The sequence below is a fragment of the Neoarius graeffei genome, chromosome 12 (genome assembly GCF_027579695.1).
Source record: "Neoarius graeffei isolate fNeoGra1 chromosome 12, fNeoGra1.pri, whole genome shotgun sequence".
Lineage (NCBI taxonomy): Eukaryota > Metazoa > Chordata > Actinopteri > Siluriformes > Ariidae > Neoarius > Neoarius graeffei.
Window position 1 is genome coordinate 54,288,644 of NC_083580.1, and position 144,179 is coordinate 54,432,822.

The window sequence follows — 144,179 nt, forward strand, 5'->3', positions numbered from 1 at the left end:
TTTGCAAATTATGGTGGAAAATAAGTATTTGGTCAATAACAAAAGTTCATCTCAATACTTTGTTATATACCCTTGTGGCAGTGGGGGCGTGGTCAAGCGTCAGTCTGTGACCGGAGGGCGGAGTCAGGGAAGGTAAGGGGCAGAATCACTACACCTGAGGTGAATTAACCTGTTTGTGTATCTTCCCAGCAACCACGCCCTATATAAGGAAAGAGAGAGCAGAGGAAGAGAGCTCTCCCGAACCAGATGACTGATGTGTGTGTATATGCGTGTGGCTGGGAGAGTGTATGTTTGTGACTGTAAAGTGCAAAAAAAAAAGAGTTTTTGGAACTCAGTTCTGGCCTGCCATACTTCTGTGCTCCACCCACCTGCTCTGACCTCTACAGTGGTGCTGAAACCCGGGAGCCAAGCACAGAGCAGGACAGCCCCATGGAGTCCTCCCCCTTCGCAGCCCTGATCCACGCCCTCACCACGGCCCAACAGAGCCAGCACCAGGCGCTGCTCGCCCTCCGAAAGGAGAAAGAACAATGGTTCGAGGCCCTGGTGCTGGTGCAACAGGAAGATCGACAGGCGTTCCGGCACCTCCTCGCGTCAGCGGGGTCCACCATCTCCACCGCTGCGGGCCCACTCCACCTCACCCTAATGAAGATGGGCCCGCACGACGACCCCGAGGCCTTCCTTACGCTATTTGAACAAGCAGCAGAAGCCTCGGGGTGGCCGGTGGAAAAGCGCGCGGCGCGCCTCCTCCCCCTGCTAACGGGCGAGGCGCAGCTGGCCGCACTACAGCTCCCCGCCAACAGCCGGCTGGTCTACATGGACCTGTGCCGGGCCGTCCTCCAGCGTGTGGGGCACACCCTTGAACAACATCGTCAGTGCTTCCACGCTCTGTGCCTAGAGGAGGTCGGCCGCCCGTTCGCGTTTGGCCAGCAACTCCGGGACGCCTGCAGGCGGTGGCTGAGGGCTGACAACCGCGACGCCGAGGGAGTCGTCGACCTGGTGGCACTGGAGCAGTTCATTGAGCAACTTCCCAAAGAAACGGCAGAGTGGGTCCAGTGCCATCGCCCGGCGTCGCTGGATCAAGCCATCGAGTTGGCGGAGGATCATTTGGCAGCTGTTCCCGCGGCAGGATCACAGATCCCCTCTTCTCTTCTCTCCTCTCTCGCTCTCTCTCCCCCTCCCCTTCTGTGTCTTGTCCTTGCCCCGTTCCCCCACCACGGAGGCGGGGACCGGCTCCCTCACAGCCGGTCCGCCGCACCCGCGGTGTCCTCCCGCTTCCGTGTCTGTCTCTCCCCCCCCTCAGGTGAGTGAGCCCCAGAGTACCGATGCAGAGAGAAAGCCCGGGCTGGTTTGCTGGCGCTGCAGGGAGCCAGGGCACCTCCAGCATCAATGCTCGGTAAAGGAGGTGGGCGCAGTGGTCCGGATCCCCGACGCGCCAGGAGCCGCCCTCGATCAGGCCGGAGTGTATCGCATACCGGTGAGTATCCAAGGGGATACATATCAGGCGTTGGTGGACTCCGGCTGTAATCAGACCTCAATTCACCAAAGCCTGGTGCAAGACGAGGCATTGGGGGGAGCACAGGGGGTGAAGGTGTTGTGTGTGCACGGGGATGTTCACAGCTACCCTTTAGTGTCGGTCCACATTTTTTTCAGAGGGGAAAAATTTAGAGTAAAGGCAGCGGTTAATCCTCGCCTCACCCACTCGATAATTTTAGGGACTGATTGGCCGGGATTCGGGGAGTTAATGAGTCATTTAGTAAAGAGTGGGTCCTACCGTAGTTCAGCAGGGGGAGGTCCTGGTGTCGCTTTGGTGGGAGCAGCTGTCACAGAGCCGTCTACGTCATCTCCGCGTCAGAGTGAGGAGCCGCCGGCTCCTCCTCCCTCTCTCGGGGAATCCCTCGCGGATTTTCCGTTAGAGCAGTCGCAAGATGAGACTCTGCGGCATGCGTTTGACCAAGTGAGAGTAATTGATGGTCAAATGCTCCAGCCAAACGCCACCCCGTCCTTCCCCTATTTTTCTATTATGAAGGATAGATTATACCGAGTGATGCAGGACACTCAGACTAAAGAACAAATCATGCAGCTCTTGATTCCAAAAAGCCACCGGGAATTGGTATTCCAGGCAGCTCACTTTAATCCCATGGCTGGACACTTGGGGCAGGATAAAACACTAGCCCGAATAATGGCCCGGTTCTATTGGCCAGGGATTCATGGCGATGTCCGTAGGTGGTGTACGGTGTACCGCAAATGCCAGTTAGTAAATCCAGCGGCCATCCCAAAAGCGCCTTTGCGCCCTCTCCCATTAATCGAGACCCTGTTCGAAAGGATTGGGATGGATCTCGTTGGGCCATTAGATCGGTCAGCATGAGGGTACCGCTTTATATTAGTTCTAGTGGACTATGCAACGCGATACCCGGAAGCAGTGCCTCATCGCAATATCTCAGCATGCAGTATTGTGGAAGCGCTCTTCCGCGTCATCTCCCGAGTTGGAATCCCCAAAGAGATTCTGACTGATCAAGGCACCTCATTTATGTCACGAACACTGAACAAACTTTATGGGTTATTAGGTATTAAGCCGAACCGCACCAGCGTTTATCACCCACAAACGGACGGTTTAGTCGAGCGATTCAATCGCACCCTCAAAAATATAATTAGGAAATTCATAAGTGAGTATGCACGTAATTGGGATAAATGGCTTGAACCCTTGTTGTTTTCAGTGCGAGAGGTCCCACAAGCCTCCACGGGGTTCTCCCTGTTCGAATTGTTATATGGGCGTAAGCTGCGTGGCATTTTAGACGTGCTGCGAGAAAATTTGGAGGAGGGACCTTCACCAAGTAAAAATGAAATTCAATACGTTATGGACCTTCGCGCAAAACTCCACACACTCACACACCTAACCCAGGAGAATTTGCGGCAGGCCCAAGAATGGCAAACCCGCCTGTACGACAAGGGTACGCGCCTTAGGGAGCTTGCACCAGGAGATAAAGTACTCGTACTGTTGCCCACATCGAGCTCCAAATTGGTCGCCAAGTGGCAAGGACCCTTTGAGGTCAAACGGCGAGTCGGGGACATCGACTACGAGGTGAGGCGAACGGACAGGGGTGGGGCACTACAGATTTACCACCTCAATCTGCTCAAACTCTGGAACGAGGAGGTCCCTGTGGCATTGGCATCGGTGGTTCCAGAGACGGCAGAGCTGGGGCCGGAGGTTCAAAAGGGAGCATTGGCATCGCGTACCTCTCCGGTCCCCTGTGGAGATCACCTCTCCCCGACCCAACTTGCGGAGGTCGCCCAGTTGCAGACCAAATTTTCAGATGTGTTCTTGTCCCTGCCTGGCCACATCGACCTCATAGAGCACCACATTGAGACGCCCCCGGGGGTGGTAGTGCGTAGCCGCTATTAGATGCCACCCGAACACAAGAAAAAAGTGGTTTGGGAAGAACTCAAAGCCATGCTCGAAATGGGCATCGTCGAGGAGTCCCACAGCGACTGGAGCAGCGGTCTTGGTACCCAAGGCCGACAGGTCGGTCCGGTTCTGTGTAGACTATAGAAAAGTCAACGCGGTGTCTAAATTTGACGCGTACCCAATGCCTCGTATTGATGAGTTGCTTGATCGGCTAGGCACAGCTTGCTTTTACTCAACACTGGATTTGACGAAGGGTTATTGGCAGATCCCCTTGACTCCATTATCCCGAGAAAAAATGGCCTTTTCCACACCGTTCGGCTTACACCAGTTTGTCACACTTCCTTTTGGGCTGTTTGGGGCACCCGCTACATTTCAGTCGCTGATGGATAGGGTCCTCCGCCCCCACGCCACCTATGCGGCCACGTACCTTGACGACATCATTATTTATAGTAATGACTGACCGCGGCACCTACAACACCTGAGGGCCGTCCTTAGGTCACTGAGGCGGGTGGGTCTCACAGCCAACCCAAAGAAGTGTGCAATTGGGTGGGTGGAAGTACAGTATCTGGGCTTCCACTTGGGCAATGGGCAGGTGCGTCCCTAAATTAACAAGACAGCAGTGACTGAGGCCTGCCTGAGGCCCAAGACCAAAAAAGGGGGTGAGACAGTTCCTGGGGCTGGCTGGCTATTATCGTAGGTTTATACCTAATTATTCGGACGTCACCAGCCCGCTGACTGATCTCACTAAAAAGGGTGCACCAGATCCGGTCCAGTGGACGGAGCAATGCCAGCAGGCTTTTTCTGAGGTAAAGGCTGCACTGTGTGGGGGGCCACTGTTACACTCCCTTGACTTTTCTCTCCCTTTTATATTGCAGACGGACGCGTCGGACAGAGGGCTGGGGGCTGTTTTGTCCCAGGAGGTGGAGGGGGAGGATCGCCCAGTGCTGTACATAAGTCATAAGCTGTCAGTGGGTGAGGGGCGCTACAACACCATAGAGAAGGAGTGCCTGGCCATCAAGTGGGCGGTCCTTGCCCTCCGTTACTACCTGCTGGGACGCCCTTTCACCCTCTGTTCGGACCATGCGCCCCTCCAGTGGCTCCACCACATGAAGGATGCCAATGCACGGCTCACCCATTGGTATCTGGCACTCCAACCCTTTAACTTCAAGGTGGTCCACAGGCCGGGGGCGCAGATGGTCGTGGCGGACTTCCTCTCCCGTCAAGGTGGGGGGAGTCGACTGCAGGCCTGATGGCTGCCTGGCCTGAGTTGGGCGGTGGGGGTATGTGGCAGTGGGGGCGTGGTCAAGCATCGGTCTGTGACCGGAGGGCGGAGTCAGGAAAGGTAAGGGGCAGAATCACTACACCTGAGGTGAATTAACCTGTTTGTGTGTCTTCCCAGCAACCACACCCTATATAAGGAGAGAGAGAGAGAGAGCAGAGGAAGAGAGCTCTCCCGAACCAGATGACTGATGTGTGTGTATATGCGTGTGGCTGGGAGAGTGTATGTTTGTGACTGTAAAGTGCAAAAAAAAAGAGTTTTTGGAACTCAGTTCTGGCCTGCCATACTTCTATGCTCCACCCACCCGCTCTGACCTCTACAACCCTTTGTTGGCAATGACAGAGGTCAAACATTTTCTGTAAGTCTTCACAAGGTTTTCACACACTGTTGCTGGTATTTTGGCCCATTCCTCCATGCAGATCTCCTCTAGAGCAGTGATTGTTTTGGGGCTGTCGCTGGGCAACACGGATTTTCAACTCCCTCCAAAGATTTTCTATGAGGTTGAGATCTGGAGACTGGCTAGGCCACTCCAGGACCTTGAAATGCTTCTTATGAAGCCACTCCTTCATTGCCCGGGCAGTGTGTTTGGGATCATTGTCATGCTGAAAGACCCAGCCACATTTCATCTTCAATGCCCTTGCTGATGGAAGGAGGTTTTCACACAAAATCTCATGATACATGGCCCCATTCATTCTTTCCTTTACACGGATCAGTCGTCCTGGTCCCTTTGCAGAAAAACAGCCCCAAAGCATGATGTTTCCACCCCCATGCTTCACAGTAGGTATGATGTTCTTTGGATGCAACTCAGCATTCTTTCTCCTCCAAACATGACAAGTTGAGTTTTTACCAAAAAGTTCTATTTTGGTTTCATCTGACCATATGACATTCTCCCAATCCTCTTCTGGATCATCCAAATGCTCTCTAGCAAACTTCAGACGGGCCTGGACATGTACTGGCTTAAGCAGGGGGACATGTCTGGCACTGCAGGATTTGAGTCCCTGGCAGCGTAGTGTGTTACTGATGGTAGCCTTTGTTACTTTGGTCCCAGCTCTCTGCAGGTCATTCACTAGGTCCCCCCGTGTGGTTCTGGGATTTTTGCTCACTGTTCTTGTGATCATTTTGACCCCACGGGGTGAGAACTTGCATGGAGCCCCAGATCGAGGGAGATTATCAGTGGTCTTGCATGTCTTCCATTTTCTAATAATTGCTCCCACAGTTGATTTCTTCACACCAAGCTGCTTACCTATTGCAGATTCAGTCTTCCCAGCCTGGTGCAGGTCTACAATTTTGTTTCTGGTGTCCTTTGACAGCTCTTTGGTCTTGGCCATAGTGAAGTTTGGAGTGTGACTGAGGTTGTGGACAAGTGTCTTTTATACTGATAACGAGTTCAAACAGGTGCCATTAATACAGGTAACGAGTGGAGGACAGAGGAGCCTCTTAAAGAAGTTGTTACAGGTCTGTGAGAGCCAGAAATCTTGCTTGTTTGTAGGTGACCAAATACTTATTTTACTGAGGAATTTACCAATTAATTCATTAAAATTCCTCTGTCTCTCATAGTTGAAGTGTACCTATGATGAAAATTACAGGCCTCTCATCTTTTTAAGTGGGAGAACTTGCACAATTGGTGGCTGACTAAATACTTTTTTGCCCCACTGTATATCTGTATTCTCATCTCATCTTATTATCTGTAGCCGCTTTATCCTGTTCTACAGGGTCGCAGGCAAGCTGGAGCCTATCCCAGCTGACTATGGGCGAAAGGCGGGGTACACCCTGGACAAGTTGCCAGGTCATCACAGGGCTGACACATAGACACAGACAACCATTCACATTCACACCTACGGTCAGAGTCACCAGTTAACCTAACGGGCATGTCTTTGGACTGTGGGGGAAACCGGAGCACCCGGAGGAAACCCACGCGGACACGGGGAGAAAATGCAAACTCTGCACAGAAAGGCCCTCGCTGGCCACAGGGCTCGAACCCAGACATTCTTGCTGTGAGGCGACAGTGCTAACTGTGCTGCCATTTCATATATATATATATATATATATATATATATATATATATATATATATACAGAGCCGGCCCGTGGCATAGACAATATAGGCAAATGCTAAGGGCGCTGCATCCATCCAGGGGCGCAGAAACAGGGGGAGAAAAATTATGACTTCCACTATTCTGAAAACGAGTCAGCATTATGTCTTAGCCTAATTTAATTGTACAGCAAAGCATGTAGTCAGGGTGCGATTTTATGGAATGCCATTTGAGACTCATTTATGCGCACGCATAAATGAGTCTCAAATGGCATTCCATATTACACTACCTGTGACAGTAGCTTCTGCTGAAAGAAGCTTTTCAAAATTAAAACTGCTGAAGACATACTTAAGGTCAACAATGAGTCAAGAACGTCTGAATGGGCTTGCTCTGATGAGCATCAACCAAGAGATCTGAAGAGAAATATCATTTGATGATATTATCAAGGAATTTGCCATTAGGAAGACCAGACGAGTCCCATTGTAATGCTACTTCAATAACAAAGTACCCATAATAGCACTTTTGTTTGAAAATACAGCCCATTGATGTCCTAACAGGGTGCTTAAGTTTGCACAATTTAGAATTGTAGAATTTTTTATTAATTTAATTTGTTAATTCTTCAGAGATGACTTAACTTTTAATGGCAAAAAAGAAACTAAAAATAATTTCTTGTTTATTGTCCATGCACTATACTTTGAACAGGGTGCAGAAGAGTTTTTGCCCATTATATGGAGGTATTGAATTTGTGTGGTCATTTTACTTTGTGACACTTTATGTGAATAATGATAACAATAATGAAAAAGATAAAAATGACTTATTGTTTATTGTCCATGCACCGTACATTGTTTAATAGTAATAGAATAGAGTGATTAGATTGAAGTGTTATTTAGATGTTATTAGAGAGTTTTTTTTCTTGGGGGGGCGCCAAAACTCAATCTCGCCTAGGGCAGCCAAAGACCTAGAGCCGGCCCTGTATATATATATATATATATATATATATATATTACCCGGCCAAAATCACTAACTCGCGCCCTCTCGAGGCTCGTTGATTTAAAGGCGTCACGCAGTGGCAATAAAAGTCGCATTATTCTGCACCAGAATGCTTTCGAGATTCGAAATAAATTGACCGTCGATTTTTCAAAAGCTTCCCGCGGTTGTAATCGGTCCTTATTTGATCATGCCCATCACTTGAAATTTTCCGCGTTCGCAGCGCCCCCTCTCGGTCAATGGAACAGCTGCGTGACGTCATACCAGTAACCACTCGGTGCAGTTGCAATAACGGACACACCAGAAAATAGGAGTGATGCTGAGGAAATTAGCTTTGATTTTACCGATACAGAAGAAGAAAATGGCCCACAAGTAGAGATTTTGACAGCTGAATGTCCTGGTGGTATCCAGCATTACAGATTTGAACCTGAGCGCTCATCTTCAGAAGAAAATGAGGACAGTTCTGACGACGACAGAAACGAAGGCGGGCGACTTGAAGACTTGTTTTGGTTGGTTTCTCTGACTAAATCACTACTTATGTGTATTTTTAAAGACCATTTTCACTTGAATTAGAATGCTGTGTGATTAATCTATGATTGTGTGTAATACTGATAGCTGTAGGGGGTGAAAGTATAGCTAGAAAGATTGAATTCTAGCAACTTGACAGCTTGCGATCTCGCGAAATGCAGTGGGCCTTCTGATACAGTAGATCCCTTGATATTCCAGTTTTCATAATTTTCCTTTTATTGCGGATGATTTTAACTTGATATTCAGTATGTTATAGGCTGGGAGTATTGAGCTTTGTATTGTATTGTTTAGTAAACGTACAATCGTCAGTAATAAGTGATAATTATTAGTTAAAGGCAGCTCTGTGGCATAAATCTTTCAATTAATCTTCTGTCATCCATTTGCTAAAATTATGTGCCACATGTGTTATCAAGACAACACTTCATGTGACAAAGAAAGATATGACAAATACATAAATGTATGAAAATCATTTTGTACAATTAATGATTGATACATAGAAACACTTAACACGTGTGTGGCAGCGGGGGCGTGGTCAAGCGCCGGTCTGTGACAGGAGGGCGGAGCCAGGGAAGGTGAGTGGCAGAATCATTACACCTGACGGTAATTAACCTGTGTTTTCCCAGTAACCGCGCCCTATTTAAGGAGGCAGAGCAGAGAAGAGCTCATCCCGGGACTAGAACACTGTGTTTCGCTATCAGATTAAAACTGGCGGTTATACTGAAAAGTCTGGCAATAAAAAGCCTATTTGCATCTGAAGCGTTGTCCTGCCATCCTCTGTGCTCCACCCACACTTCAGAGAGCTCTACAGTGGTGCCAAAACCCGGGACAAGGTGGAGCACCAACCTCGCAGCCCCATGGAATCCTCCCCGTTCGCGGACCTGGTCCTCGCCACGGCTCAGCAAAGCCAGCACCAGGCGCTTGTCACGCTCCGAAAGGAGCAAGAGCGGCGCTTCGAAGCCCTGGTGTTGGCCCAGCAGGAAGATCGCGAGGCGTTCCGGCATCTCGCGTCGGCGGGGTCCACCAGCGCCCCGGCCTCGGGCCCGTCTCCCCTCACCGTGACCAAGATGGGCCCGAAGGACGACCCCGAGGCGTTTCTCACATTGTTCGAGCAGGTCGCCGAAGCCTCGGGGTGGCCGATGGAGCAGCGCGCGGCGCGCCTCCTCCCCATCCTGACGGGAGAGGCGCAGCTGGCCGCGCTATAACTCCCCGCCGGCTGGCCTACGCGGACCTTCGCCAGGCCGTCCTCCAGCGTGTGGGGCGCACGCCAGAACAGCGCCAGCGCTTCCGCGCGCTGGAGGACGGCCCGGCGAAGGTCCGCGTAGGCCAGCCGGCGGGGAGTTATAGCGCGGCCAGCTGCGCCTCTCCCGTCAGGATGGGGAGGAGGCGCGCCGCGCGCTGCTCCATCGGCCACCCCGAGGCTTCGGCGACCTGCTCGAACAATGTGAGAAACGCCTCGGGGTCGTCCTTCGGGCCCATCTTGGTCACGGTGAGGGGAGACGGGCCCGCGGCCGGGGCGCTGGTGGACCCCGCCGATGCGAGATGCCGGAACGCCTCGCGATCTTCCTGCTGGGCCAGCACCAGGGCTTCGAAGCGCCGCTCTTGCTCCTTTCGGAGCGTGACGAGCGCCTGGTGCTGGCTTTGCTGAGCCGTGGCGAGGGCGTGGACCAGGTCCGCGAACGGGGAGGATTCCATGGGGCTGCGAGGTTGGTGCTCCACCTTGTCCCGGGTTTTGGCACCACTGTAGAGCTCTCTGAAGTGTGGGTGGAGCACAGAGGATGGCAGGACAACGCTTCAGATGCAAATAGACTTTTTATTGCCAGACTTTTCAGTATAACCGCCAGTTTTAATCTGATAGCGAAACACACACTGTGTTCTTGTCCTGGGATGAGCTCTTCTCTGCTCTGCCTCCTTAAGTAGGGCGCGGTTACTGGGAAAACACACAAAACACAGGTTAATTACCGTCAGGTGTAATGATCCTGTCACAGACCGGCGCTTGACCACGCCCCCGCTGCCACAATGTGTTTTTAAAAAAATTATTTTTTTTCTATCAATACCTAGCCATGACCTTGAAATCAGATCCATTGATAACAGTCACAAATAGTGTTCAGTGTTTGTTGTTACAGCCAAACACAATACACCGATTAGGCATTTTGTATCACAGAATATTAATACATCACTTCATAGTGTTTTGAGTGTTCAAAACTATCCACGAACTGAATAAATCCACAAAATCCGCAATGTAAACAACTCTGGTAAACGCACGCTATAGAGAAAACATGGGGACAGGCCAGCATCACCCAAGGGAGGTTACTGGTATGACGTCACACATAAGCTGACCTAGTTAACGGCTGGCTGCCTAAATTTGGCTGTGCGCGTCAACTTTAAATGCTTGTAGCGGGCGCATCGTGACACTGAGATCGCAGGAAACCGAGGAGCTTGAATAACCCACCAAACCTGACATTTTGACACATGATATAGCCTGATTGCTGAAATTACCGCACGACGCCTTTAATATATCTCATACCTTTATTATTTTCGACAATAAAACTAAATAAAACAATAACATTGTTATACTTGAGATCACGATGAGGAAAATCACGCTAGACTGACTTTCTGTAAACACAGTAACACAATATATTTAAAACATTGCTAATGCTTTGGTAAATATAACCAGACAGCAACTACGTTTGGTGTGATGACATCATCACTGTGCGCCCTGAACAAAGCACCATTTATTGTAGTGCAGGACGTTGCGCTGGTGAATTGTATTGAAGTGGTAAAAGACACGAGTTTGTTCAATAAGGATTTAATAAATACGAAAACGAAGTGTGTGTTAGCAGGATGGAGGCTGAGAGCTCGACGCTGGAGGACAGAGGAGTGAGCGCGGCTCAGAGACGAGCAGAAATCCGCCGCAGGAAGCTCTTAATGAATTCCGAGCAGAGGATGAACAGAATAGTGGGCTTTAATAAAAATGACGGAGAAAACAGCGGTGAGAAATAAACATTATACTTTTCGTATTTACTTTAGTTAGCAGTTTAATATGCGCTCGGACCTCGGTTCCGGTGCTGTTATTGTGAACAGAGGATCAGGCCGTGTTTATGCGTTATACACTAGACAGGGGAATAAATAATTAAAGTCAGAATTAGAATTGGAATCAAGTTTATTGCCAAGACTGTTCTCACATACAGTGTCTTACAAAAATATTCATTCTCCTTGGTGTTTGTCCTGTTTTGTCGCAAAAGAAAGAAAGCACAACTTTATTCATCACACACTTGTGAAATTCCTCTCTGTATTTAACCCATCTGAAGCAGTGAACACACACACATACCCAGAGCAATGGGCAGCCATGCTAACAGCACCCAGGGAGCAGTTGGGAGTTAGGTGCCTCGTTCAAGGGCACCTCAGCCCAAGGCCATCCCATATTAACCAAACCTGCATGTCTTTGGACTGTGGGTGAAACCAGAGCACCCAGAAGAAACCCATGCAGAGAACATGCAAACTCCACACAGAATGGCTCCCGCCGGCTGCTGGGCTCGAACCCAGAACCTTCTTGCTGTCAGGTGACCGTGCTAACCACTTACACCACCCTGCTACCCATTACAAGCTGGAATTAAAATGGATTTTTGGGAGGTTAGCACCATTTGATTTATCCAACAGATAGATAGAGAGATTCCTGCACAGTTTACCTGGGGTCGACTGTGCAGGAAAATGGGGGCTGCGATAGTGAGGTGAGAAAGAGAGTGCAGGCAGGGTGGAGCAGTTGGAGAAGGATTTCGGGAGTCATTTGTGATAGGAAAGTCCCAGAAAACGTGAAAGGTAAGTAGTCAGACCAGCTGTGATGTATGGATTGGAGACAGTACCCTTAACGAAGAGACAGGAGGCAAAGATGGAGGTGGCGGAGTTGAGGATGTTAAGGTTTGCGATGGGAGGTTGGACAGGATAAGGAACGAGCACATCAGAGGGAGAGCGCATGTGGAGAGCTTGGGAATTAAGCTAAGAGAGATGAGACTGAGATGGTATGGGCACGTCCTGAGAAGAGATGCAGAGCATGTTGGAAGGAGAATGTTGAGGATGGAGCTGCCAGGCAAATGAAAATGAGGAAGGCCAAAGAGGAGATACATGGATGTGGTGAGAGAGGGCATGAAAGTGGCAGGTGTGGTAGAGAAGGATGCTGAAGACAGGGAGCAACGGAGACGAAAGATCCACTGTGGCGACCCCTAATTGGGAGCAGCCAGAAGAAGAAGAAGAGATGGATAGAAAGATTCTTTATTGTCATTGCACATTACTATACAACGAAAAATGTTTGAGGGCTCAGATCACAGCAGCATATCAATAAAATAATATACATAAGCTTTTAAAAAGCAGCATATTGGCATATAAGCAGCAGTATAAATTGCAGTCTGTAATTATTCAATATAGCCAAACACAGTAAGGTGCAGAGTGAGAGTCCAAGTCAGGATCAGGCCTCCAGCAGAGCTTTTACAGCCCTGGGGAAGAAGTTATTTTGGTGTCTTGCTGTTCGTGACTTTATGATCCTAAGTCTGCCAGAGGGAAGGGTGTCAAAAAGACATTGTCCAGGGTGAGTGCAGTCAGTCCTAATCTTTGTGGCTCTGTTTCTCAGCCTGGCAGAGTAGATCTGTTCCAGGGATTGGAGAGTGGTACCGTTGATTTTTAGATGCAGTCCTGATGAGCCGCTGCAGATTTTTCCTCTCGTCTGAGGTGCAGCTGGAGAACCACACTATGCATCCATAGCTCAGAACACTTTGTATGGTACGCTGGTAGAAGTTGGTGAGGAGCTTCTGTGAGAGCTCAATTTTCCTCAGGGATCGCAGGAGGAAGAGTCTCTGCTGGGCCTTCTTCACCACCTCTCTGGTGTTCACGCCCCATGTCAGGTCCTCTGAGAGGTGAACACCGAGGTAGTTGAAGCTCCCCACATGTTCCACCTCCTCTCCAGAGATCACCAGGCTGGCATTTGTTTTAACCGGTCGTTTTCTGAAGTTAATGACAAGCTCCTACAACATGCCTACAACTTTAAAGGTGAAATGGTTGTTTTATTGTAACACAATAAGATGAAGAAAAAAACCAAACAAAACAGAAATCTGGATCCCCACCCCCAAGTCAGTCAATACTTTGTAGAGCCACCTTTTGCTGCAATTACAGCTGCAAATCTCTTGTGGTATGTCTCGATTAGCTCAGCACATCTAGCCACTGAGATTTTTGCCCATTCCTCAAGGCAAAAGTGCTCCAACTCCTTCAAGTTAAATGGGTTGCGTTGGTGTACAGCAATCTTCAAGTGATGCCACAGATTCTCCATTGGATTGAGGTCTGGGCTTTGATTAGGTTACTCCAAGGCATTTGAATGTTTCTCTTTAAACCACTCCAGTGTAGCTTTAGCAGTATGTTTAGGGTCATTGTCCTGCTGCTAGCCTCAGTGCCAGGCATTGCCCGATTTGCCCAACCAAGAAGTTCGGGCAGATTGGCTCGCTTCAGGCGCATGTGCGTGTTCTTAAAGTGGTGCATATAGTGTTTACCGTCCCCATATCAAGTAACATCTGTGACCTGGGATTCTCAGCACGTGCGCACACAGAAAGAGTGAGCGAGAGAGATACGTTTGTGGGTAATTATATGGATCTGTGATGCCTGCTGGAAGAGAAGAGCAGGGAGGATTGGGAATCGAACGGCTGTCGTTTGTTTACACCCGATACCAAAACTTGTAGCGTCCTAGCAACCATCGCAAAGATGCGGAAAAAAAGCCCAGAAACACTCTATTTACCCAGGCAAAAACGATACAGGATTTATCTTGTAGTGTCCTGATCCCCAGATCTTTAACCCAGCCATGTATAAAAAGTTGTACACCTCCATGCTTTTCCAGGTTTTCATCTGTGTGTCCGTGTAGAGTGGTGCTTGAAAGTTTGTGAACCCTTAAGAATTTTCTATATTTCTGCGTAAATATGACCTAAAACATCAGTTTTTCACACAAGTCCTAAAAGTAGATAAAGAGAACCCAGTTAAACAAACGAGACAAAAATATTATACTTGGTCATTTATTTATTGAGGAAAATGATCCAATATTACATATGTGAGTAGTAAAAGTATGTGAACTTCTAGGATTAGCAGTTAATTTGAAGGTGAAATTAGTCAGGTGTTTTCAATCAATGGGATGACGATCAGGTGTGAGTGGGCACCCTGTTTTATTTAAAGAACAGGGATCTATCAAAGTCCGATCTTCACAACACGTTTGTGGAAGTGTATCATGGCACGAACAAAGGAGATTTCTGAGGACCTCAGAAAAAGCATTGTTGATGCTTATCAGGCTGGAAAAGGTTACAAACCCATCTCTAAAGAGTTTGGACTCCACCAATCCACAGTCAGATTGTGTACAAATGGAGGAAATTCAAGGCCATTGTTACCCTCCCCAGGAGTGGTCGACCAACAAAGATCACTCCAAGAGCAAGGCATGTAATAGTTGGCGAGGTCACAAAGGACCCCAGTGGAACTTCTAAGCAACTGAAGGCCTCTCTCACATTGGCTAATGTTCATGAGTCCACCATCAGGAGAACATTGAACAACAGTGGTATGCATGGCAGGGTTGCAAGGAGAAAGCCACTGCTCTCCAAAAAGAACATTGCTGCTCATCTGCAGTTTGCTAAAGATCATGTGGACAAGCCAGAAGGCTATTGGAAAAATGTTTTGTGGACGGATGAGACCAAAATAGAACTTTTTGGTTTAAATGAGAAGCATTATGGGCGGCACGGTGGCGTAGTGGTTAGTGCTGTCGCCTCACAGCAAGAAGGTCCGGGTTCGAGCCGCGTGGCCGGTGAGGGCCTTTCTATGTGGAGTTTGCATGTTCTCCCCGTGTCCACGTGGGTTTCCTCCGGGTGCTCCGGTTTCCCCCACAGTCCAAAGACATGCAGGTTAGGTTAACTGGTGTCTCTAAATTGACCGTAGGTGTGAATGTGAGTGCGAATGGTTGTCTGTGTCCATGTGTCAGCCCTGTGATGACCTGGCGACTTGTCCAGGGTGTACCCTGCCTTTCGCCTGTAGTCAGCTGGGATAGGCTTCAGCTTGCCTGCGACCCTGTAGAACAGGATAAAGTGGCTAGAGATAATGAGATGAGATGAGATGAGAAGCATTATGTTTGGAGAAAGGAAAACACTGCATTCCAGCATAAGAACCTTATCCAAACATGGTGGTGGTAGTATCATGGTTTGGGCCTGTTTTGCTGCATCTGGGCCAGGACGGCTTGCCATCACTGATGGAACAATGAATTCTGAATTATACCAGCGAACTGTAAAGGAAAATGTCAGGACATCTGTCCATGAACTGAATCTCAAGAGAAGGTGGGTCATGCAGCAAGACAACGACCCTAAGCACACAAGTTGTTCTACCAAAGAATGGTTAAAGAAGAATAAAGTTAATGTTTTGGAATGGTCAAGTCAAAGTCCTGACCTTAATCCAATCGAAATGTTGTGGAAGGACCTGAAGTGAGCAGTTCATGTGAGGAAACCTACCAACATCCCAGAGTTGAAGCTGTTCTGTACAGATGAATGGGCTAAAATTCCTCCAAGCCGGTGTGCAGGACTGATCAACAGTTACCGGAAACGTTTAGCTGCAGTTATTGCTGCACAAGGGAGTCACACCAGATACTGAAAGCAAAGGTTTTGCCACTCACAGTTATGTAATATTGCATCATTTTCCTCAATAAATAAATGACCAAGTATAATATTTTTATCTCATTTGTTTAACTGGGTTCTCTTTATCTACTTTTAGGACTTTGTGTGAAAATCTGATGATGATGATTTAGGTCTTATTTATGCAGAACTATAGAAAGTTCTAAAGGGTTCACAAACTTTCAAGCACTACTGTAGAATGATGTCTGCAGCACCAGGTAGTTTGAGATGTCAGGGGACTCAACGGATGGATAATTTTCCAACTCATAATGAATGAATAATTTTATTTAAACACGATAAGTTGGTCAGCAGAGCTGGTGGGGTCGTACATGTACAGATACGAATAATTACAAATACAAAAGACTAAAATATACATAATATTTTGAACCCCCCCTTAAAATCTGTTGTTAATTATCTTCACATTATTGTCTTTGTATTTAGTTACAGCTACAATATGATCAAATTTTATTCTACTCGTCAAATTTAGGTGGTAAATTTTTCTTTCATAGGAAAAATTCTTCTTAGCGTGTAAGGATCTAATCCCATTGATTGGTTTCTGTATCCACTTCTTTTGAGTGTACTTTTTGGTTTTAATAATCTGCTTGTTTGCTGTACACAAACATGGCAATAAGTTCTTGTGTTAATTGATCAGACTCCACTTTCGGATCATTAATCCCTTTTGACTGAGAATGCCCTGCTTGCATGGTTTGGCTTCTGGCACATCCATACAGTTTTAAGTACAATACCTACAATCTAAAAAAAATTTTTAATTGCATTTATTTAAATTCCTATCTGTAACAGGGAGTGATGTTGCATCCCATTAATACACTTTACAGTAGATTATTAGATTCTAATAGAATAGATGAGCCAAAATAATTGGAGATCTTTTTTTAACAGGCCCCGACTCAGTACATGTATGAATAGATGGGCCTTAAAGCAGAAAAGGTTGAGAACCTGCTCTACAGGGCCGGATCTTGATGCATATAATGCTGAGAGGGCAGTCCACCTATGGTGAACGGCAGTCACAATTTGCAGAGGCTGCACAGGAAGCTGATGTAGATGAGGAGGACAGGCTGTTTAATTTCCTCCTAAATGCAATGGAAAACTGAATAAGACAGTAACTGCAGTACAGACTCTTGTTTCATAATGCTTTTAGTTTTATAATTCATCTTTGCAATATTGTTAGTGCCATGTGATGACCTGGCGACTTGTCCAGGGTGTACCCTGCCTTTCACCCGTAGTCAGCTGGGATAGGCTCCAGCTTGCCTGCGACCCTGTAGAACAGGATAAAGTGGCTAGAGATAATGAGATGAGATGAGAATATTGTTAGTCATTGTTATAGGCAAAACAAAGTGTGTTTTGTGTCCTAAACTCTATATAAAAAGATGCATTATATACTCATACCATATGTAAGTCTTACATATATTAATTTATGTTTCATGTTTTCAGGGCTTGTCTTCTTGTTCTGTTGCAGAAATAAATTTTTTTTAAAATAATAAAAAAACCTACTTTTGTCTAAATAACTCAATTATACCCCTAGAAAACATATCAGTATTGCCTTGAACCGTGTACTTGAAAACTTGCCAAAATACAGAAAAATTTTAGGGCAAAAGGAAATTCAAGGGGGGGGGGGGTTGAGGCCATTTGCCCTGCAGGTGTCAAAAGTTAATGTTGAGGCCTGTGCTGGAATGTGAACCTCTGGCTGACTCAAACAGGTTTTCCTCTAGAATTGCCCTGTATTTAGTGCCAACCAGCTTTCCTGTCCCTGCAGATGAAAAACATTCCCACAGCATGATGCTACTACCACCATGCTTCACTGTAGGAATGGTGTTCTCTGGGTGTTGGGTTTGTGCCACACATGGCATTTCCCATGATGGCCAAAAAGATAAATTTTAGTTTCATTTGACCAGAGAATCTTCTTCCATGTGTTTGGGGAGTCAGCCACATGCTGTTGGGCAAACTCCAAATATGTTTTCTTAAGCAATTACTTTTTTCTGGCCACTCTTCCATAAAGCCCCACTCTGTGGAGTGTATGGCTTAAAGTGGTCCTATGGACAGATACTACCATCTCCGCTGTGGATCTTTGCAGCTCCTTCAGTGTTATCTTTGATGTCTTTGTTTCATCTCTGATTAATGCACTCCTTGCCCAGTCTGTGAGTTTTAGTGGGCGGCCTTCTCTTGTCAGGTTTGTAGTGGTGCCATATTCTTTCCATTTTACTATAATGGATTTAATGGTGCTCCCTGGGATATTCAAAGTTTGGAATTTTTTTTTCTGACCCAACCCTGATCTATACAGTTTTTTCATCTTAATTATCGTTTGTGTCACAATAAAAAAACAAAAACAATTTGCACGTTTAAAGTGGTAGGCATGTTGTGTAAATCAAATGGTACTAACCCCCCAAAAATCCTTTTTAATTCCAGCTTGTAATGCAACAAAACAGGACAAACACAATACTTTTGCAAGACACTATACAAGGAATTTGCTTTGGTGATTGGTGCTTGAACAGTGAAAATAAAATTTAGCAAAGACAAAAGTATAGCTATATACATAGAATAAAAAATTAGTCTAAAATATAGAAATGTGAAAAGTGGTCATATTTAAGGGGTATGTGCATTAGTTGTTTTGAAGTCCAAGCTGTACAGTATGTTCTGGAAGGTGCAAAAATGGGTCACATGATGAAACTGGAGAAGAGTCGTGATGTGTGTGTGAGAGGAAGAGAATACGTGCAATGGGTTAAATAAGTAGCCAAGCTGTGCAGTGTGTGCCAGAATGTGCAATAAAAGTTCACAGAATGAAGATGCATGACGTGACCTTGAAATGTGCAAAATCGCAGTTCAGAGACAAAGTGCATTAATGTCGCAGATTGAAGGTGTAAGGTTAGTCAGTGGGGGGGGGTCTCTGACCTTATTGATGAGGCCAGCTGCAGTGGGGGAAAAAGCTGGCCTTATGACCTGAGGTTTTGGTTTTAATGGACCGCAACCTCCTACCAGAGTGGAGTGATTCCAAAAGTTTGTGTCCGGGGCGAGAGGGGTTGGCCACAATCCTTTCTGCTCTCCTCAGGGTCCTGGACTCATACAAGTCCTGAAGAGACAGAAGGTTGCAGCCAATCATCCTCTCAGCAGAATGAATGATGCACTGCAATCTGCCCTTGTCCCTGGCAGTGATGGAGGAGGTGAGGATGGACTAGATGATGATAGTGGTGTAAAAGTGCACCATCATTGCCTTTGGCAGATCAAACTTCTTTAGCTGCAACAGGAAGTACATCCTCTGCTGTGCTTTCTTGGTGAGAGAGAGCAGGTGTTCATCCTTGACCTGGGAGGATTTTGCTATCTTGAGCGCTCTCTTGGTGGCATCATCAGGATTCAAACTATCATCTCCAGATGATAGGGCAGACACTTTTCTGTTGTGCTACCCAGGAGCCCCTTGCAGACTAGCCCAAAAACCACCACCTGCAGACTTGATTTTCCCATTTACAGCTTTGTTCCAGAACTACCTCAATTTGGGTGAAGAACCTGTGACCCATTTGGGTTTCACTGCTTGCTCGTTATAAGTGTAAATGCACAATTTTAAATAAATAATGAGAAACCCCTATGTATTGCATTCTGTATAAAATAAGACATTTTGAATTTTAGCTGCCTACTTCCTTACTTCACTGGAGAGCAAATCTTCAATCAGTTCTCTCCCCCCCCCCCCCCCCTTCTTTCCAGAAGCCCGGCGTGTGACAGAGCCACGATTCCACTTGGACTTGGATAGGAATGAGTGTTTCTCCTCCTCTGTGTCCACTAAAAGGGTGTCCCCATTTGTCTCAGAGACTCGGAGTGAGGGATTGGTGATGGATGAGAGAAGGGAGGAGGAGGAGGAGGAGGGGGAGGAAATGGAGCGAGGGGTTCGGCTCAGGCCACGGGGGGAGACGTCGAGTGAAGAGCACTCTCGTTCCCCTCGCAGGGGCCTGAACACCTACTTGTCTCGCTTTGATGATGCAATCAAGCTGCGGGGTCAACTGACCAATGAAAAGGCATCTCAGGAGAGCGGCGCAGACGTGGACGTATTTGACTCATTTCAGCTTTTCCGGCTACTTGGCAGCGTGGTGTTGGCTGTGTGTGTACGCATATTTGTCTGTCATTACCTGGTGAGAGTGACACTGAAACACATTTGCACCCTTTATTAGATAATTGACTAATTATCTGATCAGTTGTTTAATTGATTTTCATCAACTGCCTAATTTGTGCTTTCTCTCTCTCCCTCTCTTTTTTTTTTTAATAGTCCATATTTGCACCCTTTCTCACCCTGGAGCTCGCCTACATGGGTTTATACAAATACTTCCCAAAGGTGAGTCAGACAGACAGACATCAATGGCCAGACAGCCAGCCCTGATGGACACACTGAAAATGATGGACAGAAACACAGAGACAACAATAACAGACTGTCAGAGACAGGCATACAGACAGACAGTGATGTTAATTTTATGGATCAGGGCTGTTCATGGTGAAGGTCATGAGCTTGTGTTCAGGAGGTTGTGAGTTTAAGTCCCAGTACTGCCAGAAACACTGTTAAACAATTAATACTGTATAAAGGCATCTGTTAAATACACGTAGAGCAGAATAAACACTAGTACAGGCACTGCAGTAATTGCGTTAATGTGCTGGGTTAGTTGTCACTGTGTGAGGGAACTTTGTCCCACTGTATAAATGTTCTGCTCTGACGGTGCCCTCTTTGTGTCCATATCCAGGTGGACAGGAAGATGAAGACGACAGTGCTGTCTGCAGCGCTGCTCCTCTCAGGGATTCCAGCTGAAGTGATTAGTCGCTCGGCAGAAACCTACAGGACGATGGGAGATGTTTTTTCTGATCTCTGCGTTTACTTTTTCACCTTCATCACTTGCCACGAGATCATCACTGCTTTCTCTTCTCAGTCCTCCTAAATAATACACATGCGCATGCTTTATACAACCCCACACATGCCTCATACAAGACACACGCTTCATACACAGCATGTTTATTCAAATTAACTGCAGTATTCCATTCCTGCTTTCACTGCTTCCCCTTGGTTTAGTCCCTCTGGTGAGTTTAAGCGCTGTTCTGTTACTTTATCGGTCATTTGCCTTTTGAAGCTGTTTACGAAGGAACTTTTAACAGACGTGAGTCATGTGATTGAATTTTAATCCTCCATCTTTATTGCTGGAGGTCCACTACTGTTTGATGCTAATGAATTAGCAGGCTAGTTAATTAACAATTTAGCTAGTCAGCAAACTGTACAGAAACTGTGTGAGGCTTCAGTACAAATGTTCTCACTACAGTGTGTGTTTGTGAGCATGTGCTCAACATCCACACACACACATTGCACACTTCTTAGTAATGCTGTTGATGTGCGCTTAAGAGTTATGGGAGGAAAAAATGTGATGGTGTTTGCTGAAATGTGATTTCAACTGTTAAGTGTCAGTGTTTTGCTCCTCTGTCTGTTGCTGGCTTATTGGTGATTTTTGTTTTTAACTTGGTCATTTGTTATTTATCGTGCTTTCTTTTATGTAATTATTTCTTTGTAACAAACACTGCTACCTGTTACTGCAGAATTAATGTTCATTATAAGACAATGTGTGAACAATGAACTTCAATAAACAGTCATACGGAAATTTTAGTCTGCTTTGTTTGAAATGCATACATGCTGGAATAGATCCTACTATCAAAAAAGCCACCCTAGAAAATACAATTTGTTTATTACAATTAAAATTAAACTACATATATGGATTACATTCTCTGTAATTAAACAACTAATTTATGAATATCAAGGGGGTAAAGTGCTACCTGACTGGCTGGTGAATGGCTTTGGTTTCACTGCATTGTTTGATGGGGGGGAGAATCAGCATCAGAAGTTGATAGCTATTAACAAGCCGAAGCCCAACCCTAACCTAATATACAGTACCAGACAACAGTTTGTTCACACCTCCCTAATTCAATGTTTTTTCTTTATTTTTTATTAATTAAAAGACACTTCATGTCTTAAAGTAATGATGGACTGTCATTTCTCTACTTAGTTGGAGTGGCTCTTGATATAATTATGGATTACTGCAGTTGTGGAATCAGGCTATTTACTTTATTATTTACTGTTTGATCTCAGACCCATTAAGAAGGCAAGAAATTGCACTAATTAACTTTTGACAAGGCATACCTGTTAATTGAAAAGCATTCCAGGTGACCACCTCATGAAGCTGGTTAAGATGATGCCAATAGTGTACAAAGCATCATCGAGGTAAACACTGGCTACTCTGAAGAATCTAAAATATGAAACATATTGTTAAACACTTTTTTTTGTTTACCAGCATAATTCCACAAATGCTCAATGTGTTATTGCATAGTTTTTATGTCTTCAGTATTGCTCTACAATGTAGAAAATAGTCAAAATACAGAAAAAACTACCAGTAGGTGTGTCCAAAATTTTGACTGGTCCTGTATGTGCTCTCTGAGATGGGGTTCCCAAATATAAGCAACATGGTGGAACCTTAAAGGAACAGTCCACCGTACTTCCATAATGAAATATGCTCTTATCTGAATTGAGACGAGCTGCTCCGTACCTCTCCGAGCTTTGTGCGACCTCCCAGTCAGTCAGACGCGCTGTCACTCCTGTTAGCAATGTAGCTAGGCTCAGCATGGCCAATGGTATTTTTTGGGGCTGTAGTTAGATGCGACCAAACTCTTCCGCGTTTTTCCTGTTTACATAGGTTTATATGACCAGTGACATGAAACAAGTTCAGTTACACAAATTGAAACGTAGCGATTTTCTATGCTATGGAAAGTCCGCACTATAATGACAGGCGTACTAACACCTTCTGCGCGCTTCAACAGCGCATTGATACTGAGCTCTGTATCAATGCGCTGTCGAAGCGCGCAGAAGGTGTTAGTACGCCTGTCATTATAGTGCGGACTTTCCATAGCATAGAAAATCGCTACGTTTCAATTTGTGTAACTGAACTTGTTTCATGTCACTGGTCATATAAACCTATGTAAACAGGAAAAACGCGGAAGAGTTTGGTCGCATCTAACTACAGCCCCCAAAAATACCATTGGCCATGCTGAGCCTAGCTACATTGCTAACAGGAGTGACAGCGCGTCTGACTGACTGGGATGTCGCGCAAAGCTCGGAGAGGTACGGAGCAGCTCGTCTCAATTCAGATAAGAGCATATTTCATTATGGAAGTACGGTGGACTGTTCCTTTAAGACCCTGCCACCCTGTGAAAAAGAAATTCACTTGCAAACCTGGATCCTACCAATCAAACTTAAAATGTCTAAAACTATCATATTCCAGGAAAGAGCCAGGTTTCAGGGATACACAAAACAGAAATGTGTCAAGAATATTTGATTTTTAAAAGTGCATTCAACACCCTGTAAAGAAATAACATTTTATGGGTTTATCATCAGTAATGGGCGGCATGGTGGTGTAGTGGTTAGTGCTGTCGCCTCACAGCAAGAAGGTCCGGGTTCGAGCCCCGTGACCTGCGAGGGCCTTTCTGTGCGGAGTTTGCATGTTCTCCTCGTGCCCGTGTGGGTTTCCTCCGGGTGCTCCGGTTTCCCCCACAGTCCAAAGACATGCAGGTTAGGTTAACTGGTGACTCTAAATTGACCGTAGGTGTGAATGTGAGTGTGAATGGTTGTCTGTGTCTATGTGTCAGCCCTGTGATGACCTGGCGACTTGTCCAGGGTGTACCCTGCCTTTGCCTGTAGTCAGCTGGGATAGGCTCCAGCTTGCCTGTGACCCTGTAGAACAGGATAAAGTGGCTAGAGATAATGAGATGAGATCAGTAATAGATTATACTTTTTACGCACTGCAGTCACTCTACACTGACTCAAATGAAGTCTGGAGGTCAGTTTAAATTTTTACCAAAAATGTACTCCACCTTCAAAGTGGACTTAAGTAATGATGATGTGTTAAATAAGAGATTACACTAGCTATTAAACATCCTGCTTTAAAACAACACTAGGACAAAATTTGAATCTAAAAACCGATACACATACTGAAAGGGCTTAAATTAAGAGCAGAGCTCCTCCTGCACATGAAACATGCACAGAGAAGAATATGGTAATCCATCAACCTGATTTTTGATGACTTGGCTGTACGACATCCGTATGTATGAATGTGTACCACCACAGAGAACCCAACCGTAAGTGCAAGGCAACATATCTCAAACATTTGACCACCAGACAACGAAATATATCTTTATTTCCAAAAAGTAGATGAGTTTTTATCCAGTGCTTATTTTTAAATTGCTTTTTTAAAAATAATGTTGGATTATTTACAGTCACATTTTATGGAAAATATTCACAATAGTTTCATATAAAATTAGTTAAAACAATTTGATTAGTCCACTAGCTTGTTAGACAATTGACAGTTTCTGTCATATAAGGGGGTGGCGTGGTGGTTAGCACTGTCGCCTCACAGCAAGAAGGTTCTGGGTTTGAGCCCAGCCTTTCTGTGTGGAGTTTGCATGTTCTCCCCATATCTGTGTGGGTTTCCTCCGGGTGCTCCGGTTTCCCCCCACAGTCCAAAGACATGCAGGTTAGGTTAACTGGTGGCTCTAAATTGACCGTAGGTGTGAATATGAATGTGAATTGTTGTTTGTTTATCTCCATGCATCAGCCCTGCGATGATCTGGTGACTTCTCCAGGGTGTACCCCGCCTCTTGCCCATCGTCAGCTGGGATAGGTTCCAGCTTGCCCGCGACCCTGTACAGGATAAGCGGTTAAGGATAATGGATGGATGTCACGTAAGGGCGGTAGATGGATGTTAGTGCAGGAAGAGTATCATTGAAAGCATGCTAGCAAACAGATCCAAAATGTAGACAGAGTCAAAAATCAGGCAGTGGTCCAGTGAGGTACAGACTGGATATCAGAGAGAATACAATACTCATAATCCAAAAACACAAACATGGTCAAAACCAGAAAATGATACAAAATACAAGGCTTTCGCAAAGTCTGTGTGTTACTGAGAGTCCTTATATGTACAGTGGTGCTTGAAAGTTTGTGAACCCTTTAGAATTTTCTATATTTCTGCATAAATATGACCTAAAAAATCATCAGATTTAAACATAAGTCCTAAAAGTAGATAAAGAGAACCCAGTTAAACAAATAAGACAAAAACAGTATATTGGTCATTTATTTATTGAGGAAAATGAACCAATATTACATATCTGTGAGTGGCAAAAGTATGTGAGCCTCTAGGATTAGCAGTTAACTTGAAGGTGAAATTAGAGTCAGGTGTTTTCAATCAATGGGATGACAATCAGGTGTGAGTGGGCACCCTGTTTGATTTAAAGAACAGGGCTCTATCAAAGTCTGATCTTCACAACACATGTTTGTGGAAGTGTATCATGGCACGAACAAAGGAGATCTCTGAGGACCTCAAAAAAAGTGTTGTTGATGCTCATCAGACTGGAAAAGATTACAAACCCATCTCTAAAGAGTTTGGACTTCACCAATCCACAGTCAGACAGATTGTGTACAAATGGAGGAAATTCAAGACCATTCTTACCCTCCCCAGAAGTGGTCGACCAACAAAGATCACTCCAAGAGCAAGGCGTGTAATAGTTGGCGAGGTCACAAAGGACCCCAGGGTAACTTCTAAGCAACTGAAGGCCTCTCTCACATTGGCTAATGTTAATGTTCATGAGTCCACCATCAGGAGAACACTGAACAACAGTGGTGTGCATGGCAGGGTTGCAAGGAGAAAGCCACTGCTCTCCAAAAAGAACATTGCTGCTCGTCTGCAGTTTGCTAAAGATCACGTGGACAAGCCAGAAGGCTATTGGAAAAATGTTTTGTGGATGGATGAGACCAAAATAGAACTTTTTGGTTTAAATGAGAAGCGTTATGTTTGGAGAAAGGAAAACATTGCATTCCAGCATAAAAACCTTATCCCATCTGTGAAACAGGGTGGTGGTAGTATCATGGTTTGGGCCTGTTTTGCTGCATCTGGGCCAGGACGGCTTGCCATCATTGATGGAACAACAAATTCTGAATTATACCAGCAAATTCTAAAGGAAAATGTCAGGACATCTGTCCATGAACTGAATGTCAAGAGAAGGTGGGTCATGCAGCAAGCCAACGACCCTAAGCACACAAGTCATTCTACCAAAGAATGGTTAAAGAAGAAGAAGAAAGTTAATGTTTTGGAATGGCCAAGTCAAAGTCCTGACCTTAATCCAATCGAAATGTTGTGGAAGGACCTGAAGTGAGCAGTTCATGTGAGGAAACCCACCAACATCCCAGAGTTGAAGCTGTTCTGTACGGAGGAATGGGCTAAAATTCCACCAAGCCGGTGTGAAGAATTGATCAACAGTTACCGGAAACGTTTAGCTGCAGTTATTGCTGCACAAGGGGGTCACACCAGATACTGAAAGCAAAGGTTTATATACTTTTGCCACTTACTGATATGTAATATTGGATCATTTTCCTCAATAAATAAATGACCAAATATAATATTTTTGTCTCATTTGTTTAACTGGGTTCTCTTTATCTACTTTTAGGACTTGTGTGAAAATCTGATGATGTTTTAGGTCATATTTATGCAGAAATATAAATTCTAAAGGGTTCACAAACTTTCACGCACCACTGTATATGCTGCTCAGAATTCACTCAGGTTGTAACTTCAAGTCTGTTCACTTGGTATTTTCCATTCAAGCTTGATTGATTTTGCCAATTCATTTTAGTTTTGATTTATAAGGTAAACATTTATAGACAAGTATTCATCATCTTGTCCAGACTTTTATATTATTTCAGCCCTGCAAGTCTTGGAATGTGTAACGTGATTATCACTTTGTTATGTCTACAGGCTACACATTTTATACCTAGTAATAACTGTCTTATCCAACAGCCCTGCAATGATTCCTATCTTCATGAAGATCAGAATGTAAAACAAACAAACAAACAAACAAACAAACAAACAAACACCTTAATTATATTAATGAGAGTAGGGGTCTAAGCATAGCACAGTACAATTTAACAGCACCAAACACTACAGCCTCCAGAATGACCACATAGTTAACTCAACCTCTCTAAAACAAACACTGAACATTATAACCTTCATGAGGGTAGGATTTATTGCAGGACTGTATTAGTTTTACAACTAGCTAGCTGTACCCAAACTGGCAACAGAATATATTTTAACAGTATAATCTCCTTTTACTATGCTGAAAATACATATGGGTACACTAGAGATCGTTTTCTAGTGAACACTGATACTGCATGAAAGAAAGCTCTCCCTTAAGTGTGAATTTCATAACACTAGGGGAGCCCATTTTTACTCTAAAACCTTAGCTTAATTTTGAAGACATCCATAAGTGAACATCATATGAAACACTTGTTGAATAAAGTAAGAGGAGATGATTAAATGATTAATATGTCACTTGTTTTATGATTTGCATTTATTCTACACCCTACAATAATTATGGTACTATTCAAAACTTGCAGCAAGAAGCTGAATGAGATATGAGCAAAAGAAGACACAAAGTTTGATTAATTATTCCTCACTGACACAATCAGGCTCTGATGACACCAGGACAGTTCATACTTTTCCAGACTCAATAAAAATTAAAAGTATTTTCTTCCTGGGTAACTCTGACAAAAAAAAGATTAATAATAATCCAGGATAAACAATGAATGTGCTGACTTACATCCCGGAGTTTCAGAAACCTGGAGTTATCCTCATGCAGATATGCAGGGAGCGCAGGGAGGACAGCAGCACGTCTGACAACTTGTCCCTTGAGTGTGAGAACATATTCTTGCTTCACTTCAACAGTATAGCCAAACAATCCTATACATCGCAAGAAAAAGCCCTCTCATGACTGCAGAGATGAGAGTTCTAACATAATCCACTGTAGTATCTTCATCAAGCACCAAGAAGCATAACCAAATCACCTGGAGATCATAAACGCTGAAGAGCTGATCCAAAGCTTCAGCTACTTTCCCTGTGCGAGCAGCTTTCTTCCTGAACAAGCTCTGAAGACAGGGGGCATGTCGATCCAACACGGCATAGAAGTGGTTCTTCTGGTTTGTGTTTATAATCCTGTGAAACTCTGTGCAAATCTGCAAAAATATAAAATTACTTTTTAAGTCAGAGTATAGTGTATATATGTGCCCTGTAGAAAATTAAAAGTAGGATAAACAGCAATGAATTGCGCTACACGACTGAACCGTAATGGCAAAACACAGACATGGTACTATAAATGCTTGTCAAATTTGGGAAAAACATGCAGATCCTTACACTACAACAGCATATACCAAGTTTTATGTAAATCTGAGTTATCACTGACACAGCCAAACAAAGGTGTACTATGGAAAATATTTTTACCTGTGACTCTATTTTAAGGGCAGGCCAGCATTCCAGGATCTCTCCAACAGGCAGGTAATCATTTATGATTTCTTTGTGCCTCAAGGCAAAGGTAGTCTCCATTAACTTTGCAGTCATGGGAAGGTTTTGTCAGTCTTCTTAGCTACAATCAATATTGCATGTGCAGTGTTTCCCCCAGAGTTTACAGTGGTGCTTGAAAGTTTGTAATATAGACACCAAGCCATTTTATGTGTTATATGGTGTATTCTGAGCATTTCCTGCAAGTAAAAAATTGATCTCAATAAGTAAATATTTGACTAATCTTGGTCTTCATTTTGCCATATAAAATACCTATCAACAGTTTTCTATTTTAAAATGAAAGATCCATGTAAAATACCTTGAAATATCTAATAAGTGCCTATTTTATCTCTTAATCAAAATAAAAGTAAAAAAATGTGTAAATAACAATTTAAAGAAATGTTAATAAAAGAAAACTTTGATGTGCCTTTCAAAATGACTTTATAATAAGTCTATCAGAAATTTAGTAATTTCTGTATTTAGTATTTCTTGTATTATGTCCTGGCTTTTTTCAAGAATCTGTCACAATGTCTCTTGTCTACAGAGCAAAAGTTTAAAAAAACTAATGTTTCTTATCTAATATATTATTTACATCTTTTCTTTTACTTCTGGCTCCGTCTATTCCTCTTTGCATCACTCCCAGCTATTTCTTTCAATTCATCTTTCAGTAAGGCTATTAGTTATTAGTTCTATAGTATTTGCATTCCTCTATTAAAGCTATTTACAAAATGTTCATAGTCTGTCAAACAGCATCTAATGAAAGTCTTTTAATTTTCTTTTCTTTAACATCTCTTTCAGTTTTGCAAACTTGTTCTTTTTCATCTTTTCCTTCAGTCTGTCTGTGTGTTCTTTTCTAGCCCTCTTTGCATCTCTCTCAAACACCTCCTTAGCTTTCCTTTTTGATGGCATCTTAACTATGTCTGATCTTACACCCTGTAAGTACAAAATTCATGTATGCGGTGCCAGGTCACGCAATAGCTATTTTTAGCTCTGTCATGCACTCCTGAGCAGTGTTGCCAGATACTGCTGACGTTTTCCAGCCCAAAATATGTTCAAAACCCACCAAAATGCACTTGAAACCGCCCAACAGGGTGGGAAACCGCCCAATCTGGCAACACTGCTGAGTCGCAGTCAAGATGTGTTCCACGCTCAGCTGGCATAAAACTCCGTGAGTCAGGTGTTCTGTAAAGTTATCCTATCTCTTGGATTTGTCCTACCAAGCCTACTGCGCATGCGCAGAACACATGACGTCATATCTTGGAATTTGGACCGAGTTTCGTCCTACCGATCAGCTGGGCTATTTCACGCATTTGCCGATTTTTATGTTTTGTGCGTATTGGTCGAGTCTTTGGCCGAGTCAAATAATTTGTAATGACTTGTTTTGAATAATAAAACAGTCTGTATGAGAACTTGCTAATTCTGTCACGTAGTGGGCACTGTGCAGTCAAAGTTATGACGGGGCATCGTTTCGTTTGTTTATAAATACTGTATTTTATACGTTTCTGAATTGCAAATATGCCTACATTGTAATTATTGAATATAGCTTATTTGGTTGAGTAAATCAAACAATTTGAATGTAATATTAAAAAAAACAGCGTCAAAACAGCTGGAAGCTTGAGGTAGGATTTTCCTGACAAGCAGCACGGCTCGGCAGACGAGTCAGTTGAATTTTCCTACCCTCCTGGATTTTGCGCATGCGCAGTAGGCTTGGTAGGACAAATCCAAGAGGTAGAATAACTTTACAGAACACCGGCTGTATTGAGCCGCCGGTCTCGTGCAAGGCGATTAAAACCGACTAGACCTCCCCCAATGATTTTTAGTGCAAAAATAGACGTTTTGTGAAGATATTTTTTGCAACAGAATCCGCGGAATTCTGCGAATCCGCGGAAATTTCACAGCCCTGTATTGCACATTTCTCCCCCAAATCAACACATTTTGAAATGAAATAAAATAATCGCAACTTCATGAGAGCCCAGTTCTGGGCCCTCCCCATTCCTGGGCCTGGGACAACATACCCATTTGTAGAGCTGTGGTCAAAAAATCGATCCACGATTCGATATCGATTCACGCGAAAAAAAACACGATATCGATCCAACAACATGTGAATCGATTTCTTCCAGGTGCCTATAACACTATTTTCTCGAACGCGCAAGGGACTATTTTCTCCAACGCGCAAGGAGCACTATAAAAGCGGGTGCCGGCAAAACGAAACTTATAAAGAAAACAAGAAGATGGACGAAGCTGCCCGGTTAAAAACACCGCCGGGGATGAAGTCGGATGTGTGGAAACACTTCGGCTTCAAACGGTATGAGGACAGAGACGAACTGGACAAAACGAATGCAGTTTGCAAGTTGTGCCAAATAGAAGTAAAATATCTGGGCAATACCACCAATCTAAAGAAACCATTTATCCAGGCACCACCCCGAGACAGCTAGTGCTAAACCTGACGCGAAGCAGACGGCACTTGAAAATGCATTTGGTGTGAAATTTCCCCCACAGTCTAAGCGTGCTATGAGCCTTACAGAGGGAGTCGGGATCTTTATTTGTAAAGACCTCCGCCCCTACAGCGTAGTCGAAAATGCTGGGTTTAGGCTACTAGTAAAGAGGTTAGAGCCACGCTACGTCTTGCCCAGCCGAAAACATTTAAGCGAGACAGTAATTTCTTGACTGATGAGCTATTTTTTTTTGTGTGTTCAGAAACCCAGACCTGGGTATGTTATTTAACTAAAAGAGGGCCACCAAATGTCATAATTTTGATTTAGACTTCAAATAAAACCTGGATATGTTTCATTCCAAAATAAATAAGCTTTCTTTCAAACTTGAACTCTTGTCTCTCTGTGTGTCCCTCTTACACATACACAGATACAAGCACAAACAGACATGGAGCTGTTTGTCAATAGGGTCAGTTTTTATTTAAAAGTTTTAAAGTGACAATACAGCAATATGTACATGAATCGATATCGAATCGAATCGGATCGAATCGTGGATCGAATCGGATCGTGACCTAATGAATCAAAATCGAATCGATCCAGGAAATCCGGATCGATTCCCAGCCCTACCCATTTGTACCCCCCTGTTGGCAGGCCAGATATCATATTAAAATTGTATTTAATTTATATAAGATTTAACCAAAATAGTAACAACTCAATAAATACTGCACTGCCTTAGTACGACTGAAATGCATGCCTCTCACTAAACACTTTCCAACAGAATTTTTAAAAAGCACTAGAAATACTATCAAAATCCTATCGGAATGCATCAAAGGAATTTGCTCATTTGCAAACTTTGACTGAAAGTTTTCAAACAAAATTTAAAAATGGCACTATAAATACTACCATACTATCAAAATATACTCCACAAAGAAATTCACTCGAATGCAAAATTTTAGTACTACCAAAATACACTCACTAGTAATCTTTCACTTAAAACCTCAAAACTCTATCAAAATCAATCACTTTACAGATAATTCACTTGTAAACTTTCACTTAAAACTTTCAAACATAAATTCAAAATAGCACTAAGACACGACCACGCTATTCAAATACACTCATCAAACAAATTCTCTGTCATGCAAAATTTCACTAAACACTTTAGAAGTTGTACAGTTTGTTTCTGAAATGGTATGGAAGACTAGTTTAATTTCACACTCAAATGTTCATTATATTCTGATTTAAGGTATCTTTACCTTAAAATGTGTAACTGGCTGGTCGAACATTTGCTTATCCATGGAAATTAATTCTCCCATGCAACCTGGTATTTGCATTCATATTTTTGCTGTTTGGTATTTGGTTTAGTGGCCATGATGAATGACTGCTTGTAAAAAATGTCGGACAGCCTGGGTGAATCCTACATTACGGAAGTGACTGTCATTCTGTTCGTTGATTGGTTAAAAATCAGTTGACGTCGCAGTGTTTCTCATATGATTCTGATTGGACATAATCGGGAGTATTTTTAATTTGGCGGTAGGGATTTCCCAAGACCAGGAGATTATCCAGTTTTTAACAAATACGATCGGGAGGCAGGAGACGGAGGCTAAAATCATGAGCCTCCTGCCAAAATCGGGAGGGTTGGCAAGTATGCCTGTTTCTGACCCCATAATACAAAACCCAAGTCACCCGAAAGTTTATTTTTATGCTAAAGTTAATAGGTGAGGAGCAACACAAATGTGACAATCAGGTTAAACAGCTAATGTATGTCTTGCAGAAGCTTCAGCTGCATTAACGTTACAAGCTTTGCTGAATTCTGAACAGGCAAATTAATACACAACCTCTGAGGCAGAATAAGTTGTCAACAGGAAAAAACAAACACAATAAAATAGAGACCAATAAAAATAGTTATCAAACGAAAAAACTTTGTAACTGTCCTTATCACTCAACGAAAAATATAAACAGAAGGCTACTAGCACACTCTCAACTTAAATGTTTTCGGTGATGTTAACCCTTCACCTCTGTGTGGAACTCAGGTTAATTAACGTCACAATGTGCAGACCTGAGACACTGGACACGGTTCTTTCCCATACTGAGTTAGGAGCCTGAATTTTTAGTGAAGTCAAGTTTATTTGTATAGCGCTTTTAACAATAGACATTGTCGCAAAGCAGCTTTACAGAATTTGAATGACTTTAAACATGAGCTAATTTTATCCCTAATCTATCCCCAATGAGCAAGCCTGTGGCAACGGTGGCAAGGAAAAACTCCCTCAGACAACATGAGATAGAAACTTTGAGAGGAACCAGACTCAAAAGGGAACCCATCCTCATTTGGGTGATAACAGGCAACGTGATAACATTTTTAACATGAAGTCAGTTTCGTTGATGTTATAACTCTTCATTGATGGAAACTTGAGTGCAAAACTGTTCATAACAACTGCAGTCCTAAAGTTAGCAAGTCAACTGTAGTCCTCAGCCATAAAAGCATTACTGTAAGTGTCCAGAGCGTCTTCCAAGCGCGACTTTCAACTGTCCATATGGGGCCATCCTCCACAGGAGCGATGTGATGAGACTCCAGCCAGACGTAGGGCATCAGGATAGATCAGGCAGGTCTGAGGAGCAGAAGAAGTCAGCATCTTGATCTCAAGATTGACATGTAACTCATGTAACTTAAAGCTAGTATCTCACTGGGCTGCAACAGCCTGCGACTAGTTGGAGACACAACAATTGCGATAAAATATGCGAATTAGCGACAATTTTCACTTGGAATCACACTGAATTGATATTCGCATATTTTAGCGCAATTGTTATGTCTCTAACTAGTCGCAGGCTGTCGCAGCCCAGTGAGATACACTCTCATTTCCTGTCTCACGGAAACTGACTTGAGAAGGGTTTGTGACGGCTTTGCGACACCAACGACGCATTTGCGGCTATTTTGAGAGAAATTTTGTCACACGAGTTTTTTGAACATGTTCAAAATTTCAGCGACGAAGGAGCGACACTTTGCGACTCATGCGAGGAAATTGAGAAGCCCTGCGAATGTTTAAAGACACTTTTGAAACTCTCTCGTGAATGACGTTCGCAATTTGTCGCAAGCTGTCGCAGCTCAGTGAGATACTGGCTTAAGTCTTAACATACTTAGACATGCACACTGATGAATTGCGGTGGTGTGCTATTTTGTGGATAACTTTTACAACAAACTTTACATTTTAAGTGTAAAATAATACAAATAACATTATACTGGCTTCCACTTTTCAATTACTTTAAGAGGCAGGTACAGGCTACATATAAACATTTCAACTAATATTTGCTTAAATCACATTTACTTTCCAAATGCATAAATTACCTGCATAAAAACTCAATGCATTCTATGCACAGAATAAAAGACAACATTAAAATGTGGTGCCAAAACAATACGTAACTCACCAGAGTAGTGCGCTCAAACAAATGGTTAATGTCATGGCAGTCATTGCAGCAAATGGATAAGTGACCGTGGAAGAAGTTAGCTCAACAAGTTGAGAAAATGGCTGCATGCTACAACACTTTTCACCTCAATATTCACTAACATTAACAGTCCAACGACGAAAAAATATCTCCTTTACTGCTTCAACATATACATATATACATTTTCCCTTATTTTACATATCTTACATATATTCACACTTTTTTCTCTCTTTCTCCTCTGTATCACTAGAGAGGCACCAACTGCTGGAACCAGATTCCTTGTGTGCATCAACATACTTGGCCAATAAACCTGATTCTAACTATGACATTCATTCTTATTCTGGGCAGCACAGTGGTGTAGTGACTAGCACTGTCGCCTCACAGCAAGAAGGTTCTGGGTTTGAGCCCAGTAGCCAACAAGGGCCTTTCTGTGTGGAATTTGCATGTTCTCCCTGTTCCTCCAGGTTCCCCGGTTCCCCACAGTCCAAAGACATGCAGGTTAAATTGACTGTTGGTGTGAATGGTTGTCTGTGTCTATGTGTCAGCCCTGTGATGACTGGCGACTTGTCCAGGGTGTACCCCGCCTTTCGCCCGTAGTCAGCTGGGATAGGCTCCAGCTTGCCTGCGACCCTGTAGAACAGGATAAAGCGGCTAGAGATAATGGATAGACGGATGAAAGACACCGGACTAATAAATAGGATTTAGTAATGTAATTATGGACTAATCCAAAAGGGGGCAGCAACATAGATCTATGGGCAGCAATGCAACTATAAGGAAGACGGCTGCCGTAAAACCTCGAAGAAGAAAAAGCAGCGGAAGCCGGAACCGGAAGTTGGAAAAGAAGAAACAAAAACGTTTGTGAAATAGTCAAGCAGTATGGGACGGGAATCTCGGTGAGGAAATTAATGTATTACTTTATTCATTTATAGAACTGGTTATCTGATAATAAAAATAAGTAGCTATATTATTCGCGTAGAGAGAAATATTCGTTCTAACGGAAGTGAAGTTAGCTAGCGGACAAATCAGAATTATATAACGCGCGCGCATACGTATACATATATGTACATGTTTATAAATATCTCGTATGTGTTTGTATGCGCGTGGATTTATATATATGACACACACGCCCCGTTTGTGTTTATAAATATCTCGTGTGTGTATGTGTGTGGGTTAAAAAAAAAAAAAAAAAAAAAAAAAATATATATATATATATATATATATATATATATATACTACGCACACACGAGATATATAATTGTAATTTTACACACGTACACATCTATACACGTATATAATTACTATATATATATTATATATAGTGTGTGTGTGTGTGTATATATATATATATATATATATATATATATATATATATATATTTTTTTTTTTTTTTATATATATATAGTAATTATATACGTGTGTATAGATGTGTGTGTGTAAAATTACAATTATATATCTCGTGTATGTATGCATGTGTGTTTTTTAATGTATATCACACACACTGTGTGTTTTATAAATATCTTGTGTGTGTGTATGTGTTTTTTTATATATATATACATATATATAAAAATAAAACTTTACTGTTGTTTGATGCATCCATGCATCATACTTTTTTTTTCAGCAATAAATCTGTTTGTATTGTGTATTAACCATATTAAGGTGTAAATTACAGACATTACCGGAAGCGCTCTTCGTCGCGAGGACGCTCAGGTAGTCGCTCTAAAAGTCGCTCTCCTGACTCTAAGCGTGTGAAGAAAGAGGAGCGAGCACGGGAGCGGGGCCGCAGGGAACGATCACGGAGCAGAGAACGGCGGAGATCACGCTCCAGAGACCGCAAGAGACAGAGGTCAGAATTTTTCCTCTCTCTCTCTCCCTCCCCCCATTCTTTTGCTGACTGTAAAACTGTGCATATGTGTGCGCACTCAACAGGCGGTCTCGGAGTCGTGAGCGTAAACGCTCCAGAAGTCGTGAGCGCAGGAGGTCAAGGAGCCGCAGCAAAGGGCGAAGGTCAAACATCTCACAGCGTTTAATGAGAGAGCATGATCACTGAGTTTGTGTGTGTAGTGATATGTGGTGACTGCAATGTTTTGTGTGGTACAGCAAGGAGAAGTCGGATGGCGAGCAGTCAGCAGATAAGAAGAAGAAAGAGGAGAAGGAGGAGGAGCGAGTGGAGGATGTAAGTGTTTTTGTGTATGTGTCCCCGTGTATGCAGTTTAGCAGCAGCAGTTAACCAGCAGCAGTTAACCATATGAATGAACTGGCCCACAGCAGGACTTTGACCAGACGACACTGGAGGAGGAGATGAGGAAGAGGAAGGAGCGGGTGGAGAAGTGGAGGGAGGAGCAGAGGAAGAAGGCCATGGAGAACATTGGCGAGATAAAAAAGGAGCTGGAAGAGATGAAACAGGGCAAGAAGTGGAGCCTGGAGGATGATGATGGTATGTGTGTGTGTGAGATGGAGAAAACACATGACACACTTGTACACACCTGCAGTATTGATTGTAGACAAGTGTGTGTGTGTAGATGATGACGAAGAGGGACCAGCCCCAGTGGATCAAGAGGGGGAGGATGATGAAGAGAAGGAGGGGAAAGTGGAGGAAGCAGAGGTGATGGAGGAGGAGGGAGGAGAGGAGCTTGACCCCTTGGATGCCTACATGGAGGAAGTGAAGGAGGAAGTGAAGAAGTTCAACATGGGCACTATGAAGGGAGGAAATGACAAAGTGAGCACACAGTGACACTTTGCTCTAGAATGTAGTTTTGTTTGTGTGTGTGTGTGAGAGAGACAGACAGAGACCGTTTGGCTCTGTGTGAATGTCACTTACACACCAGTACAAGTGTTAGTTTGTTGTTGTTTGCATGTGTTCATCACAGTAAAATGTTTAAATTGTATGTGTGCAGAAAGGAGGCATGACTGTGACAAAGGTGGTGACGGTAGTGAAGACAAAGAAGACCCCTCACACCACCAAAAAGAAAGGAGAGTTAATGGAGAACGATCAAGATGCCATGGAGGTAAAAGCCTTTACATACACAGCTGTGTGTGGTGTGTAAAGGTGCATAACTGTGACAATAAACTGGGTCTATATGTGATGTAAATGATATGAGACTTGTCCTTATTTAATACAACTGATTAAACTCAGGCCCTGTGTGTGTGTGTGTGTGTGTGTGTGTGTGTGTGTAGTATTCATCAGAGGAGGAGGAAGTGGACCTGCAGACGGCTCTTACTGGCTTTCAGACCAAACAGCGAAAAGTTCTGGAGCCCGTGGATCATCAGAAAATCCAGTATGAACCCTACCGCAAGAATTTCTACGTAGAAGTACCTGAACTGGCCAAAATGACACTAGAGGGTACGGTACTGTCAAAAGCTTATGGTTAGGAGTACAATACATAAACCACTATTGAACTAGTGTGTGTGTGTGTTTCAGAGGTGAACGAGTATCGTCTGGAGCTTGAGGGAATCACGGTGAAGGGGAAAGGCTGTCCCAAACCCATCAAGACCTGGGTGCAGTGTGGAACCTCCATGAAGGTCTTAAATGCCCTTAAAAAGTGAGTGCTGCTTCCCTGTCCCAATCCTGTTCCTATGCTCCCACTTTTTGTTTACTTCCCCTTGAACAGTTTCATGACTATATAAATGAAGTGTTAAAATTAAGGTGGCTAAATGCAGGTTTTTAAAAATGTCAGTAAGAGCTTCAGTCATTCTGTTAACCAGTCCAAGATGTTTAACTAAGCAAATACCGCCCCATATTCAATTTCAAAAAGCCAACTTGGAAACAAAGTTAACTTGGCTTTAAAGTTCCTTATAGACCCTTTTCAGTCACGTGACCTTCGTAAACACGACCGCCATTTTGGACATGTAGTGGACTTCGGCTCGAATCAGTTTGAATGCGAGGAAGGCGACAAACGAAAAACATAAAAGAAAAAGGAGCGAGATGCAGAAAACACCTTCACTATCCAGCGATGTAGGGCATTTACAGGGCGAGCAGAGGGAGAGGTATTTGCAAAAATTGAGGTTAGCAGGCTTGGAGAACGACGTTTACCTGCTTCCACCAGGATTGTTCACTGATGTACGGAAGTACACGAAGCCCTCGTCTTTACCTGACTTCGGCCCACATGATCTGTATACCTATGTCGTTAAAAGCCCATCGCCATACACATACACGCCAACGTCCGAGGTTCCGGAGCGCACTCCGGCTTGCTCCCGGAGTGCTCCGGCCGAGGTTACGGAGCGCGCTCCGGCTTGCTCCAGCCAAGGTTATGGAGCGCGCTCCGGCTTGCTCCAGGAGTGCTCCGGCCGAGGTTACGGAGCGCGCTCCGGCTTGCTCCAGCCGAGGTTACAGAGTGCGCTCCGGCTTGCTCCAGGAGTGCTCCGGCCGAGGTTACGGAGCGTGCTGCTTAATTTGAGGGGAACCTCGGCCGGAGTGTGCTCCGGAACCTCGGCCGGAGCACTCCGGGAGCAAGCCGGCGCGCGCTGCTTAATTTGAGGGGAACCTCGGCCGGAGCACTCCGGGAGCAAGCCGGCGCGCGCTGCTTAATTTGAGGGGAACCTCGGCCGGATCATAATTACAGTAAACTAGTAAATACAGTAAAGGAAAAACTTGAGACTGAAAGGTTTTAACAGTCATCCAAATGACTGAACGTAAACATTGCTACAGTAACATACCAGCTACTTGTTGACATTAGCTAGTCAACAATAGCTACTACAGAAGAACAAAGAGGTTACAACGGGTTATTTTAGCCTATTTGGTTACACACTCGCCGCCACAGAATGTTAACAGCAATGTAATGCCTTTTCTGGCTAATTTTATACGTCTTACCTCCAACAAAGTGGTCACTACACAAGCGTTGGTATGCCGAGGGCTGCCAATCTTTCCTGTTTATGGCCGCTATCCATCTTCTCCGTCGGGATCCGATAAAATGATAAACCTTGCCTTGTTTGTTGATGGTTACTACATCCAGGTGCACAACAATATAGTGGCATGATGGAAGTCTTGCTGAAAGTAAAAACTTTCTTTGCTGCCGTTCCTCAATGCTGGCTGTGGTAAACTACTGGTAGTACATGTCCAAAATGGCGGCCGTGTTTGTCGTGACGTCACGTGAAAAGGATCCATAGTTCCTGCAGTGATGGTGTCTGTAGATGATTCACTTCAGACCTTGTTCACACTTGGTATTATCATCCATTTCCTTGATCACAAGTTCATGCTAAATACATGTCAGGTTTTGGTATCAGGAAAGTTTTTTGGTATATGTGTTAGGTATACTGGGTTGAGTTAGCTTTTCTTTTTTTTTTTTTTAAGAGAGAAATAAAATGCCTACCCACACAGAAACTTTTATTTTTTGATGACTGAAGCATTGTTTTGGTCCCAGACATTTTAACCCCCTTTATGTTGAAATATTTGTGGGTGTGTAATTATTATTATTATTATTATTATTATTATTATTATTATTATTATTTATTAATTTTTTTTTTTTCAGGCATAACTATGAGAAGCCTACGCCCATCCAGGCTCAGGCCATTCCTGCCATCATGTCAGGACGTGACCTTATTGGCATTGCCAAAACAGGAAGTGGGAAAACCATTGCATTCCTGCTGCCTATGTTTCGCCATATTTTAGATCAGCGACCCCTAGAAGAGGGGGAGGGGCCTATTGGTATACACACTCGCTCTGTAAACACACGGGTTTAATACTGTTATGTATTTAGTGATCGTGCTAATGTGTTTCTGTGTTTTAGCCGTGATCATGACACCGACACGTGAGCTTGCTCTGCAGATCACAAAAGAGTGTAAAAAGTTCTCCAAGCCGCTGGGACTCAGAGTGGTGTGTGTGTACGGAGGAACAGGCATCAGCGAACAGGTCTGTGTGTATTCATATGGCAATAAGTTCAATCTCTCTATAGTGGCTTTCACAATCCCAAGGTTGCTTTACAGAAGAGATGGGGAGGGGGAAACAAACAACAAAAAAAAAGACTTCTTTCAGAGTTTGGGGGCAATGACACTGAAAGACCTGCTCCCCATGGTGGAAAGTCTGGTGCATGGGACAGTAAATAAATGTGAGGTAAGGGGGGGTGTAGGGGGTCAAAAATTCTCTAAAGTATGTTGGTACAAGATTATGCAAAGCTTTGAAAGTAAGAAACAAGGTTTTAAATTTAATCTAAGATAAAGCTGGTAGCCAGTGTAGCTGAGAGAGGATGAGGGTGATGTGAGCAGAGGGTTTCGTATGGGTTAGAAGTCTAGCTGCAGAGTTCTGAATATACTGATATATTGTAGCTTTTGTAAAGATCTTGCAGGAAGGCCCATGAAGCGTGAATTACAGTCTAAATGGGACATAAAGATGCACTGGTTCATGCTTTCCTTACTAGTCAGAAGAGGATGGAGACTAGCAGTGTTATGGAGATGAAAGAAAGCAAGTTTTGTGAGTGACTTCTGAAAATCAGAATTGAGTAACGAATCAAACAGTACTTCAAGATTTCTGACAACAGGAGCAGCCTTAAAAAGCACACCATCAATAGTAATAGAAAAGTTGGATGATTCAATTAGTAGGCAATTGGGACCAACCAGTAGAACTTCAGTTTTATCAGTGTTTAACTTGAGAAAGTTTCCCTGCAACCAAAGCTTTAAATCTGAGATGCAGTCAATTTAGTGTATAGATAGTTTTCACTGACGTCACGGCATTCCGGGGAACGCCCCCCAGCCGCCATCTTGCGGGGCAAACAAAACGGACCATCGCCACTACCGGCTACGTTATCTCGGACGAATTTATGAAGTTATATAGTCAGTTTTCTAAAATAAAGATCAATGTCGGCAAAATCAAGCAAACAGAAGTATATAGATACATTAGACGACATCTCACGACAACGGTATGCAGCCATACTGGCCTTGATTGGGGGAATTGACCCCTACGAAGTGGGCAAAGATGCATTTTCAAGTGACTATGCAGGGCTGCCAAAGCCTGAAACTGCCAAAGCCTGCTGCCAAGCCTGAAACTGACTTCATCAAACTTTAAAGGCTGTCTGATATATAGAACTTTATATATTCACAGTGCGCCTTTTGGCGGATGCCGCCTGAATCGCGCAGATCCGATTTTTTTTTTTTTTAGGGGGGCGTTGGAGTGTCTGATTATAATTTCAAAGTAAATTCTGTATTAAAATTACTAAATAAGCAAATTCGTTACAGTCCATGAAACAGGAAGTATAAGGATGAGAAAAAAAAAAAGTTTAAATCGGGAAGCTGCGCACATTTGCGCAGTCCTGCACACCGCTCGGGCTGCGCAAATGTGCGCAGCTTTCCGATTTAAACTTTTTTTTTTTTCTCATCCTTATACTTCCTGTTTCATGGACTGTAACGGATTTGCTTATTTAGTAATTTTAATACAGAATTTACTTTGAAATTATAATTAGACACTCCAAGGCCCCCCCTAAAAAAAAAATCGGATCTGCGCGATTCAGGCAGCATCCGCCAAAAGGCGCGCTGTTTGCATCCCAAACACAAATCAAATCATACAGAATAGACCTAAAATGTTTTTCAAAAATGACCCTTGTGTGAGTGAAGTGACAAGTTTCAAATAGAAACGTGACAAACGAGCGATTATTAAGTGTACATTACAATGTAAACGTACACTCAGCAGTTCCAGTTAGGCATTCTCCAGAGATTGTTCACATGATGTTTTGGTTTCCAAAAACAAACTTTAAACACAATTGATTGTTTATTTAAACAACTTACCACTTATAAAATGATCGGAGCAGACTTTGCTGTGTTTGGAAGGCTGATAATCCTTGCGGTTGATTCTCGCAAGCCATAGATTTCTCCTTTGTATGCTGAGTTTCTTTGTTTGCTCGCCTTCGTGCTCCCGTACAGTGGGAATTCCATAAAAGCTCCGCTTGACGTCATCATCTGACCTATTACGACAGCCGTGAATACAACAGGTGTGCACCATTGCTAGCTTTAAATAGCCTGCTTGGGTTCTTTTGAAGACTTTGTACTCGCGCGTTACAATGTGTGCTCAGTGACCCGTACGGTAAGCTTGACCCGCAAGATGGCCGCCACTAGGGAATCCCCGACTCTGTGACGTCATGTGAAAACTATCTATAGGGAGGGGAGTCTGTGGGTGAGTCTAAATATCATCAGCATAGCAGTGCAGATCAAGTCCGTTGCAACGAATGATTTGACCAAGAGGTAGAATGTAGATTAAAAAGAGGAAGAGGCCCAGCACAGGGTGTGTGGTGGTGGTGGGGGGGAACAACATTCAGAGCAACATTATTTGATGTTATGGTTTTGAATAATGAGTTCTTTAACTTTTAAACCAGGCTGATAAACCACTACCAAGCTGCCCCTCTTCCTTTTGTTGTCTGCATTTTGATGGGTAGCTGTCGTGATAAGAGCCGTCATGTTTAAATGTAAGTAATCACCAGGTTGTTACCAAGTTTCTGCTACGATGGATTTCCGCCAACTGGGAGCGCTAAAGGTCAATAATGAGAGTGGAGAGTGATGCAGATCCGAGGAAAAAAAAGGGGGGGTAGGCCCATAGGTCTGACACCGATGTGATTTAGAACTTCACCAAGCTGCTGTGATTGCCTGTTGTTGAACCCTTTCTTGTGCTATGTTTGAGTGTATGTAAAGGAATAAGTTGTTGCGCTAGATAGGCCTAAATAAATAAATACAGCCTACGCTACTGTCTAGTCCTGGGGAGGCTCGGCGTAGGCAGCGAGCCGCGGTGCTCGGCTTGAGTTTCGTTTCTATCGGCGGCTCCAGCCCGACTTTGCACGCTCGTAACTCGGCCAGGGGAGGTCCCAGCCTCTCCAAACTTGGCAGCCAGCGACCTCTGCCCTCTCCCCAACGAACCAGCACTGCCAGGGCGGGCCAGCCCCGCGCCTCGGGACGCGATTCACCCCGAGGCAAGCCGCGGCGCTCCGCATCAGTTTCCTTTTAACGGCGGCTCCACTGATGAAACAATCTGTCTGTCCTACTACTAGGCAACTACTTGCCTACTACTAATACTAGGCCTATTGTTGTAGTAGTAGTAATAATAATAATATTTGCCTATTGAAAGGCGATGAGGTGAAAAATCTAAACAGCCCTGTTGAAGCTGCAGCAAGACCTATGCTATTAAGCCTTTTGTAGGTTAAACAGGCTTCGGCAGACAATGTTCTGGAAAGGCTGTATTTTTCTTTGGTTTGATTAGCCTACGATTTAATCTTTAAACATTATGGCTTCAGCAGTTCGCTTAAACATTGGAGGCTGCGGAGTCGGGCTGCAAGATTTCCCGACACTTGTTTAAGATGCCAAACTTCATAGTAAGGAGAAAATAATTCCACAGTATTTAGTGCCTTGTCAGTCTCAAAAATTAATAGTGAAGGACCAACGCGAATTAAGTGCCAAAAAAACATCTCGTAGGCCTATATTTTACATTTTCAAAAAAGTCCGGAATTGGAAGTCAGTCAGTGGAGTGTAATGAAGTGTCTCATTCACTAAGCACAAAAGGTCAGAAAACAGTGGAGAAAACAGCTATTGCTTAAATAGGCTACTAATGTTTTACATTAGTAATTTAATGTATGTGACAAATTCATTGATTAAATAGATAAAGAAGCCAATACTCCAAAGCTCAAAATTCAGGAAAGTGGCTCCGGTGTCGCAAGTGAACAAGAACAGTTATTTGAAAGTTAACCTAATGAATTTGCGCGTGCGATTTCATGAAGAACTGGGACAATTGGCATTCGGTGAAAGATTCACACCTGTGACTCGTTATATTCACGCGCGCCCTCTCGTCCATTGTTGATTCGTTTTCCCGATTTACACGCGTGTCTGAAGATGGAGTTTTCAGAAATCTCCACTCTGCCCCGAGTTTGCAAAAGTAGCTGTTTTCAGTGACTGAAACCTCCGTATAGGTGTGAATGAGAGGTGCAACCGAATAAATAAATATGCGTCTTTTTTATCCGGCTACATGTAGGCTATCACTGCGCAAAGCCTCTAATGTTGAAATGGTAGTAATATTTGTTAAAATAATAGTAGGCTAATTTCCACATTAATTGGTAAAATGGCCCAAGGGATGTGATGGGGGGATGGCTGTTTTATAAGGGGGATGATTTGAGATTTTTATTTCAGAAGGGGGATGCCTCCCCCCACATCCCCCCTCAACTCGAGTACTGCATATAAGGCCATATTTCACCGGATATAGGCCCTTCGATTTCCATCACTAGAGCGCGTCAAATTACTTTCGGTTTTGCCAGCATGGACGCGCTTCTTTTAAATGAAGGCACAGATGTGTCAGACATCGACAAAACGGTAAAGAATAAGTGGAGATGGGCTTGGCTAAATGAAATGGGCGATAATGGCAAGCTCCTGCTGCTGTGCCAAGGAAAAAGAAACAAAAACAGGCATCAGGTGTTGCCAAACTAGATGCCTTTGGCTTTACTGCGAAGAAGCAGAAAAAGTGAACTTTCACTTTACTTTTCTTGTTTCCTGGCTTTATTTCAACAGATTTTCTTATTTTTCTTTGTTCCACCCTTTTGAAAGCATGGTTCAAGTTCGACTGCACTTGCACTTTTCTCTTAACCACTGCTGTGCATTACTAAAGTATTGTTGAAATAAATTTGCACTTTGTGCTGAAAGCTTGATGTTTCATCATGAATAGCCAGTAATGACAATGGTCAAGTCTTGCCTTAGCTTTAGTCATTGTTAAAATTATGTAAATGTACTATAAGTAGGGGCCTAGGGGATAATGGACAACACGGCATTTAAAATTTGACGCATCGCTGACGTGGTAGGGGCCAACGACATGGAGCTTTTTTTTCAGTCAGATGAATTTTTTTTTTGCTTTAATCCATAGGTATGTAAAGATATAAAAGGTAAAAGTTTTGTTTTCTGGAACATAGAGCTGAAGGTCACGTGTTCTCAGCAATCTCAGATTTCTGGCCGGTGACCCTGACTTTTAATGGAACAAAATTGGTTTGAGACACACACACTAGGCTCTCACAGTGACTTGTAATAAACACACTGGTGTTTGAAACATAGCCTGTGTTTAGAACGTTATCTTAACTGTGTGTGTAGATAGCAGAGCTGAAGCGTGGAGCTGAAATCATCGTGTGCACTCCTGGTCGAATGATTGACATGCTGGGAGCCAACAGTGGTAAGTTTGTCTTTATCCCTGTGTGTGTGTGTGTGTGTGTGTGTGTGTGTGTGTGTGTGTGTGTGTGTGTGTGTATTTGTGAGCTCACACAGATTTCCAGGTGTTGAAGTGTTTTAATTAGGAGTGAATGGAGTGTTTTAAGTCAGGAGATCAGACTCTTAGTGGCTGAGGATCCACACGCACGTGCGCGCACACAACTGAGAAGCTGAAAGTGTAGAATAAGCTCCACTTTTATGTAGATGTTTATCTAACTTGTGTAAATTGTATGATAGAATAAGTATGAAGAACTATAAGTAAGAATGCATTTCAGTAAATGGTCACTTATTTTCCTGACTGCATATGAAAGTGTTTACAAGTACGTATAAGTGACTTGTAGAAGACGAAGGTGGTATATGACTTGATTAACAGAAAGTCCCCCCCAATACCTACATGTGATGTGTTTTTAATCTTTAGCTTGTGCTCCCACACATGCGTGTAATCTGTGCTGTGTGTTTTCCAGGTGAGCACGTGGTGTTTAATGTTTGTTTAACAGGTTGGCTGTGCCGAACGATGGTACGCAAGAAACCAGCAGTGACGTTCTGTCTGTTCTAGAGCTGTTAGTGTTAATGCAGGGTGTGTGTGTGTACGTACTGCACTGTGATCACTAATGTGGAGTTGATGCTGATTTTAGGACGAGTGACGAACCTGCGCAGAGTTACATATGTCGTAGTTGATGAAGCTGATCGAATGTTCGATATGGGCTTCGAACCACAGGTGAGTTAGCACACCAGACACCAATTTCACTATACCCCTCACTGTGCTTGCTACCTGTGCACACCAAACACGCCACCATGTTGACCAAACTCCTCACTCTGCTCACCAAGCACCTTGCTGCATTCACTAAACACCCATACAGACCTGGGGTCTCATTTATCAAAGCGTGTGTAAAACATGGACTAAGTTTGGACTAAACCCACATGCACAAAATTTGGTATTTATCACAAGTGTGTAGACACAGCTGTAAGCAATGGCCATTGAGAAATCCCACACATTCTAAACTGATGTGCTCATGCAGGCCCACACTCCTTTGCAAAAAGAAATGCCCTCAAATCATCATATACAGTGGAGGAAATAATTATTTGATCCCTTGCTGATTTTGTAAGTTTGTCCACTGACAAAGAAATGAACATTCTATAATTTTAATGGTAGGTTTATTTTAACTGTGAGAGACAAAACATCAAAAAGAAAATCCAGAAAATAGCTTCATAGAAAAGATTTAAACTGATTTGCATTTCTTTGAGTGAAATAAGTATTTGAACCCTCTAAGCAAACAAGACTTGGTATTTGGTGGCTAAACCCTTGTTGGCAAGCACAGTGGTCAAACGTTTCTTGTAGTTGATGACCAGGTTTGCACACATCAGGAGGAATTTTGGTCCACTCCTCTTTGCAGATCATCTGTAGATCATTAAGGTTTTGAGGCTGTTGCTTCGCAACTCGGAGCTTTAGCTCCCTCCATAGGTTTTCTATGGGATTAAGGTCCAGAGACTGGCTAGGCCACTCCATGACCTTAATGTGCTTCTTCTTGAGCCACTCCTTTGTTGCCTTGGCTGTATGTTTTGGGTCATTGTCGTGCTGGAAGACCCATCCACGACCCATTTTCAGTGTCCTGGCAGAGGGAAGGAGGTTGTCACTCAGGATTTTACGGTACATGGTCGCGTCCATTCTCAGCGGTCTCAAAAGTAGCCGGTCACCGGCGGCAAATCGCCGTCTGTAGATTGTTATGCCGCCGGCTATTGTCAGTCGAGTCACAAAATTTAATATTAAATATTTCTGACGGCAAAAAAAGTTGTGAACGTAAATTACATCCACTATGTCATGTATGTCCGTTGCCGTGTCAACTTTGTTTACGTCCTCGACATGAGTGCAGCCATTACTGCCCCTTGTGCCATATGTAAGCCGTACTCTGATTGGCTTAGAGTGTTCCATGGACTGTGAATGGCTCATACCATCATGTGACTCACAAATGGCAACGAAGAGAGTTGCAAGCGGCTCCATGCTGGATGCGTGGCTAAAAAAGTCTAGAGGGAAAGGTAAGTATGTTTTGAATACAAATTTATTCTGTCATTGTGTTGATATAGAAAAATAAATACGTCTTAGTCCACCGTTTCTCAGCCTTGCTTAAGACATTATAATCGCAGATCGTAAAGTTGACTCTGCGTTTGACAGCTGCTCGAAAAAAACAAACTGCGTGCATAACAATGCTAATCAAGCTTAAGCTAGACGACCCGCCTCAAATACCCGTCCCGGGTAAATGTTATCCCAATTTTAGATGACCTGTTCCACACCATCCCGCCCCATGAAACATTCGTACTTGCATCTCTCTCTCTCTCTCTCTCTCTCTCTCTCTCTCTCTATATATATATATATATATATATATATATATATATATATATATATATATATATATTTAATATTTCATCTGTATTCAAGATTTCACCATATTCTTCAATAGTATTAGAGAATCTGGAGAAGCTTGTCACCTTAGCTTAGTCAAAGTGCACATTGTGGAAATTGCGATATTAGAAAAGAAGTCAATTTCTCACTTTGACAACGCAACGGTGTGTCGTTTATTGAAACACTCAAAGAAGAAAAAAAACAAAAGATGGCGCTCCCCATCAGATAAACAAACAGAGTTGCCATCCTTAAAGGGGCCGCGTCGCTAATACTCTAACCAGGTAACACATTAAACATGTCGTGCGGAATGCACATCAGATCAGAGGAAAAAGGTATGGTGTATGGTGAATTATGTCCATAATAGATGCCCACTACAACATCAGACTTAAAATTATTATATCATCCATATGTGGATTTCAATCGGACTACTTTTTATGTGTTTGTTTGCAAATATTTCTGAAATTTGATAAAATGACTGAGGTATGATTTCATATTTCAAGTTTCCAAATGGTATTGATTACCCTTTATTTTCACTGTTAAAAGTTACCAGAGGCCACCATTTCTCAGTGCATTTCATAAAATTTTCCGTGCCCAAAGGGGGACGCACCCCCCTTTGAACCCCCCCCTGCACGCTTTGCATGCATTATGTCTGCCACTGGCAGACATTTTACCATTTTGCACCCTGCTGTAAATTATTTGTACCCTACTATTCTCCCAAACTTTGAAGCCCCTGCATTCTTCCGTTGATGCGGTGAAGTAGTCCTGTGCCCTTAGCAGAGAAATACCCCCAAAGCATAATGTTTCCACCTCCATGCTTGACAGTGGGGATGGTGTTCTTCGGGTCATAGTCAGCATTTTTCTTCCTCCAAACACAGCAAGTTGAGTTAATGCCAAAGAGCTCGATTTTGGTCTCCTCTGACCACAGCACCTTCTCCCAGTCACTCTCAGAATCATTCAGGTGTTCATTGGCAAACTTCAGACGGGCCTGCACATGTGCCTTCTTGAGCAGGGGTACCTTGCGGGCACTGCAGGATTTTAATCCACAAGGTACCCACGGGGTCTTAAAAACTTGAAAAAGTCTTATTTACTCTTAAAAAATTAAGGCCTTGAAAAAATATTGGATTTCGTTTGCAGGTCTTAAATTTTGTGCATCAAGTATTATTTTCCCCCTCTCTTATTTTCAGTCCCACAAACGAACAGTATTCCGTTTCTCGTGGTTAATGTGTTCCGCCCAATCAGAAGTGGCTGCTCTGTCACGATCAGGGATGAGAATTTTCTGCCGATCGGCGGATTTCCGACTTTTTCAGACCAAAATGATCGTTTTTGAGATCGATGTAAATCTGTTGAGAAATTTTCGGGGGTGTGTGTGTATGATTAACGATCTGTGGTCACCTTATAACGCAGACATCCCAAGTCTCCCGGAACTTCCGGGAGTCTCCTGCATATTGATAGAAGCGAGCAAGAGCATGCGCGCGCAACATTAAGGTCTGCATCACGCATCTTAGAATGTGCGCGCGCGAGGGAGACTGTGTGCAGTGTTGCCAGATACTGCTGAGTTTTCCAGCCCAAAATGCACTTAAAACCGCCCAATGTGGCAACACTGCCTGTGTGCCTCTTCATGTTGTGCATGCCAGACAAAGAGCACCCTGATTGGGTTACTCAGCAAAATAAGCCAATCAGCTTTCAGTGTGGGTGGGCTTTTATCCCTTTTCTCGAGGACCGAAGTTTTCAGTTGAGTCAGTGCAGCCTACAGGATCGTCCTGGCAGAGAGAGAGCATGCGCCCCAAAAAACCAAAGTACAAAACCCACTTCACCTCAGATTAGGGTTGGGCGGTATTACGGTAAGAAGGTATCCCGAGGTATCCAAAAGTACCAACGGTATCGGTCTCATTACCGTCATTTTAAAAAAATATATAATATCTAAATAAATATGGAGTACATGAGGTCATAATATAAAATAATAAATTGAAGATCATCCCGAATAACTGTGTGATCGTATTTTCACTAATTCTATCAATTTCCTAAAGAAGTTCTCATCGCGTGCAGGGTTGTTTATGTCGTTACCATGGCAACCCTGCGTGACATTTGGAGTCTGACAGAAAGCTTCGCAAGAGACTGAGACCGGGGGTGTCATGGCTCAGATGGCTAAGGCACCGTACCATAAATCCGCGGACCTGGGTTCGATTCCGACCCGAGGTTATTTCCCGATCCCGTCTCTCTCTCTCCCCCGCTCATTTCCTGTCTCTCTATACTGTCCTATCTAAAAAAAAAAAGAGACTGAGACCGCGGTTGAAAGATGTCAAGATAACGAGTTAGTGGCAAAAAAATACAACATCGGCAGTGTGGCAGTATTTTGGTTTCAAACCAAACGAAAAATCTAATATGTCCTCTAAGGCACACCATAGCCTGGGGTACTCCACTTCCACGAGATCTCTCCAATGAGTTGTGTTTTGAGTAGGTTACATGAGTAACAACAAGGTAAAATAATATAGCGTATGACATTTGGGATGTGGGTAATAAACGTTTGAAATGTCATCTACTGAAGAAGCGGAAGAAAACATCGTAGCGTAAACTGTTAGGTTTCTGGTGGGAATTAGCAATGCGCTTGCTATCTTTGTTGGGTGTGTTAAACCGTATGGATTTAAGTGGAATAATTGTAAGGAGTTATGTGATCAAGACAACGTTTTAAGCAAGGTAAGGCCATTTGATTATTAATTTCCCCGCCATGGCATGACGTGGGCCCATATGATTTTGCCTTGTGCAGCTATCACGCATTTGAATTAGGTTCGCCTCATTTGCGCTGAAGAATATGGTTTATCGCGTAGTCTAAACGGACTTGGGTGTTGGTTGATTCTTTTTCTTTTTTTTTATTTCCCATGCTTGAAAGGGTATGATCCTGCTCATCGTGTACTTTTTTTTGATGGAGTAGGTGAAATAGTGCTGCAAATGGCGTTTCAATGCAGACATGTGTAAACGACAGTTGAATGCTATTTTCAAGATGAAGGAAGAGTTGCGTGATGCTTTGAAATATCTCTTAATCCATTCATCAATGCACAAAATTCGCTTTTCTGCTTAATCCATACCACAATGCACACAATGCGCTATGCTGCTTTTAAATAGTACACTTGAGGCATAGGCGCACGTTACACAGTAGGCCGAAACAAAATATTTTTTTTCTCGGTAATACCGTATACCCTGGGAAAACACAGAGACAGTTTAAAGGTATCAAAATTTGGATACCGCCCAACCCTACCTCAGATTACACAAAAGAATCTCCCTGTCTAATAAGGGTAAAAAATAATAACAGTTTCGCGCGATGTACTGTTTGCAACAGTGATTTCAGCATTGCCCATGGTGGCTTAAATGATTGTAAAGGACATGTTAAGGTGAGGAGTGGCATTTCATGTGCATTATTTATTATATATATATATATATATATATATATATATATATATATATATATATATATATATATATATATATATTTTTTTTTTTATTTGCTAACAAATACAAAGTAAGAAGGACAGAATGAAACAAATCAATACATACACATGACATACAACAGAAGCACTGACGTAACATTAACAACAGTTTCAAAGGCTGGACAATACTACTAATATGTTAACAAAGAGATGTAACAGAACACATGGAGACAAATTCGACAAAGATAAACAAGAGCTATATTGCTGTATAGGGGAGGCTGGGTGGGGTTGGTTAGGGGTAATGAATGTGCATGTGAGATGGAGGAGGGTAGGTGGGGGGGGGATTTGGAGGGGTTTTGGGCCTTGAGTTATGGGTGGAGGGACAGTGTGTATATGTTGGGGGGAGCGGAGTTTGTGATAGTGAGCGTGTGTGTGTGTGTGTGTATATAAGCAGTGCTGGTCTAGTGTCGGGCCAGGGAGAAGGAAGCTGGATCATAATGAAGGAGAATGGTGGAGGGGGAGTATTATTTTATTTGCTAATCATTTGTGTTAGTAAATTTTTTATAGATAGTAATTCTAAAAATAATAATGCATTATATTTAGGTTTACAACAGACTGTCATGAAAAGACAAAACTTATTGAAGATTTCCGTAAAGTAACAATGTATGAATATACATTATATAAAATACACATCATATACAAGTGTGTATCTTTTTATAAATGAGGTTAGCTTGTCTAATGTAGCATGTTGGGGAGAATCATAGTATCATATCTATATTTCTGATAAAATTTTAGGTATGATACCGTTTATAACTCTCCTACTTATTGCTCATTTCATAGGGGGAAGGGGGGAATTGCTGGCATGTGCCGCGCGGGAGCGTCTGCCCACATTTTTTAGGCCGAGATGAACTTATAGTTTTTGATTTAAAAAAAAATTTTTTCCAATATGTAATGCCAATTGTACATGCCTGTTCTTTAACTCAAAATCACCATCTCGATCTTCAAATTGACCATATGATATATGCATTACATTACACAACATCCTGTCCAGATAAAACCTAGTTTTAACACAAACTAGAGCTTATAACACAACAGTTGAAAGGGAAGTGATAAGTGATGTTGAATGTTGCCTGCTTAATATGCAAGCCCTCCTGCTACAATGATAACATCAGAAGAAAGCTTAAGATAATTATATGATAGAACTTTTTTCTGGTTTGCACTTCATTGTAAAGGATTAGAGTATTCAAAGACATGAATAGCAAAAATGCAGAAATATAATACTGTAGAGCTCGTTTATATTAAAAGGTGCATTGATTTTTTGAAATCATCAAATATGAATTGATTAAAAACAAGTCTCTTGTACCATATTAATCATTTTTCCCCTGGTAGTCCACCAAGAAGGGGAATTTATTTCCAAATAAATTGCAACTTTTTGCTGATAAAATTAATGGTTTTGGGGTAAAAAAAAAAATAGCTAAAAATCATTAGCCCCTGGAACCCCTGCCCCCCCCCCCGGGCCATGGGCCCTGCCCTGTTTTTTCAGACTTTTTAAATATTTTTCATTCTCATCCCTGGCTGTAGCAATATTGTTGTAATAAAACCGCACAGGGGTGCACCCCCAGATGTGTGCTTGTTTGCGTACACTCTTTGCACCATTGTTATGTTGAGAGATTGCAGCTGATATTTGTAGAGCTTATTGTTCATTAAAGTTATTTATAAGCTTGATTTGATTGATTGATTTTCTGATATTTCATTCATATGCATGCCAGGAAAGGTGCGATGTTGGTCTTAAATTTCATTTACAGTGGTCTTAAAAATGTCTTAAGTCTTAAATTTCAGATTCAAAATCCTGGGGGTACCCTGATCCATTACGGCGTAATGTGTTACCAATGGTTTTCTTGGTGACTGTGGTCCCAGCTGCCTTAAGATCATTAACAAGCTCCTCCCGTGTAGTTCTAGGCTGATCTCTCACCTTTCTTGTGATCCTTGATACCCCACGAGGTGAGCTCTTGTGTGGGGCCCCATACCGAGGTCGACTGATGGTCATTTTGTATTTCTTCCATTTTCGAACTATTGCACCAACAGTTGTCTCCTCACCCAGCTTCTTGCTTATGGTTTTGTAGCCCAGTCCAGCCTTGTGCAGCTCTCATGGATTAAAGTTTTCTGTCGCTACGACGGATTTCCGTCAACTGGGAGCGCTAAAGGTCCATAAGATTGATGCAGATCCGAGGAAGAAAAAAAAAGGGGGGGGGGATAGGCCCATAGGTCTGACACCAATGTGATTTAGAACTTCACCAAGCTGCTGTGATTGCCTGTTGTTGAACCCTTTCTTGTGCTATGTTTGAGTATATGTAAAGGAATAAGTTGTTGTGCTAGATAGGCATAAATAAATAAATGCAGCCTACACTACTGTCTAGTCCCGGGGAGGCTCGGCGTGGGCCACTGATGAAACTATTTGGCTGTCCTACTACTAGGCAACTAGGTTACTTGTCTACTACTAATACTAGGCCTTTTGTAGTAGTAGTAATAATGATATTTGCCTATTGAAAGGTGATCAGGTGAAAAAGTTGAAGCGGCAGCAAGACCTATGCTATTAAGCCTTTTGTAGGTTAAACAGGCTTCGACAGACAACGTTCTGGAAAGGCTGTATTTTTCTTTGGTTTGATTAGCCTACGATTTAATCTTTAAACATTATGGTTTCAGCAGTTCGCTTAAACATTGGAGGCTGCAGAGTTGGGCTGCAAGATTTCCCGACACTTGTTTAAGATGCCAAACTTCATAGTAAGGAGAAAATAATTCCACAGTATTTAGTGCCTCGTCAGTCTCAAAAATTAATAGTGAAGGACCAACGCGAATTAAGTGCCAAAAAAACATCTCGTAGGCCTATATTTTACATTTTCAAAAAAGTCCGGAATTGGAAGTCGGTCAGTGGAGTGTAATGAAGTATCTCATTCACTAAGCACAAAAGGTCGGAAAACAGTGGAGAAAACAGCTATTGCTTAAATAGGCTACTAATGTTTTACATTAGTAATTTAATGTATGTGACAAATAAGTTCATTGATTAAATAGATAAAGAAGCCAATACTCCGAAGCTCAAAATTCAGGAAAGTGGCTCCGGTGTCACAAGTGCACAAGAACAGTTATTTGAAAGTTAACCTGATGAATTTGTGCGTGCGTGTGCGATTTCATGAAGAACCGGGACAATTGGCATTCGGTGAAAGATTCACACCTATGACTCATTATATTCACGCGCGCCCTCTCGCCCACTGTTGCTTCGTTTTCCCGATTTACACGCGTGTCTGAAGATGGAGTTTTCAGAAATCTCCACTCTGCCCAGAGTTTGCGAAAGTAGCTGTTTTCAGTGACTGAAACCTCCGTATAGGTGTGAATGAGAGGTGCAACCGAATAAATAAATATGCGTCTTTTTTATCCGGCTACATGTAGGCTATCGCTGCGCAAAGCCTCTAATGTTGAAATAGTAGTAATATTTGTTAAAATAATCGTAGGCTAATTTCCACATTAATTGGTAAAATGGCCCAAGGGATGTGATGGGGGGGATGGCCGTTTTATAAGGGGGATGATTTGAGATTTTTATTTCAGAAGGGGGATGCCTCCCCCCACATCCCCCCTCAACTCGAGTACTGCGTATAAGGCCACCGGATATAGGCCCTTCGATTTCCATCACTAGAGTGCGTTAAATTACTTTCAGTTTTGCCAGCATGGACGTGCTTCTTTTAAATGAAGGCACAGATGTGTCAGACATCGACAAAATGGTAAAGAATAAGTGGAGATGGGCTTGGCTAAATGAAATAGGCGATAATGGCAAGCCATTTAGTTCATGGTGCAAAAAGATGAAAATGGCAGGTGTGTGCTTTTGTGTAGTTTGCCATAAAAAAAGTCTATGGAAGCAATGGCAGAAAACTAGATGCCTTTGGCTTCACTGTGAAGAAGCAGAAAAAGTGAACTTTCACTTTACTTTTCTTGTTTCCTGGTTTTATGTCAGCAGATTTTCTTATTTTTCTTTCTGTTCCACCCTTTTGAAAGCATGGTTCAAGTTCGACTGCACTTGCACTTTTCTCTGAACCACTGTTGTGCATTACTAAAGTATTGTTGAAATAAATTTGCACTTTGTGCTGAAAACTTGATGTTTCATCATGAATAGCCAGTAATGACAATGGTAAAGTCTTGCCTTAGCTTTAGTCATTGTTAAAATTATGTAAATGTACTATAAGTAGGGGCTGAGGGGATAATGGACAACACGGCGTTTAAAATTTGACGCATCGCTGACGTGGTAGGGGCCAACGACATGGAGCTTTTTTTTTTTCAGTCAGATGATTTTTTTTTTTTTTTTTTTTGCTTTAATCCATGAGCTCTACAGTCTTGTCCCTGACATCCTTAGACAGCTCTTTTTGGTCTTGCCCATGTTGGAGAGGTTGGAGTCTGAGTGAGTGAGTGATTGATTGATTCTGTGGACAGGTGTCTTTTATACAGGTGTCAATTTAAGACGGTTATCTTGAATGCAGGTAACGAGTTGATTAAGAGTGTCTAACTGGTCTGTGGGAGCCAGAACTCTTAATGGTTGGTAGGGGATCAAATACTTATTTCACTCAATGAAGTGCAAATCAATTTATATATTTTATAAAATGTGATTTTCTGGATTTTCTTTTTGATATTCTCTCTCACTGTTAAACCTACCCTTAAAATTATAGACTGTTTATATCTTTGCCAGTGGGCAAACTTACAAAATCAGCAAGGGATCAAATAATTATTTCCTCCACTGTATATCTCAACAACTTTCTTTAAAATGCATAGTACCTTGCTTGTGGTGCTGATTGTTTCATGGAACATGCCAAAAGCTCCAAAAAGATTAACTTCACAGAAAAATAATTATTTGACAGTTTTTGGAGTAGTTTGTACTAGGTTTAAAAAAAAAAAAAAAGGGTGTGTGTGATTTGAAGATCAGATGCGTCATTCTTAGCTCGCCTGCAATGGAGTAAGCAGGGTGAGGTATTGTAATCAGTGCAGTTTGTGTGTCTGGCTGTTAACAATTTAGCATCTAGACCAGTGGTTCTCAAACTTTTTATACTCTGTACCACCTGAGAAAATATTGAGCTCTCTGAGTACCACCATGATGACCAACATTATAATATAGCAGCATAGGCCTTCCCTATTAGCTTCAGCCACACAGGAGAGATGTTTATTCCTTATTATGGTTATTTATTGATAGCTGTTAACACCGAATCAGACATTTACAACTCTGTCCAACAATTCTCACATACTCCTACATACACAGCGCAATACACACTCAAATTGCAACTGAATGAAAATGGCACAGAGCCATACAGTACATATTCGATCTCTACAAAATTATGCTCCTAATCTGGCCCACAAATAACACAAACATCAAGTCTTTTTTTCTCAGCAGAAGATATGTGAAACATCAGACATCTCAGCACGAAAAAAAAAAGAATCCTGAAGACTTGCATTGCCACAAAAATGTAAAAGCCAGACATAATTTTTCACATTCTCACACGTAGCTACACATTTCTTTTGAAACGTTGTATTTATTATGCACTGTATGTTTCAGGTTTTTTTTTTTTAGCTGAAAATGTTAATGCGAAAATATGACTTTCCCCCGCGTACCACCAGAGAGCGCTCGCGTACCACCGGTGGTACGCGTACCACAGTTTGAGAACCACTGATCTAGACTGTTGCACTGATTGACTGACTTAAAATTTTCAGGGTAGGTGGGCAATGGTATGTAGATTACCTGATTACCCCCAAAATTTAATTGGGTCATGGTCACCGGAAAGGCCGGGTGAGGTTTGTTTTGCCTGGCAACATTTGTTCAACTTACAGTGGTGCTTGAAAGTTTGTGAACGCTTTAGAATTTTCTATATTTCTGCATAAATATGACCTAAAACATCATCAGATTTTCACACAAGTCCTAAAAGTAGATAAAGAGAACCCAGTTAAACAAATGAGACAAAAATATTATACTTGGTCATTTATTTATTGAGGAAAATGATCCAATATTACATATCTGTGAGTGGCAAAACTGTGAACCTCTAGGATTAGCAGTTAATTTGAAGGTGAAATTAGAGTCAGGTGTTTTCAATCAATGAGATGACAATCAGGTGTGAGTGGGCACCCTGTTTTATTTAAAGAACAGGGATCTATCAAAGTCTGATCTTCACAACACTTTTGTGGAAGTGTATCATGGCACGAACAAAGGAGATTTCTGAGGACCTCAGGCTGGAAAAGGTTACAAAACCATCTCTAAAGAGTTTGGACTCCACCAATCCACAGTCAGACAGATTGTGTACAAATGGAGGAAATTCAAGACCATGGTTACCCTCCCCAGGAGTGGTCGACCAACAAAGATCACTCCAAGAGCAAGGCGTGTAATAGTCAGCGAGGTCACAAAGGACCCCAGGGTAACTTCTAAGCAACTGAAGCCTTCTCTCACATTGACTAATGTCCATGAGTCCACTATCAGGAGAACACTGAACAACGGTATGCATGGCAGGGTTGCAAGGAGAAAGCCACTGCTCTCCAAAAAGAACATTGCTACTCGTCTGCAGTTTGCTAAAGATGATGTGGACAAGCCAGAAGGCTATTGGAAAAATGTTTTGTGGATGGATGAGACCAAAATAGAACTTTTTGGTTTAAATGAGAAGCGTTATGTTTGGAGAAAGGAAAAACACTGCATTCCAGCATAAGAACCTTATCCCATCTGTGAAACGTGGTGGTAGTATCATGGTTTGGGCCTGTTTTGCTGCATCTGGGCCAGGACGGCTTGCCATCATTGATGGAACAATGAATTCTGAATTATACCAGCAAATTCTAAAGGAAAATGTCAGGACATCTGTCCATGAACTGAATCTCAAGAGAAGGTGGGTCATGCAGCAAGACAACGACCCTAAGCACACAAGTCGTTCTACCAAAGAATGGTTAAAGAAGAATAAAGTTAATGTTTTGGAATGGTCAAGTCAAAATCCTGACTTTAATCCAATTGAAATGTTGTGGAAGGACCTGAAGCGAGCAGTTCATGTGAGGAAACCCACCAACATCCCAGAGTTGAAGTTGTTCTGTACAGAGGAATGGGCTAAAATTCCTCCAAGCCGGTATGCAGGACTGATCAACAGTTACCGGAAACGTTTAGTTGCAGTTATTGCTGCACAAGGGGTTCACACCAGATACTGAAAGCAAAGGTTCACATACTTTTGCCACTCAGATATGTAATATTGGATCATTTTCCTCAATAAATAAATGACCAAGTATAATATTTTTGTCTCATTTGTTTAACTGGGTTCTCTTTATCTACTTTTAGGACTTGTGTGAAAATCTGATGATGTTTTAGGTCATATTTATGCAGAAATATAGAAAATTCTAAAGGGTTCACAAACTTTCACGCACCACTGTATAGTTGGTTTGGAAATGCCAGTGCCATCTTCAATTTCTCTTTGAAATGTACCTGTAGTCGAAAGCCCAAGAATAGAGATCATTTAAAAATGCACTGGATAAACAAAATCAACTGATGATCCCCTCTTCACTCTCGGCATATAGTTTCCAGATGTGATTAAAAACCCATTCTCTCTGCTAAACTCCATGAGCCAGATCTTCAAACAAGGCATATGCCCAGTCAAGCTTTAAATGTCTTTTTGTAGCGACTTTTACTTTACATTCTATCTGTGTCAACTGTCTTGTTAGAATCTAATCAGTATTTACTCTATTATGCTGGTTTCATAGACGGTATGTGATCTAGAAACTCCATAGTCAGTTTACCTGATATTACACATTTCTACCACACAAAACTGTGTACGAACGGTTGATAAATGAGGCCTCTGATGTTTGCTCCTGACCCCTTCTGTCCTTGCCTAGATCACCTGACTGAATGATGTAATAACTGCTGATTCATTAGTGTGATGTAAACTCTGAGGTGCTCTGTGTGTAGGTAATGCGCATAGTGGATAATGTGCGGCCAGATCGTCAGACGGTGATGTTTTCAGCAACGTTTCCTCGAGTGATGGAGGCTTTAGCTCGCCGTATCCTCAATAAACCAATTGAGGTTCAGGTTGGGGGCAGGAGTGTAGTGTGTTCGGATGTGGAGCAACATGTGGTGAGAATATATAACACACACTTTCTTACTGCATAAGCATTCATGTACATGCTGCTGTTAGTTTAATTATTCCAGAACCTGAGGGGTGTGTGTGTGTGTGTGTGGGGGGTCAGATTGTCATTGAAGAGGAGAAGAAGTTCCTGAAGCTGTTGGAGATTTTGGGTCATTATCAGGAGAAAGGCTCAGTGATTATTTTTGTAGATAAACAGGAACATGCTGATGGCTTGCTGAAAGACCTGATGAAGGCCTCGTACCCCTGCATGTCTCTGCATGGAGGTAGACCCATACTGTGAGAATTTACTTTATCACTGTTGTTGCACATATCGTATTTTATTAATACATTGTGTCTCTGTCACAGGAATTGATCAGTATGATCGCGATAGTATAATAAATGATTTTAAGAGCGGCGCTTGTCGGCTGATGGTGGCCACATCTGTGGCAGCGAGAGGCCTGGATGTAAAGCACCTCATTCTGGTGGTCAACTACAGCTGTCCCAATCATTACGAGGACTATGTCCACCGTGCCGGGAGGACGGGCAGAGCTGGAAATAAGGTATGATGATGATATTTATAATAATATGTAATAAAAGTGAGTACACCCTTGTTGAATATCGCTAAAATATGAGAATCTAAACAAATTTTTTTTAATGCAAAGAATGCATTGTTGACTGCATATTAAAGAAACTGTAAACTTGTGTGCCCAACTTTTTTTTTTTTTTGGCTGATAACATAGTGAAGCTTCTTTAGCATAAATGACACCAGTCTAGCTGAAATCTGTGAAGAGATGTATTGCTGTTCTTCCTTTCAGCTCCGCTTTGCTTATGGGGTTATGCTTTAAGATTGCCCAAAGGTGATCTATAAGTTTCGGGTCAGGTGATTTACTTGGCCAGGTTATATTTTTGACTTTCTTCTTTTTTAAAAACTATTGTTTGCATTTTGTAATGCGTTTAAGATCATTGTCTTGTTGGAATATTACTTTTCTTTCTAACTGTCTTGAGAGAGGGAATCCTTTTATTTTGTAATTTTGTAGACACACTAGGGTTCGTTGTGCCATCTATAAAATAATCTCCCCCACCTCTGTTGAACTAATGCACTCCCATATTAACAGATTTCCCCCCTCTGTGATTCACACTTGGTACTGTGATCATCCTGGTGGGCTTCACACAAAACATGCTGAACTCTATCCTAGAGAATGTGCTGCCAGTATTCATATGGCTTCTTTTCATGCTCTTTGGCAAACTTGAGTCTTGCAGGTTTGTGCCAATTTGTTAGTAATGGTTTTCTTCTTGGGCATCATCCATATAAATTAACTTTGTGTAAAGTTCGGTACACTGAGATGCTGATTTCTGAAGACATTGTGGGCTAAGCTGGAAGCACTGAACCACTTTTTTTTTTTTTTTTTTAAGAAGAAACCTTTATTTGTCACATGCACACTTCAAGCACAGTGAGATTCATCCTCTGCATTTAACCCATCTGAAGTAGTGAACACACGTGCGCGCGCACACCCAGAGCAGTGGGCAGCCACACTACAGCCCAGGGAGCAGTCAAGGGTTAAGTACCTTGCTCAAGGGTACTTCAGCCAAGGCTGCTCCATGTTAACCTAACTGCATGTCTTTGAACTGTGGGGGGGAAACCGGAGCACCCAGAGGAAACCCATGCTGACATGGGAAGAACATGCAAACTCCACACAGAAAGGCCCACGTTGGCCACTGGGCTCGAACCCAGAACCTTCTTGCTGTGAGGTGACAGTGCTAACCACTACACCACTGTGCTGCCAATCTCTATTTCAGCATAAGATTGTGTAAATGGCAGACTTTTGTCATCTTTTCTGAATGGCCACTACGGCTTTGATTACCGGTAACATGACTTGTACTACTGCCTGATGGCTGCAGCAATGATTTTGCTCATGTTTAACAGCTTACTAATGTTCTTGTACCCTTTTCCATCTTTAAAGTTTAAGAGTCTGGTTTCTCAAAATTTCCTTCCAATGGGGAGCTGTTATGGATCTCATAAGAGACCAAATTTAGAAAAAACTGGAGTTGACAGCATGTTTTGCATACTTATGCAGTGTTCTAACTAGACCAAAATATCAGCATAGTGGCACCAATTATAATGGCCAGGGGGTTCTTGGCCTGACTTAGGTCCCCAAAAGCTCACAGGTTCTACATGCTCAGAGATGCATTCTATTGCATTTCGTGGCACTTGCAGGCCTCCCTGACACAACTCTCCAATAATAATAATAATAATAATAATTTATTATTATTATTATAACTTTGGTAATATTAATAGGCATATTGGGTGAAAATTTTAAATTTAATCCAAATTGCTTGAAACTGGTTTCATTGAATTCACAATTGAATGTTGAACAACATATACTTTTTACAGAATTAAAATGTTTATCTGTTCTTGAGATATTACAAATCAAAGATCGAAGAAATTAGTTAATTTTTAGAAAGCTGATGTAATAGGATAACATGGGCCTAATTAATGAATGAGATTAGTGGGTTTTTTTTTTTTTTTTTTCAAGATATTTACATAGAAATTGGCAGGCACATAGATGTTTTGTATACCGAATACAAAATTTGAAAAATTAGTCAAAAACAGTTATGCAAAGTAGTATTTAGTTAGCATTACTTATGCTAATTAGGTGAAAAAAGTTAAATTGGTACTCAATAAAAGAATATTTCTAATACCCTCTTCGTGCCCCCCCCCCACTGTTCACTCTACTGACTCATGACTGCGTTGCAACTTGCAGCTCGAACCACATCACGTTTGCTGATGACATGACTGTGGTGGGTCTCACCAGTAAGAACAACGAGCTAGCATGCAGAGAGGAGGTGCAACGGCTATTGGACTGGTGTAGCGTCAACAACCTGTCTCCTGAACATGGACAAAACCAAAGAGATGGTTGTTGACTTCAGAAAAACACTGAGTGACGACATCTTGCTGTACATCAATGGCTCACTCGTGGAAAATGTCAAAGTCCTTCCCGCGCCATGTGGTGCATAGGGCGGTGCCGATCTCCATTTCCGTAGCCCTCAGCCTCTTGCCTATTATACATAGCTAGGGTTACAGTGGGGGGCTAGTCCTCTGGTAACCATGAGCAGCGCTCGAAACTAACGGTGTCCCGACGTCCCGGGGACCATAAAAAATGTCATCGGGACACAAAATTATCATATCTGGGACAATCCCGGGACAATGGAAAAAAATAGATCTAGAAAAAAAGTTCTACATTAATATTATTTACAAAGCCGTAACACACGTAGACATTCACCTAATTTGTCAATTTTAATTTAAAACGTTAACAGCGAAAAATACATAGTAGCTACACTTTCGATGCACCTGCATCCGTAGGCTACAGAGCAGCGCATTCTGTTCTAGAATCTTCGGCCGGTGTCCGCATTATATGGACTTGGAATGGAATTGCTACCGCACACGCTGCGCCGACTCTTGCCACAACAAAAATGCTTAAGTGGTTGAAGCGGACCGAGCGCGGGGAAGAAACTGAAAGCCCAGACATAACGTCTCCGGGACCTTCAGGATCCAAAGTGTCATCGCCTGGTCTGCAGGCAACGCTAGCAACTGAATGAACTTAATGAACACTATTAGACACGTTATAAAATACAACAGGAATGATGTGGATGATATTGACGGAAGATACCGTTCAACAGAATAAGTGAGTTTTCTTGGTGTCTTTCTAGTTCAGAAAGTTTAGTCAGTCAGCAGCACAACTAGGCTCGGACCTGCCACTGTGTTGATGTTGCTAACATTTGCACCCGGCAGCGAAAGTTCATAAAATGGATAACGGAAAGTTCATAAAAATGGATAACGGAAAGTAAATAAAAATGGATAAGGCAGCTGGGCCATAGAAGGTTCACGCTGCACGCTGCATGCTGCACACTACACGCGTGTAAAGAAAAGTGGACAAACGTAGCATGACTTGCTCTGGGCCATAGAACGGCGTTCACGTTGCACGCTGCACACTTCACGCATGAAGCGTGAAATGAACATGCACACTTTTTTCTAGGCGTGAAGATGGAAATTCCAGTCAATGCATGCGGTCACCGCCGCGCCAGCCAATCAGAACGGGTCTAGGGAGATAACTCTATGCTTTCAGGGGAAAACTTCAGAAAAAATATAATTGAATGGTATAATTGAAAAATAGTTCTTCATCGGGCTTGTCAAGCAGATTATAGAATGTTCGGTGAAATTCACCACGGGTTTCTCTCAGAAGGAAGTGTTCTCGGCTCCAAATTCTGTTCCTTTTTCTCTTCCTCTGTCTCAGTAAAAGCAGAATGAGGCAATCGTCATCATCCGAAGAGTCCATATTGTTGGTTACTCGGTCAAAGTAGAACAGACGCAACACGTGAACATCCAAGCATGAAGTTTAATGGCCCAGGGTCCGGTTCTTCACGTGAACGTGTAGCGTGCAGCATGCAGCGTGCAGCGTGAACCTTCTATGGCCCAGCAGCCTAACGGAAAGTTCATAAAAATGGATAACGGAAAGTTCATAAAAATGGATAACGGTAATGGTGAAAATTATAAGTTGGCCTTATAAGTGCCAACAGATATTCAAGGTATAAGTAGATGAAATGAACATAAAAGGGGTCTTATTTTCAACTAACGTGTACTGCAGATGTAGGGAGTTGAAACATTTTCTGAATGAGCTAGTTGGCCCCTTTTAAATAAACGGGTATCTATTCATACAGTGAGATCGCCAAAGTTTAATAAACTGAAAATGCAATAACTGTAATTTTGAAGTAGATGATGTATAGGACTTGTGTCTTGTGACTTATTGTAAAAATGATATAAAGGGTTCAAAATCGCATAGTTACAAATATAATAGTAACTTCATATGATAATATTAACCACTGGTTATTTCAGAGAGGAAAAAAATGGGGACACTATTGCTTCCATTCGGGACAATACAACACAGAATTCGGGACCACTGGGGGACACAAAGAAAAAAAGTTAATTTCGAGCCCTGACCATGAGAGTTTGACTCCCCACTCGCATCTGTATTGCAGTGTGCCTTGCCAGACGGCAGTAGGTACCATTGGTACCTTGGATGGTCTTTGATATGACCCGACCGTGAGTAGAACTCGCGATCTGCCGATGGAGAGGCGACCATGCTCACCACTAGGCCAACTTGTGGTTTGTGGAGAATGTCAAGAGTACCAAATTCCTGTGTTCATCTGGCAGAAAACCTCACCTGGTCCCTCAACACCAGCTTCATAGTCAAGAAAGCCTAGCAGTGCCTCTGCTTCCTACAGAAGCTTAGGAAAACCCTTCACCCATTCTCACAATATTCTACAGAGGGGACTATTGAGAGCAATCTGAGCAGCTGCATCATGGTCTGGTTTGGGAATTGTACCATCTCAGATCGCAAGACCCTACAATGTACAGTGAGGACAACTGTGAAAATCATCTGAGTTTCTCTTCCCTCTGTCACGGAAGTTTACGCCACACGCTGCATCCAGAAAGCTGCCAGCATCGTGGCTGACCCCGCACACCCCCACGCAATCTCTTCACCCTCCTGCCATCTGGAAAACGGTACTAAAGCATTTGAGCCTTCACAGCCAGACTCTGCAACAGTTTCTTCCCACATGCTATTAGACTTCTCAACTCTGAGGGCTGAGACTGTGGGCACACCACTGTTTAACAAGGACATCAAGGCGGAGAACCACTTTGGTCTGAAGATGGGTGAGCCCTGTTGGATCTGGAATCTGTGGGCAGAGACAGAGCAGCACAGACCTTATTTCCTCTCCCCATTCTACTTGCTCAACAGGTGAAGCGGTGTCCTTTTCTATCCTCCCTGCACCTTGTGGAGGGATATTGAGCGCCTCGATTAGCAAGCTCCAGCCACGTTGCATTCGGTGTCCTCGCCCCTTGGCCATCTGTGCGTTGTTTATAAATCGTGGTGCTGTCCTTTCAGCACTGCCACTTAGGGAAGTAGGGCATTGCTCCTTCAGCACCACTGGCAGCATGGCAAGGAGCGCTTGTTTTGTGTGCAAGGACCATTGGCCTGCCGTTTTCACAATGTGTATCTACATTGTCCACTTTATTAGGGACGCCTGTATACCTGCACATTCATGCAGTTATCTAGTCATGTGATATCAGTCAAAGCTTCAGGTAATGTCTTCAGAATGAAGAAAGTGTGATCAGTGTGACTTGATCATGGCATGGAGATTTGGTACCAGCCGGGCTGGTGAGAGTATTTCAGCAATGCCTGATGTCCTGGGAATTTCACACACAACCAGGGTTGCACCGAATCCAAGATTCGGTTTCGGATTCGGCCGAATCTTGGCCTTTTTAAAGGGGTTCGGTTTCGGCCGAACCCTAGAGCGACGATCGAACCGAATCCTACGTGTGTCGCACGTGCATGCGATTACTTCGTCAAAGTTTAGGAGAAGATAGCCTCCATTGTGCTTGCAGTCGAAATCGAAAATGGAAGCAGTGAGCCAAAAGAGTGTTGTGTGGCAGTACTTTTCAAGTGAAAGAGGGAGATTCAAGTCGTGCAACATGCACACTTTGCAGTACAGAGTTGTCTCGTGGTGGGAAAGATGCTAAACAGTACACAACATCTCCGCTGTTAAAACATCTTTGCTCAAAGCATCCGACGGAGTACGAGTTGTGCATGGCCGAATCTAACGTTAGTGAGGCTTCAGGTACCGCAACCGCACAGTCAGATAAAAAGTGGTACTCAGACTACCATTACCAACGCTAGCTATAGAACTAGGTTGTAAATAAAATAGCCTACATGGAGACATGTTCGAGATTTTTGTGCTACACTTTGTATCTAATTAAGCCTACAGTTGTAAGTGCTTGAAATTGAAGTGAAATATCCTATAATTGATGTTCCATGAGTGTAAGCATTAAACATGATCAAGATCCCCAGTAAGTCCCCCCCCCCCGAGGAAAACAGATTCAGCATTAAATATCACCTTTTTGTTTGAAAATTAAGTAGGCTTACATGTATGCAAGAGTTAAAATGTAAATGTGCTACGTTTTGCTGCATTCTATCTGCAGAGATTTTTTTTTTTTTTTTTGTTCAACAAAGAGCACTTTAGCAATGGCTCACTGTTACTGACAGGCCTTATTCTTTTAGCAATAATGTCACTTTTTGCTCTTTTTCTTTGTTCTTTATAATGAACAGGATACTAAAGCCTGTACACTGAATGACTTTAAGCTGAAAATTTCAGTGGTGTTCTCCAAGTGTGACTATCCAAATACAAAATAGTGGCAGAAGTTATTGCCTATGTTTTTACAGTTTAAAATAAAATAATAAAATATTCCTTCTGGATAAAGTATCTCTATCTTACTATTAAGAAAAGGAAATGTGCAATATATATATATTTTTTTTCACTGCATTATAATGTACTAGCTAATGTTCGGAGTAGGATTCGGTATTCGGTTTCGGATTCGGCCGAATCTTAAGCAGTGGATTCGGTATTCGGCAGAACCTTAAAAATAAAGATTCGGTACATCCCTACACACAGCAGTCTCTGGAGTTTACACAGAATGGTGAGGTGAAAAACAAAAAAAACATTGAGCAACAGTTCTGTGCATGGAAATGCCTTGTGGAGGTTGGAGGAAAATGGCCAGATTTGTTTGCGTTCCCATGAAGGAATATAATTAATCAAATAATTACTTTCTACAGCCATGGTGAGCAGAAAAGCATCTCAGCATGTACAAAACATTGAATCTTGACGTGGATGCGCTAAAACGGCAGAAGACTTCAGATTTCACTCCTGTCAGCCAAGAACAAGAATCTGAGGCTATTATGGGCACAAGTGCACCAAAACTGGACAGTTGAAGGTTGGAAGACAAATCCTTTGGCCTTTTTCCAATCTTTTGCAGTTCAGTTTCAGTGAGCCTGTGCCCATGATTTGCCTGATTAGATAACTACATGAATGCACAGGTGTTCCTAACAAAGTTGACAATGACTGCTGCTGTTTTACTTGGCCAAACTGTTTGATGTCTGGTTGTTAGTACAGTGGTTTTATTCTTTATCAGGACATTCCAAATTTGTTGTATTGGCTATGCTTGATGTTTGTGCAATGCTTTGGACTGATTTTTCCCTCTTTTCTCAGTTTCAAAATGGCTTGCATATACAGCTCTCTGCTTCATGTAGGTTTATGCTTAAGAATAAATGCAGTCTTCACAGGTGAAATCTAGGGGTTCAAACGAAGAGTAGAGTAGACATGCAGAGCTATTAATTGTTCAAACAATCTATCTAATGGAGCACACCTGGGCAACAAGAAACTCCTTTCAGTCATGTTCCAATATATTTGATGATTTGAAGAGTGCGTAGGTTTAATCAAAAGGTACCATGTTCTAAGTTGTGTAACACTTTTTTTTGTATGTAAATATTAGGAGCTGAAATTCTGATCTATTGTCTCATCGTTTGCTCTCTAAATAAATCAAATTAGCCATGCTTTGCTTTTGAAGGTGTGTGTTAGTTACTATATTATCTTCTGTTGTGTTATGTTGTCAGGGCTATGCATACACGTTTATCACAGAGGATCAGGTGCGATATGCAGGTGACATCATTAAAGCTCTGGAGTTGTCAGGATCTTCAGTTCCTCCTGAGCTCGAGAAACTTTGGGCTACGTTCAAGGAGCAGCAGAAAGCGGTGAGACCCTGAGACCACACCCCCATAACACCACCCTTTTAGCTGCACTACATCTCCATGATGCCATACTTTCACCAACACCACACCTCATAAGACTACCCATATACCTACACTACAGCCCCATAACACCATCCCTTTATCTACACTGTGCCCCATAACACTCACCTACACCACGCCAAGTAAGACCACGTTCACCTACACTACACTATCATAACACCAGCCATTCATCTACACCATGTCCTAAAGTATCACCTGTTCACCTGTGTCACATCACATGGGATCACCACCCTTTTAACTACACCAAACCTCGTGTGTGTGTGTGTGTGTGCGCAGGAGGGGAAGAGTATTAAGAGCAGCAGTGGGTTTTCAGGGAAAGGCTTTAAGTTTGATGAGACTGAACATGCTCTGGCTAACGAAAGGAAGAAACTGCAGAAAGCAGCGCTCGGTCTTCATGATTCAGACGATGAGGACACAGCACTGGATGTGAGTGTGAAGATCCAGTTTAGAGTTGATATTTTGTTTAACTGCTGATTTTTGTAACTGATTTTTAAAAAAATTTTCACCTATAAAAGTATCCATGGAAAGTAGTGTGAATCAAGACTACTGTTTAATGTGGCTGTATAAACTGCTAGTTGGATGGAAGCTAGCAAGCAGCCCAACTAATGTTATGCCATGATTCTGTGACACACAGACTGATGATGATGATTAATGGTGAGACTAAATTTTTAACCACTTATGATCAGTGTAGCTCTAAAGGAGATGTTTGTTCCCCTCACAGATAGATGAGCAGATCGAAAGCATGTTTAACTCTAAGAAGCGTGTGAAGGATCTGGCGGCTCCAGGGGGCGCTGCACCATCAGCTTCAGGACTCAGCATCGCTGCTGCAGGACTCGGTGGTCTTGCTGTACCTTCAGCTGGAAATATCCAGAAACTTGAAATTGCCAAGAAACTGGCCCTGAAGATCAATGCACAGAAAAACCTTGGCGCAGAAGCTCAGGTGAGTCAGGAAGGCTCCATTCCAAACACTAATAACTGAATTCTAGTTAGAGTTCTTAGTAAAACTTTGGTTATTTTAAGGCTCTGTCCCAGTCTTAACTACTAATTATCCCATTAGCTAGCAAGCCACACTGATTTTCAGCACACTTCTGTATTTGGGACACAACTTGAGGCTTGGCCCTGCATGTCACATTTTGTAATTTTTTCCTTCACATGTTAGGATGTGATGCAGCAGGCCACTAACGCCATCATGAGGGGTGGCACCATGATTGCACCCTCCATCTCTGCTAAGACGATTGCTGAGCAGCTTGCCGAGAAAATCAACGCCAAGCTGAACTACACACCCATTGAGAAACTGGAGGAAGAGCGACAGAATGCTGAACAGTCAGAGAGTGTCAAGAGGTATGAAGAGGAGCTGGAGATCAACGACTTTCCCCAGGTAGATACACACTCACCTAACTGATGGGGGGAGAGAGGAAGGGAGAGAGAGAGCTAACCCCTAATGCACTCTGAGCGAGACACAGGCAAATATACACATTTTACACCTGATGCCCTCTGTGTCAGTGTGAGGGAGCAGGTACACACACCTAACCTCTCTAGTCTGTGTAGAGAGAGACAGGTATACACACTGAACTGTTGATTCACCCTCTGTCAGTGAGTGAGAGACGGGTACATGCACACACAATCATTGACTTATTGTTGATGTGTTATTGCCATGTTGTTGGTGTGTAGACGGCGAGGTGGAAGGTGACGTCTAAAGAGGCTCTGCAGAGGATTGGCGAATATTCAGAGGCTGCCATCACTATCAGAGGGACGTACTTCCCCCCTGGAAAAGAACCCAAAGAGGGAGAACGCAAGATTTACCTTGCCATCGAAAGTAAGTGTGTGCGCGCGCACACACTAGTTAGTATAGTTTTAACATTTTCATTAATTTTTATTTTTATGTACAAATCATAAAGTTGGGAAGGTATGGAAAATGCAAGTAAAACAAAAAAGCAGTGATTTTGAAATTTACTTTCTCATATTTCATTGCAGACAGTATGAACCTGATATTTCATGTTTTGTCTGGTCAAATCCATCTCATTTGTTAATATACATCTATTCCTGCATTTCAGGTTTGCAACATGTTCCAAAAAATTGGGTCAGGAGGAATTTAGGGCTCGTAATGAGTTTTTAAAACAGTTAAATTATGTGATTTTGTAATCATGATTGGTACAAAATTAGTATCCAGGAAAGGCCTAGTCTTTGAAGAGCAAATATGGACTGAGAATCTCTAGTTTGTCAACAGATTTGTGAGAAGTATTGAAATGTTTGAAAGAAGAAGAAACCTTTATTTGTCACATGCACACTTCAAGCACAGTGAAATTCATCCTCTGCATTTAACCCATCTGAAGCAGTGAACACATGCGCGCACACACCCAGAGCAGTGGGCAGCCCAGAGCGCCCGGGGAGCAGTCAGGGGTTAGGTACCTTGCTCAAAGGCACCTCAGCCCAAGGCCGCCCCACGTCAACCTAATTGCATGTCTTTGGATTGTGGGGGAAACCAGAGTACCCGGAGGAAACCCACGCAGACACGGGGAGAACATGCAAACTCCACACAAAGGCCCTCGCCGGCCATTGGGTTCGAACCCCGAACTTTCTTTCTGTTCATGCTAACCACTACACCACCGCGCCGCCCTAAAAACAACATTCCTCAAAGGAGGATAGGAAGGGATTTAGATATTTTACATATCATTAAACTGTTCAAGGAATCTAGAGGAATTGCAGTGTGTAAAAGGCAAGGGCGTAAGCCTAAGCTGAACACCCCACGATATCTGATCCCTCAGACAGCACTGCATCAAGAACCGTCATTCACTATGGTGCTACATAGCCGATATAACCACACAGGCTCAAGATTACTTTGGCAAACCGTGGTTGAGCACTACAATAGGGTGTTGCATCCACAAATGCCAGTTGAAACTTTACTGTGCAAAAAGGAAGCGTTGTGTTAATTGTATACAGAAGTGCCATCAACTTTTCTGGGCTCAGAGACCTCTGGGATGGACCACCACACAGTGTAAATGTGTGTTGTGGTTAGATGAAATTAGTATTGCAGGTGGTTGTTGTGTGGGGATCCCCCCCCTTCTTCCTCCTCCTACCCCAAATATCAAACGGGTGCTGTTTGTTTTGGACCAAAGACAAAAAAAGACCGTCCAGACTATTACCAGCAACTATTCCAAAAGCCAGGGAGCATCATGGTATGGGGTTGTCAGTGCCCTTGACAAAGCTAACTTGCATTTGTGTGATGGCAGCATTAATGCAGAAAAGTACATTGAGGTTTTGGTACAGTAGATGCTGCCTTCAGGATGACATCTTTTCCAAAGATATTTCAACAAGATGGTGCAAAACCATTCTGCACACATTACAAAGGAATAGCTGGGGAAGAAGAGGGTGCCTGACCTCAATGTGTTGCAAGAATTAAAACGAGTGTTTTTATTTTTTGGGGGGGGAATCATGAGGTAAAATATCAAATAAGGTGCTGTTGTATTGTTTTGAGTGCAATACACGTCAAAGAATTTACAAATCATTGTTTTCAGTTTTGATTTAAATTTCAACATACAGTCCCAACTTTTTCTTATTTGAGGTGGTAAGTTTTCAGTTTTTTAATTTCAGTTTAGTTTTTGCAAGTGCATAATAGTTTTTTTTTTTTTTGAGGAATTAATTAGTTTTAGTTTAGTTCTCATGTTAGTTTTGGTATTTCACAGCCATAGCTTTCCCATAGTAACTAGATAAGACATGAGCTGTTTACTTCTGGGACAATTAGATGCTATATTGGTTTGCTGACCCTGGTCATAGATATCCCATTTTGTATATTGTATTCTTGCCTGTAACAGTGAATAGCCAAAATAATGCTTAACAATAATGAAAGTATGTGACAGATGGTTTGTGATCACTCTAAACGTGTTACACAGGAGTCTTTAACTTTATGGTGAACATGTTTTTCGTGTGTTTTAGCCAACGTGAAATAAATCTGTTTTCTCAACTAAATCATAGTGGATATTATGACGGGTCAGACTATCATGTTTTATTGTAGGTCTTTTTGATGGAGAATTCTTTTATTCCATACAAATATATTTTAATATTACAAAGCTTTATTTCTATTTTAAATGTCTTAAGTATTACTCAGTTTAAAATTATCGTAAATAGATGGTGTTTGGTTGTAATCTTCGTGACTTGTCCATTGTCATACCTGTTGAGACTTGTCGTAGAGAAGTATGTTAAAGGGATAGTTCGGGATTTTTGACATGAATCTGTATGGCATCCCCATCAATAGTGTCGTGCAAGCACACTGACTTACCCCTGACAGCATCCTGTGAGTCCAGTTCTTGTCCAGTTTTGGTCCAGACGAAAGTAGTCCGGCAAGTTTGTTGGGGTCACGAAAGTAAAACGTTTTTCGTCTCAAAACAGTATGTGTTCAAAAGAGTGATATATTTGCATCACAAAACCGTTGCCAAATAAAAAGTCAGACCTCGAAATCGCTTGGCACTATTTTTCTCTCCCTTCTTATCACTGCGCGCTGCCTGCTTCATCCAGCTGTGGCTCCAGCTTCAAGGATAAGCTGGAGCCGCATAAGTAGGAGTCCCGGCGGGTGGTTTGTATTCGATTCGTTTATATCCCGACCTTGTCAGCTGTCAGATTTATGTTCATGGACCCGGTAAGCTGGTAAATAATATTTATTTATTTTTTTCTTTACCAATTTCTAACAGAAAACGAGAGCGCCCGAAAGGGAAAACCGAGCCGAGCTGCCTCACGGCTGTAATGCAAATTGCTTTCCTCCTCAGTATACAAGTGCACTTCCATGGCAGGGAAAAAGAAACTACCACTGCTGCCTATGTAGTGCCCTATTTATACAAATAGGAGTCATTCAGGATTCAGCCATGTTTTTGCTCCGTGTCATGGCTGAATCCTGAATGACTCCTATTTGTATAAATAGGGCACTACATAGGCAGCAGTGGTAGTTTCTTTTTCCCTGCCATGGAAGTGCACTTGTATACTGAGGAGGAAAGCAATTTGCATTACAGCCGTGAGGCAGCTCGGCTCGGTTTTCCCTTTCGGGCGCTCTCGTTTTCTGTTAGAATTTGGTAAAGAAAAAAAAAAATTATTTACCAGCTTACCGGGTCCATGAACATAAATCTGACAGCTGACAAGGTCGGGATATAGACGAATCAAATACAAACCACCCGCCGGGACTCCTACTTATGCGGCTCCAGCTTATCCTTGAAGCTGGAGCCACAGCTGGATGAAGCAGGCAGCACGCAGTGATAAGAAGGGAGAGAAAATAGTGCCAAGCGAATTCGAGGTCTGACTTTTTATTTGGCAACGGTTTTGTGATGCAAATGTATCACTCTGTTGAACACATACTGTTTTGAGACGAAAAACGTTTTACTTTCGTGACCCCAACAAACTTGCCGGACTACTTTCGTCTGGACCAAAACTGGACAAGAACTGGACTCACAGGATGCTGTCGGGGTAAGTCAGTGTGTTTGCACGACACTATTGATGGGGATGTCATACAGATTCATGTCAAAAATCCCGAACTATCCCTTTAAGTTTGTTTTTGAGCTAGGTGAAAACAGGAATTGTCTGTCTTGCATAACATGCTGCTCGTTCATGCAGAAGTCCCTCCGGTAAAGTTAGTTTGTTTAGCTATTTGGAATTCAGCAAGCTATAAAAACATTGTACATGGACTTTACTGGGCTCAGTCTGTCCATCCAGCATCTAATCCTTTTTAAATAAATCCATTTTACACCCTTTCTTCCATATATAAATCATTATAACGGAAACCATGTAAGAACATATCCTTGTGTTTTATAGCCCTTTATCTGTGTACTGTATGAAAGCTGCACCCACACTCCAAAATGCTGTAAATAACCCAAAAATATGTTTTTGGGAGGCGGCTTTTTTTTTTTTAAAGTCATTTTTATTTTGGTTAACGAAATTTTTCATTTGGTTTTAGTCTGTTTTTGTTCACTATATTAACCCTGGTCTGACACACACACACACGCGCGCGCTGTGTTGATTGTTTAAACCTGATTGACATTGAGGATGTTATTCCTTATTGAACTGATACAAAAGAAAAAAATTGATGAGGTGAAATGTTTTTCAGGTGCAAATGAGTTGGCAGTGCAGAAAGCAAAAGCAGAGATCACACGGCTTATCAAAGAAGAGCTCATCCGCTTGGTAACCTCTTCCTCCTTTGTTGTTATTACTACAATAATTTATTATTATTATTATTATTATTATTATTATTATTACCCCCTCACCTGCCTGGTCAAAGATCTGTGTTTTTAGGTTTTAACTGTTTTGTAAATGTCTTCAAATTAAGACTGTAAAATATGAAATTTGATAGTGTGAGCTTATGGAATAGTGAGATCTGTTGTGTGTATTATGGGATTATTATTCGTAAACATAATTTTAAACTTTGACCCCTTCACTGAATTGAATGATGGTTTAATGGTGCAATTTTCTCTGTTTCATTTGTTAGAGAATAGTTAAATCATTGCAGTTAAAAAAAAATTCTGATTGCACATTAATAATTCTTTTCTTCCCTTTCAGCAAAACTCATACCAGCCGACAGTCAAAGGCCGATACAAAGTGCTGTAGACAAGGATGCTGCTGTTTTTTCAGTGTTTTGTAGTGATGTAAAGGTGATTTGTTTCAGTGATTTAAATGAGCTGTGAGGAGTCTGAACTGAGCTGAATCACATATTCATTGTGTAGATTCTCTTTTACACCAATAAAATGTTTCAAACATAACCCTGTGTGTGTGTGTGTGTGTGTGTGTGTGTGATAAATGTATTTTATTTAGTAATAGTCCTCTTAGGTTTCAAAATTTGTCTAGTCAGTGTTCCCTAATGGCTTTTAAGTGTACATCAGGGACCTCATACAAGTGTACACTTGCAATTATTGAAACGGATTTCTAGCTGAAAAATCTGTTATGTAGGCCTAATTGCACTCCAGCCCCCTAATTAGTTAACACACTTTCAGATAACATTTTCATTAGCTGTCATCTTCAGACAATTTTCCAGCTGCTCTTGTTAGGGGTCGCCACAGTGGATCATGAGCTGCATATTTGATTTGGCAAAGGTTTTTACACCAGATGCCCTTCCTGATGCAATTCTCCCCAATCTATCTGGGCTTGGGACTGGCATTAAGTATGCACTGGCTTATGCAACCCCACTGGGTATTTTTTACCGAATCTGCATGTCTTTGAACTGTGGGAGGAAACTAGAGCACTCGGACGAAATCCATGCAGTCACAGGGAGAACATGCAAACTCCACACAAAGGCCCCATCAGCTGTGAGGTTTGAACCTGGAACCTTCTTGCTATGAGGTGATAGTGCTAACCATTGCTCGCTTATTTATTTATGCAGAAAGGGGCGGCAAGGTCATGTAGTGGTTAGCACTGTCACCTCACAGCAAGAAGGTTCTGGGTTCGAGCCCAGTGGCCGACAGGGCCTTTCTGTCTGGAGTTTGCATGTTCTCCCCGTGCTGTATGGGCTTCCTCCGGGTGCTCCGGTTTCCCCCCACAGTTCAAAAACAGGCAGTTAGGTTAACATGGGGTGGCCGTGGGTTGAAGTGCCCTTGAGCAAGGCACCTAACCCCCAACTGCTCCCTGGGCACTGTTGCATAGCTGCCCATTGCCCACTGCTTAAGATGGGTTAAATGCAGAAGATGAATTTCACTGTGCTTAAAGGGCATATTCTGGACCAATTTCGTGTTTTTTTTTGTTTTTTTTGTTTTTTTTTTGTTTTTAATATGAAAGTATGTCTCTTTACACACTCATCCAGAAGGGTAATTTTGCACAAGACCATCTGTCTACAGCAGAAAAAAAAACGCGTCTGGAAAAATCCCAAGGGAGTCTGGAGCCAGATTCGTGACGTCACCTGCGGAAGCGCCAGCAGGAGCTTTGCACGGTTTCAGTGCACAGCCTGTGTAGACCAAGCGCTCCCATTTCTCTCTCATTGTCCGGTCTTTTGGAAAACAATGAGTACTAATCCCATCATGATTGGTGTCGCTACACCCTCCTACGATACATCTGTTAACCATTTTAATAATTACGCGATAACGTTGAAGAAATTTGCAGAAAACCACCAGGTCGTTTTCTCATAAACAAACCAGCGCTGACGTAGGATTCAGAAGGAGGCGTACTGCAGATGACATCACGAAAATCAATGTTTGCTGGGAAATTCAAATGCCAAGTTTTTTCAGAGGTGGACCAATTCACCTCAAATGGCTTGATTTCACCTGAATTTTTCTGGTATTGCGCAAGGTAAAAAAAATTGCAGAGAATGCAGAATGTTACAGATATTTGACCAAAGTTTAATATAAAATAGGAGAATTACATTGATCTTGCTCCTGAATTTACCGGTGATATGCACTTTAAGTCAAGTTTATTTGTATAGTGCTTTTAACAATAAGCATTGTCGCAAAGCAGCTTTACAGAATTTGAATAACTTAAAACATGAGCTAATTTTATCCCTAATCTATCCCCAGATAGTACAGTGGTATGCAAAAGTTTGGGCACCCCTGGTCAAAATTGCTGTTACTGTGAACAGTTAAGCAAGTTGAAGATGAAATGATCTCCAAAAGACAAAGTTAAAGATGACTCATTCCCTTTATATTTTAAGCAAAAACAATTTTTTATTTTCATCTTTTACATTTTCAAAATGACAGGAAAAGGGCCTGAAGCAAAAGCTTGGGCACCCTGCATGGTTAGTACCTAGTAACACCCCCTTTGGCAAGTATCACAGCTTGTAATCACTTTTTGTAGCCAGCTAATAATCTTTCAGTTCTTACCTGAGGGATTTTCACACATTCGTCCTTACAAAAGGCTTCCAGTTCTATAAGTTTCTTGGGCTGTCTTGTATGCACTGCTCTTTTGAGATCTATCCACAGATTTTCAATGATGTTTAGGTCAGGGGACTGTGAGGGCCAGGGCAAACCCTTCAGCTTGTGCCTCTTGAGGTATTCCATTGTAGATTTTGAGGTGTGTTTTGGATCATTGTCTTATTGTAGGACCCATCCTCTTTTCAACTTCAACTTTTTTACAGATTGTGTGATGTTTGCTTCCAGAATTTGCTGATATCTACTTGAATCCGTGCTTCCCTTGACCAATGAAATGTGCCCTGTGCCACTGGCTGCAACACAAACCCAAAGCATGATCGATCCACCCCCATGCTTCAGAGTTGGAGAGGTGTTCTTTTCCTGGAATTTGGCACCCTTTTTCTCTAAAAATACCTTTGCACATTGTGGCCAAAAAGTCCTATTTTGATATTCATCAGTCCACAGGACTTGTTTCCAAAATGCATCAGGCTTATTTAGATGTTCATTTGCAAACTTCAGATGCTGAATTTTGTGGCTAGGACGCAGGAACAGTTTTCTTCTGATGACTTTTCCATGAAGGTCATATTTGTTCAGGTGTCGCTGCATAATAGAACAATGCACCACCACTCCAGGGTCTGCTAAATCTTTCTGAAGGTCTTTTGCAGTCAAACAGGGGTTTTTATTTGCCTTTCTAGCAATCCAGTGAGCACTTCTTTCAGAAAAGTTTTCATCTTCCAGACGTCACCTTGATCTCCACTGTTTCTGTTAACTGCCATTTCTTAATAACATTACAATCTGAGGAAAGAACTACCTGAAAACACTTTGCTACGTTCTTGTAGCCTTCTCCTGCTTTGTGAGCATCAATTATTTTATTCAGAATCCAAGAGAGTTGCTTAGAGGACCCCATGACTGTTGATTTTAGGGACAAGTTTGAGGAGTCTGAGAATTTATACAGCCTTGAAATCTGCCTCATCTGACCTTTCCTAACAAAGAATGTGAACAAGCCACAGCTCAATAAGCTAATTAAGGTTTGGAACCTTGGTAAAAGTCACCTGCGAACTCAAATGTATTGGAGTGCCCAAACTTTCGCATGGTGTTCTTTTTTTCACTCTCCAGTTGTACAAAACAAAAATAATACACAAATATTGCAGAAAACGCTGAAATGTCGTCTTTACCTTTATGCCTTTTGGTGATCAGTTCATCTTCTGCTCACTTAACTATTCACAGTAACAGACATTTTCAGTAAGGGTGCCCAAACTTTTGCATGCCACTGTATGTGTACACGTGATTGATAAAGTGTGTTCTTCAAGAAATGAGGGCTGTTAATGAAGTGTCGTCATTCATGGAAATCTTACTTTTAAACACAGTTTCCTTGATAGGAGGTGCAATAATCATTGGTTTAGGGTTATCATTTATTTATTTAAAATCATTGTGCAAAGAAGTCCAACATCAAACGTGTCTTGGCTGACTGACAACATTGGGGATAAAGAGGAACATCAATTTGAAGAAGCCTTTGTCACATGCACACTCAAGCACAGTGAAATTCATTCTCTGCATTTAACCCATCTGAAGTGTAAATCAGATTTTAAAAAAAAACCTGTTTCTCTTTAGTTCATGAACAGACACTTGTGTCTAAACTTGAGCTTCAAAAATAAGTACACAAACTTGCACATTTTGTTATTTTTCAGCAATAGCTCAGGTACGTATGTCAATCTATTCTGCCTGAGGAGGTTTTTTTTTCTTCTTATTTTCATAGCAGCGCTTGTCAAAACAATGTCAAAAACAAACAGGCAGGCATTAATAATTAATAGGATTGATAATTGCATGGAACTGGGGAGGTTTTTTAGGTTTACTCGAGAGATTTTATGCTGATGTAAGATCGCTCTTCTGTTAATTACAGAGGACAAAATATTCCCTCTTGTATTTTGTCACCATGCAATACTTAATAAAGTCGATCCCAAGTTCATGTTATGATCCCACAGGACTTAAGCAGTTTAAAAACATTTTTTGTTTGTGTATGCTGAATCAGCCATACCTGACTGTGCCATGGACAATGTGACTTGCTTATTAATGTTTACATATGCCAACCGGAACTAAAAATTTTAGCCAGATTTACAAAGGTTTCAGTGAAGCTAATTTTCTTCATGTTGGTGTGTGTGTTTGTATGTCAATCAAATGTAAAATGCAAAGCATGTAGTACTGAGTTGTATTTACTGAGGCCCGCAAAGCTCAGTGAAAGCTGAAATCTCAAAATAAATAAATAGCATTAGTAAAAAAAAGGTAAGAAGCTGAAGGGTTTTTTGGGTCTTGTCCGTCAATAAGAAATTTAGTAGTGTAACAACATAAGGTCAAAATCCAAATCATAGAAAAGGTGAATTAGGTGTAAGTTAAGTGAGGTGAAACAAGAATGGTTTGACCAAGAAAACAGGAAAAAAAAAGTGTACTATATACCCAAGTCATCATGGATGACAAGCACGTCATGCAGGGAAACTGTTTTGTTTAAGGATTTTTAAAATTCTATTTAAAGGAAAGTGTCTCAAGCAGAAGTACATTGCACTTCAATGTTGTGTTGGAAAAGTATGTGTCATAAAGAAGCCCATGATGGCATGCACCACTAGGGAGTATACAGCCCATTGCAAATTAAGACATGCCAGATTGATCACTTGTCAGTCACTTAGTGCTGGCTCTAATAAAGTGTTGCACAGCATTAAAAGATGCTGTGGAAAATGGATCCGATTATGCTGAGCCATTACAGCCTGTCTTCCTTTTATATGGTGGCATTTTTTCATAAATGAATGTTTTTATTTGTTAATTTATAGATTTGTCTTGTTTCCTATAATTTTTCATATTTAATATTTCTTTCATGAATGCCTTTAATATGAAATTACTAGGTTTTACAAACCCTTCATTAAATTTGTGTATGTAACTGCTTTATTATGATCATAGTTGCAGTGTATCTGGGGCAGGCTGGGCACAGGCTGAGAGAATTCATACTGGATAGGATGTCAGGCCATTACTTGCATGCAGTGTCTTGTATTCATTCCCCTTGGTGTTTGTCCTGTTTTGTCATTATAAGCTGGAATTAAAATGGATTTTTTGGGGGTTAGCACCATTTGATTTGCACAACATTACCACTTTAAAGGTGCAAATTGTTTTTTTTTTTTATTGTGACACAAACAATAATTAAGATGAAAAAACAGAAATCTAGAGTGTGCATAGGTATTCACCCCCTTTTGTATGAACCCCTAAATAAGAGCTGGTCCAACCAATTCACTTCACAAGTCACATAATTAGTTGATTAAGAGCCACCTGTCATCTCTCTCATTATCTGTAGCCGCTTTATCCTTCTCCAGGGTCGCAGGCAAGCTGGAGCCTATCCCAGCTGACTACGGGCGAAAGGCGGGGTACACCCTGGACAAGTCGCCAGGTCATCACAGGGCTGACACATAGACACAGACAACCATTCACACTCACATTCACACCTACGGTCAATTTAGAGTCACCAGTTAACCTAACCTGCATGTCTTTGGACTGTGGGGGAAACCGGAGCACCCGGAGGAAACCCACACAGACACGGGGAGAACATGCAAACTCCACACAGAAAGGCCCTCGCCAGCCCTGGGGCTCGAACCCAGGACCTTCTTGCTGTGAGGCGACAGCGCTAACCACTACACCACCGTGCCGCCCTAAGAGCCACCTGTGTGCAATCAAAGTGTCACATGATCTGTCATATGATGTCTGTATAAATCAACCTGTTCTGGAAGGACCCTGACTCTGCAACACTACTAAGCAAGCAACATGAAAACTAAGGAGCCTCCAAACAGGTCAGAGACAAAGCTATAAAGAAGTATGGATGAGGGGCGGGTTATTAAAAAAAAAAATTCCAAACTTTGAATATCCCAGGGAGCATCATTAAATCCATTATAGTAAAATGGAAAGAATATGGCATTACTACCAACCTGACAAGAGAAGGCCACCCACCAAAACTCACAGACCAGTCAAGAAGGGCATTAATCAGAGATGCAACAAAGACACCAAAGATAATATTGAAGGAGCTGCAAAGATCCACAGCAGAGATGGGAATATCTGTGCACAGGACCATTTTAAGCCATACACTTCACAGAGTGGGGCTTTATGGAAGAGTGGCCAGAAAAAAAGTCATTGCTTAAGAAAACACGTTTGGAGTTTGCCCAACAGCATGTGGCAGACTCCCCAAACAAATGGAAGAAGATTCTCTGTTCAGATGAGACTAAAATTGAACTTTTTGGCCATCATGGGAAATGCCATGTGTGGCGCAAACCCACCACCCTGAGAACACCATTCCTACAGTGAAGCATGGTGGTGGCATCATCATGCTGTGGGGATATTTTTCATCTGCAGGGACAGGAAAGCTGGTCAAAACTGAAGGAAAGATGGATGGCACTAAATACAGGGCAATTCTGGAGGAAACCTGTTTGAGTCAGCCAGAGGTTTGAGACTGGGATGAAAGTTCACATTCCAGCAGGACAGAGACCCTAAACATACTGCTAAAGCTACACTGGAGTGGTTTAAAGAGAAACATTTAAATGTCTTGGAATGGCCTTGTGGCAGTGGGGGCGTGGTCAAGCGCCGGTCTGTGACCGGAGGGAGGAGTCAGGGAAGGTAAGTGGCAGAATCACTACACCTGATGTCAATTAACCTGTTTGTGTGTCTTCCCAGTGACCGCGCCCTATATAAAGAGAGAGAGAGAGCAGAAGAAGGGAGCTCTCTCCCCAGCCAGATGACTTGTGTGTGTGCGTGCGTGCATGGCTGTGAGAGTATGTTTGCATCTGAAAAGAGCAAAATAAATGAAGTTATGGAACTTTATTCTGGCCTGCCATCTTTCTGTGCTCCTCCCCGTCCTACGAATTGCCACAGTGGTGCCGAAACCCGGGACAGAGCACAGGAAAAGAACAGCCCCATGGAGTCCTCCTCCTTCGCAGACCTGGTCCATGCCCTTGCTACGGCCCAGCAGAGCCAGCACCAGGCGCTAGTCACCCTCCGGAAGGAGCAAGAGCACTGGTTCGAGGCCCTGGTGCTGGCGCAGCAGGAAGATCGACAGGCGTTCTGGCACCTCCTTGCGTCAGCGGGGTCCACCATCTCCACCGCCGCAGGCCCTTCTTCCCTCACCCTAACTAAGATGGGCCCACATGATGACCCCGAGGCCTTCCTCACGCTCTTCGAGCAGGCAACAGAGGCCTTGGGCTGGCCGGTGGAACAGCGAGCGGCGCGCCTCCTCCCCCTGCTAACGGGCGAGGCGCAGCTGGCCGCGCTACAGCTCCCTGCCGACCACCGGCTGGCCTACATGGACCTTTGCCAGGCCATCTTCCAGTGGGTGGGGCGCACCCCCGAACAACAGCGACAGCACTTCTGCGCTCTGTGGCTGGAGGAAGTCGGCCGGCCGTTCGCGTTTGGCCAGCAGCTCTGGGATGCCTGCTGGCGGTGGTTGAGGGCCAACAACCGCGACGCCGAGGGCATCCTCGATCAGGTGGTGCTGGAGCAGTTCATCGGCCGCCTGCCAGAGGGAACCGTGGAGTGGGTCCAGTGCCACCGCCCGGCGTTGCTGGATCAGGCCATCGAGTTGGTGGAGGACCATTTGGCAGCTGTTCCGACGGCAGGACAGCAGACATCCTCTTCTCTCTTTCTCTCCCCCTCTCTCTCCTCCTGTGTCTCGTCCTTGCCCCAATCCCCCACCGTGGAGGCAGGGGCCAGCCCCACCCCAGCCGGCTTGTCGCACCCACGGTGCCCTCCCGTTTTTCCCTTCTGTGTCTGTCTCTTCCACCCCCTCAGGTGAGTGAGCCCCAGATCGCCGGTGCAGAGAGGAAGCCCGGGCTGGTTTGCTGGCGCTGCGGGGAGCCGGGCCACCTCCAACAGCAGTGTTCGGCAATGGAAGTGGGCGCAGTGGTTCGGATCCCTGACGCACCAGCAGCTGCCCTCGATCGGGCCGGAGCGTATCGCATACCGGTGAGTATCCAAGGGGATACATATCAGGCGTTGGTGGAGCACAGGGGGTGAAGGTGTTGTGTGTGAATGGGGATGTTCACAGCTACTCTTTAGTGTCGGTCCACATTTTTTTCCGAGGGGAAAAATTTAGAGTAAAGGCGGCGGTTAATCCTCGCCTCACCCACTCGATAATTTTGGGGACTGATTGGCCGAGATTTGGGGAGTTGATGAGTCATTTAGTGAAGAGTGGGTCCTGCCGTAGTTCAGCGGGGGGAGGTCCCGGTGTCGCATTGGCGGGAGCAGCTGTCACAGAGCCTTCTATGTCATCTCCGCGTCCGAGTGAGGAGCCACAGGCTCCTCCTCCCTCTCTCGGGAAATCCCTTGCGGATTTCCCATTAGAGCAGTCGCGAGATGAGACTCTGCGGCATGTGTTTGACCAAGTGAGAGTAATCGATGGTCAAATGCTCCAGCCAAATGCCACCCCGTCCTTCCCCTATTTTTCTATTATGAAAGATAGATTTTACTGAGTGACGCAAGACACTCAGACTAAAGAGCAAATCACACAGCTTTTGATTCCAAAAAGCCGTCGGGAATTAGTATTCCAGGTGGCTCACTTTAATCCCATAGCTGGACACTTAGGGCAGGATAAGACACTAGCCCGAATAATGGCCCGGTTCTATTGGCCAGGGATTCACGACGATGTCCATAGGTGGTGTACAGCGTGCCGCAAATGCCAGTTAGTAAATCCAGCAGCCATTCCAAAAGCGCCTTTGCGCCCTCTACCATTAATCGAGACCCAGTTTGAAAGAATTGGGATGGATCTCATTGGGCCATTAGATCGGTCAACACGAGGGTACCGCTTTATTTTAGTTCTGGTGGACTATGCAATGCGATACCCGGAAGCAGTGCCTCTCCGCAATATCTCAGCACGCAGTATTGCGGAAGCGCTCTTCCGCGTCATCTCCCGAGTTGGAATCCCGAAAGAGATTCTGACTGACCAAGGCACCTCGTTTATGTCACGTACACTGAACGAACTGTATGGGTTATTAGGTATTAAGCCGATCCGCACCAGCGTGTATCACCCACAAACGGACGGTTTAGTTGAACGGTTCAATCGCACCCTCAAAAATATAATTAAAAAATTTGTAAGTGAGGACGCACGTAATTGGGATAAATGGCTCGAGCCCTTGTTATTTGCAGTGCGAGAGGTCCCCCAAGCCTCCACGGGGTTCTCCCCGTTCAAATTATTATATGGGCGTAAACCGCGCGGCATTCTAGATGTGCTGCGAGAAAATTGGGAGGAGGGACCTTCACCAAGTAAAAACAAAATTCAATACGTTATTGACCTGCGTGCAAAACTCCACACACACACCTAACCCAGGAGAATTTGCGGCAGGCCCAAGAATGGCAAACCCGCCTGAACGACAAGGGTACGTGCCTTAGGGAGTTTGCACCGGGAGATAAAGTACTCATACTGTTGCCCACATCGAGCTCCAAATTGATTGCCAAGTGGCAAGGACCCTTTGAGGTCACACGGCAAGTCGGGGACGTCGACTATGAGGTGAGGCGAATGGACAGGGGTGGGGCACTACAGATTTACCCCCTCAATCTGCTCAAACTCTGGAATCAGGAGGTCTCTGTGGCATTGGTGTCAGTGGTTCCGGAGAAGGTGGAGCTGGGGCCGGAGGTTCAAAAGGGAGCATTGGCATTGCGTACCTCTCTGGTCCCCTGTGGAGACCACCTCTCCCCGACCCAACTCATGGAGGTTGCCCAGTTGCAGACCGAGTTTTCGGATGTGTTCTCACCCCTGCCTGGCTGCACCGACCTCATAGAGCACCACATTGAGATGCGCCAGGGGGTGGTAGTGCGTAGCTGCCCTTACCGGCTACCCGAACACAAGAAAAAAGTGGTTCAGGAAGAACTTGAGGCCATGCTCGAAATGGGCATCGTCGAGGAGTCCCACAGCGACTGGAGCAGCCCGGTGGTCTTGGTACTCAAGGCCGACAGGTTGGTCCAGTTCTGTGTAGACTATAGAAAAGTCACCGCGGTATCTAAATTCGACGCGTACCCAATGCTTCGTATTGATGAGTTGCTCGATCAACTAGGCACGGCTCGCTTTTACTCGACACTGGATTTAACAAAGGGTTATTGGCAGATCCCCTTGACTCCATTATCCCAAGAAAAAACGGCCTTTTCCACATCGTTCGGCTTACACCAGTTTGTCACACTTCCTTTTGGGCTGTTTGGGGCACCCGCTACGTTTCAGCAGCTGATGGATAGGGTCCTCCTCCCCCACACCACCTATGCGGCCGCATACCTCGACAACATCATTATTTATAGTAATGACTGGCAGCAGCACTTACAACACCTGAGGGCCTTCCTTAGGTCGCTGAGGTGAGCGGGTCTCACAGCCAACCCAAAGAAGTGTGCGATTGTGCGGGTGGAAGTATGGTATCTAGGCTTCCACTTGGGCAAAGGGCAGGTGCGTCCCCAAATTAACAAGACGGCAACAATTGCGGCCTGCCCGAGGCCCAAGACCAAAAAGGGGGTGAGACACTTCCTGGAGCTGGCTGGCTACTATTGTAGGTTTATACCTAATTATTCGGACGTCACCAGCCTGCTGACTGATCTCACTAAAAAGGGGGCAACAGATCCGGTCCAGTGGACGGAGCAATGCCAGCGGGCTTTCTCTGAGGTGAAGGCTGCACTGTGCGGGGGGCCACTGTTACACTCCCCTGACTTTTCTCTCCCCTTTATGTTACAGACTGATGCGTCAGACAGAGGGCTGGGGGCCGTTTTGTCCCAGGAGGTGGAGGGGGAGGGGGAGGACCGTCCGGTGCTGTACATCAGTAGAAAGCTGTCGGTACACGAGGGGCGCTACAGCACCATTGAAAAGGAGTGCCTCGCAATCAAGTGGGCGGTCCTCGCCCTCCGCTACTACCTGCTGGGACGCCCTTTCACCCTCTGTTCAGACCACGCGCCCCTCCAGTGGCTCAACCGCATGAAGGATGCCAACGTGTGGATTACCCGTTGGTATCTGGCACTCCAACCCTTTAACTTCAAGGTGATCCACAGGCCAGGGGCGCAGATGGTTGTGGCGGACTTTCTCTCCCATCAAGGGGGGGGGGGGGAGTCGGCTGCAGGCCGGACAGCTGCCCAGCCTGAGTCGGGCGGTGGGGGTATGTAGCAGTGGGGGCGTGGTCAAGCACTGGTCTGTGACCGGAGGGCGGAGTCAGGGAAGGTAAGTGGCAGAATCACTACACCTGATGTCAATTAACCTGTTTGTGTGTCTTCCCAGTGACCGCACCCTATATAAAGAGAGAGAGAGAGAGAGAGCAGAGGAAGGGAGCTCTCTCCCCAGCCAGACGACTTGTGTGTGTGTGTGCGTGCGTGCATGGCTGTGAGAGTATGTTTGCATCTGAAAAGAGCAAAATAAATGAAGTTATGGAACTTTATTCTGACCTGCCATCTTTCTGTGCTCCTCCCCCTCCTATGAACTGCCACAGGCCTAATCAAAGCCCAGACCTCAATCCAACTGAGAATCTGTGGCATAACTTGAAGATTGCTGTACAGCAAAACAACCCATCTAACTTGAAGGAGTTGGAGCAGTTTTACCTTGAGGAATGGGCAAAAATCCCAGTGGCTAGATGTACTAAGCTAATAGAGACATACCCCAAGAGACTTGCAGCTGTAATTGCAGTAAAAGGTGGCTCTACAAAGTATTGACTTTGGGGGGTGAATACCTATGCACATTCCAGATTTCTGTTTTTTTCATCTTAATTATTGTTTGTGTCACAATAAAAAACAATTTGCACCTTTAAAGTGGTACAGTAGGCATGTTGTGTAAATCAAATGGTGCTAACCCCCCAAAAAAATCAATTTTAATTCCAGCTTGTAATGCAACAAAACAGGACAAACACCAGGGGGGATGAATACTTTTGCAAGACACTGTAATAGCAGTGTCCTCAGCATATTGGAGTTTAAAAATTGTAGCAGTGGAGGTTTTGGATATGGCTTTCAGTCTGCGTAGATTAAACTACCATCCAAACAGTACCTGATACCCACACTATCTTCCAAGTTAATGTCCGTTCATGTAAAGAGTGTGATAGCAACATTATACACATTGAAGAGGACATGGGCATGGACACATCCCTGCTTTACTCTCATTGTGACGTCAAAAGGTTTACATGCTTCACCACTGACCATCACTTGTTGGTCATTTCATTCCATCATGCCATTGTGGAATTGTCTAAGAATAGAGAGAAAATGGGGCAGGCAACCAAACTTCTCATCCATAGAGGAGTTCAATTAATGGTGTCAAATGCCTTTGCAAGATCGATAAAGGTGAGGTAAAGCTCATTTCTCTGTTCCCTGCTTTCTTTCTAGGAGCAATCTTGAGACAAACATCATGTCCACTGTACTCCAGTCTGCATGGAAGCCACATTGAGACTCCAGCAGAACACGGCTGACAAACCCTTGGAGCAGATGAAAAAGCATAAAGCAAGTCAGTATCTTCTCTGTAACATCCAGTAGTGAGATTCCATGACTATTTTCCGGGATACTGATTTTGTATGAAATTATTTGATTTCATACAAAATCATATGATCTCATCTCGTTATCTCTAGCTGCTTTATCCTTCTACAGGGTCGCAGGCAAGCTGGAGCCTATCCCAGCTGACTACGGGCGAAAGGCGGGGTACACCCTGGACAAGTCGCCAGGTCATCACAGGGCTGACAAAAATCATATGATTTCATACAAAATCATATGATTTCCCTTTCCAGGATACTGATTTTGTATGAAATCATCATAACAATCATCTGTTTTTTAGAAGAAGAAGCCTTTATTTGTCACATGCACACTCAAGCACAGTGAAATTTGTCCTCTGCATTTAACCCATCTAAAGCAGTGAACACATGCATGCGTGCATACATACCCAGAGTAGTGGGCAGCTATGCTACAGCACATGGGGAGCAGTTGGGGGTTAGGTGTCTTGCTCAAGTGCACTTCAGCCCAAGGCTACCCCATGTTAACCTAACCACATGTCTTTTGGACTGTGGGAGAAACTGGAGCACCTAGAGGAAACCCACGCAGACAGTGGGAGAACATGCAAATTCCACACAGAAAGGCCCCCGTCGGCCACTGGGCTCGAACCCAGAACCTTCTTGCTGTGAGGGACAGTGCTAACCACGACACTACCATGCCACCCAATATGTTGTTGACATCACCTGTTTCAAATCATATGATGTTCGTCCTTCAGGGTCAAAGATGACCATGACTTCAATTTTGTGGGTGGCGGTTGTGGGTCCAGAGGTGACTGATGAGGCCAGTCACCCACATGTCGGGCACGCGTGGGTAGGTGTTGTAGTGGTGGTGGCAATGACGATAGTTTGAACCTTCTGCGCAGTTCTCTGTGCAGCTCATTTCTTCTGGGCCTCGGCAATGTGTTTCATCTATTGTGGGAGCATAAGCACTAATCAACATTACATTCTTCTTGCCTCCAAGTGGGAGCTAAAGTGTCATCAGGCGATCGTTGATGCCCTCCAAGAGTTTGGTAAGTTTCTGGGCAAGGTGGGACTTTACAGCAAATCCAATGCATGCCTCTCGCTGTTCAGTGCTGCTATGACCACTATAGAAGAAAGTATAAGCACCACCACATTCCATGAGCTGGCCCTTGTCTGCTAGATGTGTTTTGCTGAGGGCAGCTATGTCCACATTTTAGCGAGCTAGTTCCCTGGCGATTAGTGCAGTTCTCTTCTCCAGCCTGTCTACTTTGATGTTATCCAGTAGAGTGCACCTGTTCCATGTGCCAAGGTTGAGTACCTTCACTATCTTATTTATTTTCTTATTTGTTGTATTTCAACTGCTGAGTAGGATCCCTGCCAGCTGCAGTGTGTTAGCCAGGGTGAGGTGAAGCAGGCTATGTTTGGGCCACCTTTTCTAGTCCCTTCCTCCATGGAGGTGAGCAGAGCAAATCCTAAATAGGGCTGCTCAGACACCCAGGAGGCTGTCAAACTCTGCTGCTTCTTCATTCCAGCAGAGAGCAACCCTATTCCCTGGGCCACCAGCATGCAGGTTCATGACTACAGCTTCCAGTGTTTCCGCACCTGCTGCTTCGCCATTTGCCCATCACCACAGGACTTGAATTTGAAGTCATGACTTGCGCGTGACTTGGATTAGAGTGAGGGAGATTTGCGCAGCCATCAGCCTCACTCTATCGTCCCGACCTCACTTGGTTCAGGGGCAAGACAGAATCAGGACAGCTGAAGATAGGCCAGGATGCAGTGGATGGTCAACAGTGTTCTACGTGTTGCACTGTGCCCTGATTGCACTCCACAAATGCTTTGCTGGGTCTGCCTTCCTGCTTGTTAAATACAGAGTATTGTACAAAGTGGCACTGACTGTTTTTAAAGCCTTAAATGGTCTAGCACCACTGTATGTTGTGGACATGCTATGTCCATACACCCAAATACGATCCTTAAGATTTGCTTCACAGGCACTTCTTAATACTCCACGATTCCATTTGACACAGAGAGGGGACTGCGCCTTCAGTGTGTTTGCTCCAAAGCTATGGAACAGTCTACTAAGCGAACTGAAGTCTGCAACATTTCTAACTAGTTTTAAATCTTTACTTAAAACACACCTTTTCCGCCTTGCATTTGATTGCCTCTGATTCTGTATGTGATTTCTGGTCAGAGGTCTCTCCTTTCTCTTGTATTGTATTTTCTGTCTGTGTTGCTGTTATTGTCCTTGGTTGTTCTCTGTGTAGCTTTTGGCTAAAATTCAATGTGTCTTGTATTTTATTTTATTTTGATTTTATGTCAATTTTAATTTATTTCATACACTGATTGTTAAGCACTTTGGTTGTAAATGTGCTATATAAATAAATTTTACTTACTTTTACTTACTTACTTACTTACTTGTTGAACCACCACGTGGTGGGTTCCTCTGTGCAGTCTGCCAAATCCAGTCTTCAGTCAGAACCCTGACCAGGGGGAGTGAGGGGTTGCTAGTGCTTGCTTAAGGCACCACCCCAGGCTAGTGGCGGGAAGGAGACACCTTACTACTCCCTTGCATGGAGGTCAAGGATGGCACATGCCCACTGCCCTATGTTTCAAATCACATTATTATTTAATTGCTTTTTAATAACCTCATTACTAGCCCTAAATCGCCCCGTCCTAAAATGCAGACCTAAAATGCAGGAATTTAAGTATATTAATAAATGGAGTAAAGTTGACCAGACAAAACATAAAATATCTTGGGTTCACACTATCTCCAATTAAATATAAGTCAAAGTAAATTTAGAAATTACTGCTTTCTTTTTTAATTTCCATTTTTCATACCATCTCAACTTTTTCTGATTTGGGATTGTATGTTTCAGTTGCTGGTTAAAGTCAGAATCCAACCAGTCATCACATCCTTTATGAATTAGGGGACTTCTATAACATGGATGAAAAAATGTTGGGAGATTGTACAACATTATCATCTCTTTTTGAACCCAGGGGGATGCACTGTATGGCCAGGATGCAAAACATAATACAGCATTGGTATTAGCACAGTGAACTAAAACATACTGTATTATTAACTGTTACTTATCTGACTCAGTTCAAAACAACTAACGTTAGCAATGGTTAAATTGTTAAAATTGGTCAAGGATTACACAAACTTGCGAACTAACTAATTAGCCCTAGTACATTAGCTGGCATATCAGAGTAGTTATCTTAGCCTGACTGACTTCTAGCCAGCATTATAACAAAACATGGTTCACACAAATGATAACAGAGATGGACATGACCCATAATAAATAAAAAAAAAACACTAACAGTAATTAGATATATAATTCAATAAATATAAAACCCTGTCACAGCATCATGCTGGATTAGAGAAGTTTGTGCTCTTAAGGCTAGTCAATGACTGAAAAAAATGTGGATGACGTGGTTCTATGCCCTTCCATTCATGGCTCAAGCTCAGCCAGATTGGATGGAGAGTGTCTGTGAACAGCAATTTTCAAGTCTTGCCACAGATGCTCAATGGGATTTAGGTCTGGACTTTGACTGGGCCATTCTAACACATGAATATTCTTTGATCTAAACCATTCCATTGTAGCTCTGGCTGTATGTTTAGGGTCATTGTCTTGCTGGAAGGTGACTCTCCTTCCCAGTCTCAAGTCTTTTGCAGCCTCCAACAGGTTTTCTTCCAGGATTGCCCTGTATTTAGCTCCATCCATCTTCCCATCAACTCTGACCAGCTTCCCTGTCCCTGCTGAAGAAAAGCATCCCCATAGCATGATGCTGCCACCACCATGTTTCACAGTGGGGATAGTGTGTGCAGGGTGATGAGCAGTGTTAGTTTTCCGCCACACATAGCGCTTTGCATTTAGGCCAAAAAGTTCAACTTTGGTCTCATCTGAACAAAGCACCTTCTTCCACATGTTTGCTGTGTCCCCTACGTGGCTTCTGGCAAACTGCAAATGGGATTTCTTATGCCTGTCTTTCAACAATGGCTTTCTTCTTGCCACTCTTCCAAAAAGGCCAGATTTGTAGTGTGTATGACTTATAGTTGTCCTGTGCACAGATTCTCCCACCTGAGCTGTGGATTTCTGCAGCTCCTCCAGAGTGATCATGGGCCTCTTGGCTGCTTCTCTGACAGTGCTCTCCTTGCTCACTCTGTCAGTTTAGGTGGACGGCCAGGTCTTGGTAAGTTTGCAGTTGTGCCATACTTTTTCCATTTTTGAATGATGGATTGAACAGTGCTTCTTGAGATGTTCAGAGCTTGGGATATTTTTTTTATAACCTAACCCTGCTTTAAACTTCTCCAGAACTTTATCCCTGACCTGTCTGGTGAGTTCTTTGGTCTTCATGATGCTGTTTGTTCTTCAGTGTTCTCTAACAAACCACTGAGGCCTTCACAGAACAAGTGTATTTATGCTGAGAGTAAATTACACACAGTAGGACTCTATTAACTAATTAGATGATTTCTGAGGGCAATTGATTGCACTGGATTGTATTTAGAGGTATCAGAGTACAGGGGGCTGAATACTAATGCACACCACATTTTTCAGATTTTTATTTGTTTAAAATTTTGAAGACCATTTATCATTTTCGTTTCACTTCACAATTATGTGCTACTCTGTGTTGGTCTATCACATAAAATCTCACTAAAAAACTTTTAAGTTCGTGGTTGTAAGGTGGAAAAATGTGAAAAAGTTCAAGGGGTATGAATACTTTTTCAAGGCACTGTATTGGTTATCAACCTTACATTCTTCAGTTTAAGAAAGATATCATGAGATGGGTTCAAAAATGTAGAATTTATCATTAATCTATTTTTTTTCATGACTTTTTACTCAAAAAAAATCCATGAAACTTTTATTAAGTTGGAATTATTTATTTATTTATTTATTTATTTATTTTACAGCATGATTGTAAAACCATGCCATGGTCAGTGCCATACAGATCATATTTTCTCCCCATTCTGATGTTTATTGTGAACATTAAGATGATACTGTTGACCTCTGTCTGCATGATTTTATGCATTGTGCTATTGCCATATGGTCAGCGGAATGGATAATTGCATGAACAGAGAGGTGTATAGGTGTTCCTAATAAAGTGACCAGTGAGTTTATATTAATGTATGAATGAATGCAACAGTGGATTTAACTGATGAGTCAAAACATTCATTAAAAATATAATTTCTATTTCAGAAAAGACCATTAATAATCTCTTCTACTTTAATGAGTTAAGGGACAATGCTTATTGACACAGACGTTATTGACACAGAGCTTAACACTCTCAAGGCTCGCTGATGTAACAGAGATGTAGTATATTTAAATAGTGGCATTTATCAACCAGAGACTGAGCAGAGGTCTGAGTCCTTCAGGTGTAAAGCTTACTATACTGTAGGTGGCGTCTACATTTGCAGTACTGACAGTTTTATACTTTAACATATTTAACTGCTGATATTATATACTTTTAGGCTTTCTAATTGTATTTATATTGTTACATAAAGCATGATTAATTGATTCCTTTGCATGCATATTTGATATGCTGAGACTGAAAGTGCTGAAAAGATACAAAATGTTTTGAACCTACATTTTATTTCCCTGGAAGCAACTTTCAAGAAAAAAAATGAATGACTCCAGTATATGTTGTCATACTGTACATATTTGTAAAACATTCAGTGTTTGTATAATTGGATCGAACTCTGATTTCTCCCTTACTTTCTGCAGGACTACTGATGGCCAACATGTCTGGGACTTTGACTGGTGTTGATATGCAGACCATGAGACTGCCTTTTACAAGTGAGAGGATCTTCAGGATATTCGTTGTGCTATTCACACAGTTCCTCTTCATTTATGTTAACATTCTGATGCTGTTCACGCTGAGCACCAAAGCCATCTTCCGTGAGACACCACGCTACATACTCTTTGCCCACATGCTCCTGAATGACACCATTCACCTGGTGTTTGCCATGGTGCTCTACACATTTAGTTACTTCTACTTTGTGATGTTGCGTGCTGTCTGTGCCTTCCTCGTGTTGGTGTCTACATCGACATTTGTCAATGCGCCACTAAACCTGGCAGTCATGTCCTTGGAGAGGTACACAGCCATCTGCTTCCCTTTGCGGCACAGTGAGTTGGCTACACCAGCACGCGCAAGTGTGGCCGTGGCTCTGGTATGGGTTTTGGGCATCATTGATGTGCTAGTTGATGTGTGTGCTCTCTTTCTCCTCGCAGAGCCATCCTTCTACTTGTCTCCTACAATGTGTAACATCACACAGCTCATGGTGGCACCCTGGCAGCAGGGCAGAAGTGTGATATTCAAAATCCTGCTCTTTGTCACAGTGGCCATTGTGTTGCTCTACACGTATGTGGCCATCCTGCGGCAGGCCTGTGCTGCCTCCTCTGACACCACTTCTGCCCATAAGGCCTTGCATACTGTAGTACTGCATGCGCTGCAGCTTGGCCTCTCACTCATGTCCTTTCTCTATGAGTATATAGAGTTCCTTCTGGGAAGCCTGCCACTTACTGTATACACACATCTGCATTTCCTCAACTTCTTCATAGTGCTGATCCTGCCACGCTGCCTCAGCTCACTGATTTATGGCCTGAGGGATGAGACCTTCAGGCCATTGTTCAAACAGAATTTCCTCTACTGTTGTAAAAACAAAATTGCCCTTATAGATGCTTTTACAAAACACTAATCATGAGACAAGGACAGTATGATTTGTTTCTGCTTGTATATGAATAATCTTGTACATGTATTTCTGTATATACAAACACAAATGTGGCATGTTAAGTCTCAAAAATATTTGTATGGAGTTCATGGGTATTACATGTCTTATGGGGTGTTTGTGATCTTGATAAGCTACAGAGTCTAATAATTTTATCTAACCTTAGAAAAAATGCTGTCATGTAAAAAAGAAAAATCTTTTCTTTGTGTAAAAAAATCATCAACCATTTCAAATGTGAGATTTGCTAAAGAAATGTCAAAACTCTCACTGAATTTTTTTTTTTCTGGCCATCAGAAATAAATACAGCCACTGTGTGTGAAATGGATGTGATCCATACACAAATGTGAACACGAAAGGAATACATGCACTTATAATGCACTATGCTTTCTTGCTTACTTGGTGTTTCTTCTTTTGTGGGTATGTGGGTATCTTGTGTCACCAAAGAGACAATTTTTTTAACTTTATTATTTTATTTATTTTCATTGATACATAGAGCAAGAAACAGAAAGAAAAAAAGAGGGGGAAAAGCACACAAAAAACATGCAGCATAATGGAACAAAACAGTTGGTCACTTATAGATCCATGCAAGCATTATTTTGATAAAGATACATGTCAATTCATGTGATAACAGATCAGCAATCACCTCGTAAGGTCACAAACACAATCCATTTTTCCCAGAATTGCAAGAATTTATCAGTCCAATGATTTGGTGAAAAAGTAATTCTTTCCATACAGTACTTTGAATATTTGTTACAACATCTATCCAGTCAGTCTCTGTTTGAGTTTCAATCTGCAACCATTGTCAAAGAGACAATTTAATACGGTTTCACTCACTTTCATACCTGAAATCCTCATCACTTAAAAGAAATAATTTAAAACTTCTAAATTTGTATCTTTTCATATGGTTCCGCTTGGGACTGAGTTAACCTTTATACCCCTTCTCATGACTTTATTTGTCTGAACTCAAATGGAATCCAACCACCCTTGCTCATTTTAATTCATACAACTTTTTTCTTAAACAAATTAACTTAAGTAAATTTCTTATATGAAAAGTGATTGCAACTAATAGACAGTCTTTACATACATAATTTTGTTGTATGGGATTGGTATGAATTTGACTGATTAATAAATGTAGTTAATAAATATGCAATCTTGAACTCATCTCATTATCTCTAGCCACTTTATCCTGTTCTACAGGGTCGCAGGTAAGCTGGAGCCTATCCCAGCTGACTATGGGTGAGAGGCGGGGTACACCCTGGACAAGTTGCCAGGTCATCACAGGGCTGACACATAGACACAGACAACCATTCACACTCACATTCACACCTACGGTCAATTTAGAGTCACCAGTTAACCTAACCTGCATGTCTTTGGACTGTGGGGGAAACCCACGAGGACACGGGGAGAACATGCAAACTCTGCACAGAAAGGCCCTCGTCAGCCACAGGGCTCGAACCCGGACCTTCTTGCTGTGAGGCGACAGCGCTAACCACTACATCACCCTGCCGCCCCAATTTTGAACTAAATAAATATATTTATTGTGTCCTCCATGATTATTGGCACCTATTGTAATGATTAGTAAAATGGGCTCGTGTGGAAGCCATAGCCTAATGGTTAAAGAAGCAGCTTTGAGACCAAAAGGTCACTGGTTTGATTCTCTGGACCAGCAGGACTGGCTGAAGTGCTCTTGAGTAAGGTACCTAACCTCCAGGCTGCTCTGGGTATGTTGTATGCCATTCTGGATAACAGCATCTGCTAAATACCATTAATGTAACAGGTTAGAAAAAAAAAACCTTTTGGTGAAGTAGTTTCAACTCACAAATTAGACAAATCCAACCTTTAATTTTAATTAATTTATTCAGAGAAAAACAAATCCCTCATCAAGAAATAATTATTCTCAACAAAAACATGTGCCACTATTATTGTTACCCTGGAAATTATCATGAACACAATGCAACTGAAGCATGTTTCCCATTAAATTGTACATTTTTGAGTTGATTAGAGTGTGTAGGAAACTTCATGCTGTAATCCACGACTTCCTGATTAACTGGAGTACACATATGAGGTGACACAGAGGCCAAATTCCCTTATTCATCCATCAACATGAGAAAAATAAAAGAACACAAACCAAATGAGGGAGAAGCGTGTTGACCTTCATAAGTTAGCGAATGGTTATAAAAATAGCTACTTATCTGAAAATGGCAATTTCTACTGTTAGGACAATAATTTAATAAAAAAGTAGATATCAATGGGAACTGTTACAAATGTGCCTGGCAAAGGACCCAAGTTTATTTTGCCCCCATGTGATGTTCGTCCTTTGGGGTTGAAGATGACCATGACTTCGATTTGGTGGGTGGTGGTTGTGGGTCTGAAAGTGACCGATGAGGCCAATCCAGGCTTTGAAGGTATGCCCACATATCGATATTCCACATGCCAAGGTTGAGTACCTTGACTATTGCTTTGTTGTACTTAAACCACTGAGTGGGACCCCCACCAGCCATGGTGTGCTGGCCAGGGTGAGGTGAAGTAGGCTATGTTTGGGGCACCTTTTTTAGCCCCTTCCTCCATGGAGGTGAGCAGAGTGAATCCTAAACAGGACTGCTCAGACACCCAGGGGGCTGCTAAACTCCACTACTGCTTCATTCCAGCAAAGAACGACACTATGCCCTGGGCCACCAGCATGCAGGTTCGTAACTACAGCTTCCAGTGTTTCTGCACCTGGTGCTTTGTCACTTGCCCATCCCCACAAGACTTGAATTTGAAGTCATGACTTGCGCATGACTTAGATTAGAACGAGGGAGCTTTGCACAGCCGTCAGCCTCACTCTATCATCCTGACCTCACTTGGTTCAGGGGCAAGACAGAATCAAGATAGCTGGAGCTAAGTCGGGATGCAGTGGATGGCCAACAGTGTTCTACATGTTGCACTGTGCCCTGATCACACTCCACAAATGCTTTGCTGGGTCCACCTTCCTGCCTGTTGAACCACCAGGCGGTGGTCTCCTCCAGGCAGTCTGCCGAGTCCAGTCTTCAGTTGTAACCCTGACTAGGGGGAGCATGGGGTTGCTACTGCTTGCTCAATGCACCACCCCTGGCTAGTGGAGGGAAGGAGATGCCTTACTACTCCCTTGCATGATGGTCAAGGACAGCACATGTCCACTGCCCTAGCCCAATGTAGCAGTGAGGAAGATGGTAAGAGAGGGAAAAAAATCCCCAAGGATCACCAGTGAATTACAAGAAAAAGTAAAATCTTGGAGTTTCCATGCCCCCAAAACCACCATCAGATGCCACCTCTGTGCTAACAGATTATTTGGAAGATATGCCAGAATAAAGCCTTTTCTGTCAGTTAACCACAAATATAAGCACTTGAAGTTTGTGAAACACTAGTACAACTTTCACTGGAACTGTGTTCTGTGGTCTGATGAAACAACAATGGAGCTTTTTAGCAATAAACACTCAAGGTGGGTTTGGTGTAAAAAGAAGGACGGCTATCATGAAAAAAACCCTATCCTAACTGTAAAATATGGTGGAAGTGCTGTGATATTTTGGGGATGTTTTTCCTCCACAGCCCTTGGAAACCTTGTGAGGGTATATAGCATCATGGACTCCATGAATACCAGAACATTTTAAATCAACATCTGGCTGCCTCTGCCATGTAACTAAAACTGGGTTCTAATTGGATCTTCCAGCAGGAAAATGATCTGAAGCATATGTCCAAATCAACACAAAAATGGTTAACTGGCCACAGACGCAAGCTTCTGGCATGGCCATCTCAGTGCCCTGACCTGAACCCCATCGAAAACCTATGGGGTGAGATGAAGAGGAGAGTGCACAAGAGAGGGCCAAGGACCCTGGATAGTCTGGAGAGATTCTGTAAAAAGGAATGGTCTCAGATGTCCTGCTGTGTATTCTCCAACCTTACAAAATGCTACAGGAAATGACTCAATACTGTTTTACTGGCTTTTCACTAATCTTTACAAGGGGTGCCAATAATCATGGAGGACACAATAAATAAATCTTAATTCTACAGAAACAAGACTGACTGAATTTAAATCTGGATAAATATATTCAAAGGATAATATTTGAATAATGATAGAACTTGGAATGTCTAAAAAAGGGATTAAAAATATAATTCAATAAGAATATAAATGTTAATTTTCAATTATACTAATAATTACAATCACCAAAAATTCTATGTAATACTTCCCTGATTATGGTGGATGATGAATAACAGGCAGGTGGTATCAGTTTTATTTAAAACCACAGCTCAAAACAAACACACTTTTCAGCTGATTTAAATAAATTATTGTGTATCAATGTACAAGCTTGACTTCAGCCAGGGCAAGACGATGACTCTGCTCCTCTCACCTTTTATCTGCTCCCTCTCACTGCACACAAACACACAAACATAGCACATTAATTCACAACAGGTGCTTCCACTTTGCCACTCACCTTCCCCGGCTTCACTGTCCATTCACAAACCGGCCCTTGACCATACCCCGCTGCCACATACCCCCACCACCTGACTCATGCCAGGGAGTCATCTGGCCTGCAGCTGACCCCCCCGCCAGGAGAGGTAGTCTGCTATCACCATCTGTGCCCATGGCCTGTGGACCACCTTGAACTTAAAAGACTGCAGAGCCAGATACCAATGGGTGATCCAGGCATTGGCATCCTTCATGCAGTGGGCAGGATATGATCTGAGCTGAGGGTGAAAGGGCATCCCAGCAGATGATAACGGAGGGTGAGGACCACCCATTTGATGGCCAAATACTCCTTCTTGATGGTGGTGTACTTCATCTCCCACATGGAGAGCTTGCAACTGATATACAGTACGGGGCACTCCTATCCCTCCACTGTTTGGGACAAAATGGCCCCCAGCCCTCTGTCTGACACATTGGTCTGCAATACAAAAGGGATAGAGGTGTCAGGGGAGTATAAAAGTGGCCCCCCACACAGTGCAGCTTTTACTTGGTGAAAGGCCCATTGGCACAGCTCCATTCGCTGGACCAGATCTGGTGCTCCCTTTTAGTGAGGTCAGTCAGTGGGCTGGTGACATCCAAACAATTAGGCATGAACCACCTACAATAGCCCGCCAGCCCCAAGAACTGCCTCACCCCCTTTTTGGTCTTGGGTCTTGGGCAGGCTGCAATTGCTGCAGTTTTATCAATTTGGGGACGCACCTGTCAATGACCCAAGTGGAAGTCCAGATACTGTAATTCCCCCACCCAATTGCAGACTTCTTTGGGTTTTCTGTGAGCCTCATGTGCCTCAGCAACCTCAGGATCACCCTGAGGTGTTGTAGACACCGCTTCCAATCATTACTATAAATGGTTATATCATCTAAGTTGGCCACCGCATACGCATTGTGGGGATGGAGAATTCGGTCCATGAGATGCTGAAACATTGCTGGGGCCACAAACAACCTGAAAGGAAGGGTGACAAATTGGTGTAAACTGAATGGAGTAGAAAAGGCCATTTTTTGCGGGATAATGGGGTCAAGGGGATCTGCCAATATCACTTTTTTAAATCCAGTGTTGAGTAAAATTGAGCTGCGCCTAACCGATCAAGCAGTTCATCAGTGTGAGGCATTGCATATGCATCAAATTTAGACACTGCGTTGACTTTTTTTTATAGTCTACACAGAACTGGACTGACCTGTCAGTCTTGGGAACCAAGACCACTGGGCTGCTCCCAGTCGCTGTGTGACTCCTCAATTACCCCATCTTCAGTATAGCCTGGTGTTTGTCCCAAACCACATTTTTCTTGTGCTCGGGGAGCCGATATGGGCAACTGCACACCACCACCCCTGGGGGAGTCTCATTGTGGTGCTATATGAGGTCAGTGTGACCAGGGAGGGGCAAGAACATATCGCAGAATTCCTCCTGCAACCTAATGACCTGTGCTCTCTGGAACAGTGAGAAGTGGTCTCCACAGGGGACCAGGGTGAATTGGGCAGCACTTTTTAGGCTTACCTCTGGTCCCAGCTCCACCCTCTCTGGAACTACCCTTGCCAGAGCCACAGGAATCTCCTCTCTCCATGGTTTCAGGTGTTTGAGGTGGTAAATTTGATGTGCTGCCTCTATCTGGATGTTTGATCTCAGTTGACCTCCACAATTCACCATGTGACCTCAAAGGGCCCTTGCCACTTGGTGAGTAATTTTGAATTTGAGGTAGGCAGTAAATTGTGGACTTTATCTCCTGGTGCAAATTTCCTTAGTGCAAATTCCCTGTGTCCCTCTGTTGTACAGGCAAGATTGATGTTCTTGGGCCTGTAGCAAATTCTCCTGGGTTATGTGACTCAGTGCATGAAGTTTTGCTCTCAGGTCAAGAACGTATTGAATTTTGTTTTTGCTTTGAGAAGGGCCCTCCTCCCAATTTTCTCTAATAATGTCTAAGAAACCATGGGGCTTGCACCCATACAGCAATTCAAATGGGGAAAACCTGGTGCAGGCTTGTGGAACCTCATGCACTGCAAACAGAGGGTTGAGCCACCTGTACCAGTTTTTAGCATCCCTCTGAATGAACTTACAAATCATATTTTTAAGTGTTTGGTTAAAATGAATGTAATGCCTTATTGTAATGCTTTAAAATGAGAAAAAAAAATATATATATATGGCGGCACGGTGGTGTAGTGGTTAGCGCTGTCGCCTCATAGCAAGAGGGTCCGGGTTCAAGCCCTGTGGCTGATGAGGGCCTTTCTGTGCGGGGTTTGCATGTTGTCTGCGTGGGTTTCCTCCAGGTGTTCTGGTTTCCCCCACAGTCCAAAGACATGCAGGTTAGGTTAACTGGTGACTCTAAATTGACCGTTGTCTGTGTCTATGTGTCAGCCCTGTGATGACCTGGCAACTTGTCCAGGGTGTACCCTACCTTTCGCCTGTAGTCAGTTGGGCTAAGCTCCAGCTTGCCTGCGACCCTGTAGAAGGATAAAGCGGCTAGAGATAATGAGATTTTTCTATCTATCTATCTATCTATCTATCTATCTATCTATCTATCTATCTATCTATCTATTCATTAGTAATGACCAAAATGAATTAATAAAGCAGGGGGAAAATAATATAAATTATTTATTTTATCATCAAGCACAAAACTATAGATAAATCACGTTGTCTGGATCCTGAAAAAAGGCAGCCTTGCCCCAGGGATAATCTCGCATGACATCACACGTGTAATCCAGGTTATCTGAGTCCATGCTTGTTTACTCACTGAAATTGGATATTGTTGATGGAATCTTACAAAAATAACAATGGGAAAGTGCTGCATTGTGTTTGGATGTTCAAACTCATATACAACAGGACATTCAGTTCACGAATTTCTGAGAAATGACACTAATCTAAAGCGACAGTGGGTGAAGTTTGTGCAAACAAAGCAGGCAGATTTCGTGTTGCCACCAGAAAAGAGTAAAGTGGGAATTTGTGAGCAGCATTTTGACAAGAACTACTATGAAAAGGCAGGTGTTCTTGATGGAACAGATGATAGGCCAGAAAAGAAAAAAAACCTTTTCAAACCAGGAAGTGTACCAACTATCCAGACTCACTGACAATAACCACACTGGCACCTGAAATATACCATATATCCACAAAACTATCAAGTTGCTAACCTGAACGGACAGTAGCGACACTAGAGTCTAGACCCGCTGTTTACCAGTGTTTACTGCACATAGATCTACACATGACTAGGCCTACTAATAATAAATGATAGTCAGATGGTCCTCTACCAGCTCATTGTTCCGATCCAATGACATTGGGCATTGGCACTGGACCCATTCTGCTGTCCCCCTCAGCATCCGAGTGATGACTTGCTCCAGTGTCACCGCATCAATGACTCCCTTGATGTCATGGTCCTCTGCCCTCAACCACCACTGGCAGGTGTCCCACAGCTGCTGGCCATAGATGAAGGGGCAGTCAACCTCCTCCAGTGTCAGTGCACAGAAGCGCTGCTGATGTTGCTCTGGGGAGCGGCCAACTTGCTGGAGGATTGCACGCTTCAGGTCCACATACACCAGCTGATTCTCTGCAGGCAGTTGCAGAGCCACAAACTGTGCCTCACCAGTCAGGAGTGGTAACAGGTGGGCCACTTGCTGCTCGTTCAGCCACCCCCATGCCTCAGCGGTCTACTCGAAGAGCTCCATGAAAGCCTCTGGGTCATCGTGAAGCCCCATTTTTGTGACTGTGATGTGGGGGAATCCTACAGTCTCTGGGGCTGGTGCACCTGCTGGAGTGATTGAGGTGCAGGAGCCCCTGGCGGTCTTCTTGCTGGGCCTGCAACACAACCTTGAAGCGCCACTCCTGCTCCATCCTCATCATGACCAGCACCTGGTGCTAGTTCTGTTGTGTGGTGGTGAGGGCATGGACCAGCTCTTTAAATGGGGAAGACTCCATGGCGATGGTTCTCTTTCAGTGTCCCGGGTTTCGGCGCCAGTGTAACACTTGCCTGATTAAGGTGGATGCTGAATAACAGGCAGGCGCAATCAGGTTCACTTTTTGGATTTTATTTAAAACCACAACCCAAAACAAACACACTTTTCAGCTGACTTAAATAAATTATCATGTATCAATGCAAAGGTGTGACTTTAGCCAGGGGAAGATGACAACTCTCTGCTCCTCTTGCCCTTTTAGCTGCTCCCTCTCACTGCACACAAACACACAGACACAGCACATTAATTCACAACAGGTGCTTCCACTTTGCCACTCACCTTCCCCAGCTTTGCTCTCCATTCACAAACCAGCCCTTGACCATGCCCCCGCTGTCCCATTCTTCTTCAGTATATTAACAAATTATCATGCAGGAGGTATAACTGAATGCAAATCTCAAAGAGGATCAAAAATATATACAGGTCAGGTGATCAGCAAACAGATTTTACAAGAGCAAATAAAGAGTACAGTAAATATGGAATGAATTCATGACACCGCAAACACAGCTTAGAATCATCACTGGGGAAAACACTAGGAGCAAGACTTCACCTCTAATGTGTGAGATTTTGGGCTATTTAAGGTGTGCATGTAATAATGAACCGTTGTGTATAAGTAGACATGTAGTGTACTAAAACTTATAGTTAATTGATGTTACATGGTTACAAACTGTGAGGCTGTTGGAACATGGAGTTCAAGGTGGAAGCTGATGGTGACATGACAGAACCATCTTTGAAAGTACAGCTCCTGACATACAGTATATAAAGTGTCACAAGCAGAAGATCATTTGTGAGTTGTTGGAGGCTGTGGCAGTGAGGTTGTGGTCGAGCATCGACTGTAAACGGCGAGGGATCAGGTTGAACCAGCAAGTAACATGTGATGAGTTACACCTGTGTCTAATTACTGGCTGTCTATTAATGTGTGTGTGCTTGTTTGTGTTTTCTCTTGTTCTCCCCAGTGGTAGAATTAAAATCATTGAAAAGTGGAAAAACAGCCAGAAATAAGAGCAGAATCTGTATTGCAAAGTCTGTCTCCAAGTTCCTCATTGCCCCAGCATAAAAAAATCATTACAGAGGTCTTGACATTACTGTTGCCTAGAGGGTTGCAATATTCTGAGTGAGGGCAGGGTAGCAAGGAGCAAAGACCTCCTTGCTTGTGACTGGAGGCAGAATGACAGTGATGTCCTCTGTGTAGCCAGTGCAAGGCTAAGAGATGTCCTTTATGGTGTCAGGGTGAGGCAGAGTGGTACTGTCCTTACCAAGGTCAGGTACCACCCTAGACTAGATAAGAGAGGCCTTGGTGCCTTCCTTGAGCTAGGACAAGTCTTTGCACAGACCTGGACACAATATGCCTCAGCACAGCCCTCATGCTGGAGAGGAGAGGCCTTGATGCAAGCCTCAAGCTTTACTGGAGAGGCTGCTTCATATCTTTTTCTCACAACAACATGGTGGAGGCCTTGAACTTTGGGTTTGAACTAATAAAGTGGCCAGTGAGTTTATATTAATGTATGAGTGAATATGACAGTGGATTTAACTCATGAGTCAAAACATTAATAAAAAATATGATTTTTACTTCAGAAATGTCCATTTATGATCCCTTGTACCGTAATTAATTAAATGATTATGTTTACTGACACAGAGCTGAAAACTCTCAAGGTTCGCTGACGTAAGAGAGATGTGGTATATTTAAAGAGTTGCATTTGTCACCCAGAGACTGAGCAGGGGTATGAATGCTTCAGGTGTAAATCTCACTACACTGTAGGTGGTTTCTTCATTTGCAGTAGTGACAATTTTATACTTTAATATATTAAACTACTTACATTATATACTTTTAGGCTTTCTAGTTATATTTATATTATGTTACATATAGCATGAATAACTGATTCCATTGTATGCACATTTGATATGCTAATAATGAAGGTGCTGATAATAATACAAAATGTTTTGAATCTACATTTTATTTCCCTGGATGGAAATTTCAATATAAAAAAAAACATTAATGGCTCCAGTAAATATAGTCATACATATTTGTAAAATATTTTGTGTTTGTATAATTGGATTGGACTATGCTTATACTTTTATGAAACTAAAATAAAAATGAAAATCTGTGCTGTTACCATGGACTGTAAGAAATTCTTTACTTTCTGCAGGACTACTGATGGCCAACATGTCTGGTACTTTGACTGCTTCTGATATGCAGACCATGCAACTGCCTTTTACAGGCGAGAAGATCTTTAAGGTGTTCCTTGTGGTATTTACACACTCCCTCTTCATTTACATTAACATCGTGATGCTGTTCACACTGAGCACCAAAGCTATTTTCCGTGAGACACCACGCTACATACTCTTTGCCCACATGCTCCTGAATGACACCATTCACCTGTTGATTGCCCTGGTCCTCTACATGTTCAGTTACTTCTACTTTGTGATGTTGCGTGCTGTCTGTGCCTTCATCGTGCTGGTGTCTACATCGACATTTGTCAATGCACCATTAAACCTGGCAGTTATGTCCCTGGAGAGGTACACAGCCATCTGCTTTCCTTTGCGGCACAGTGAGTTGGCTACACCAGCGCGAGCATGTGTGGCCGTGGCTCTGGTGTGGGTTTTGGGCATCACTGATGTGCTAACTGATGTGTGTGCTCTCTTCCTCCTTGCAGAGCCATCCTTCTACTTGTCTCCTACAGTGTGTACCCTCAGGCAGCTCATGGTAGCACCCTGGCAACAGGGCAGGAGTATGATATTCAAAATCCTGCTCTTTGTCACAGTGGCCATTGTGTTGCTCTACACATATGTGGCCATCCTGTGGCAGGCCTGCGCTGCCTCCTTTGACACCTCTTCTGCCCATAAGGCCTTGCGTACTGTAGGATTGCATGCACTGCAGCTTGGTCTCTCGCTCATGTCCTTTCTCTATGAGTATATAGAGTTCCTTCTGAGAAACCTGCCACTCACTGTAAGCACACATCTGCATTTCCTCAACTTCTTCATAGTGCTGATCCTGCCACGCTGCCTCAGCTCACTGATTTATGGCCTGAGGGATGAGACCTTCAGGCCATTGTTCAAACAGAATTTCCTCTACTGTGGTAAAAACAAGATTGCACCTCTAGATGCTTTTACAAAACACTAATCATGAGACAATAACAGGGTGATTTGTTTCAGTCTATATATGAATAAAGATGTACATGTATTTCTGTATATACAAACACAAAAATGTGGCATCTTAAGTCTCAAAAAATATTTGTATAGAGTTCATGAATATTACATGTTTTATGGGGTGTTTGTGATCCTGAGAAGCTACAGATTCTAATAATTTTATCTAACGTTAGAAAGAATGCTGTGTCTCAAATAAAAAAGAAAAATATTTTCTTTGTGTAAAAAAATCATAAACCATTTCAGAAGTGAGATTTGCTAAAGGAATGTAAAAACTATCACTGAAAATGTTAATATTATTGCAACTAACACCAGCATCTCCCTTGCCTGCTGTCTTGCAGTCACGCTTTTTTAATTTTTTATTTTTATTATTATTTTTTTAATCGCCACTGTGAGTGAAATGGACGTGATCCATAGACACACATAAACACAAGAAAGGAATCCATGCACTTTTAATGCACCATGCTTTCTTGGTTACTTATACTTTTGTGGGTATGCCTCATAGCTGGGCTGTTTTGTGTGGCCAAAGAGCCAGTTTTATACAGTTTCATCCATTTCCATACATAAAATCCTTATCACTTAAAAGATTTCACACTTCTAAATTTGTATCATTTCATAAGGTTAGGCTTGGGACAGAGTTATCCTTTGTACCCTTTTTCATTACTTTATTTGTGTGAATGCAAATGGAATCCAATCACCCTTGCTCATTTTAATTCATAAAACTATTTTCTCAAACAAGTTAATTTAAGTAATTTTTTTTGTATGAAAAGTGAATGAAACCAATAGACAGTCTTTACATGCATGATTTTGTGGTGTGGCACTGGTATGAATTTGATTGATTAATTAATATAGTTAATAAATAACCTTGAACTGAATATATATATTTATAGTGCCCTCCATGATTATTGGCATCCCTTGTAATGATTAGTAAAAAGGGTTAGAATAAAATCCACATTTTGTTGAAGTAGCTTCATCTCAACCTGAAAAAAATAAGAAAAATCCAACCTTTTATTGACAAATCCCTCATCAAGACAGAACTATTTTCAACAAAAGCACGTGCCACTATTATTGGTACTCTCAAAATTATCATGAACACAATGTAACTGAAGCATGTTTCCCATTTAAATTGTAAATTTTTTATTTGACTGGAGTGTGTAGGAACTTTCACACTGTAATCCATGACTTCCTAATTCCCTGGGGAACAAATATGAGCTGATACAGAAGCTAAATTCCATGCGTCATCCATCAATATGGGAAAGATAAGAGAACACACAAACCAAATGAGGGAGAAGTGCATTGACCTTCATAAGTCAGTGAATGGTTATAAAAATAGCTACTCACCTGAAAATGCCCATTTCTACTGTTAGGGCAATAATAATAATAATAATAATAATAATAATAATAATAATAATAATAATAATAAAAAAGTGGACACCAACTGTTAGAAACTGGCCTGGAAAAGGACCCACATTTATGTTGCCCCCATGTATAGTGAGGAGGATGGTAAGGGAGGCAAAAAAATATATATATATCCCCAAGGATAAAATATGGTGGAGGTTTTGTGATGTTTTGGGGATGTTTTTCCTTCAAAGGCCCTGGAAACCTTGTTAGGGTACATGGCATCATGGACTCCATGAAATACCAGGATATTTTAAATCAAAATCTGGCTACTTCTGCCAGGAACCTAAAACTGGGTCATCATTGGAGAAGATTCAGTGCTGTTTTACTGGCAAAGGAAGGCTGTAGAAAGTATTAAATGTAGGGGTGCTAATAATAGTTGCACATATTTTTGTTGAAAATAATTATTCCTTGATGAGGGATTTGTTTTTCTCTGCATAAATGTATTTCAATTAAAGGTTGGATTTTTCTCATTTTTTCAGTGTGCGATGAAGCTACTTCACCAAAAGATGGATTATTTTGTAACCTTTTTGCCTAATCTTTACAAGGGGTGCCAATAATCATGGAGGACACTGTAATAAAGAAATTTGAAGTCTACAGAAACAAGACTGATTGAATCTGGATAAATATATCCATCCATCCATTATCCATAACTGCTTACCCTGTGCACTGTCATGGGCAAGCTGGAGCCTATCCCAGCTAACTATGGGTGAGAGGCGGGGTACACCCTGGACAAGTCACCAGGCCATCACAGGACTGACAGATAGAGACAAACAACCATTCACACCTACAGTCAGTTTGGAGCCACCAGTTAGCCTAACCTGCATGCCTTTGGGGGAATCCAGAGGAAACCTACACAGATATGAGGAGAACATACAAACTCTACACAGAAAGGCCCCCGTCAGCCACTGGGCTTGAACCCAGAACCTTCTTGCTGTGAGGTGACAGTGCTAACCACTGCACTACCATGCCACCCCTGGATAAATATATTCAAAGGATAATATATTTCAGCCATGCTAGAGCTTGTAATGTCTAAAAAAGGGATTTAAAATGTAATTTAGTAAGAATACAAATGTTCATTTTCAGTTATACTAATAATTACAATCACCAAAAATTCTGCTTCAGTATAGTAACAAATTGTCATGCAGGAGGCAGAACAGAATGCCAGTGAAAGCTTTATTTATTAAATATGAGGCAGAAAATTCAGAAATGCAAGTCTAAAAATAGGCTCAAAAATAGACAGGTCATGTGATCAGCAAACAGATTTTACAAGGACAAAATAAAAAACACAGGAAATATGGAACAAATTCATGACAACACAACACGTTTTGTGGAAACTCTCTCAAGCAAGAATATTTCAAGGTCAAACAGTTTGCAGAAAAGTTAGACTTTTATTAAATCAATAACAAAATCCAAGTCAGTCTGCAGAGTGATCTGACTCAAAATCACTAAGTTGTTATCTTATACAGTTTCAAAATAACACAGTGTATGCAAAAAAAATCTAATATCACATCATATCTCTTCAACATTTTCTGTTGGGCAGTACATCTCATGCTTCCCATATTTTGTATTAACTGGGCCAAACTTTCCAGTACATGAATGTGCAATTCAGGAAGAGTTAAAACATATGATAAGAAGTGATACATCTTGAACAACACATTATTCAGAGTGTTCAGTACATGATTCAAAATGACTGGAGACAAATCAGCATACGATAAAGATTGATTCAGGTGCAGAACTACTACAACACTTGACAAAAAGTAGAGTGCACAATATGAGATTCAAAATGGCCTTGGCCAGACCACCACAACATAAGATAAAAATAAAAAGATGTGTCAAAATTGTCTCTGAAAATGTTAATATTATTGCAAGTAACACCAGCATCTCACTTGCCTGCTGTCTTGCAGTCACACTTATAGGTGCCTCATAGGTGGGCTTCCTTGTGTGGCCAAAGAGGCAATTTTATACGGTTTCATCCAGTTCCATACATGAAATCGTCATCACTTAAAAGAAATAATTTGGCACTTCTAAATTTGTATCTTTTCAAAAGTTTAGGCTTGGGACAAAGTTAATCTTTGTGGCCTTTCTCATGACTTTATTTGTGTGAACTGAAATGGAATCCAACCACCCTTGCTCATTTTAATTCATATAGCTATTTTCTTAAATAAGTTAATTTAAGTAATCTTATATGAAAAGTGAATGAAACAAATAGACAGTCTTTACATACATGATTTTGTGGTGCGGTATTGGTATGGATTTGATTGATTAATAAATATACTTAATAAATATACAGACTTGAACTAAGTAAATATATTTATAGTGCCATCTATAATTATATCAGCATCCCTTGTAACAATTAGTAAAAAGGGTTAGAAAAAAATCCACCTTTTGGTGAAGTAGCTTCATCTCACAATGAAAAATTAAGAAAAATCCAACCTTTAATTGATATGAATTTATTCAGAGAAAAACAAATCCCTCATCAAGAAATAATTATTTTCAACAAAAACACGTGTGCCACTATTATTGGTACCCTGGAAATTATAGTGAACACAATGTAACTGAAGCATGTTTCCCATTTAAATTGTACGTTTGAGTTGATTGGAGTGTAGGAACTTTCACACTGTAATCCATGACTTCTTGATTCACTGGGGAACAAATATGAGGTGACACAGAGGTCAAATCCCCTTAGTCATCCATCAACATGGGAAAGATAAGAGAACACACAAACCAAATGAGGGAGAAGTGCATTGACCTTCATAAGTCAGTGAATGGTTATAAAAATAGCTCCTCACCTGAAAATGCCCATTTCTACTGTTCGGGCAATAAAAAAAAAGTGGACACCAACTGGAACTGTTACAAACTTGCCTGGCAAAGGACCTATGTTTGTTTTTCCCCCACTTACAGTGAGGAGGATGGTAAGAGAGGCAACCCCCCAAAAAAGATTACTTTTGGTGAATTACAAGAAAAAGTAAAGTCTTGTGGTTTCCACGTCTTCAAAACCACCATCAGATGCCACCTGCATGCTAACAGGTTATTTGGAAGCTTTGCCAAAAAAAAGAAAAAGCTTTTTCTGTCAGTTCACCACAAACAAAAGCACTTCAAGTTTGTGAAAACTAGTACAACTTTGACTGGAACTGTGTTTCATGGTCTGATGAAACAAAAATGGAGCTTTTTTGTAAAAAACACTCAAGGTGGGTTTGGCATAAAAAGGATGGCTATAATAATAATAATAATAATAATAATAATAATAATAATAATAATAAACCTTATCCCAACTGTAAAATATGTCAAATATAGTGGAGGTTCTGTGATGTTTTGGGGATGTTTTTCCTCCAAAAGCCCTGAATACCTTGTTAGGGTACATGGCATCATGGACTCCATGAAATACCAGGACATTTTAAATCAAAATCTGGCTACTTCTGCCAGAAAACTAAAACTGGGTCATTATTGGATCTTCCAGCAGGAAAATTATCTGAAGCATATGTCCAAATCAACACAAAAATGGTTAGCTGACCACAGAATCAAGCTTCTTTCATGGCCATCTCAGTCTCCTGACCTGAACCCCATAGAAAACTTGTGGGGTGAGCTGAAGAGGAGAGTGCACAAGAGGACCCTGGACCCTGGACCCTGTGAAGAGGAATGGTCTCAGTTGTCCTGCTATGTATTCTCCAACCTTATAAAATGTTACAGGAGAAGACTCAGTGCTGTTTTACTGGCAACGGGAGATTGTAGAAAGTATCAAATGCAGGGGTGCCAATCATAGTGGCACATGTGTTTTTGTTGAAACAAAAATCAATTGATGAGGGATTTATTTTTCTCTGAATAAATGTATTTCAGTCAAAGGTTTGATTTTTCTCATTTTTTACAGTGTGAGATGAAGCTACTTTACCAAAAGATGGTGTGGCAGTGGGGGCATGGCCTAGCGTCAGTTTGTGAATGGAGGGCGGGGCCAGGGAAGGTGAGTGGCGAAGTCAATGCACCTGCTGTTGATTAATGTTGTGTGTGTGTTTGTTGCAGTGATGGTGGAGGATAGGAAATGAGGGAGAGAGCAGAGAGAAGGGATCTCCCCAGACCAGAACACAACTGTGTGTGTGCACACGTGTCTGTGTGTGTCTAAAACGGACGTTAAAGCTGAAAAGCAACACGAAAATAAAAGTTTGTGTGAATGTCATCTCTCGCCTGCCGTGCTTCTGTACTCCACCCACATCAGGGATTTATTACAGTGGTGTTGAAACCCAGGACAACATCACCAGTGCTTCTTGATGCTGATGTTGGAGGAGGTTGGCCAGCTGTTTGCACTTGGCCAACAGCTCCGGGACACCTGCTGGCGGTGGCTGAGGGCAGATGACCGCGACGCCAACGCAATCATCAATCTGGTGACACTGGAACAGTTTATCGCTCAACTTCTGGAAGAAATGGCAGAGTGAGTCCAGTGTCATCGCCCAGCATCACTGAAGCAAGCCATCGAGTTGGCGGAGGACCATCTGGCAGCAGTTCTGATGGCAGGGGGATAGGTCACCTCTTCTTGTTTCCTCTCTCTCTCTTTCCCCCCTCCTTTTCCCTTCCCCACCCTGCTCCCCCACCGCGGAGGCAGGGGCTGGCTCCTCCCCAGCCTGTTCATCACAACCATGGTGTCCTTCCATCTCCCTCTTCCGTGTCTGTGCCTTCTCCCCCTCAGGTGAGTGATGCCCATAACGCCAGTGCAGAGGGAAAGCTTGGGCCAGTATGCTGGTGCTGCAAGGAGCTGGGGCATCTCCAGAGTCAGTGCTCCATGATGGAGGTGGGATCTGTGGTCCAGATCCCCAACATGCCTTGGGGATTGGGGAGAGCACAAGCAGAGAATGTTTTTTTGTGTGCATGGAGATGTTAACAATTATCCTCTAGTCTAGTGTCTAGTGTCTGTCCACATTCTATTCCAGGGACAAAAGCATAGAATAAAGGCGGCAGTTAATCCTCGTCTCACCCACCCGCTGATTTTGGGCACTGAATGGCCGGGGTTCAGAAACTTAATGGAACACATAGTAGGGGGTGGGTCCTGCAATGATACGTCATGGGGGGATCCTGGTGTGGCATTGACTGGGGAAGCTGTCACAGAGCCATCTATGTCAGCACCACATCAGGGTGATGCGAGGAGTGAGGAGCAGCTCTTCCCTCCTCCCTCTCTTGGGGATTCCCTTAAGGATTTCCCATTAGAGCATTCGCAAGACGAGACTCTGCATCATGCGTTTGACCAAGTGAGAGTAATCGATGGTCAAACTCTCCCGCCAAATGCAGCACCCGCCTTCTTGTATTTTGCTATTATTAAGGATAAGCTGTATCGAGTGACACAGGACACACAAACCAGTGAGCAGTTAACCAGTTGTTAATCCCTAAGAGCCATAGGGAACTCATGTTCCATGAGGCTCACTTTAATTCCATGGCCGGACACTTAGGACAGGATAAAACACTAGCCCAAATAATGGCCTGGTTCTATTCGTCAGAGATTTGCAGGGATGCCCGTTGGTGGTGTGTGGTGTGCCGCGAATGCCAATTAGTAAATCCCATGGCCACTCCAAAAGCGCCTTTGCGCCCTCTCCCTCTAATCGAGACCCCCTTTGGTATTGGTATGGATCTCGTTGAGCCTTTAGATCAGTCAGCATGAGAATATTGCTTTATTTTAGTTCTGGTGGACTAGGGAACACGATATCCAGAAGCAGTACCACTCCACAATATCTCTGCATGCAGTAATGCAGAAGTGCTCTTCCGTGTTATCTCCCAGGTCAGGATTCTGAAAGAAATCCTGATGGACCAAGGCACTATGTTTATGTCACACACACTGTGTGAACTGTATGAATTATTGGGAATTAAATCTATTCACACCAGCATCTATCACCTACAAACGGATGGCTTAGTGGAGCGATTTAATCAAACACTTAAAAATTTAATTCAGAAATTTGTAAGTGAAGATGCACATAATTGGGATAAATGGCTTGAGCCCCTGTTATTTGCAGTACAAGAGGTCCCGCAAGCCTCCACAGGATTTTCACCATTTGAATTATTATATGGGTGAAAGCCGCACGGCATTTTGGACATACTGCAGGAAAATTGGGAGGAGGGACCTTCACCTAATAAGAATGAAATTCAATACATTCTCGACCTATGCACAAAGCTCCACACCCTCACACACTTAACCCAGGAGAATTTACGGCAGGTGCAAGAATGTCAAGCCTGGCTGTATGACAGGGGTGCATGCCTTAGAGAGTTCACCCTGGGAGACAAAGTACTTGTGTTATTGCCCACGTCGAGCTCCAAATTAGTTGCCAAGTGTGTGTGTGTGTGTGTGTGTGTGTGTGTGTGTGTGTCTAAAATGGATGTTAAAGCTGAAAAGCAACACAGAAAATAAAAGTGTGTGTGAATGTCATCTCTCACCTGCCGTGCTTCTGTATTCCACTCACATCAGAGACTTATTACAGTGGATTTTATTAAGTGCTGTTTGCTAATCTTTACAAGGGATGCCAATAATCATGGCGGACACAAATAAATTTGAATTCTACAGAAACAAGAGTGACTGAATTTAAATCTGGATAAATATATTCAAAGGACAATATATTTGAGTCATAATAGAGATTGGAATGTCTAAAAAAGGGATTTAAATTGTAATTCAGTAAGAATACGAATGCCCATTTTCAATTATACTAATAATTACCGTCACCAAAAATTCTACTTCAGTATATGAACCACTGGCGGCTCGTTAATAGGGGCGATTTGGGCGACGCACTCCCAAACAGGGAGATTTTTTTTTATCTACTCCTACTACCACGGCAACAGTAATGTCATCATCCAATCAGGCTAAGGTCATGCCTGGTGTAGCCACGCCCTTTTGGGGTGATTTCTGTCAGGTTCAGATTTGCCCCCAAATCTCCCATTGACACTAATGGTACGTATGTTTTTTTTTGAAAATCATGCTCCCAATGCATTTTCTGTTAGGTTTTATGTGCTCGCACAAGCAGCGTGCTTACGTCATACGCCTGTTGCGCCGCGCAAGTGTTGCCAGATTGGGCGGTTTTAAGTGCATTTTAGCAGGTTTTGAACATAATTTTGGGCTGGAAAACGCAACTTGCACGGGAAATGTGTGAACATTCTATGAAGAAGATGGCAAGTGTTGGGTGCAACAATACGATAGCGTCTCTGAAAGAAGTTCCCTTTAGTCGTCGTACCAATGAGGAGAAAACGGCAATCAAACAACTAGGACCTCCTAAACCGAATTTAAACATCAAGCAAGTGTCTACGAAGGGGGAGAAGACCTACTCAAGAGGTTTTAACAAGAACTGGTACCACCGGAAAACTTGGCTAGCTGGCTGTGATGTAGTCAATGCTCTTTTTTGCTACCCTTGCGTTCTCTTCCACCCTGGAAGTAGCACAGCAGACGGTACAGTGATATCTGATATTTGAATTTACTAGGCAAAAGTTGTTTGTTTGTGTGTGTGTGTGTGTGTGTGTGTTACCAATGGCAGTTTAACATTGCCATGCTTGGAATATTTCAGTAGCCTCAAGTTCTCTCTGACTTGGTGTAAATTAAGCATATTTTCAGTTTTTATATATTGTACAGTATGTGTTCATTGGAGCCAGCAGCACCTTACCTTTTTTCCAACTTGTTAAGCCAAGTTGCACTGACTACAAAACCTTGTGTAACCTTGTGTGTATATAGCTAAATAACTAAAGCCTTTTGTGTTCATTGACATGCTTGTAATACTTTAAATTTCCTTTTAAGGCATGGCTTTCTGGAGGAATTCTTGGGGAAAAAACTGCAGAATTTATTTAGAATTATTATTTGTTGTTAAAATGGTGCAATTCCATATTAAAAAAACATAATTAAGCTGCACATGTTTGTTTGATGGTTATGCTTTTCTTCATCTTTTTCAAAACTTAAATAAACACTTGTTTTGGATTTATATCCTGCCACTTTGATTGCATTCTTTAGAATGAAGAAATTAGAATATGTTTATAATTAAGAATTTGTGTCTACTTATTATAGAATACTGGAATAATATGAGAAAATAAATGAGTAATGTAATATTAATTGATTGTGATGCCAAATGTTTTGCTTTGAAGGCTTCATAATGAATCTTCCTTAGTTTTAGCCTGGCAAGCCAGACTAAATGTGAATATTTGCCACTCATAGGCAAAAATATTTTTGGCCGCTAGGCGGGTGGGTCTAGTTTACTAGGCTACCTTAGTTTGCCACCTTTAAATTGTTTAGTGTTGCCACAGTGGAGAGAAGAGATATTGTCTATATTGATATCTGAATTTACCAGGCAAAAACAAGTTCGGCCAATTGATTTGCTACCTAGGTCAATTTACTTCAGTCCTGTGGACATTTACGGTCCGTGTAGACATAACGGGGGAAAATTGCCCCCCCCTGAAAAAAAATTCAGGAACCGCCACTGATATGAACAAATTGTCATGCAGAAGGCAGAACTGAATGCCAGTGTAGGCTTTATTTATTAAATGCAAAGCAGAAAATTCAGAAACACAAATCTAAAAAGACGCTCAAAAATAGACACAGGTCAGGTGATCAGCAAAAAGATTTTACAACCCCAATTCCAAAAAAGTTGGGACAAAGTACAAATTGTAAATAAAAACGGAATGCAATTATGTAGAAGTTTCAAAATTCCATATTTTATTCAGAATAGAACATAGATGACATATCAAATGTTTAAACTGAGAAAACGTATCATTTAAAGAGAAAAATTAGGTGATTTTAAATTTCATGACAACAACACATCTCAAAAAAGTTGGGACAAGGCTGTGTTTACCACTGTGAGACATCCCCTTTTCTCTTTACAACAGTCTGTAAACGTCTGGGGACTGCGGAGACAAGTTACTCAAGTTTAGGAATAGGAATGTTAACCCATTCTTGTCTAATGTAGGATTCTAGTTGCTCAACTGTCTTAGGTCTTTTTTGTCGTATCTTCCATTTTATGATGCGCCAAATGTTTTCTATGGGTGAAAGATCTGGACTGCAGGCTGCCCTTCTACGCAGCCATGATGCTGTAATTGATGCAGTATGTGGTTTGGCATTGTCATGTTGGAAAATGCAAGGTCTTCCCTGAAAGAGACGTCGTCTGGATAGGAGCATATGTTGCTCTAGAACCTGGATATACCTTTCAGCATTGATGGTGTCTTTCCAGATGTGTAAGCTGCCCATGCCACATGCACTAATGCAACCCCATACCATCAGAGATGCAGGCTTCTGAACTGAGTGCTGATAACAACTTGGGTCGTCCTTCTCCTCTTTAGTCCGAATGACACGGCATCCCTGATTTCCATAAAGAACTTCAAATTTTGATTCGTCTGACCACAGAACAGTTTTCCACTTTGCCACAGTCCATTTTAAATGAGCCTTGGCCCAGTGAAGATGTCTGCGCTTCTGGATCGTGTTTAGATACGGCTTCTTCTTTGAACTATAGAGTTTTAGCTGGCAACGGCAGATCGCACGGTGAATTGTGTTCACAGATAATGTTCTCTGGAAATATTCCTGAGCCCATTTTGTGATTTCCAATACAGAAGCATGCCTGTATGTGATGCAGTGCTGTCTAAGGGCCCGAAGATCACGGGCACCCAGTATGGTTTTCCGGCCTTGAGCCTTACGCACAGAGATTCTTCCAGATTCTCTGAATCTTTTGATGATATTATGCACTGTAGATGATGATATGTTCAAACTCTTTGCAATTTTACACTGTCAAACTCCTTTCTGATATTGCTCCACTATTTGTCAGTGCAGAATTAGGGGGATTGGTGATCCTCTTCCCATCTTTACTTCTGAGAGCCGCTGCCACTCCAAGATACTCTTTTTATACCCAGTCATGTTAATGACCTATTGCCAATTAACCTAATGAGTTGCAATTTGGTCCTCCAGCTGTTCCTTTTTTGTACCTTTAACTTTTCCAGCCTCTTATTGCCCCTGTCCCAACTTTTTTGAGATGTGTTGCTGTCATGAAATTTCAAATGAGCCAATCAGTTCAGTTGGTCGGGTTCAATGCCCGAACTGATGATCACATCATCAGTTTTTCTTTGGCTAATCAGACACAAGGTACGCCACCACTCTTGCCGGAGCGGTTGGGAGTTAGGTGCCTTGCTCAAGGGCACTTAAGTCAATCCTGCTAGTCTGGGAAATCGAACCAGCAACCTTTTGGTCCCAAAGCTGTTTCTCTAACCATTAGGCCATGACTTCCCCATGAGCCAATATTTGGCATGAAATTTCAAAATGTCTCACTTTCAACATTTGATATGTTGTTTATGTTCTATTGTGAATACAATATCAGTTTTTGAGATTTGTAAATTACTGCATTCTGTTTTTATTTATAATTTGTACTTTGTCCCAACTTTTTTGGAATCGGGGTTGTACAAGGGCAAAATAATGAGCACAATAAACATGGAACAAATTCATGACACCACAAACACAGCTTAGAATCATCACTGGGGGAAACACTAGGAGGAAGACTTCATCTCGAATGTGTGAGATTCTGGGCTATTTAAGGTGTGCATAAAATAATGAACAGATGTGTATAATTAGAAATCTAGTGTACTAAAACATATAGTTAAAGGGATCCTCCAGCGGATTTACTTTTAAACTTATGTTAAGTAAACGTATACATATATTTCAACAGTCAAACATTCATTTTCGGAGACCAAATAGTGTTCTAGAAAAATTTATTTTTATTAAAATACCAGATGGGCCTCTCGCAGATGTGACGTATGTGATGACATGGCTTAATGGAAGCTTGAAGCAACTGAGCTGTTTATATCCTCTGCTTACAACATGGTTTTGCTAGTTTTACAAGTATTTTTATTGAATTTATAAGTTTTTTAAATAAGTAAAATATGCCTCATTGCGCAGCATATAAACGCCAAAATGATGTTAAAAAAGAAGGACGAGAAGATATCTTTTCACCATTTACCTGGCCACAATCATCCAGCTATTTGCAAGAAATGGATTCATACCATCAGAAGACCTCAAAACAATCTGCCTGCGATACCCTACTTATGCTCCAAACATTTTGAATCAACCTGTTTCGATGAATCGACAGAATTAAAAGCAAGATTATTGGGGCTTCCAGAATAAATAGAAAGAAAAGACAATGCTGTGCCAACAATATTTGCCTATTGTTCAGCTCCAAAAGTCTGCCACTGCAGTGTTGAGTGGCACCAGAGACAACAACACTGGGAGGTTAGTTTTGACTTTGTTCTACCATGGTTCTTTGTAGTATATAGGGACAGATAAAACCCAACACACTGTTGGAGCCAGCGATGGGCAAATAGCCCCACTGCCTTGTGGGTTAGTTTTGGGAGAGCACAAGGCTAAGGGAGCTAACCCCTACAGAAAAACCCAGAATGAAGCCCCGCAGGCGGTTGGTCACTGACTCTGTCACCCTTCCGGCAGCTTCTGCAACCAAGTCATCCCCAAACGTAGTGCCCTACACTCCTTTGGACTTGGTCAGTGAGGTCAAGAAGGGGGCCCTGTTGTCTGGGCAGCGCAAGGCCTCCATACACTTCGCCCTGGCATGCGCCCTGGAGAGGTCACTCCAGTCTCACCATGTGGTGAGCATACAACAAGGAAGACAGCATTTACCGGTTATAAGTCCTAGCTCGACTGGCATAGAGTCAGACACTAGGGGCTGTCTTCATCGGTGGGAGGGGCCATCGCGTCCCACTGGTCAGCTATTGCCCGTCTCAAGTCGAGCAGCCCTCAACCAGTAAGGTGCTGACCCGCCACAGTCTGCCTGCTTCAGTGGGTGCCTGGAGCTTAGAGTCTCAGTGCTCGACAAGTGGATCGTCAAACCTGCACCAGGCAAACATCATATAAAGAAAATTAAGCCTCCAGCTCTTCATATAGCAAGCTGGAACATCAGGACCATGTGTCCAGGACTGACAGACAATCTCAAGGTAGTGGATGACACCAGAAAGACCACAGTGATCAACATGGAGCTGCTCAGACTGAACATAGACATAGCAGCCCTGCAGGAGACCAGACTCCCAGACAGTGGCAAGCTGAAGGAGGAGCACTACACCTTCTTCTGGCAAGGCAAGAGCACAGAGGAAGCCAGAGAGCACAGGACAGGCTTTGCTGTCAGAAATGCACTGCTTCCCATGATCGAGCCTCCAACAGATGGCACAGAGTGATTACTCAGCCTACGCCTGTCCACCACGCAAGGCCCAGTCACCATTATCTGTGCCTATGCCCCCACTCTACAGGCAGCAGTGGAGGTCAAGGACCAGTTCTACGAGTTGCTTGATGCCAGGATCAGCAGTATCCCCATTCAAGAGCACATGATCCTCCTAGGTGACCTCAACACTAGGGTTGGTGCCGACCACGAGTTTTGGCCAGTGTACTCAGACACCATGGCATCGGGAAGATGAATGAAAATGGGCAGAGGCTCCTGGAGCTGTGCTGCTTCCACAATCTCTGTGTTACAAACACTTTCTTCCACAACAAGACATGCCATAAGGTGTCCTGGAGACACCCCCGGTCAAAACATTGACACCAGATGGACCTGGTGATTGTCAGGTGTGATTCTTTGAACAACATCGCCAACACCAGAGCCTATCACAGTGCTGACTGTGATACCGACCACTCTCTCATTATCTCGAGAGTGAAGCTCAGGCCCAAGAAACTTTACCGCTCCAAACAAAAAGGTCAGCCGAGAATTAACACCAGCAAGATGGCGTATGCCAAGAAGAGCCAAGAGTTTGTGGAACTGCTGTGTCAGACTCTCCCCAAGACATCAGCTGGCAGTGCAGAAGAAACCTGGGCCTCCCTTCGCAGTACCATCTACAATGCTGCCATAACAACATACGGCAAGAAGGATCAGAAGAACACTGACTGGTTTGAGGCAAACATCGCAGAGATGGAGCCTGTAATCGAGTCCAAGCGGACTGCTTTGATCGATTACAAATGCAACCCCAGCCAGAAAAACCTGCAGGCACTAAGATTCGCCCGCAATAAGGCTCAGCAGACAGCACGCTGGTGTGCCAACGATTACTAGCAGCACCTCTGTTCCTCCATCCAGGTTGCCTCTGACACTGGCAATGTCCGAGGCATGTATGAGGGAATCAAACAAGCCACAGGCATACCCATAAAGAAGACCGCCCCGCTGAAGACCAAGACCGGGGAAGTCATCACGGACCATGAAAAGCAGATGGGGAGATGGGTTGAACACTACCTGGAGCTCTACTCCAGAGAAAACTCTGTCTCCCAGAAAGCCCTGGATGCCATAGAAGACTTGTCTGTCTTAGAGGAGCTGGATGCAGAACCCACGGTTGAAGAACTGAGCAAGGCCATCGATGCTCTCAGCAGTGACAAAGCACCAGTTGAGGATGCCATCCCCCCTGAAGTCATCAAGAGCGGGAAGCCAGTGCTGCTGAAGCCACTCCATAAGCTCCTGTGTCAGTGCTGGAGGGAGGGCAATATACCCCAAGACATGCGCGATGCCAAAATTGTCACTCTGTACAAAAACAAAGGCGATCGTAGCAACTGTAACAATTACCATGGCATCTCGCTGTTGATCATTGTGGGAAAGGTTTTTGCCCGGGTGGTACTGGCCCGACTGCAAACCCTGGCTGAATGCATCTATCCTGAATCCCAGAGTGGATTCAGGGCAGAGAGATCAACCGTGGACATGATCTTTGCTGTCTGCCAGCTATAGGAGAAGTGCTGTGAGCAGCAGATGCCCTTGTACTTGGCCTTCATAGACCTCACCAAGGCCTTCGACCTGGTGAGCAGATGCGGCTTCTTCCAGCTGCTAGGCAAGATTGGCTGCCCCCAAAACTGCTCAGCATCATAACATCATTCCATGAAGTCATGAAAGGCACAGTCTCCTTCAATGGATCAACCTCTGAGCCTTTTGAGATCCGCAGCAGAGTGAAGCAGGGCTGCATCCTTGCTCCAACTCTGTTCGGCATCTTCTTCTCCCTGCTGCTGGCATATGCATTCAGCAACTCAGAGGACAGAGTCCATCTACACACAAGAAGTGATGAAAAGCTGTTCAACCTAGCCCACCTGAAAGCCAAGACCAAAGTCCGACACATCCTGATCAAGGAACTTCTTTTTGCTGATGATGTAGTGCTGACCTCCTACAAACAGGAACAGCTTCAGAGACTGATCGATCACTTTGCGAAGGCCTGTCATGAGTTTGGGTTGACCATCAACATCAAGAAGACAAAGGTGATGGGTCAAGACACCAACGACCCTCCAGTCATTAACATCGGTGATGGGGAGATTGACACCACTGACAGTTTCACCTACCTGGGCTCGACCATCTCCAGCAACCTCTCTCTGGGTGCAGAAATCGACAAACGTATTGCCAAGGCCGCTGCTGTGTTGTCCAAGCTGAGCAAGTGGGTGTGGAACAACAAGCGCCTCACAGAGAACACCAAGCTCAAAGTGTACCAGGCATGTGTCCTGGGCACCCTGCTCTACGGCAGTGAATCATGGACAACATATGCCAGGCAGGAGAACCGGCTGAAGAGCTTCCACCTTTGATGTCTTAGGTGAATCCTCGACATCTCCTGGCAGGACCGAGTTCCCAACACTGAGGTCCTGGACAGAGCAGATCTCCTTAGCATGTACCTCATGCTGAGCCATAGGCGTCTTCGATGGCTTGGCCATGTCCATCAAATGGAGGATGGCTGCATCCCAAAATACCTTCTCTATGGCACTTTGACTGAGGGATCCCGCCCTGCTGGCAGACTGCAGCTCAGGTACAAGGATGTGTGTAAGCACGACCTAAAGCTCCCTGGTATCAACATCCAAAGCTGGGAGTCCCTCGCAGATGACTGAAGCTGTTGGTGGAGTGCTGTCATGAAAGCAGTGAAGAGTGGTGATGAAAGATGTGCCTGCCAGTTGGAGGAGAAAAGAGTGACAAGGAAACAGAGACAACAAAGCCAGCAGCAACCTACAGTTTTCATCTGAAACAAGTGCAGCAAGGACTGCCACGCCAGAATAGGGCTCCTCAGCTACTCCAGACGCTGCTTACAAACCAGAAACTGACCTTCCATGGCACTATCCATGGTCTCTCGAGACCGAAGGCTAAGGAAGGACAGGGACAGATCCAGCCCAGGAATCTGATAGATGCACATTTGCAGAAATATTTTCACTAATTTTACCAGATCACTATGGATTTTCACAGTGGCATAGAGCATGCCAAGCCCTTTCCAAAGAGGGCAGCCATGGCCCGCTATGACCGTGGCTTGGCCTGGTCTATTGGTTGAGCGTAGCAATAGCCCATGGGTAAAGTAAACAAACACCCCATGACCGATGCCAAATGGTGCGCATATATTTCTGCATGCGCATCAGTCTGGATTCATCCCTGGCATACAGTGGTGCTTGAAAGTTTGTGAACCCTTTAGAATTTTCTATATTTCTGCATAAATATGACCTAAAATATCATCAGATTTTCACACAAGTCCTAAAAGTAGATAAGAGAACCCAGTTAAACAAATGAGACAAAAATATTATACTTGGTCATTTATTTATTGAGGAAAAATGAACCAATATTACATATCTGTGAGTGGCAAAAGTATGTGAACCTTTGCTTTCAGTATCTGGTGTGACCCCCTTGTGCAGCAATAACTGCAACTAAACGTTTCTGGCAACTGTTGATCAGTCCTGCACACTGGCTTGGAGGAATTTTAGCTCATTCCTCCATACAGAACAGCTTCAACTCTGGGATGTTGGTGGGTTTCCTCACATGAACTGCTCGTTTCAGGTCCTTACACAGCATTTCGATTGGATTAAGGTCAGGACTTTGACTTGGCCATTCCAAAACATTAACTTTATTCTTTTTTAACCATTCTTTGGTAGAACGACTTGTGTGCTTAGGGTTGTTGTCTTGCTGCATGACCCACCTTCTCTTGAGATTCAGTTCATGGACAGATGTCCTGACATTTTCCTTTAGAATTCACTAGTATAATTCAGAATTCATTGTTCCATCAATGATGGCAAGCCATCCTGGCCCAGAAGCAGCAAAACAGGCCCAAACCATAATACTACCACCATCATGTTTCACAGATGGGATAAGGTTCTTAAGCTGGAATGCAGTGTTTTCCTTTCTCCAAAAATAATGCTTCTCATTAAACCAAAAAGTTCTATTTTGGTCTCATCCATCCACAAAACATTTTTCCAATAACCTTCTGGCTTGTCCACATGATCTCTACCAAACTGAAGACCAGCAGCAGTGTTCTTTTTGGAGAGCAGTGGCTTTCTCCTTGCAACCCTGCCATGCACACCATTGTTGTTCAGTGCTCTCCTGATAGTGGACTCATGAACATTAACATTAGCCAATGCGAGAGAGGCCTTCAGTTGCTTAGAAGTTACCCTGGGGTCCTTTGTGACATTGCCAACTATTACACACTTTGTTCTTGGAGTGATCTTTGTTGGTCGACCACCCCTGGGGAGGGTAACAATGCTCTTGAATTTCCTCCATTTGTACACAATCTGTCTGACTGTGGATTGGTGGAGTCCAAACTCTTTAGAAATGGTTTTGTAACCTTTTCCAGCCTTATTAGCATCAACAACGCTTTTTCTGAGGTCCTCAAAAATCTCCTTTGTTCGTGCCATGATACACTTCCACAAACATGTGTTGTTAAGATCAGACTTTGATAGATCCCTGTTCTTTAAATAAAACAGGGTGCCCACTCACACCTGATTGCCATTGCATTGATTTAAAACAATTGACTCTAATTTGACCTTCAAATTAACTGCTAATCCTAGAGGTTCACATACTTTTGCCACTCACAGATATGTAATATTGGATCATTTTCTTCAATAAATAAATGACCAAGTATAATATTTTTGTCTCATTTGTTTAACTGGGTTCTCTTTATCTACTTTTAGGACTTGTGTGAAAATCTGATGATGTTTTAAGGTTTATTTATGCAGAAATATAGAAAATTCTAAAGGGTTCACAAACTTTCAAGCACCACTGTATTATCAGTGTCTTACCTGGTGAATTGTAATTGGCATTTAGATGCGTTGTAGGCTCTTCAGCATATACTGGAAGAAAATACGGGTAACAAAGAAAACACCAACGATAAAGAACAATCACTGATGGTTCAAGAGATGGAGCATTTGACTGAGCTTCAGGTATGGTTTACTATACTCCAGATAAGACAATTACTCCAGATAAGACAATTACATTTTTCATGAAACTCACTCATTTGAAATTTCCGAAGTTTTATTTCATGGTAGTTTCAGTTTCATTTTCATTTATGTGTTAGGAACGTGAATTGACCGGAAAGAGGGATATTGCTGTGCAAACAGATGAAGCAGTCAATGTTGAAATCCAGGTAGAGACAGTTGTCTTCGAAGACAAGATTATCCAGTGTTCTTTGTTGGGAGATGAAAATGTCTCATTAGATGATTCGTTCAAACTCTACTAGCAAAACCATGATGTAAGCAGAGGATATAAACAGCAGAGTTACTCCAAGCTTCCACTAAGCCACGTCATCGCATATGTCACTTCTGCAGGAGGCCCATCTTGTATTTTAATAAAATTAAATTTTTCTAGAACACTATTTGGTCTCCGAAAATGAATGTTTGACTGTTGAACATAAGTTTAAAAGTAAATCCGCTGGAGGATCCCTTTAAGTGATTTTATATGGCTACAAACTGTGAGGCTGATGGGACATGGAGTTCAAGGTGGAAGCTGATGGTGACATGACAGAACCCTCTTTGAAAGTACAGATCCTGATATAATCAAGTGTCACAAGCAGAAGAGCATTTGTGAGCTGTTGGAGGGTGTGGTCGAGCATCGGCTATGAATGGCGAAGGGTCAGGTTGAACCTGCAGGTAATATGCGACTAATAAAGTGGCAAGTGAGTTTATATTAATCTACAAGTGAATGTGACAGTGGATTTAAATGATGAGTCAAAACATTCATAAAAAAGATGAGTTCTACTTCAGAAAAGTCCATTAATGATCTCTTGTACTGTAATGAGTTAAGGAACAATGTTTATTGACACAGATATTATTGACTCAGAGCTTAAAACTCTAAAGGGTCACTGATGTAAGATAGATGTGCTATATTTAAATAGTGATGTTTGTCATGCAAAGACTGAGCAGGGGTGTGAGTCTTTTAGGTGTAAAGCTCACTACACTGTAGGTGGTTTCTACATTTGCAGTAGTGACACTTTTATACTTTGACATCTTTAACTGCTTACATGATATACTTTTAGGCTTTCCAGTTGTATTAATATTATGTTACATATAGCATGATTAACTGATTGCTTGGTATACATATTTGATATGCTGACAGTGAAAGTGCTGACAATGATACAAAATGTTTTGAATCTATATTTTATTTCCATGGATGGAAATTTCAATATAAATACATAACTGGCTCCAGTGAATATAGTCATACATATTTCTAAAACATTCAGTGTTTGTGTAACTGGAGTGAAATATGACTGTACTTTTATGAAACTAAAATAAAAAATAAAAATTTGTGTTGTTACCATGTGCTGTAAGAAATTCTCCATTTCTTTCTGCAGGACTACTGATGGCCAACATGTCTAGCACTTTGACCGTTGTTAATATGCAGATCATGAAACTGCCTTTTACAGGTGAGAAGATCTTTAGAATATTACTGGTGTTATTCACACACTCCTTCTTCATCTACATTAACATTGTGATGCTGTTCACACTGAGTACCAAAGCCATTTTCCGTGAGACACCACGCTACATACTCTTTGCCCAAATGTTCTTGAACAACACCATTCACCTGTTAATTGCCCTGGTGCGCTACATGTTCAGTTACTTCTATTTTGTGGTGATGCATGCTGTCTGTGCCTTCATCGTGCTGGTGTCTACATCAACATTTGTCAATGCACCACTAAACCTGGCAGTCATGTCGTTGGAGAGGTACACAGCCCTCTGCTTTCCTTTGCGGCACAGTGAGTTGGCTACACCAAAGCGAGCATGTGTGGCCGTGGCTCTGGTATGGGTTTTGGGCATCACTGATGTGCTAACTGATGTGTGTGCTCTCTTCCTCCTTGCAGAACCATCCTTCTACTTGTCTCCTACAGTGTGTACCCTCAGGCAGCTCATGGTAGCACCCTGGCAGCAGGGCAGGAGTATGATATTAAAAATTCTGCTCTTTGTCACAGTGGCCATCGTTTTGCTCTACACACATGTGGCCATCCTGTGGGATTGCATGCGTTGCAGCTCAGCCTCTCGCTCATGTCCTTTCTTTTCAAGTATATAGAGTTCCTTCTGAGAAACCTGCCAGTCACTGTCAACACACATCTGCACTTCCTCAACTTCTTCATAGTGCTGATCCTGCCACGCTGCCTCAGCTCACTGAGCTATGGCCTGAGGGATGAGACCTTCAGGCCACTGTTCAAACAGAATTTCCTCTACTGTGGTAAAAAAAAAAATGCCCCTCTAGATCTCATCTCATCTCATTATCTCTAGCCGCTTTGTCCTGTTCTACAGGGTCGCAGGCAAGCTGGAGCCTATCCCAGCTGACTACGGGCGAAAGGCGGGGTACACCCTGGACAAGTCGCCAGGTCATCACAGGGCTGACACATAGACACAGACAACCATTCACACTCACATTCACACCTATGGTCAATTTAGAGTCACCAGTTAACCTAACCTGCATGTCTTTGGACTGTGGGGGAAACCGGAGCACCCGGAGGAAACCCACACGGACAGAACATGCAAACTCCACACAGAAAGGCCCTCGCCGGCCACGGGGCTCGAACCCGGACCTTCTTGCTGTGAGGCGACAGCGCTAACCACTACACCACCATGCCGCCCGCCCCTCTAGATGCTTTTACAAAACACTAATCACGAGACATGGACAATGTGATTGTTTCTGTCTGTATATGAATAACCATGTACATGTATTTCTGTATATGCAAACACAAAAATATGGCATGTTAAGTCTCAAAAATATTTGTATGGAATTCATGGGTATTACATGTCTTGTGGGGTGTTTGTGATCTTGATAAGCTACAGATTCTAATAATTTTATCTAACCTTAAAAAGAATGCTGTCTCGTGTAAAAAAAAAAGTAAAAAAGAAAAAAAAAAGAATAAAATCTTTCTTGGTGTAAAAAAAATCATCAACCATTTCAAATGTGAGATTTGCTAAATATGTTTCAAAACTGCCACTGAAAATGTTAATATTATTGTGACTAACACCAGCATCTCCCTTGCCTGATGTCTTGCAGTCACACTTTTTTTTTTTTGCTCCATAATGATGTATTACTAATTTTTTGTTTTGGCCTTCAGAAATAACTATAGCCACTGTGAATGAAATGTTACATGATCCATACACATGTGTGAACACGATAAAGAAATACATGCATTTGTAATGCCCCATGCTTTCTTGGGTATTTGGTACTTATTCTTTTGTTGGTATGCCTCATACTGTAGGTGGGCTTTCTTGTGTGGTCAAAGAACCAATTTTATAGTTTCATCCAATTCCATACATGAAATCCTTATAACTTAAAAGAAATCATTTCAAATTTGTATCTTTTCATAAGTTTAGGCTTGGGACAGAGTTAACCTTTGTACCCTTTCTCATGACTTTATTTGTGTGAACTCAAATGGAATTCAACCACTCTTGCTTATTTTAATTCATACAACTTTTTTTTTAAACAAGTTAATTTAATAATTTTGTTACATGAAAAGTGAGTGAAGCTAATAGACAGTCCTTACTATACATGCTTTTGTGGTATGGTATTGGTATAAATTTTATTATTTATTAACTATATTTATTAATAAGACAACCTTGAACTAAATTAATATGTTTAATAAATATTGTACAGAAACAAGACATCGAATTTGAAGTGAGATAAATATATTCAAAGGATAATATATTTGAGTCATAATAGAGCTTGGAATGTGTTAAAAAAGGGATTCAAAATGTAACTTTGTAAGAATAAAAATATTACTTTTCAATTATACTAATAATCATAATCCCCCCAAATTCTACTTCAGTATATTAACAAATTGTTATGCAGGAGGCAGAACTGAATGCCTATGAATGTTTTATTTATGAAAGATCTCATATCATATCATCTCTAGCCGCTTTATCTTGTTCTACAGGGTTGCAGGCAAGCTGGAGCCTATTCCAGCTGACTACGGGCGAAAGGCGGGGTACACCCTGGACAAGTCGCCAGGTCATCACAGGGCTGACACATAGACACAGACAACCATTCACACTCATGGTCAATTTAGAGTCACCAGTTAACCTAACCTGCATGTCTTTGGACTGTGGGGGAAACCAGAGCACCCAGAGGAAACCCATGCGGACACGGGGAGAACATGCAAACTCCGCACAGAAAGGCCCTTGCCGGCCACGGGTCTCGAACCCGGACCTTCTTGCTGTGAGGCAACAGCGCTAACCACTACACCATCATGCCGCCCATTGTATGGCATATAAATGCTAAAAAGAAAGCACAAGCTGGAACTAGACTGAATTTCTGCAGAGAAAATGCCAAGTGTGCTTACTCACCTGGAACAGAATGTCACAGACAGAAACTGGATCAGACATGAGACCTCACGCTGCAGAATCTTTTTTTTTTAACATGATTAAGAAAGTGTGTGCCATAGAGAGAGTGTGTGTGCGTGCGTGCATGCATGCTCTCAAATCTCAGTTTAAAATGGCTCAACTCACAGTGCGACGTGACCCTTCATGCGCTAAAATCTTTTTTTTTACGTGAGTTTTAAATCATGCCACACTCTATTAATCTACCCAGCACCAGCGCTTGTTAAAAAAAAAAAAAAAACTTTGGAGTGTGAAGTGTCATGTCGTGCTGCAAGTTGAGCCATTTTAAACCAAGATTTTTTTCTATAGGGAAAAAAATGACAGAAAAATGACAAGAATGAGAGAACAGGTGCGTTTATCCAAAAGCTGTATACAAATGCACTGACCACCGGTTCAGGAAGGACGTGTCAGAGTTGGAATGGTGTTGATTTCTTTTTTTAAGACAAGCATTTTTCATTTTACAGGTCTCTGCACTATGCAGCTGACAGACAATTCACTTGGTGGACTCATGGCTACTTGAGGGAAAACAGGAAGGAGAGTTATTAGCTTGCTTGCTAAGCACAAAGCAGCGTGAAGCACACTATTGTTCTTCTTAAGTTTACTTTATTATTATTATTATTATTATTATTATTAAAGTAAACTTAAGAAGAACAATGATATAATATTATGATAACTGCCAAATGCTTAACCTGTCGCTGGCCCCCTATCCTGATAACAACTGAGATGGTGGCGGAATAAGCATCAAATTAGCATCCAAGATGGCGCCCGCGAATAGGCTGCTGTGCTAACTGCTCCAACCCCACTTTCTTTCTTGTTTGTTTTTTTTTAGTTATTCAACTGGTTATTATTATTATTTTTAGATATTGTACCTATTCAGTACAGCAACAATGATTAGATACAAGAGAAATACCTTTATTTCTATTGGTCAACAATCTACTCATATACCAACATTATACTTGCCAACCCTCCCCATTTCGGCGGGAGGCTCACGATTTTAGCCTCCGTCTCCCGCCTCCCGATCGTATTTGTTAAAAACTGGATAATCTCCTGGTTTTGGGAAATCCCTACTGCCAAATTAAAAATACTCCCGATTATGTCCAATTAGAATCGTATGAGAAACACTGCTGACATCAACTGATTTTTAACCAATCAATGAACAGAATGACAGTCACTTCCGTAATGTAGGATTCACCCTGGCTGTCCGACATTTTTTACAAGCAGTCATTCATCATGGCCACTAAACCCAATACCAAACAGCAAAAATATGAATGCAAATACCAGGTTGCATGGGAGAATGAATTTCCATGGATAAGCAAATGTTCGACCAGCCAGTTACACATTTTAAGGTAAAGATACCTTAAATTAGCCTAGTAAACTAGACCCACCCGCCTAGCGGCCAAAAATATTTTTGCCTAGCGAATGGGTCTAGCCTCGCACCATATAAACAAAAACACCCCGGGCATCAAATCGTGCCCGCCAATCACAACGCAAGGTTTTTGTTTGGATTCTTTGGGCGGGCTTTTGCAGGAGTGACGACAAGGCTGCGCGACGCTGGAGAAAGCACAACAGGAAAGATGGCTACGGCTAGAGAACAGCGCGCGTTTGACTCCGCTTTGGAATCAGTTTTAGAAGAATTAGACTTGGAGTTTTCGTTGAAACATGAGCAGGAAGAGGCTCTCCGCTCATTCCTTTTCAAGAAGGACGTTTTCGCTGTTTTGCCGACCGGCTATGGCAAAAGTCTGATCTACCAGCTAGCTCCGCTCAGAGCCAAAAGGATGGGCTAGTTTGTGCAGTACGAAGAATTAATAAACAGCTTTGAAACATTACTTTTTGATTGTTTCTTATTTTCCCGTTATTTTAAATTTAAGGGAAATTATTTCACCAAACACCACTAAATAAAAACTCTCAAAAACAGTTAAAGCAAACCCTTGAAAAACACTTGAAAAAAATAAGAGTGTATGTTAAGTATGTGGTACAGACTCCAAACTTGTGGTCATTATCTCCAAACTTCTTAATATCTAGAACCTGTTTATTAATTAATACGCATTTTGAAAAATTTTTTATTTCAAGGTCTCCCCCACTGCGCGCTCTGACTACGTCACAGTCACTGTTGCGCTGATTGGTCAGAGCGTTGGCCTATACGCACAGAGACAGTTTGAAAGACAGCGGGTTGTTCCACCCCCACCCTTCAGAAATATCTACGGATCGAGGCCAGACTAAATATTCACATTTAGTCTGGCTTGCCAGGCTAACCTTAAATCAGAATATAATGGACATTTGAGTGTGAAATTAAACTAGTCTTCCATACCATTTCAGAAACAAACTGTACAACTTCTAAAGTGTTCAGTGAAATTTTGCATGACAGAATTTGTTTGATGAGTGTATTTGAATAGTGTGGTAGTGTCTTAGTGCTATTTTGAATTTATGTTTGAAAGTTTTAAGTGAACGTTTACAAGTGAATTATCTGTAAAGTGATTGATTTTGATAGAGTTTTGAGGTTTTAAGTGAAAGATTACTAGTGAGTGTATTTTGGTAGTACTAAAATTTTGCATTCAAATGAATTTCTTTGCGGAGTATATTTTGATAGTATGGTAGTATTTATAGTGCCATTTTTAAATTTTGTTTGAAAACTTTCAAAGTTTGCAAATGAGCAAATTCCTTTGATGCATTCCGAGAGTATTTTGATAGTATTTCTAGTGCTTTTTAAAAATTCTGCTGGAAAATGTTTAGTGAGAGAGATGCATTTTAGTAGTACTAAGACAGTGCAGTATTTATTTAATTGAGTTGTTACTATTTTGGTTAAATCTTATTCAAATTTTATTTAATTTATATATGATGATATAGTTCTATGTATTTTTACATGAGCTTACAGAAGGAAAACACATTTGATGCAGTCCAATAATACTTTCATTCACTGTGACTATTTTAAGAAATTATAAACATTCTTCTAAAGCATCACTTGTGTTATTTTCTGTGGGTCTCTGTATGTATACAATATTCAGGCATGAGGCTTTTCAGCTAAAAATCTGATTTAAGACTTCCCTTTCATTGTTATTATATTAAAATTCAAGACAAGAGTATTATTTCAGGGGCGGCACGGTGGTGTAGTGGTTAGCACTGTCGCCTCACAGCAAGAAGGTCCTGGGTTCGAGCCCCGGGACCGGCGAGGGCCTTTCTGTGTGGAGTTTGCATGTTCTCCCCGTGTCCGCGTGGGTTTCCTCCGGGTGCTCCGGTTTCCCCCACAGTCCAAAGACATGCAGGTTAGGTTAACTGGTGACTCTAAATTGACCGTAGGTGTGAATGTGAGTATGAATGGTTGTCTGTGTCTATGTGTCAGCCCTGTGATGACCTGGCGACCTGTCCAGGGTGTGCCCCGCCTTTTGCCCGTAGTCAGCTGGGATAGGCTCCAGCTTGCCTGCGACCCTGTAGAAGGATAAAGCGGCTAGAGATAATGAGATGAATGAGATGAGTATTATTTCAGATTTTTCACTCTGAGCTCTCTCATGCCTGATACGTGAATCCCATTACCTATAGTAACTGATAGAACAATATCAACAATTCAAAAACTCTTTAATTGTATAAATTTCAAATGGTTTGCAATTAATTGGGATCCACTGTTTTTATCATTTCAACCGCGCATCATACCCTCGTCTAATTGAAAATGTCATTCTCGCACTTTTCTCCCCCATGAGAATTTTGAAAAGTTGGCAAGTATGCAACATTTTTAACTCTGGACCCAGCCTGGCCAAGGGAGATCTTGAGGGAGAACAAAGATTGCAACCCAAATTGATGACCCCAGGGGGAAATGAGCCAGCATCAGGAACAGGCTGTGGACTTGCACACATCAGGCACCCATGCCCAATATCCTGCGAGCCAGTGTACAATCCACTGAGAACAAGCTTAATGATCTCAGGGCCAGACTCATGTTCCAGAGGGACATTTGGTTCAGCAACTTTCTCTGCTTCACCAAGACATGATTGAAACCAGCAGTACCAAATCACACAGTACAACTGGTGGGATTCTCGGTTTACTATATGCACAGAACAATGTATTCAGGAAAGGCAAGCAGAGGTGGTATGTATCTGATGGTGAATAGTAGATGGTGTGCTAGTGTGAGCATTTCTCCTCTCACACGCTCATGCTCATCCAACCTGGAACTTCTGACCATCAAATGTTGCCCTTTTTATCTTCTGAGAGAATTCACCTCCGTCATAGTCAGCGCTGTTTTCATTCCACCTCAGGTGGACACGGATACTGCATTATATGAGCTACACGACGCTCTCACTTAACACATGATAAACCACCAGGATGCTGTGTTTATTGTGGTGGGGGACTTTAACAGTCCCAACCTCAAACATGCACTTCCAACCCTCCACCAACACATCACCTGCCCCACCAGGGGAAATACAACCCCAATTCCAAAAAATTTGGGATGCTGTCTAAACAGGAAATAAAAACAGAATGCGATAATTTGCAAATCATGGAAACCCTATATTTAATTGACAATAGGACAAAGACAACATCAAATGTTGAAACTGGGAAATTTTATTGTTTTTTGAAAAATATATGGTCATTTTGAATTTGATGTCAGCAACACATTTCAAAAAAGTTGGGATGGGGCATGTTTACTACTTTGTTGCATCATCTCTACTTTTAACAACACTCTGTAAACATTTGAGAACTGAGGAGACCAGTTGCTGTAGTTTTGAAAGAGAAATGTTGTCCCATTCTTGCCTGATATGCAATTTCAGTTGCTCAACAGTTTGGGATCTCCTTTGTTGTATTTTGCACTTCATAATGCATCAAATGTTTTAAATGGGAGACAGGTCTCAACTGCAGGCAGGCAAGTTTAACACCTGGACTCTTTTACTATGGAGAGGTGTAGTTTTAATATGTGCAGAAAGTGATTTGGCATTGTCTTGCTGAAAGAAAGAAGGTCTTCCCTGGAAAAGGTTTTGTCTGGATGGCAGCATATTGCTCTGAAATGTGTATATATCATTCAGCATTAATGATGCCTTCCCAGATGTATAAGCTACCCATCTCATGTGCACGAATGCACCCTCATACCATCACAGATGCTGGCTTTTGAACTGTGCACTGATAACAAGCTGGATAGTCCCTCTCCTCTTTAGCCTGGAGGATGTGGTGTCCATGATTTCTAAAAAGAATTTCTAATTTTGATTCGTCAGACCTCGGGACAATTTTCCACTTTGCCTCAGTCCATCATAAAAGAGCTTGGGCCCAGAGAAGGGGCAGTGTTTCTGGATATTGTTTATATCTGGGTTTAACTTGCATTTGTGGATGCAGTAATGAACTGTTTTCACAGATGATCATTTTCTGGAGTGTTCCAGAGCCCATACAGTAATTTTCACTACAGACACATGTCAAGTCAAGTCAAGTTTGTTTGTATAGCACTTTTAACAATAGACATTGTCCCAAAGCAGCTTTACAGAATCTGAATGACCCAAGACATGAGCCAATTTTATCCCTAATCTATCCCCAATGAGCAAGCCCGTGGTGATGGTGGCAAGGAAAAACTCCCCCAGATGACACGAGGAAGAAACCTCAAGAGGAACTAGACCCAAAAGGGAACCCATCCTCACCTGGACAACAACAGACAACATGACTATAACATTAACAGTTTTAACATGAAGTCAGTTTCGTTGATGTTATAACTCTTCATTAATGGAAACTTGAGTGCAAAACTGTTCATGACAACCATAGTCCCAAAGTTAGCAAGTCAACTGTAGTCCTCAGCCACAAAAGCATTACTGTAAGTGTCCAGAGCGTCTTCCAAGTGTGACTTTCAACTGTCCATATGAGGCCATCTGCTTTTAATGCAGTGTCAGCTGAGGGCCTGAAGATCATAGGCATCCAATGTCAGTGTTCAGCCTTGTCTCTTGCATACAGAGATTTCTCCAGATTCTCTGAATTTTTTAATGATATTATGTACCACAGATGATGTGACCCCCAAATTCTTTGCAATTTTACAGTGAGGAACATTATTCTTAAATTGTTGCACTGTTTGCCCATGAAGTCTTTCACAGAGTGGTGAACCCCTTCCTTTCTTTACTTCTGAGAGACTCAGCCTCTCTAGGATGTTCTTTTTATACCCAATCATGTTACTGACCTGTTGCCAATTAAACAAATTAGATTTTTTTTGGTATTACACAACTTTTTCCAATCTTTTGTTGCCCCTGTCTCAACTTTTCTGAAATGTGTTGCTGAGATGAAATTCAAAATGAGCATATATTTAAAAAAAAATTCTCAGTTTCAACATTTGATATGTTGTCTTGGTACTATTTTCAATGAAATATAGGGTTTCCATGATTTACAAATCTTCACATCCTGTTTTTATATATGTTTTACACAGTGTCCCAATTTTTTTGGAATTGGGGTTGTAGGACACTGGATCAATGTTACACTCTGTTCAGGGATGGTTACAAGGCAAAGTCCCTGCTGGTGTTTGGGAAATTGGACCATGCTGCCATCTTCCTCATTCCTGTTTACAAACAAACACTGAAACAGGAAGCCCCAGTTGTGAGGGAGGTCACTCGCTGGATGGACCTATTAGAAGCCACCCTGCAGGGCACCTTGAATGACACAGACTGGGATATGTTCCAGTGCAGCTCTGATGACATCGACATGTTTACGGAAATGGTTGTGAGATTTAACAGGAAAAAAGTGGATGATACAGTTCGCAAAACTACCATCAGGATGTTTCCCAGCCAGAAGCCATGGCTGAACAAAACCATTCGTGAAGCTCTGAGATTGTGTCAGGCTGCCTATAAGGCACGGCTTGCTACCAGAAACATGGATCAATATAAAGCTGCATCTTACAAAGTAAGCAGAGCAGTGAAGGAGGTGAAGCAGAATTATGGGCATAAACTAGAGTCACAGCTACAACAAAGTGACACTAGGAGCCTCTGGAAGGGACTCAGGACAATAACGGACTACAAAAATAGCATGCTCCACAATGATGAATGCAGACACGTTGCTGGCAGATGAGCTGAACACGTTTTATGCTTGCTTTGCAGCTGTAGCCAACACTACTGTAAATAGCAGCATGAATAGCAACATGCGTACAGAGTGCACCAGAAAGGTGGTCACTTTCATCATCACAGAACACGCCATGAGGAGCGCCTTCAGGAAAGTGAATACCAGGAAGGCATCAGGACCTGATGGCATCTCAGGTAGGGTCCTGAAAACCTGTGCAGACTAGCTTGCACCGGTGTTCATGGAGCTCTTCAACCTGTCCTTGGCTCAGGCAGTGATTCCCAGGTGCTTCAAGCAGTCCATTATTGTTCCTGTCCAGAAGAAATGACAGCCTGCTTGTCCTAATGACTACCGTCCAGTAACACTGACCTCAGTTGTGATGAATTGCTTTGAAAGACTGGTCAGAGACTTTATCACCTCTTCACTTCCTGCCAACCTGGACCCACTACAGTTTGCTTACCAGTCTAATCATTCTACTGATGATGTCATCACACATCTCCTGCACACAAATCTTAGCCTCTTGTCTCCGGGAAGGGGAATTATGTTAAGATGCTGCTTGTGGACTGTAGTTCTGCATTCAACATGATAATCCCCTCAAAATTCTTCACAAAGTTGAAGAGTCTGGGACTCAGCCAATTACTGTGTCAGTGGATCCTCAACTTCCTTTCAGATAGATCACAAACAGTAAGGGTGGGGAAACACGTCTTCCCCCATCACTCTCATCACTGGAGCCCCTCAGGGCTGTGTTCTGAGCCCCCTGCTGTACTCTCTGTACACGTATGACTGAGTAACCTCATCAGACTCCACCACCATTGTCAAGTTTGCTGATGACATTGTTGTGGTAGGCTTGATCTCAGATACCATTGTGGAAGCCTACCTGGAGGAGGTCAGAAACCTGGAGAACTGGTGCCAGGACAGCAACCTCCTCCTAAACATCAGCAAGACAAAGGAGCTAATCATGGACTTCTGCACAAAGCAGGGGAGGAACTACAAGCCCAGGACCCCAGTGGAGAGAGTGGATAGTTTTTGGTACCTGGATATTCACATCATGCAAGACCTGTCATGGTCTTGCCACATCAACATCCTGGTTAAGAAGGCCCACCAGTGTCTGTTCCACCTAAGATGTCTCAGAGACTTCTGTCTTTCACCAAGGGTGCTGAGGAACTTTTACTCCTGGACCATCGAGAACATCCTGAAGGGAAATATCTCCACCTGGTTTGGGAATAGCACCAAGCAGGACAGATGAGCTCTCTAGAGAGTGGCGCGAATAGCTGAGTGTATTGTGCACACAGAGCTCCCTGATCTTCAATCTATCTACACCAAGCGGTGCTGGACCAAAGCCAGGAAGATAATGAAGGACCTCGGCCATCCTAACTATGGACTCTTCTCTCTGTTGAGGTCAGGGAAGAGCTTTCGCTCCCTTAAGGGCAACACAGAGAGAATGAGGAGGCACTTCTTCCCTCAGTCCATTTGGGCTCTTAACCAGGACAATAACTGACAATAACTAGGTCTTGTCACCACTTCACCCTCATTCCCCCATCGCTTACACCTCTTCATGCAATTTCATCTCACTAAAGTACAATATATACAGTACATTTCCATTGCAATTGTACCTCTTTGTGTAATTTCATTCGTTACAGTGCAATATATATTTCAATTGCAAGTGCATTTTTCTTTAGTGCAATATATATTTATACATATTCTATATATTCTGTATATACCATATTCTGTAGAGCATTCTATCACATTTTATTTTTTATTCTATTTATTACATTCTATTTTACTCCTTTTCTTTTTAGTAATTTTCTTTTTTTTTAACTATCTTTACTAGCCTGGGCCCGCCCATCCTAAGTGTGACGCAACACGAGGGCCTGTTGCGAGCTTAGTCTGGCAAGGCAAGCTATCTCCAGCTCTTCCAAGCTCCCGAAAAATCGGGAGCCAATCAACTTTGAGCATCTCCAACAGCCCTGGGTAGAGGCGTGTTCAAGGCAGTGACATAGTAGAACTGTGACCGGAAGCCATAGATTGTTTACAAAGTCTATGCCGGAAGCGCTTCATTCACATTACGAACATGGAGCAGCGGCAAGCCTTTGACACAGCAGTAGATGCTGTATTGAAAGCATTCAACGGGAAGTTCTCATTGAAAACGGAGCAAAGAGCAGCCCTGGAGGTATTTATCTTTTTCCTGTTACTCAAGCAGTTTCCGTCGCGTCACATACGTCAGAGGAAAGAGTGATGTGATTGGTTTAAGCTTCGTCACAGCCTTTTCTGGCTTCGACCAGTAGCAAACTGAGGCATTTCAGGGAGGCGGGTCAACCACGCCTTTGGGAAACGGTTGGGCTTAATATCTTTGCCAGACCAAATGCTCGCAGAGCTTTGAAGTTGCGTTAGCCAGACTATATCTTTACTGCTTATGGAGCATTGCACTAAGCATTTCACAGCATGTCATACGATGTATGATTGTATATGTGACAAATAAAATTTGAATTTGGAAGCAATGCACAAGATGAAACATTGCAAAGCCCTTGGACCCTTTGGTGTTGTGACAGAAATGTTAAAGGCTTATGCTGAAGTCAGCTATCCTCTTCTGTGCAATCTGACAAATACCATCATAGCTGAGAAGAAAATATCAGAGCATTAGAATGAGAGTTATATTAAACTGTTTAAGGGCAATGGTGATGTCATAGATAGAGGCAACTATCCATCCATTATCTGTAGCCGCTTAGACTGTGCAGGGTCATGGGCAAGCTGGAGCCTATCCCAGCTGACTGGGTGAGAGGCAGGGTACACCCTGGACAAGTCGCTAGATCATCACAGGGCTGACATAGAGGCAACTACATGGGTCTGAAATTAACTGAGCACTGCCTGAAGGCCATTGAAAGAGTTGTAGAAAAGATAGTCTGTGAATTGGTGAATATAAGTGAAATGCAGTTTGGTTTTGTGCCTGGTAGGTGTACGAATGATGCAATATTTATTGTGCGATAGCTGCAAGAGAAACATTTTGCTACGGAGAAGAACCTATATTTTTGCCTTTGTTGATCTAGAGAAGGCCATTGGCCATGTCCCAAGGAAAGTCCTAATGCAGGCCATGAGATGTTTGGGCCTACCTGAATGGATAGTTTGCACAGTCCAGGCAATGTATGCTAACGTGATTAACAGAATTTAGATCAACAACTCCTTCAGTGACAGCTTCAGTGTCTGAGTTGGGGTCCATCAGGGTTCAGTGTTGAGCCCCTTGCTGTTTATCATTGTACTGGAGGCCCTGTCATGAGAATTTCGCATTGACAGCCCCTGGGAGCTGTTGAACGTAAATGACTTGGTTATATCATCAGAATCGCTGGATGGACTTCTGGAGAAATTGCATGTTTGGAAAGCTGGTTTGGAGTCTACGGGCCTTCATGTAACCATGGGCAAAACCAAGGTCATGATATTGGGTCCCAACCTAGACTCGCTGAGGGACTGCTTCTGAGTGGTGTGTGTAGGAAAAGGGTTGGCAGTAAATCTATCTTCTGCAATGGCTGTACCTGCTGAATCCATAAGAGGTGCAGTAACATCTGCGGAAGGCTGACTCCTGATCCTTCCTACAGATGTAGCAAATGTCTTGGCATGGCCTGCCCCATTGATGGCAGGACCTGTGACCACATGATAGTTGGTGAGCACAGACTGGGTGTGGTGGACAACTTTTGCTACCTACAGTCGTGCTTGAAAGTTTGTAAACCCTTTAGAATTTTCTATACATATTTCTGCATAAATATGACCTAAAACATCATCAGATTTTCACACAAGTCCTAAAAGTAGATAAAGAGAACCCAGTTAAACAAATGAGACAAAAATATTATACTTGGTCATTTATTTCTTGAGGAAAATTATCCAATATTACATATCTGTGAGTGGCAAAAGTATGTGAACCTTTGCTTTCAGTATCTGGTGTGACCCCCTTGTGTAGCAATAACTGCAACTAAACATTTCCGGTAACTGTTGATCAGTCCTGCACACTGGCCAAGCATCAGTTTGTGAATGGAGGGCGGGGTTGGGGAAGATGAGTGGCCAAGTCATTACACCTGGAGTCAATTAATGTGTGTCTTTGTTGCAAGGATGGTGGAGCATTAAAGGAGGGGGAGAGCAGAGAAGAGGTCTCTCCCTACCAGAATACGTGTGTGTGTGTGTGTGTGTGTGTGTGTGTGCGACATGTGTGACTGTGTGTGAGTAACAAGCGAATAAAGCTGAAAAGCAAAGAAAATAAGAAAAATAAAGTGTGTGTGTGAAATCAACTCCCACCTGCTGTGCTTCTGCACTCCACCCACATCAGGGAACTGTTACAATTAACTTTACTCTTCTTTAACCATGACATGTGCTTAGGGTTGTTGTCTTGCTGCATGACCCACCTTCTCTTGAGATTCAGTTCATGGGCAGATGTCCTGACATTTTCCTTTAGAATTCGCTGGTATAATTCAGAATTCATTGTTCCATCAATGATGGCAAGCCGTCCTAGTCCAGATGCAGCAAAACAGGCCCAAACCATGATACTACCACCATCATGTTTCATAGATGGGAGAAGGTTCTTATGCTGGAATGCAGTGTTTTTCCTTTCTCCAAACATAACGCTTCTCATTTAAACCAAAAAGGTCTACTTTGGTCTCATCTGTCCACGAAACATTTTTCCAATAGTCTTCTGGCTTGCGCACATGATCTTTAGCAAACTGCAGATGAGCAGCAATGTTCTTTTTGGAGAGCAGTGGCTTTCTCCTTGCAACTCTGCCATGCACACCATTGTTGTTCAGTGTTCTCCTGATATGGTGGACTCATGAACATTAACATTAGCCAGTGTGAGAGAGGCCTTCGGTTGCTTAGAAGTTACCCTGGGGTCCTTTGTGACCTCCCCAACTATTACACACCTTGCTCTTGGAGTGATCTTTGTTGGTCGACCACTCCTGGGGAGGGTAACAATGGTCTTGAATTTCCTCCATTTGTACACATTCTGTCTGACTGTGGATTGGTGGAGTCCAAACTCTTTAGAGATGGTTTGGTAACCTTTTCCAGCCTTATTAGCATCAACAATGCTTTTTCTGAGGTCCTCAGAAATCTCCTTTGTTCATGTCATGATACACTTCCACAAACATGTTGTTAAGATCAGATTTTGATAGATCCCTGTTCTTTAAATAAAACAGGGTGCCCACTCACACCTGATTGTCATCCCATTGATTGAAAACACCTGACTCTAATTTTACCTTCAAGTTAACTGCTAATCCTAGAGGTTCACATACTTTTGCCACTCACAGATATGTAATATTGGATCATTTTCCTCAAAAAATAAATGACCAAGTATAATATTTTGTCTAATTTGTTTAACTGGGTTCTCTTTATCTACTTTTAGGACTTGTGTGAAAATCTGATGATGTTTTAGGTCATATTTATGCAGAAATATCAAAAATTCTAAAGGGTTCACAAAATTTCAAGCACTGCTGTAGGGGACAATCTTTGTGCAGGTAGTGGCTGAGAAGCTACTACGATCACTAGAGAGATAGCTGCCTGGGACAAGTCCAGGGAGCTCTTGCCCTTACTGTCCTGCAAGAGCTTGTCACTCTGTACCTGTGGTGAGTATATAACAGCTGCATCAAGGGTGCTATGCTCTGTGCCAGGAAGTGTTGGTCGCTGAAGAAAAACTGACATGGCACGACTGGTGAGGAATGAATGGGTGATGCTGAGGTGAATCTGTGGCATGGAACCTGAGTTAGTTCCTGTGACCTACATGCAAGGCTGAAGATTGATGATCTCGAAACTGCTTTAAAATGTAGGCACCTGTGTTGGTTTGGCCATGCCCAGAGGAGCAATGCCTGGATAAATGAGATATCAGTTTTCCAGGTGGATGGGAGCAAAAAACAGGGCAGGCCCCATAAAACATGGAGAGAGGTACTAACTGAAGACCTGAGATTGAGTGGCCTCACTGTTGCAGATGCTTATGATCGAATAAAGTGGAGGAGGAAACTATGTTAATACCATGCAATGTCAGACCTGCTTGCCAGCAGTGGAAACTAATGTTAAATAGATAGAGATTTACCCTTTGACTTCACCTATTTCAGTCTTTGCTTTTTGGAGAGCAGCGGATTAAGTCTTAGAATCTCATCTCATCTCATTATCTCTAGCCGTTTTATCCTTCTACAGGGTCACAGGCAAGCTGGAGCCTATCCCAGCTGACTATGGGCGAGAGGCGGGGTACACCCTGGACAAGTCGCCAGGTCATCACAGGGCTGACACATGGACACAGACAACCATTCACACCTATGGTCAATTTAGAGTCACCAGTTAACCTAACCTGCATGTCTTTGGGGGAAACTGGAGCACCCGGAGGAAACCCACACGGACACGGGGAGAACATGCAAACTCCACACAGAAAGGCCCTCGCCGGCCCCAGGGCTCGAACCCAGGACCTTCTTGCTGTGAGGCGACAGCGCTAACCACTACACCACCGTGCCGCCCAAGTCTTAGAATTTTAAATTTAAACTTAATCTTGTTAGAAAGAGTTGCTATATCATGATGAATTTTTTTTTCTTGTGGATGAGAAAACACCTCAGCTAATGAAGGTCACATTTTTAGTCACAGAAAACATAACTCCTGTGAATGATGAGTCTCGGTCAGCATATATTTGAAAATGAGTGGGAGGTGGGTCACCAACCTCTGACTAGAAGTCATTGACATTCGTTTTTTTTTAATACAGTTTTTTATTTGTATTTTCCATACCATCCCAACTTTTTCTGATTTGGTTGTATAACAATTTTAAGAAAATGTCAGGTATGCAGGTGACAGATGGATGGAAAAGTAGGAGAGAGTTGTTTTTTGTAAATTATACCAACACAAAGGCTGTACAATATAACAAAACACAATAAAGACAATAGACAAAGACAAATTGCTTTTGTAGAGAGTTTATTGCAGCAAAGCTAGCAGACAAATCCAAATCGATAATCAAAGGCAGAGTTGTTAAACAGGCAATGGTCAGGCAAGGCAGAAACAGAATGTCAAAGGCAAAGACGATAGGCAGTAATCAAAGAACAAACTGGGTCAATAACCAAATAAACCACACAGATGAATAAGGTTTGGCAGGGCCGGCTCTAGGTCTTTGGCTGCCCTAGGTGAGATTGAGTTTTGTCGCCCCCCCCAAGGAAAAAAACCCTCTAATAATATCTAAATAACACTTTAATCTAATCACTCTATTCTATTACTATTAAACAATGTATGGTGCATGGACAATAAACAAGAAGTCATTTTTATCTTTTTCATTATTGTTATTATTGTTATCATTATTCACATAAAGTGTCACAAAGTAAAATGACCACACAAATTCAATACATATCTCCATATAATGGACAAAAACTCTTCCGCACCCTGTTCAAAGTGTAGTGCGTGGACAATAAACAAGAAATTATTTTTAGTTTCTTTTTTGATATTAAAAGTTAAGTCATCTCTGAAGAATTAACAAATTAAATGAATAAAAAATTCTACAATTCTAAATTGTGCAAAATTAAGCACCCTGTTAGGACATCAATGGGCTGTATTTTCAAACAAAAGTGCTATTATGGGTACTTTGTTATTGAAGTAACATTACAATGGGACTCGTCTGGTCTTCCTAATGGCAAATTCCTTGATAATATCATTGTAGCGCTTACAACGTGTGGGTGGAGCACAGAGGACGGCAGGACAACGCTTTAGAGGCAGAGAAGGCTTTTTATTAAACAACTTTTCAGTTTCAATCGCCAGTTTCTATTATGCGGCGTAAGCGCACACACACACACACACACACACACACACACTCTGCGTTCTGGTCCTGGGTTGCGCTCCCTCTGCTCTCCCTCTGCCTCCTTAAATAGGGAGCGGTTATTGGGAAAACACACAAAACACAGGTTAATCACCGTCAGGTGTAGCGATTCTGCCACTCACCTTCCCTGGCTCCGCCCTCCTGTCACAGACTGGCGCTTGACCACGCCCCCGCTGCCACATACCCCCACCGCCCGACTCAGGCCGGGTGCCCGTCCAACCCGCAGCCAACTCCCCCCCCTTGACGGGAGAGGAAGTCCGCCATGACCATCTGCGCCCCCGGCCTGTGGACCACCTTGAAGTTGAAGGGTTGGAGTGCCAGATACCAACGGGTGATCCGCGCGTTGGCATCCTTCATGCGGTGGAGCCACTGGAGGGGCGCGTGGTCCGAACAGAGGGTGAAAGGGCGCCCCAGCAGGTAGTAACGGAGGGCGAGGACCGCCCACTTGATCGCCAGGCATTCCTTCTCAATCGTGCTGTAGTGCCCCTCACGCACCGACAGCTTCCGACTGATGTTTAGGATGGGGCGATCCTCCCCCTCCACCTGCTGGGACAAAACGGCCCCCAGCCCTCTGTCCGACGCATCCGTCTGTAACATAAAAGGGAGAGAGAAGTCAGGGGAGTGTAAAAGTGGCCCCCCACACAGTGCAGCCTTTACCTCAGAGAAAGCCCACTGGCACTGCTCCATCCACTGGACCGGATCTGGCGCCCCCTTTTTAGTGAGGTCAGTCAGCGGGCTGGTGACGTTCGAATAATTAGGTATAAACCTACGATAGTAGCCAGCCAGCCCCAGGAACTGTCTCACCCCCTTTTTGGTCTTGGGCCTCGGGCAGGCCGCAATCGCTGCTGTCTTATTAATTTGGGGACGCACCTGCCCATTGCCCAAGTGGAAGCCCAGATACCGTACTTCCACCCGCCCAATCGCACACTTCTTCGGGTTGGCAGTGAG

General features: G+C 42.8%; 4 protein-coding genes across 6 annotated transcripts; all 4 read left to right on the forward strand.

Annotated features, from left to right (window-relative positions):
• Positions 1–10,937: 10,937 nt before the first annotated feature.
• On the forward strand, positions 10,938–21,529 carry camlg (calcium modulating ligand). Of its 2 annotated transcripts, none has more exons than XM_060936033.1 (4): positions 10,938–11,218; positions 19,608–20,029; positions 20,164–20,229; positions 20,630–21,529. In XM_060936033.1, exons 1-4 carry the CDS (start codon positions 11,071–11,073, stop codon positions 20,819–20,821), a joined length of 828 nt encoding a protein of 275 aa, XP_060792016.1. In that variant the 5' UTR covers positions 10,938–11,070; the 3' UTR covers positions 20,822–21,529. The 2 variants fall into 2 exon arrangements, with proteins under 2 accessions (XP_060792016.1, XP_060792017.1); XM_060936034.1 differs by having other exon boundaries at positions 19,611–20,029.
• A 13,429-nt stretch (positions 21,530–34,958) lies between these two features.
• Positions 34,959–74,679, forward strand: ddx46 (DEAD (Asp-Glu-Ala-Asp) box polypeptide 46). Of its 2 annotated transcripts, none has more exons than XM_060936035.1 (23): positions 34,959–35,057; positions 35,834–36,007; positions 36,091–36,168; positions 36,262–36,337; positions 36,430–36,598; positions 36,684–36,880; positions 37,059–37,169; positions 37,339–37,504; positions 37,583–37,703; positions 39,630–39,805; positions 39,888–40,009; positions 45,199–45,277; positions 45,948–46,030; positions 59,090–59,254; positions 59,368–59,530; positions 59,613–59,806; positions 67,751–67,888; positions 68,222–68,371; positions 68,667–68,885; positions 69,105–69,323; positions 69,617–69,761; positions 74,031–74,104; positions 74,480–74,679. In XM_060936035.1, the coding sequence occupies exons 1-23, from the start codon at positions 35,041–35,043 to the stop codon at positions 74,525–74,527; spliced, it is 3,084 nt and encodes a 1,027-aa protein (XP_060792018.1). In that variant the 5' UTR covers positions 34,959–35,040; the 3' UTR covers positions 74,528–74,679. The 2 variants fall into 2 exon arrangements, with proteins under 2 accessions (XP_060792018.1, XP_060792019.1); XM_060936036.1 differs by having other exon boundaries at positions 36,433–36,598.
• Positions 74,680–92,949: 18,270 nt separating this feature from the next.
• Positions 92,950–93,906, forward strand: LOC132894763 (odorant receptor 131-2-like). The gene has a single exon (XM_060934881.1). The coding sequence runs from the start codon at positions 92,950–92,952 to the stop codon at positions 93,904–93,906; it is 957 nt and encodes a 318-aa protein (XP_060790864.1).
• Positions 93,907–104,512: 10,606 nt separating this feature from the next.
• LOC132894764 (odorant receptor 131-2-like) lies at positions 104,513–105,469 on the forward strand. The gene has a single exon (XM_060934882.1). It carries the CDS (start codon positions 104,513–104,515, stop codon positions 105,467–105,469), a length of 957 nt encoding a protein of 318 aa, XP_060790865.1.
• Positions 105,470–144,179: the final 38,710 nt, after the last annotated feature.

Excerpts from the sequence above, each read along its gene's own strand:
- camlg (XM_060936033.1), top strand. The coding sequence starts at position 11,071 with ATGGAGGCTGAGAGCTCGACGCTGGAGGACAGAGGAGTGAGCGCGGCT. Across the intron at positions 11,219-19,607 it reads AAATGACGGAGAAAACAGCG|AAGCCCGGCGTGTGACAGAG; the intron begins GTGAGAAATAAA and ends CCTTCTTTCCAG. Across the intron at positions 20,230-20,629 it reads TATACAAATACTTCCCAAAG|GTGGACAGGAAGATGAAGAC; the intron begins GTGAGTCAGACA and ends GTCCATATCCAG.
- ddx46 (XM_060936035.1), top strand. Across the intron at positions 46,031-59,089 it reads ATATGGGCTTCGAACCACAG|GTAATGCGCATAGTGGATAA; the intron begins GTGAGTTAGCAC and ends CTCTGTGTGTAG. Across the intron at positions 74,105-74,479 it reads AAGAAGAGCTCATCCGCTTG|CAAAACTCATACCAGCCGAC; the intron begins GTAACCTCTTCC and ends CTTCCCTTTCAG.
- LOC132894764 (XM_060934882.1), top strand. The coding sequence starts at position 104,513 with ATGTCTGGTACTTTGACTGCTTCTGATATGCAGACCATGCAACTGCCT.
- LOC132894763 (XM_060934881.1), top strand. The coding sequence starts at position 92,950 with ATGTCTGGGACTTTGACTGGTGTTGATATGCAGACCATGAGACTGCCT.